General features: G+C 38.5%; 1 protein-coding gene across 9 annotated transcripts; it reads right to left on the minus strand.

The window, feature by feature from the left end:
• Positions 1-9089: 9089 nt before the first annotated feature.
• On the minus strand, positions 9090-112976 carry YAP1 (Yes1 associated transcriptional regulator; the record flags this gene model as incomplete). 9 transcript variants are annotated; one of them, XM_084251272.1, is made up of 9 exons in its annotated part: positions 9090-9328; positions 10700-10812; positions 14049-14179; positions 24332-24379; positions 26718-26899; positions 42801-42914; positions 62135-62250; positions 109640-109890; positions 112656-112976. In XM_084251272.1, the coding sequence occupies 9 exons, from the start codon at positions 112974-112976 to the stop codon at positions 9090-9092; spliced, it is 1515 nt and encodes a 504-aa protein (XP_084107398.1). The 9 variants fall into 9 exon arrangements, with proteins under 9 accessions (XP_084107398.1, XP_084107396.1, XP_084107397.1 ...); XM_084251270.1 differs by having other exon boundaries at positions 26706-26899; XM_084251271.1 differs by having other exon boundaries at positions 42795-42914.
• Positions 112977-130511: the final 17535 nt, after the last annotated feature.

A 130511-nucleotide genomic window follows, 5' to 3' on the forward strand; every position in this document is an offset into this window, starting at 1 on the left:
ATTTATACTTTGGCCCAAAGGAAAATGCAGAGCTGAGGCCAAGGGAGAGGGGAGCACCAAACCCTAGTCTCCTCACCCCTGGATGTCCATTTTGGGGAATAAAGAGAATGCCAGGGGTCCATTTTAAGCACTGGGGCTTTCAAATAAAAAGGAATCATATGACTTTTCACTCAGCCAGCCTGGCCTTTGCCCTAACTGTATCCATCAAGGGAGGCTTCCTGGCCTGGCAGTTCATCCTTCTAGCTGGACAGAGGCCACGGTCATACAGCCCCCAGCACGGTGAAAACAGGGCATGAAGCGCTAATCAAACACACATGGTGCTCCGATCAATTTAAAATATACAAAACCAATTCAAGGAGTGAGATCAATTCCTATTAGAGATGAAATAACACAATTGCCAACATTCTCTTTGTGCTTATATTATTTTAAATCAGCATCTATGGGTAAGCCCGTGAATTTTCATTTTAACTTCATACAGATATGTTCTGCTGGGACTTAACATGGCATTAAAAATTGTGGCATGGCAATTCTTTTCAACTGTTGTCCATATGGGACTGCCATGCACTAGTTCTAGCTTCTTCTGGTTTTGCTCTTGATTTGACAATAGTGGGCTGGTCTAAGTATTTGTGGTTTCCTGGGTTAAGAGTTTAATGGGACTCAACCCACTCCCGAGTTGCCATTAAGTTCACCATCTAGTTGGTGACTTCACACAAACTAGTAATACAGCAACACCCTCTCTTTGGGCGGGGTAGCAGTCTCTACCCAACACATTTTTGGTCTGGGATGTTTCTCCCCAGACCTGCTCCTCCTTTTCTGCATCCTCTCTCTTCCTTGATCTCTCACATCCAGTCAGCCAGCCTATTGCTTTCACCTCCCACCAGAGAGCAAACCTCCACTCCTCTGCCCTGGACTCCACAGTAGCTTCCTGTCTACCTGGAGGATGCTGTCACACAGCCACTCCCATTACCTCAGCAGATTGGGTGGCCACACCATCCCCCATGCACAAGTCTCCACGGCCTCCCAATCCTCAGCAGTACCCACGCTGTCCCTCCTATCCACCAGGCACTCCACTCACTGTGTTCTAATCACATCAGCTGTTTGGGGTTATATTTTCTTCAGGGCTGACAGAGTTCTTTCCATTCAAGGTTGTGGGACCAAGCTCTTCAACTGTCTGGCAGGACAAGCTCCCTGGTCCAATCCCAACAAACTTTCACTCATCCTCAGAGGCCTCCCTGACTACATCAACCACATTCCCACACTCTATTGGTTAAGTGTTTAGTCATAGTAGATATCTAACACCTCTCAGCTCTCTTCCTTAAGACAGTGCCGTGAGGACAGTGTTTTCTGCCATTGCTGTAGCTTCACACCTAGCACCACACCCTATATCTAGTAAGTGCTTAATACACATTCACTGAACAAGTAATACTTTATCCCACATGGGCAGACTTATTCTCTGAAGACCCTGGATTTTTGTTTTGCTTTCCCTCCATAAATACCTTTCTCTTCTTTCTGACCGATTCAGTCTTATGAATCAAGATTCCTGAGACAATGGACTTCTCCCTGGAGGAATAATTTGTGAAGGAAACTCGTCACCCTGTCACTCAGGTCCCATCTCTCTCTGGCCCATCTTCAAAACTTCTAGAACTACCTGTCGGTGTAGGTCTCAGGGTCTTTCTGCGGCCACTGGACTCGGGCACAAGTTAGACTCCAGTGGTGCTTTAAGATATTTTAAATGTTGCTTCTGCTCACACAACACTGCCCTTCAGTGATGTCTCTACAACACTCATGTTGCTAGGAGCTTACCTATGACTTTAGTTTTCTTCAGCCTTGTATTTTTAGTTGGCCTATTCCTGTTCAAGGACGTCCCACCCCCACCACCTTGGAGTAGTTGTTCTTCTTAGCCTCAGGAGATTGGAACTTCCATGGTTTCTCTTCCCTTGAAGTAAGTTTTACAAATCAGGAAATCTCAGATATCAGTGTGCCTAATTTCTACCTTTTGATAAACATATCTATTGTATAGTACTGACTGCTTGGTCAGACATATCTATCTGGGGGAAGCAGTTGGGAGAGAAACCAATCCTGTTGTCTTCAAAATCATCACTCCTCTTCCTGTCTTCCAGTTTTCGGAGAAAAAAATTGGGAGCTACTCAAAGGTTTCTGAGTTCACTGTTTATGTTTGGGAATGTGCACACAGATACCTACTTTTCCTCTTACCACCAGCATGTCTAGCTCATTTTTGTTACCGTTTTGATAAATTCAGCAACTTCCTTAAGTTTTCATAGCCTATATAAAAGAAATCACTTTTTTCATAGTATTATTCTAGTTTAAAAGAACTTCAAAGGTCTTCATTGCTCATTGGTGCTCATTTCTCACCCAGGAAACACATGGAGCAGACATTAAGTTTGAAGGACCATTTTGAATTATTCAGTAACAACCTAAGCCTCTATACAGGAATCCAAGCCACAGAGATCAGACTCTGGAGCCAGACTCTGCAAACCCTCTTCTCAAAGGTGTGTGACCTCTGCCGCTTTATCTGTAAAACCTGTATAAGACCTACCTTATTGGATTGGAAAGAGTTAAGGAGAGGCTTGGGAAAGTGCCTGGCATAGTAAGCATTCAATTATATTATCTGGACTTGATGTTTAGAGTGTAGATCATGCCATGAGGGCACAGGTTCATGTCTGATTTATTTACTGTATCTCCAGGTCCTGGAACAGTGCCTGTCATATACCACTCAAATATTTGGTGGATGAGTTAATCCAATATATGTTTAGTCCAGCCAAATAAATACTGCCATTCCTGGGTTAAAGTTGTCTTGTCTCATGTGCGTCCCACTGCCAGTAACATCATATTGGTTACTCACAACCATTCAATACCCCATTAACATACCATTAGTATGAGGCCTTCCCTGATGATGCCAGGAGGAAATAATTTCCCCATAGAATCTGTACTCATGGCACAATGTGTAAGCTACTTCAGTACTAACACTCCTATTTTTTAATCAACTTGAGGAAATTACCATGCCATTTATTATGCAACACTAGAACATTACTTGACCGTCTATTTTACACATGGTTTTTAAAAACGGACAGCTGCAATAACCATAGGCTAGCATTTGACCTAGGTTTGAAGCAGTTGGGAATAGTATAGTTATAATACATCTTACAAGATTCAGTATGCTCAAATAAGGTAATGTATACATACTCTAAGAGAACTGAAATTTCATTGTTATTGAAAACAGCATACTTAGCCTTATATACCTATGGAAACACAAGGAACAGACCTTAAGTTTGAAGGACCATTTTGAATTATTCAGTAACAACCTAAGCCTCTATACAGGATGATGCTGAGAAACACTTCATAATAATAAAAAAGGGTGTCAAGTGTACTTTTGTAACATTTTGTTGTGATCCTTATAACCAATGTTGGTGATTGTGAAAATTACAGTATCTTCACTTTGCCTATGATGGAAAAAAGTGAGTCTTCAAGTTCCACAGTAAGGGAGAGCAATGGGACATCAACTTGATAAAAATAATTTGCCATAGTTAAGCAGGATACAAAAAACCCTAAGAACTTTGGAAATGTTCAGACCTTGAGTATTTTGTTTTAATAATGTTGCAAGACTGATAGGGATTGTCAGCAGTTTTTAGTTTACGTTGTGTTAATATTTCTAAACAATATTCCACATTTGGCCAGGGCCTGGCACTCCATTCTAGATCAGTGGTGTACCTTCCAGCAGGGAGTTCGGAGCTGGCTGCATATACACACACGTGTCCCATAAGGCATTTTGTCTGTCTTTGGACTGGGCAGCACATGGGCTCATGCTGGCCTTCTACAAATCCCAATGCAGAATTCCAGAGAAATCCCTTGGCCTAGAATACAGGAGCGCTACATGTTGTCATGGTTTAGAATGTAAAAGACAAGCAAATGTCAAGTCTGTATTCTTCTGTGGCCAGTCCTACTGAAATTGTTTTCTAGACTCGGGTTAATTAAAGGGTATCCTTATGGCTTAGAGATTGCTTTCTCTCTCTTTTGTTGTTTCTGAGAAATTCCTTTACTGAGATTCCAGTCCTGTCTACTTACCTACTCTGAGGTGAAAACTATTACCAGGTTCACAAAGTTACAGCAACTCTAGTTAACTAGAGTTGCAGTTAACTACAACTACAGTGTAGACACTGTAACTCAAGTTACAGTATCACTTCTTTTAAAATCATTCGAAGTAACAGAATAGCTCAGGAATTTTACAGAAGTTGAGGCTATGTTCAGAGATTTTCAACTACTGTCCTGAATTGTACACAGATGGCAGGTTGTTTTTTAAAACTTTCACCAGGGTCAGATCACCTAACTTAGTTTTCTATTTCCATAAAGTCAGTTAAAAATTCAGAGTAATAAAACAACTGTTAAGTGTATCATGATTGATAAGGTGACTAAATACCAACAACTTATAGAGTAGGGACAACATGGCTGCTATCCTGCCAGATTTCTGGCCTATCACAGCAGCAGAGGCAAGTGGAACCCCGGAGCCCAAGAGAGACACTAAATAAACCCAGACTTTATAGAATTGATAGTTGCCATTTCAGAAGATAAGAAAATAGGATGGGAGGATTAGGTCCACGGACCACTCTACAGTTGATTACTAGCTGCCACTCTTTCTCTTAAAAAACATTTTTCTGTTTATCTTAGAGCTGGATGATTCATTTTCTGTCTTTCGCTTTCTAAGATAAACACGTAAGTTACTCAATATCAGGTTCTAAGTAAGACTATTAATCTTCTCAAATATTTAAGAAGGCCATTTTTGGTCTCTCCAGAAGCTATTCCTCCCAAATCCAAGTTAGTACATTTAATCGTTTGAGCATTCTGCTGAATCAGTTAGCTAACTGGATCAGTTATCTAACGGTGATACAATTCTGGTACCCAGGATTCTGATGGGAGATCCACTTACTGGACTTCAAGCCATGTACCAGCAAGCACATGGCCTTGAAAAGCAAGTCCCTGTAAGAGATGTGATGTCTACAGATATTCGGTATGGTTTTGACCTAAGATGTACGTACGGCTGTATTACATTTTGCACAAGAAAATGGAAATGATCAATTTAAGTTCCAAAAAATTAAATTTTCTCTACCACTGTAAAAATGAAATTATACACAGCAAAGTAAGAGTTTTCAGATTTGCCTCACCCAAACAGACATGCAGTAAGTAAAGGTATTTTAGACAAAAACACAGAAAGAAAATATTTCAAAGACATGCAACTCTTATTTAAAGCTCAGGACCTACCACTTAAATTTGGGAATGAAACAATAGCAATTGCCCTTTAATATAAGTATTGTATTAATATAAATATTGTATTTTGGAGACCATGATAATAATTTAGAGAAATACAACCAAAGGCTATTTTCAAAGACTATCAGATTTGCTGTGTCTTAATGTCATAAAGAATGAAGGTGACACAATTCTACATGAATAACACAGAACATGAAGTTCCAAGTATTATACCCATTCTGCAAACCCCCCAAATTCCAAAAAAAGGGAATCTAAAGTTTAGCCTGTCTCAGTTATTATTTAATCACCTTGTATTTCTTTTTATTACTAGGACTTGCTATATTGGAAGACCACTAAGAAGTCAAAAGTTATAAATATTACCAATTGTTAAAAACAACAAAAGAGAGTTTAAGAAAGAATATATTTGAACAACATAAACAAACAAAAAAAGGTATTACACAAGAAAAAATAATGTAACAATTTATGTAAGTACCTAACATATGAGCATGCTCTTACATCTAAAACAAAAAATAAAAAGGTAACATCGGTACTATATATATATATCTGACAAGTGTGCATTAAAGAATTCTCTAATATAAAACATTTAAAATGTGGAGAATAATTTTTCAAGATAAAGAAAACAATTGTTAAGATAGGCACACCCAACAATTCTTATAAAAACATGCTTGTAGAAGATAAAATTCATCTGAGCACTCATTTCTCAGAGGTGCAAAAGTTAATGAGCTGTTCATCACTGGATTCTGCCTTGCACTTTTGCATTATTTGAGTCTCAACACTGATTGGTAGGAGTTATGAATTACATGTAACTGTTCTCTTTCTGCCAAGATTCTATTTACCATGAACACTTGAAACAGCAATATTATAAATGTCATTTCTCTAGGTCTTTCTTTTTTAAGGAGGCACTATATTTAGAAAATAGTTACGATAAGCAAATAGTGCTTTGGAAAATCTGAAACTCCAAATCAATGTGCTCCATCAAATATAGCAGATTTAAGAAGCCCTAACTGAAAAGAACACAAATGTAAAAAGTTGATAAAATTAAAGATTATAAAACTGGTTTATTGTAAAAGCAATTCAAGAATACCCAGTTAAAATCTTATCCCAATGCTACCCAATACAACCAAGAAGCAGTTAAACACTTTTACATTAAAAACAAGGACATTAAACAAGAAAGACCACATCAAGGCTGTGATTCAAATTTGGGAAGAGAAGACTCTCAGGTCTCCTTCAGGTCAGTATGGAGTACACAATATCAGAGCACTGTGTTAGAGGCCACGGTGCCACTACAACATTGAGGTATAACTGGACAAATTAAAGTTGAGGGGGAATGAAGAACTCCATGTTCTAGTTCTGTGGGTGCACTTAAAAGTGATTGAAATTTTAGGAACAACTGCCTTTAGTGACAGCTAGACGCAAGACAAGTCTTTATTAAGGAAAAGAAGCTTATAAAGTTCTCTATCAAGGTCCCGCTAAGTCTTCACAAATCCCGTCCTACTTTCCCACCCTCCCCTAATCTAAACCTACTTTACTGATATATAAGATCATTATAAATTTGTGGCTTACTGGCAAACTGCAGGCACTCCTTCCAAGTAGCTTCGATCTTCTACACATGAAACAACCAACATGCTGTAGCATTCACATACTCAATTACGTATTCTAGGTAGAATTTCATGATTACTCTAAAAAAAGAATCAATGCATCTTGAACAGTGGCCATTTCACCTCAGACTTAACTCAAGATTTAATCTTTCTGCTGTTCTTAATAAAAGCCTTAGTCGATTATTACGAATGATCAACCTATGAATCATAATATACAACAGTGATTGCATTATTTTTGAGCGCTGAACACAATATAAAACTTCCTTCCAACTTTCGCACACCTCTAAACTGAAGGGTCAGAATACTTGGATTTTGTAATTAGGGGAAAAAAAAACCCCAACACCCTATTTCCCCAAGCTGAGGTTTTTCATAGCAGTTTTAGCCGGGGCCGGGGGCGGGGAGGGGGATGCTTTTATGTCTGTTATAAACCCTAGAAAATAAGGGCTTATTCTAGAAATACTGAAAGACCCTTAATCACAGAAGTGGCTAGCTGGTGCCACCATAATCATAACCAACCATTACTTCATAGCTTATACTGAAGAGTTGATTCATGCTCATTTTGTTCCTTTAAAAAATACTCTTTGGAAACCATTATTACTCCCGTAGATACATACTCTAGTTATATCTCTTCCTGGAAAAATAAAAGGATAATCATGATTATCTCTATTTCTTTGCTAAATTTAACTACTAATATACATCTATTAATCTGATCACTTTACTAGCTAACTCAGACCTTACAGTATCTTATATACTGCCCAGGGGTAAATTCTCAGCATACAGAAGTAGGAGCAAGTAAGAACAATCTTGTAAGCAATATTTCAATCTAGTCTTCAATGCATTCATTGCAAGTGAGAGCAAAAGTACTAGAATTTATTTCCAAAACTAAGGTGAAGGTAAACTTTCAAAGCTAAAGGAAGGTAAAACCACTATATAAAAAGTTAATTTGTCATGTACATTATGAACCTACTCGATTTCCCATCAAGACTTACCATTAGTCCAAGGGAGTAATAAGGGGAAAATAAAGCCATTTCTTGTTTACTTCTTTCAAATTCATTAAGTAACATTACCATACAGCCAGAGCGTACACAGTACTCCTCTAGGCACTAATCCCTAAACTACCTCAAACCTGAAGACAGCCCCAACAGACATAAACTGCTCCAACTATGAAATATAAACTACTAATCATGTATTCTAAACGCATACATTCAAATCTACCACTTTAAAATAAACTAGAAAGTAGGGAAAGCTAGGAAAAAAAGATACATTCTGCTATCACACTATGATAAACATTCTAAGTGTGTGTGTGGGTATACATGAAAGAGAGCAGATAATCAAGATTTAAATAAAATGGTAAAAACAATCAGGAAATGTAGATTTTTACCAAAGGAACTACAATAACCATCCTGTGCTACAACTATAAACAGATTTACTACTACGGTAATTTGCCTAGGCTGGTTGGGTGGGGGTAGTGGGAACTAAAAAATCCAACCAAAACAAAGCAAAACAAAATAAACCCACAGTAAAACCCACCAAAACCTATACTAGAGTATGTGGCAATAATTAATATATTTCTATGGAAATTGTCTCATGCCTTATAAGCTCCTAAAATAAAATCAAGGTCACTATGTGACTAATCATAGCACTAGTAGGGAAAAACAACACTGAAAGTAAAACAGTCTTCAGCCTTGGTTTCAGCTATCTCTTCAAATCACCATTAAGAACTTAATATCAGATACAACATTTTTGGCTTGTCAGACCAGTAAGTCATGCTTTTCTACTGGTCAAAGGCAGCTGAAGAAACAATTGCTTGAACAAACTAAATGCTGTGACATGAAGCATTTGACTTCCAAGTCTGAGTGTGTAGTTAAAATGATCGGTGACCACCTAACTGGGCAAAAGGAATGGCATCCATCATCCAAACAGGCTCACTTCCCCCAGCCCCCAAACAAACAGTAGTTATAATAGCAAAAGAAACAAAAAAGGGTTTTTTGATTCTTTAGGGCCAACTATGTAAGAGGTCAGCAATATATTAACAGCAGCAATGGACAAGGAAGAACAAAATAGTGGATGAAAGAATCTTGCTGGACGTTTGTTCATCTTTTTCTGTATTAGCCAGAATATTGCCAACTGGCTTATTTGGAAACTTCAGGTATATATGTCTTATCTCCTTAGATCCTTCACAGATTATGAATGCAGTCTACCTGAGGGGCTCTATAACCATGTAAGAAAGCTTTCTTTATCTAGCTTGGTGGCAGCCAAAACGGACTCCATGTCATTAAGGATGTCAGAGCTCAAAGCTTCCTGCAGACTTGGCATCAACTCCTCTCCTTCTATGTTCATTCCATCTCCCTCCAGTGTTCCAAGGTCCACATTTGTTCCAGGAAGGGCCTCCAGGTAGTCTGGAAAACGGTTCTGTTGTGAGGGTAGGGTGCTTTGGTTGATTGTATCACCTAGTGGGAGCAGAGAGAGACAATCAGGTCCTCTTGGGAAAGCTGCAGCAGAGTCATATCATGTGTACAGAGAGAACACTGCAATCTGACCTCCTAAAAGGTCAGAGTTCATCTGAGGTCAAACAACCAAAAATCAAAGAGGTACACCAAGTGTACTTTTGCTTCAACATTTTTCAGATCATCAACCAATAATTTGATTATTACCATGTGCTGACCACTGAAGAAGGTCATGGAAAAAAAAAATTCCCTGAAAAATTTTACAGGAAGAGAAAGGATAAGCAAATCTGCTGCACAACAGCTGCACTGCTTGACTTCTGCAGACATTCACTCCCACAAGGAGAAGAAAAAGAAAAAGAGATGGCACAGAGCCTTAAGTATACTTTGGGGGACACTAGAATGAAACAAAAAGACTGGATAAAACGGTTTTCCACTCCTGGAGACTCCCATTCACTAACAAGTGTCCCAAACTTATTTGGCCACAGAATCTTTTTTGCACATGATATTTTGAAACATTAACATTCCTTAGGATTTCAGTGGAATATACTTCCAGAAAAAGTGTACATGAACCATTAAGTGCTCTAGGGGATGAGAAGAGAGAATAGGGAGGAGAAGAGCAAGGAAAGGTGTGAATGAAACAGAGTTGCAGTGACTTCTAAGGATGATTTAAGGTTTAGGTAAGCAGAGGGGTTGGGGTTGGGTTTTAGGAAGCATCACAGCTGTGAGCTGATGAGCACAGGCTCAAAAGGCGTGCCAGACACTCTCAGAAGTTGTCAGCTAAAGAACTAGCTAGCTGGCGAACAGTGTCATTTCCCTGCCAACTCATACCCTGATAGTTGCCAAGTCCGGGATAATCAAAGGCCACAGTTTGAGAAATGATTCCATAGTTACTCCTGTGAGGCAGGAGATATTTCTTAGCTCCTTCGAGACTCCTGCAACTATTCCAACAGTTAAATAAGAGAGTCCCACCACAGCACATAGCCTTTCCCACATGGTTTCCTGAGCCCTATTCCCTGCTGGACTAGAAACCCAAGAGAAAAGAGGGAGGCAGACACTGACTCCTCCATAGAAACCTCATTCCAAATTAAGAATACAAATACACAATGATAGGGTCCTCAACTGCTTCACCAATTGGCTTAATACTTTAAGAGCTCAAAGAAGTCATATTACCTGTTTTGTTCAAAAAGAGTTAAGATAGCCACAATATTTAACAACTAGGAAAAGACTTAAATTACGGAGTGCCATGTAAAAATGAAGCAGGCTTGATTTGAACTGAAGTTAACAGAATTTCAGTGGGTTTTCTTCTGAATGACCCCTCTTCACAATCGCTCATTACATCTGTAATAAAAATGACAGTATCCAACTGAACCCAACCTGTATCCATCTCGTCAACACTGTTCAAGAAGTCATCTGGGGTTCGAGGCACACTGTAGCTGCTCATGCTCAGCCCGCTGTCCGTGCTCTCATCTCGAGAGTGGTAGGTGCCACTACAAAGAACGAGAGGGAAAGACCGATACAAAACATGTTTAACATGATCCCAAGGTGGTAAGAAACACCAGCTGAGGACCAGCGGGAGTCTCAAAGAGGATCAATGAACATCCCTGTGGCAATGTCCAGACCCAGTACCCTCCTCAGGGCCCATCCACAGCCCACTACTATAAAGTCACAGGCAAGTTAATCCTAATTGATGCTGGCAGCTTTAAGGGGCCAAAATCTAAGGTCCTGGGCTTGGTGACAATAAGGGGGAAAAAGGACACCATTTTTATAGCTGAAAGAAAATCCTCTGTCGAGGTATTCTCTCTGTAATGCCATTTGAATCTGGGCAATCCACACAGCTTACTTGTCTCAAGGCCTTAAGTCCCCTGAGTGGGGGAAGTACAGGTCAGAACAGACTCCCGGTGGGCGGTGAGACAGGTTCACACTAGACTCAGTAAATTCCTAGCTCTCATGCAGAGAGTCTAAGCCACGGAAAAAAATCAACCCAAAATAAAGAACCAGAATTCTTTTTTGGACTGGGCCAAAACAGATGAGTCACTGCTGATAAGAACTCCCCAAGTTTAATCCCTGCTTCCATTTAGGAGAAAATCCCAACACCTCAGCATACAGTAGAAGGTCTTATAATGCAATTGAAGAAAAAAATTTAAAAGCAAACAAACATGACAAAGCACTCACTTGAGAAATAAAAAACAGAAAACAAGAGCCAAGACAGATTTGTCCTATGTATCCTTAGACCTTTACTTTCATAAATAGAATGCTTTCCTAAGTTGGCATTGACTCTAAAATTTGAGGTTCCAGTAGTTCTAGAAAATAAAGTGTGAAATACAAGCAATTGCTGTCCTAATGGACTCTAACCATGTTGTCAACTGCAACTTGTTCCACAGCTTGGACACATTAGCTTATACAAATGTTAAAAAGAAAAAAATGACTAAGCTCTAAAAACAAGCTTTTAACAACAGTTGCCCAAGGTCAAAAGCTCATCCCCCAAAATTCTTCTCCAAATTACTCAGTGCATTTGCCTTGTACTCCCACCCCCTCAAAAACCTATCTTACAACCTACTGGTTTACGCGAATACTTCTGGCTAGATTTTGGCAAGATTCAAAAAACTCACAGATATGAAAAAACACAAATTTGCCTCTGAGACTATCTGTATACAATGCAACAACTTCGGAGAAGGCCTCAGGATGTGGTTTGCTTTTATTTTGCCTGCCCTGAGCCCAAGTCATGACACTATTCCCACTGCTAAGCTTGGGCACACATCAGACACTCACGACTCTGTTACAGAATAACTGATTTACACAGTTGTGCAGCTTTATTTCAAGCCACAGGGGAAGTACATAGCATTCCCGAGGACAGAGCTCACAGGGACAATTCCATAAAGAGCAAATGTTCCTTACAGAAGCCCATTTCCCGTGTGCCCCCACTCGTACTCAATAAGCATGCCCTCAGTATCTACTACTGTCCCACATGCATTAAAATGGGCTCTGAGGATACAAAGGTTATTCCAATGCCACCACCACCACTTACAATGAATGTTTTCTGAGAGGCTCACTATCTGGGGAAGGGAGATCAGCAAATACACTACTGAATCATACACAAGGATTATATATGAGCCACATGCTTTCAGAACTAAGAGGAGGGAGCTTGGAAATGCAGCAGAGGGGGCATCTCAGCTGGCCTCGATAATATCATGAGGAAAGAGAGATGAGGGGATGTTGCCCCATCAGTAAGTGTCAACTCCATGGCACAGTAGGGGACTATCTGTTCAGTGTAAAGAATATGCAGAACCCAGAAACAGGCAATAGGGAAATCATTAACAGTCTTTAAAAAGGGAACTGTTCCAATCAGATGTGTTTTAACACAGGATTCTGCCCTTAGATTAGTAAGGCCAATGAGTTGCCACTCTCTGATCTTTACCAGAAAACAGAATCTCACACTGTAGTGCAGCTCTCATCAAAAATTTTAAGTAAGAATATTCACAAATGGCTATCTGAAAGCAATAAAAGCAGTCTACCCATTTTTCTAAACAGTCATATTTTATCTGAGGACCAATACAGGCCTTCAATAGTATGGGTACTGGAATAATATTGATCTGAAATTTTCCTTGTGTGGAAAAAAGCTCTGTGGCAGAGTCTTCCTAAATAACCTCTGTTTCAAGTCAAAATTATAATCTTTTACACATACATTTGCTTTTTGGCAGAACTTAAATACATTTTAGAATGCCTTCAAACTAGAACCACCCATGAGGCCACCAGAAGTCATCTTAAGACTGAGCAAATGCTGGGAAATTCTAATGGACCAAATATTTTGGCAGGATAAGGTATTTTGTTTTTCCCGACATCATGAAATTTTCAATTCAATTAGTAAGAATTGAAGGGTAGCATAAGATTTTTCCAAAACTGATCTACCTTTAAATTTATTGTTAGAAGTGTGTTTTTTCAAAGTGGCTAGGAAAAAAGTTAAAAAGTATGGAGACCAGAAAGTTATCTGTTCGATATTTGAAAAATCTGAACCTCCATAGACACCTTACAAGCTACAAGAGTGAATTTTAGTCAAGCCTAATTTTACACGGCTTTCTAGACAAAGAGTATTACCTGTTTCAGCTTGCAGTTTTCAACATAGCATTATATTTAATAATACTTTTGCAATCTGCCTGAAACCCAAGATTTGTGGTAACTCAGTAAAAAGCATCCTTAAGCTATGTTATTTTCAAACACTACCTTTAATATTCATCCATATTTTTGAAAGAGGCACAACTTTTCATTTTATCTCCTCGAACCACAGCCTTTAAGAACACAAGGCCTCACAGGGCTGCTGTGTGAAACTGCTCAAATCAAACACTCAGGTAGAAAATTCCTCCAGTGATCCTGACAATACAGGTCTAAATGGGTTTAAGATGCAGTTCATCGGCTTTCACAGAGAGGGGTTCACATGTTCCTTCATGATTTTGCAGTTTTAAGTAACTGTTAGTCAACAGCAGCAGCAAAAGCACACACGTGACTGTGCATAAGCATCCCCTCAGCAAGTCTCAACAGCTCACTTCCTCTCTCAGGAGAGGCTTTTTAATCCTCCGCTTTTATTGTACTTGCCATTTATGGAGAGATTTCTTTACAGCTATAGGTTTTGGCCCACACAGATGTTCAAACAGCTTATTACAAGCATGAAGCAGAATCATCTTAAAGCTATGATCTTTTTCAGACACTGCTAGTAACAATTCTTACCAACCTGTTCAGAAAGGGGTCTGAGCTATTGGTTGTCATTGTTCTCAGTTCCTGAGACATCCCAGGAGATGACACTGGATTTTGAGTCCCACCATCCTGCTCCAGTGCTGGTAATTGGCTACGGAGAGCTAATTCCTAGGAGAAAAAAAAAAAACCCACAAACAAAAAGAATCAGTCTACTGATGAACAATTCCATTGTTAAATTTAAAGAAATAAAATACCATTAGACTAACCATGTATATGATAAAGTTGACATATTAACAACTATTTTCTTTTTTAAGATTTTATTTATTTTTGCATAGAAGAACTGGGGTGTAGGCCAGTGGTGTGGAGAGGGAGAATGGGGAACAGAGCAGGCAGATTTACTGAAATATACTGCTGAGGGGAGCAGTGGGCCAGACAGGAGAGGTTTGCTGGCCATATGTGGGTTAGCTCCCTGGCCGGGATCAAACTCAGATCCTCGTGGTGATAGCGAGGAGACTTAATCTTTAGGTCACCAGGGAGACCCTATTAACATCTATTTAAAAATTTAATAAATTTCCCAATTAGAAAGACCAAATTCTATTAAGTGAATGAAAATTAAATTATATAAAATGAAAGTTTATGTAGTTTCATTAACACCAAAACACATACACTTTACAACTTTCTTTCATTCTGTTAAGCTCCTTTCTCTAACAGACACCTCCAAGACAGCCCCCTGCCCCCGGTGGTAGAATGACAAGTTTGGTCTTTAAAAAGAAACAATCTTAAAGTTTATTTTTACTCACCAGCCCTCATATGGTTATGTGTGCTCAGTACCAGCAATAAAAACAAAGAAGTAGGGAGAATATAACATTTGATGATTTACTATAAGCCATCAAGCTCCACCCCCACCCTGCATCAAGTGTCTCATTTTGACTTCAGGTTTTTCCATCAATAGCTAGACTGAATATATTCTTTTCTATAGCAGAGAGGATTTTAAAAAAAGAAGTAAAAAACATTGAACCTCTGGCGTCCACACCACAGCCGGAACAGTTCTTCAGGGACAGCTAAAACTTTCTCAGTAGGCTCCCACTGAACAGGCCACTGCTACTCTCGATCTCCAACATCACAGGACTCAGCCTAATGGGTGCCCAGGGTTTCAAGGCTGGTTCCTTAACAGTGACGAACCCCTACACCTTCACTACCATTCTGCCCTTTCTCACCTTTTCATGAGTTCACTGCTCCCTTCCCTATGGACTCACACCTGCCTCTTCAGTGCTCATCTTGGCTAGAGCCTCAGCCTCGTCTCCACTTTACTGACTTAAAATATGGCTTTTCATCACAAAGGAGCCTTACAACTCTCCTCTTCACTGAGGCACATGCTCTGTCTCCAGTCCCCTCATTCCTATGGTCACCGGGTTCAGAGGGAGTGGAGATGCTGTACTAGCTCTCCACCACTTCCTGACTATGAATTCTCCCTCGTGGACAAACCACTTTGTTTAATTTCAGTTTATACCTTCTAAATATACCATCCCTTGGTCTCACTCATAGCAGGAATTCAGAAAACCTAAATAAGGGACCAGGAAAGACTAATCATAATAAAGTAAAAATCAAAATCAACAAGCAACTATAAACCAGAGACACTCTATGGGGAGGTGGGTGGGTGGGGAGAGGAAGGATCAGGGTCAAAATAAGAGGGGGTGCAATGAAAATGCATACATTGTACAAAAATGAAAAATGATGTAAGAATTATATAAAATATTAAAAATATAATAATAAATATACCATTTAAACTTGGGTTTTATAACCAAAGGATCATGACAGAATGCAGAGGATATGTGACAGAAAACACCACCACCACATTTTCCCTTAACTTCCAACCAAAATTTAGCATTTTATTCAATTATGAATGTAAATAATAAAACAATAAAATTTAATGGCCCGCTGACTTTCCATCAATGAAGACATTTTCATTTCACATTGTAATTATAAATATCTCTAAAACTACTTATGCTCATCACTATTTCAATATTGTAACAGTTAAAAGACATGCTTCTCTATCTTGCTATTTATACATTATTAGGTGTAAAATCCAGTAACAAGACAGCCCTGTGACTTCTAGATTCCAATTTCCTTCATCACTACCTACCCCATCACCACTTGACAGCCACCAAGAGCCACTTACATAAAAGGAAACTTACTTTCATGTAACCACATTCATCTCCCAGAAACTGACATCCACTCACAAAACCCATAAAACAATCTATCGCTGCAAATCATGGCTCCTCACCACTGCAATGACACTGATACCACATCTTCACTGCATTTCAATCATTAATTCCCTTGATCACACCTGGAACTGGCTTAGCATCTCCACTCCCAAATCACACAGGTGAACTTCTATTTTCCGCCCAGCTCCTGCACAACCAGGCCCATATCTACCAGCTTTCAACCTCAGGGACACCAGGTCCTTTTCTCCTGCTATTTCTGTCTTTGGCTAACCTTACTGTTTTTGTCCTTTTCTATCCTTCCCCACAAGCTTGAACTGGGGACTAATCATTTGAAATATACACTAACACTTCAGATTCTTGGTATATATATAATTTTATCTCAACCCAGTCAACCCTGAATCAATACTAAAATGGGCTTCTTTATTTCTATACTGAGGTTACAAAGAAACACTGGAGGAAACTTTTTGGCCTTTACTACAATTGAAGGCCTCTTTGACAGTGCCTGGGTTCAAAGTACCACTCACTGATTTTTTTTTTCTTGCCCTTAGTCAGGTTTTTTTCAGAGTTTCCCCTCACATTGTGATGGTCATGACCTGGCAGTCTCTCAGGCCTCTACGTATTCAAGTCCATTTCTACCTCTCTCCCATTTAAACAAGAACAGCAGGCCCATCAGGCACAACCTGACATTTTCTGGTTCCTCCTTACCCACTCATCTTTCCTCCAAGCTGTCATCATTCATGCTTATCTTTGTAACTGCGGAGTTACCCAGTTACCTCCTCTGGGTAATCCTCCAGGGTGAGCCCATCTCTACCTGCAGGATGGGTTAGATGGACAGGGGACAAGTGACCCTGAGCATGTGGAGGTCACACAATGTTTTAACTATTTATTTATTCTCTATTCCTTAAGGACATGCCAAGTAAAATGGATTATTTTGAGACTCAAAGCAATAATTTATAATTTGTAATTTACTGAATTAATTTATGCCATTAATAAAATATGAAGATACTTAGGGCTCTGTGATGAAAGAGTCTCATTTGCTATTTCATTTTTTTTTTAAAGATTTACTTATTTATGCATATAAGAACTGGGGTACAGGCAGAGGTGCAGCAGGTGAGAGGATTCACCAGAGACAGAGTGGGGAACAGAACAGGTAAACTGACTAAAATACACTGCTGAGGGGAGCATCAGGTGAGACAAGGGAGGTCTGCTGCACCACATGGGTAGCTCCTTGGCCATGGATCGAACTCGTGCTGCAGAGGCTGCCAACAGCTTCACAGTGCTGTGCTTAACCCCTTGTGCACCAGGGAGGCCCTCATTTGCTATCTCTTGAAGAAGGCATTCTCCTGGTTGTATGCACCAAGTTTTGAATTCCTTGAAGCACAAAGCAAGTACATTAACAAGCAAATCACTATTGAAATAAATGGCTATATTTTCCATCACATGTTTACAACTTCTTTTAGCCCTTTTGATAGTTTCCATTTTTCCAATATTGTTTTATGAGGGTAAAGCCAGCCATCATGTGCAGACTCTTCATGTTTGTTAATTTAAATTTTGCTAGTTTGCTAATTCAAAACCACACCCACACCCAGAATATGCTTTTTCAACTCAGTTTTAAAACTTCTAGTTATAGCAAGCAGAACAGGGTGGCATAGTTGCTTGAAGTAATTTGTGAACAGCTTTATTGAGATGCAATTGTTATATAATAAATTATGTAGATATATATTACCCAAAAATGAATAATTTCTACAAATTCAGTATTTACTAAAGACAAAATTGTTGCAATTAAAGTTGCCTTGAGCACTTCTCTCCATAGCAATGATTTTTATGTTAATATTCTCATCTGATGTGAACATAATCTCTCTAGGGTTCATAATAGAGATGAAAATATTAATTACTATTTTAAAGAAACAGTCAAAAAGAGGGAAACTATGTATTTATGTAGGAAAATCTTCACTGGCCCTTGTAACTTATGGCTTTTCACGTAAATAAAAATAATAATAATAATGATGACTTTGCACTTAAATAAAAATAATCCCATATAAACACATACATACATGCACACATGCAGAGATGGTGCAAGAAAGAAGATCTGAGAAGCAAAATGGAAGCCTGAAGAAGTGGTATGCTTCTTGCTTTAGTCAGATTTTGATGGACAGTGAACATGAAAGGGAGAACTACCTGAAAGAATACCTCCCCAGGCTATTTTGGGGGTGGGGGTGGGTTTCCACCATGAGTGTTTGTAATTCCTTGAATTCTCAGCCAAGGACTGTCTATGTGAAAGTGAAATTAAGAAAGATGAAATTAAGAATACTAGAAATATTGAAAATTTGTTTCAGAGCTGTAAAGACCTTTCGCTAGTGACTTTAGAGAAAAGTAATTATTTTAACATGGAGTAAGCATGAGGTACATAATCTCAATTTTTAATAAAAAATATATTTGATATAAACTTTCTTCATTTTACTGCATTTAGAAATAATATAATATAGATTCCTATATAGAATAAACACATTCTGTTGCAATAAAGTAACCTTATCAAAACACATTTTGGAAGAATATGAGCAGTGTTTTGTAACTGGGAAAATCTGGCATAGGTATTTTAAAAATAAGCCTTGGGATGTAACTGGATTATCTACAAAACCAAATTGAGTTGAAACATTTCATGTTGAAAGTTACATCCAGCTCAAAAGAGATTTTTTTTTTGGATCCTGAACATTTTATGCCTAAAATTAGATTACTGAGCTAAAAATACAATTTGAAGTCTCTCTTTTCCCAAAGGTAGTTAGAACAGTTTGACAGACTTTCAAAAATGGACAAGTAAGCAAATTACAGGAAATTTGGCCAAACTTTCATCATGCTTCTGTATTTCAGAGGTCAAATATTTCTTTTAGAATATCTGACTTTTTCTAAATGAAGCACATATTTTTAGCTCATTTTCTTCTGTAATAATACAAAAATGTGGTAGCTTTTCCCACTCAGCTTATAAATCGTAGCTAATCTAGGACACATTTGGAGTCAGAGCTATCTGTACTTTAAGTAAAACTGATGGATGCAGCTTATTCTGAAGCGCTCCAGGATGGTTTACAAAGGAAAATACAAGCTTGCTTGCTTTATTAGTAGACTTTTATGGACTCACGTTCTAGCCATCAGGAGTGGGGACTTTTTCCATTTCCCTCCTCTCATTTAAAAATCATCATTTCCCACAGGGTAAAGATAGCATCTAAGTTAATTTGGCCCCAGTAAAATCAATGCTTTGGTTGGTTCATATCATTTAGAAAAAATAAGGAGAACGGCAGTAGAAATAGTTACCAGTCTGCAAACAGTATGAACATTTCTAGATTATTAAGTTCTTAGGGTGTCCCAGAAAATAGGGTGTCCCCAAAAAATAAAATCCTATGTTTAGACAAATCAAATTTACAAACAATTCAAATGTCAATGAACAATTGCAGGATCCCCACAATGGAATACTAGGTAGTATTTAAAAGGAATGAACTTCATATACACATGAATGAATCACTAAACAATCATCTAGGTGAAAAGGTTTTGATTCCATTTATAGAAAATTCTATAAAATACAATGTTTGCTACTTTCTTAGAGCAACTGTATCTTTGGCAAACACTAAACTATGTAAGAATGTACCCATTTTCACATAATATATAACACATGAATGAGGGTTTGTTTTTCCCAGGTAATCAATTTGTTTAAGGAAAGTTAAATCAGTGAACTAGAAATCCAAATTTAGAAAAGGAGAATAACTCTAAAAATATACATATTATAAATAGTTTCTCTTAGTGATAGCAGTTTATGCTGACAAGTCTAAAAATAGGAGAAAGAAAAGCCATTACTTCCAACTGCTTAAGACAGACCCTACATATCATATCCCAGTTTCCAACAGTTTCAACAGACACAGAGCATTTCATTATCTCTAAAATTAAGAAAACACATAGCCAATACTTTTTGTTATTTAATGCTTGTCCATTTACCAAAGTATCTTCAGAAAAAGTTTTTGCCTTAAATGTGCATATATGAATCTGGGGACTGTTATGAGAACTGTGAACTAGCCCTGAGCTCTGAAAAGTGACTTCCAAAACTGAGCTGCAGCCAGTCTGGGGTTCCCAGCAGTAACCTGAGCCCCAATACTCTTTCTGACAGAAATTTTGTAAATTAATAATGGTCTCAAAGTAGTAAGTTTAATTATAGCATTTTTCAAATTAAGATGACTTTTTTTTTTTTTAAAGATTTATTTATGCACACAAGAGCTGGGGTGTAGGTCAGAGGCGTGGAGGGGAGGGGGAATGAGAGGATTCACCAGAGACAGAGTAAGGAGCACAACAGGCAGACTGAATGAAATGCACTGCTGAGGGGAGCAGCGGGAGAGACAGGAGAGGTCTGCTGTGGCATGTGGGTTAGTTCCCTGGCCAGGGACTGAACTTGTGCTACTGCTTCACAGTGCTGAGACCTAACCCCTTGTGCCACCAGGGAGGCCCAAATTATGGTGACTTTAATGAATAATAAAACAAAATTAGTGTATGCAAGGTGTGAGACTAAATCTCCCCACCAATACTTTATACAAAGATTTCAATGTACCTATCAAGAATAATATAAACATCACATCCATGGGAAAACACACAAATGAATGTTTATTCAATATGAGAACTTCAAAGAGAAGAGAGGTAAGCCTGGAAAAAGTGTTAATTGGATAATTTAAAAAACTACTCTTCTAGTGTCTGCTAACAAGGAGGACAATATGGGGCAGAGGGAGCCCCATTCTTTGCTATTATTAAATTAAGAAAATGGATGGCAATTGAACCATGGTATTATTCTGCTCTATTTGACTAAAACTATCTTCACCATTGTGGACCAATGCTATCAAAGAAACTCTGCAACATCAACACTGTGGTTTTATCAAATTCATTAAACCAGTAACTGACCATGATAAGAACTTAATACTACTCTTAAGGAAGAGCAACTAGACAATATTTTTTAGTTTCAAAATATTTGTAATTCTAATTTCTATAAAGATTAAAGCAATTATTTGCTCAAGAATAAAGATTTTCTGGGTGGTTTCAAGATTTCTGATGAGGGTGTCTTATGAAGGAAATGGAGACTCTTGATCAGTAAGAGGGAAGAGGAAAAGCAGGCATTCACTATAGGAAAAAAGCTCATGAACAGAGCCGGGGCTCCAAAGACAGAGGAATATACTCATCTGAAGGTCAACAGAATCAAGAGAAGCTACTGACTGGACCCTGACCATCCAGGCTGCAGAGTTTACACTTGCTATTTCATTAAGTATTAGGGATTTACAGGTAGTAAGAACCACAAAGCTTAAGAGAAAGTTAAAACATTTCACATGCTGGACATGTCTTCAATTTAAAAAGGAGCAATTAATGTATTAGAAAGAAATATAAATAAAAATATGAGCATTCATGCTCAATCTCACAGAGCAAAGATGATGCTTATATCTCAAAAAGTTCTAACATAAACTGCTTTTGAAACATAAAAACAGTGAATCAAAATAAAATTAGAAAATTGAAGCTCACAAGGATAATTTCTTTCCAAAATTCTGTAAACAAACAATTCTGATAACAAATTAAGGTGATAATTTTCATCTTTAACTATGAAGATGTACTAACATATTTAAAGTTGTCTTAATTTTTCAGGATTTTGCATTTCAGCATCATTTCAAGTCACATCCTGGGTATTTCATTAACCTCACCCAGACATACAAACACAGAAATTCTATTTGGAAGTATGTCAAGACATCTTGTGAAAGAGTAATTTGTAAACATTTGGAAGTTTTGTACCTTCCCACATCCCAAAACATATGAGGTATATAATTATTAAATAATGACACTGATCTCATATTGCTTGTTAGAGTCATCTTGTACTAATTTCTATTAGAAAAGCTTTAAGGAAAAAAAAAACAACTTCAAACCAGTGCTGGGCAGTCAAATAATGAATCTTTCCCCTTTTTCTCCACTATTACTCTATATATTCTGTGCTCTGAGACTGGAAGGTTCTTTTCTGGCTTTCCTGATTATGCTGGTAACCCTATTTAAAGTCATTTTCACTTAAGGTACAGGCCTTCTTAATGAAAATTTTCCTGACATCTATACCTTAAGGCCATGTGGAAACATTAAGGTAAGAAAAACATATACGAATGCTTGCCTGATACAAACACCACTGAATTTCATGAAACTCCACGAATTTCATAAACTCCATGAATTCCACATATTTACTGACATTTTCATAAGTGTACCTGGTCAATATACTGCTGACTAAATAATAAACCAGTATTTTCTTTTCTTGTACAAAGTGGACAATACATATTTCAACCTTCTTGCCCTGTCTTAAATAAATCTAAGTAATCATGGGCCTCCCAGGTGGGGCAGTGAGTTGACCGCAGTGCTGTGAAGCAGTCTGCAGCCTCTGCAGTGCCAGTTCAATTCCTGGCTGGCCAGGGACAAACCCACATGGTGGGACAGACCTCTCCTGTCTCACCTATTGCTCATCTCAGCAGTGTACTTTGGGTCAGTCTGCCTGTTTTGCTCCCCGCTGTCTCCAGTGAATCCTCCCACCCTCCAGCACCTCTGGCCTGTACCCCAGTTCTTGTATTAAAAAAAATAAATAAATCTTTAAAAAAAAATAAATCTAAGTAATTGGTACTGTAATTGTAATACCATATATACATAATAATTTGCATTATTTTTATGCCTCACCTTTCCTAAAGTTTCACTACAAAATAATTTTATTAACAGCAACTATTTATACCCACACTCAAGCATTAAAGACATATTTAACAGATTAAAGTCCTTGGTAGGAAAAAAAAATTGGAAAACACTTTTGACATGGAGGACTTTTTACTTGAAGACAAATCTCATTTGAGTTAATTTCTGCTCCTGTATTAGTTTCCACTTCACTTATCAGGACTTACAAACCTCCTTTCAGGCAGGTTTCAGAGAAAAGACAAAGAAATACCCTTACTTTATAAAGTACAATGCTATAGTGCTCTTCTAGGTCAGTATGGTTATGGGTCTGATGTTAAGAATGTTTGTGCTCTACATCAGTAATGGTGGCTTTTGTGAGTTATTCCTTATTTAATTACTTGATTTATGAGACAGATAAAAAATTGAGCTTTTTCTCTCACAAAGTAAGTGGTCTCTATGAGGACTATCTGACTTTATCAGCATGGTCCTCCAATGGACAAGTGAATAGTATACACAAGGAATGGAACTTTATCAACTTCCTTCTATAGCTGATGCAAACACAAGATGCTGACTGAGTCAAGGACAAAAGAGCTATGCCAAATATAAGATATTCCATGGCTGCTTACACCCACATGAGAAAAGTTCCAAATTCTCTCAAATCTTGGAGATCCCAAACACAGAGAATCTCTTTGGTTTCAAGAATGAGATTCTTCCCAGGAATCAGGTAAGTCCATGTGTGTGAAGGAAAAAACGGCACAATTTTCCATCTGAGGAAGATATCTTCCCAACCAGTTCATCCCGTGGGGTTCAAACAGGAGAATGTTACAAAAGCCACAAAGAAACCCAAATCAGTACCCAGGCAGATCATTCTCTCTGCTGAAACTTTTGAAGTTTTCCCCTAGAAAGTCCACTAGAAAACAGTTTTCCTTGTCTAATAGTATCATCATGATTCTTAAAAAGAATCATATGACTATGATTATGATTAGAATCATATCATTATGATTCTAAGAAGCCTACAAATTAAAAAAACTGTGTTACCTTTGTTCTTGATCAAATTACTAATTCCTATAAACCATTATAAATACTATTTAAAGCTATACAAAGAGAAATTAGGCATACCTCAAGGCTGACAGGATGGCAACTGAGATGTAACACATTTCAAATATAGACTAGAAAAGAGCTCCACAGAATAAAAATGAATGCTAGGTGCTCCTTGGGAGGAGCAGGAGGGAGCAGATGGTGTACCTGCTGGGAACAGCTATGCTAACTTAAGGATGGATGGTGGCTCAAAGTTATGACTCTGGCCTAATAGTCAGTGAGGACAAGTTTCTCTTTCCTAATGGGCATTTTTTTTTTTTTTTTAATTCTAAAACATCAGATGAGAGCCTACCTGACATTTTGGAGAATTTGCTGTGCTGGGATTGATATTCCGCATTGCCTAAGAGTAAAAAATAAGACGGATAAAAATTACTTTAAGCCACATAGTTTGGCTGTGTAGGCTGACTTATAAATTGCATCCAGACATATCACCATAGCACAGAATTCCCAAGCTAGCCCAAGAAGCAGCAGACTGAGGAAGACAGGAGCCAATGGAATCACCACAAAACAAACTGAAACCTCAGAAACGTTGAACAGCATTGAAGACAGGACAGCAAAACTCTTAAGTGTCGGGACTCAAGTAAGATTTTATATTGGTCAGGTAGGTTCTTTGCTTCTGAGTATTAGAGAAGCAGGAAAATTAGAATTTGCTATTTCCATGATAAAAGAAACTGTCAATGGAAGTTCACAGAAAGTCAGAAGACTTAAAAGACACACTGAGTTTAAACTGATTGATAAGAAGCAAAAACATCCTAAAAAACAGACTATTAGTATGATAACAGCACAGGTCTGTCACTTCAACATAAGAAAAGGCGACATAGTAAGGTAGTTAAGAAGAAACAAAGAAGTTACCTTCAAAGGAAGTGAAGCTATTCTGTCCAGGACCCATCACCCAGCATTTAAGAGTGAGAGTAAGATTTAGAAAAATTCTTTGAAGGAAGAGTTTTAAAGTAGCAATATTTTTCCCACCAAAAGAAAAAAACAAACAAACCACCAATCAACTAGGCATATAGTTTGATACACATGCCAAATATGTATGGCATACTACAAAATGATGAATGGCCCATTTCTAGACCTTAATAATTACCTTAAAAACAGTAACACTATGACATTAGCAATTAAACAACTTTTTCTTAGTACAGTGTCTTGCTTTTGAGAGTCTTCATTCATGAGAAACTGGAACATGCATTTACTTAGATTATTGAGTACTCAGTAACAAAATGAAAAGCATCTGATGAACGCTGGCTTCCTAAGTGGGCACATTCTCCCACTGTTTCATTTCTCCCAATGGCCATATGACTACATCTTCAAATGGGGCTACCTTGTTCTAATTATAGTTTTATTTATACAAAAAACATATCAGTTCCAGGTACAGTAAACTGTATTAATATGCTTCTTCCCTCCACCTTCTTAACAGCAGACAAAGAAGAATTTTTTTCAAGGCTACTTGTAGACATCACATGCTGGCACAAACTCTGATGCCAATCAGGACTCACTTTTAGTGCCAAACACACTAGAATTACACTGGCAGATTACTGACAGCACAATTTAAAGGTGATTTTAGGATACCATAGTACCAGTTCCTCAAATCTCAAGTAGGAGTTCACTGACAGTATTTAGTTCATGTATTTTCATTAACATTCAACTCACATTTTTAAAAATCAGCCCTTACAAATTAAAGTACCTTGTTAAGGTGCCATCATCTTGGACTAGAAATGTAGAGTAAAAGTATTTTTTCATCTACACGATGTTATGATTTAGGTGGGGGAAAGTACCACAGGTTCAAGTATTTTATGTCTGTAAAGAGAATATCTGGGGGTTGGGGGGAGGGAAGAACCACACAAGAAACTGATATCGTTTCTACCCAGAAAACAGAATTAGAGAAATGGAAAAGGAGACTTTATCATTGACACCTTTGTATACTTTCAAAATTGCACATAATTATCTATATTAAAAAATCATATAAAATTTTAAAATAAACTGCTTAAATGATAGGATCACATCCCCAATATCTGAATTTAGATTTTACTACTCAGAAACAAGTTAAAGTAGACATGGATTTCAAGATGATGGATTATCTACTCTTAGGGAACATAAAGACCAACAATACTTTCTGAAAGAAAACTGATGGAAATGGTTGGAAGAGTCAAGCTCTCTAACATCAGGAGCGACCATTCCGAACATGGAAAAAAGTCCACGAGATCATTCTGGAATCTACTCAACTTGGGATTACTTGTAATATGTTTTAAGAGACATCTTAGATTCAGCAATGCTGAAATCTATGTCATTTGTGAAATATCATATGGGTTCACTCACCTAAATAACTGGTTTAAAGTAAAAGATGTTCTTCCCCAAATGAAGCCCATTGTTTCCCCCTCAGTGGAGTCCAGAAGTACACGACTTGACTGCAGAAGCACCATGCTTCCATTGAAGCTTGCTGACCTCCATGATCAGGTCCAAACAGCTCTATGTGATCAGGTTTATGAGCTACAGGCTGCGTGATCAAAGGCCAGTCAAGAAACTAGTGAGGCCAGGGCAGAGATAGAACACTTCTGTGTCTCTCTAGTTTGACAGAAATAGCATCCCTCTGTAACCAATAAATGCTGAAGTATGCCCAACTTCACATAGGAAAACAAACCCCAAAAAGTGGAAGGCTGGTTTCTAACCTGTGGCCTCACCTGCCGCAGCAGTTCTTGTTGCTTCAGTCGCAGCCTCTCTTTCTCCATCTGCAGCTGCTGTAGCCGCATCTGTTGCTGCTGGTTGGAGCTGCCGCCACCCATGATGCTTCCCTGTGGGCTCTGGGGGGCTAGTGGGGGTGGCTGCTTCACTGGAGCACTCTGACTGATTCTCTGGTTCATAGCTGAAATGAAACAATAGATTTCCTAAAAAACTAGTAAAGGAAAAGGAGGACTTAGATATTCATAAGCAATGGGGCTATACAACACAACACAACCTTTTTCATAAAAGTCTGGAAATAACCTAAAAATCCATCAGTAGTACAACAGTTACAGTTTGTTGTCATTGTAGTTTGCTGGCATCACTCGTTACAAGATGTGAGGCAGCCATGCAGTGTTTACAAGCCGTGGGCCTCTCTAACACACAGTGACATGGGACAGCCTGAGACAAAGCAAAAGAGAGTACAGAACAGAAAAAAGGGGAGGTGGTAGTGGAAGAATATAAATACTGCAAATCTGGAGAATATGAACTAAAAGACAGCTAAGAAACAACTATTATGGGTTGCTCTGGAACTGGGAAACTGGGTTACTACAAGTCTGAGCTGAAAAAGAGACACTTGTAACTTTTCAAGTTTCAACAAGAACTCGTTGCTTATTACAATATATAAATATATTCAGTTAAAATTAAATCTCCCAAAATAATCAAGGCAACCCATTCTGAGCAAGAAAGCCTGCAAAAAAAGTTAGTATATCCTTAAAAAAGTAAAAAATATATCTGTGTGTGTGTGTGTGTGTGTGTACACACTTCTAATAAAGCAAGTATATGTCAGTGAGCTGATGTAGGTCATGACATCAGTAGCCTACATGGATGGTAGTCAATAATAAACTACCTGACAACCAGAAATGGCCAGGAGTGTTATACTAATGAATTTTTGTCAGTGATATAACATTGGTCAAACTTTACGTTGTGGAAACCTCAATGTGCAGATGGGAAATTTTTTGTGTGAAAATGTAAATAAGAATGACAGCTCACTGTTTTCAGACACATATTCAACTTTTTAAGGTGAGATTTCAGGTCACTGTATTTACCACGTGTTCAATAGAAACTGACTGAAGAAAGCCTCGGGCCCAAAAGGCTTCACAGACATTCAGGGAAGAAATAATGGCATTTTGTACAACCTCTTCCAGAAGACAGCAAAGCAAGAATACTTTGCCATGCTTTTATCAGGCAACATCTTACACCCTTACATCTTTTATCACCCCCAACATCTTACAAGGACATTCAAAGAAAATTACAAACCAATTTCTCTCATGAACGTCACTACCAAAATACCAAATAACATTCACAGGCAACTCCTGCGACTTAGTGGTCTCCTAGCCACACAGGAGCTCTATGGGGACGAGTCCACAAGAGGCCTCTTGGTAAACACCTACTGTTAAAAGTAGACTCTTCTTGGAGACCAAGCAGATCTCCCTGGTCCATCTTCCAACAAGGCTCTGCGGTGGGACTTCTCCATTTCGTGGAGTCAAATTTTTTATTTATAAATTTGTATCTTTTTTTTTTTTTTAAGAGCTGAGTACCCAAATTATGAAAATATCCTCAGGAACAATTATACAATATCTGGTTAGTGCTGAAAAACCACAACACTTCTAGGTAAATTATTTATTCACTAAAGCAGGAAATGGACTATTTAAGATAGGAATCAACATAGAAACCTACAATTTTCTCCTTAGGTTAACCATGAGCCAGCATCATATCAATAAAGAGCCAAGGATATTAAAAGGAAGATTAGAACTCAACCTACAAAATGACTCATTAACATGACACTATTAATGTTGTCCTGTTTTTTTAATCCCTGCTTTTCCTCTCCAATTTTTCTATATTTCTTTTTCTAACGCTGAGCTGAATATATTTAGTTCAAGTTTTTCTTGGAGAACTTAGTCAATTAATTCACCTCTGCTGTTTTTCCTGAATGTTATACATTTTGAGATACTGTGATTCGGGATTGTTCTATTCCAAATATTTGATATTTCTATCGTGACTTCCATTTAGCTTAAGAATTATTGAGGATATTTCACTATATGTGTGTAGTCAAATAAATCACTGTGGTTAAAAGCCACCTGACATAATTTCTGTGTGTGATATGGCCATCAGCTCAACATGCAGTCACTTGTGACAATTTGCTTTTGAAGTTTAGAAACACGTTTTACTTTCCATCCACCATCCCTCCACCCCAAAAAGGTAATCTAAGCAAACACACATAGACCTCTTAACTATATGGTAGGATACTATGATTATTTTACTCCACTTTGCCAGTTTTCTCTACCAAATAAAGTCAAAATCACGCCAAATAAGCATATAAAGGTTCCCCCCATTTTCTTTGATTAGTATACCATTCAAGCAATTTCCTGTTATGTTCTCATGATTACCAAAAAGTATTCATACATTATTTTATATTTTTGCTACTGTACAGTAGATTCTTTAAAGGGAGACTGCTGAGTTAATGGTTACAACATAAATTACAAATCTCCACCTCTCATACAAACATAAGGGTTTTGCTTTGCTGTATCCCTACCAGCAATGTGCAATAGTGTCTGTTTTTTCCTTCATAACCTTGCCAAACTTCTGAATTCTTTCCAATGTAAAAGATGAGAATGGTATCACAGTGTGATTACTTTGCAATGTCTTACTGTAGAAGTCGGACCAAATCACCTGGATTTTTATGTGAACTGTGCTTATATATCTTCCTACAGGGTTATTGGTCTTTATTTCAGCAATCTTTATACATTAGGGATAGAACAACTTTGTCATATGAAAGTTACAAATAATTTATCGTTTCTCTTTAGTTGTTTCCCCATACAAGAATTTAAGTAGTCAAAGTTGCTGATCTTTTACAAAATTTGAGCTTCTGTCTCCACTCCCAGGTGACAGAAGTTATTTATCCATTTTTTAAATTCAAAAACTGTATGGTTCTACTTTTAAGTATCTAGCAATTCAATGCAATCCATTAGGGATCTGTCCTGGTGTGTGGCATGAAGGGGTCTATCTTTCTTTCTTTAAGACTATCCATTAGTCCCAACAACTATGTGTGAAGTGCGCCCACCTCCATTCATCTTTAACAGAGACTAAATTTTGCATCTGGATTTTCGATTCTGTTCATTAACTACTTTTGTACCCAGCACCATGGTTTTCAATACAACTTTTATAATGTTTTAATAGCTGGTAGGGCAAATCTTATTATTATTACTATTTTGGAAGCAAGTTTATTTACTTGTATAATCTAGTTTAATTACACTATAATTACAACAATGTTGGTTGAAATGTCTTACTTCTTTCTGACGGAACATGGTCCATCTTTGCTTTTGTACAGGCCAGGGCCAGCAGGCTGTGTTGTGTGTCTGGCCCTCACCACTGAGCTTGTTTCTGATTTCTTTCCTTATTCTAACACTGAGTTGCTGATATCAAGAGCTGAAAGGTCCCGGAGCCCGGCTGGGTCTAGCTCTGCACTTGCTCAATTTTGTGTGTACTGTTATATTCTGGCCCACAGAAAATATTTTAAAATGCATGACACTCAGTTACAACTTTTTGGTTATTTCACTTTAACATTTCTGGCAAAGAAAGGATGTCAAGTGCCTCCCCTGGTGGCGCAGGCGGTTCATTCAGCACCCTGCTGTGAAGCTCTCTGCAAGCAGCCTCTGCAGCATGGATTCGATCCTGGCCGGCTAGGGAGGCTAGGGAGATCCCCACATGGTGCGGCAGACCTCTCCTGTCTCACTCGCTGCTCAGTGTATTTCCTCAGTGTATTTCCTCAGTCTGCCTGTTCTGCTCCCCACTGTGTCTCTGGTGAATCCTCTCACCCTCCCGCATCTCTGGCCTGTACCCCAGTTCTTGTACGCATGAATAAATAAATCTTTAAAAAAAAAAAAAAAAAAAGGATGTCAAAATAAGACTCACTGTTCTGTAATGGGCAAAGCCTTTTAAAATTTTCCCCAAAACCTATCACAACCTTATTTATGAAACATCTTTATATAAAGAAATGGCTAAAATGGTCCTCTGTTTTACAGTTTAGTGTTACATAGGAGAATGGATAGGAAAAAAGCCAAACGTTTTGAGAACTAAGGTTCGCCAGGCACTGATCAAGCACTTCAATGAACACAAGTGGTTCTACCTGCCTCTCACCAACATTACTAGATGCCTGTATCACGGACATTCAAGTATGGCATAAAAACAAAGTCTCTGGAGTCCAACAAACTATGACTAGTAATTCATCATAATTCCTCATAACTGCACCTGGGGATATGAACACCACCCTTTTGGAGCCACCGTGGGGATTCATAACATATGGAAAGCATCACATAGATGCTCCATAAACCTTAGTCTCTTCCCTTCTCCAGAACAGTTTTTTCTAATCTTTAAGAGAACCACTCCCACAGGTAGTCATCCTAGCATAGATTTCCATCCTCCCCATTCCTCCTTCCACTTTGCCATGCCACTCAAGTCTTTTTTATTATATGATTCAGAGAGATAACTTTACTACAATATTGAAATGGAAAAACGTGGGTGATGACAATGAGCCTTAGTTCAATTCCTCGAGATTCTTCTTTTGGGGGAAAGGTGCTCCTAGTGTTACAGGGCAGGGAGAGAGGCAGCCCAAACCCCGCAAACCTGCCTATTCTATATAGGGTTCTGCCATCCGCCGCATCAACACAAAACATGAGACTTTAATGGGAAGGAACTTTAATACAACTAGGAAACAATACAGGAAAGGCAAAGAATCTAGTTTTTAAATCAAGCACCCAAAGTTACCCGTCCCCTAGTGGGTAAAACTCCATCCAAATGGGATTGGTCCAGAGCAAGGTCCCAAAGCCTGCCACAAGTCTAAAGCATCTTCCCAGGGGGACCCACAGATAAGGGTCAGAAACAACCAGACAAGCCCGGAAGAAAAAGAGCAAAATCACAATCAAGATAAAAGCTGCCATTGTCACCTCCCCACGGGTCTCACCCACACCTGTGTTACCCAGTCCACGACCAAAAGACAAGCACAGTTTCTTCACATGTCTCTAGGCTCCATGCGCCTCCTCCAGGTCTCCTTCTGGCTCTCCATCCTGCTTCCTTCCTTCCTCAGACTCCTCTGCAGCCTCTTCTCTCCCTGCTCAGCTCCACCCTCCCTTGGGTGGGGCAAGAAACCTGGAACCTCCCCCTTTCCTGGGGACCACCCTGTTACAATAGGACTACAGTAGGACACTAAGCCTCTCCTAACAAAAACATTTCACACTTTGTGCTATACCGGGTTTGATAATATGAGTTAAATCTGAGAGGGGGTCTAATCTGAAAATCCATTTCATAATGTGAACATCTCACAGTGAAGCCTAGAGCAGAAAAATACGGGGGTGGGGGGGGGGCACGAGGGGGACTGCTTTCAGCTCCAGGCAATTAAATAAAAAATAAACCTAAAGAACTGTGAGGAAATAGCCATGAGGAAGTTGTAGAGCGTTGGAATTATAAAACATAACTGATTTCAAAACAGATTCAACAGCTACACTCTGTTAAATATTTCAGCTAATAGGAAACATTAGAAAAGCTTTTGAGTTTTTCACACCAGATTCTCATTACAGAATTTAGTAAGCTAATATAAAGTAATGTATATTCCTTATGGAAACTAAGTAGACAATAACAAAATTGCATGAAAGTAAAGAGGTAAATATCCTCTGCTTCCCACCAGTTTACCATCATTAGAAAGCATAGTAGCAAACACCAGTGACAGTGGCCAGTATGCACAATACTGAACTGGGTGGTAGGTCTTTTTCAAATCTAACCTTATCTGAGTATTCAAAACACAAAAAAGGAAGAACAGGTTATTAAAAGGTGGAGAAAGAACAACTGCAAAATTAAACAGAAATTTGTACACAATATACAAGAGAAAAGGTTTCTCTGGAGAATGATGAGCACTTGGAGTTACGCAAATGCTGTTACCTATGGACACAAGCAGTGCTAGAAGGTTTCTATGCAAAGAACTGACTTAAATGACCAATTCAAACAACCTTATTTATCTATGGAAGCCAGGATTTATTCCTCTCCTGAAGCATCCTTTTCCTTACCTTCTGAGTATCTCAAGCATTTCACCAGAGCATTGCATCCACAGGGGGTGCAGCAGGGACCTCACAAGCAGACAAGAAACAAAACAGGCTTTGTTTCCTGTGAAATGGGGGCAGGGCAGCTAGAAAAGCAAAGCAAAGCACTACTAACTTCTTTGCCTTTATGACCAGCTTCCGAATCCCAGTATTTCTAGTTTTGAGAAAATCTCAGAGAGAAAAATTCCTAAAATATGACAAATTTTTTTAAATTTATATAATAGGCTATATTTAAAAACTTGGGAGTCTGAGACGCTTGCACTATGAAACAATAATTGTTTCAAGTTTTACTTAGCAAATCAGTCCTCACAGCTTTATGGAAGCAAACCAGCAATTCAGCTATTACTGAAAAATAACAGACCATTCCTTCTCAAAAAGAAAGGAGGTTATCAGCATGGGTCTCCTTCCAAATTTCATTCTAAAAATCTAAATTTTCAAACTTGACCCCATAAGGTATAATCTCAAAATTTGGGGAAAAAAAAATGAATTCTTAAGACAAATTACCCACACAAGAAAGCATTTCTTTACTTTGCTGAGTATTTTATCAAGTCTCAGACAAGTTACTAGGCCATCTTTCAATCTCAAAACAGTAGAGACAATACAAAACACCCAATGCTAACTAAGTGATTACTTCATTACTTAGTCAACTGAATCGTTTACAAAGAACTAGTTAGCATAATTTATATATTTTTTTTTATTTATTTATGCATACAAGAGCTGGGGTGCAGGCCAGAGGTGCTGGGGAGTGAGAGGATTCACCAGAGACAGAGTGGGGAGCAGAACAGGCAGAGTGACTGAAATACACTGCTGAGGGGAGCAGTGGGGGAAAACAGGAGAGGTCTGCTGTGCCATGTGGGTTAGCTCCCTGTCCAGGGATGGAACTCGAAATGCAGTGGCTGGTGATAACTTGATAGGCTGAGACTTTAACCCCTGTGCCACCAGGGAGGCCCCTAATTTATATATTTATAAATACAAAATGGTTTTTAGTGAAAATTACTATTTGATACAGGGAAAATCTGTCTCTTACGAAAGGCCAGGGTCTTGAATCTTTTTTATTATCAACATTCAAAAACCACTTCCCAACACCCAACTAGGCTATTCACCTAAATGGCAATGACTGTTGAAGAAAGATTTTGTAAAGAATATTAGAGATATTCTATACACCATAAAATTTACAAGCGTAATTAAGTTTTCATGTATTCATAAAAGTGTGCATCACCATGATTTAATTAGAACATTTTCATCACTCCCAAAAGAAACCCTGTATCCCTAACAGTACACACCCTACTGCCCTTCTCTGCCACTTGGCTACCTCTACTCTGTGTCTCTCTGAGTCTCTCCCAACTCTTTGTGGCCTTTTGATTGGCTTATTTCACACAGTATGATTCATCCACATTATAGGTAGGTAACATTTCATTACTTTGTATTGCCAAATCTACCACTGTATGGACAAACCAGAGTTGTAAAGTCATCAGTTAATTGACATTTGTGAAACTTTCTCTTTTTGGCTATTTAGAACTACAGAATGTTGCTATGAAGACGTACATACAAGTTTTTGTGGGAACATAAGGTTTCAATTCTTTGGCACATATCCCAGGAGTGGACTGGGAGCAACAATCTACTGCTGGGTCACATCGTCACTCCATGTTAAACTTTTTGTGTAAAGACTGAACTGTTTTCCAAAGAGACTGAAGCATTTTTCAATCCCATCAGCCATGTATGAGGGTCAATTTCTCCATATGCTGCTCAACACTGTTGCTGTCTTTGATTTTAGTTGACTAGAGGGAATAAAGTGCTATCTCCTTATGCATTTTTCTTTGAGTTGTGTACTAACAGTTTACCTCATCTAAGACTCCAAATGTCAGAGGCAAAGTAATCTTTCCCTCTACACATATCTTACTTCTCTTCTCTCCCTTCCCAAACACCAACCTCCAGGCCCCTAAAACTGGGTTAAAGTATTTAAATCTTTGCCTTGTTCAAACATTAATAACAAACATCATAATTAAGTCAACTTGATTTCTTCTTCCTTCAACCATCTATCAAAAAGGCTGGTATAAAAATTCATTATAATGGCATTTTTCAAACAAAACAATTGTGTATGAAGCTTAAAAAAATCCCAACTGAACATTTTCTCATCACTTCATTAAGCAGTTTAGGGGCAGGACACAGGGGCTGCTAAATGAGGTGAGGAGGAGAAGGAAGAAACTGTTCTAACTAGCTTTCAGTTCTTTCTGTCTCCAAAGTACAACTCTGTATATCCCTCTACCATGAAAACAGACAAAATACAGATAATGGGACTATTAGTCTGACAGAGATTTACTTTTTAAAACACACCTAACATCATGAATTCATGCTAGATAAGCAAACAATTCCGTTAATACCAGTTCTATTTCAATTTTACATAATTTATTACTATTAAATGACCTTTTACTGGAGGATTTATAATTTAGAAGAACGCTTATCTTATTTCTGACTAATAAACACAAAAACTGGTTCTTCTGCATAGTCTAGATCTTGATGGGCTTCTCACCCTTCAGTGTCCCTCTTTTAAAAATCTTCTCTGACCACCCATGCATAAGCAGTTTCCCCGTCACACTCTTCTTCAGAGTATCCTGTCTATTCTTCATGGTACTGAACATTTTTTTTTTTTTTATAAATTTTATTGTTATATTCCCCATACAATTGCAGCCCCCCATTCTGACCCCAATCCCTCCCCTCCCGCCCCCGCCCCCCTAAAAGTGTCTCTGGTTCATAGTTTTTTGTTGATTTTGATTTTCACTTTCTTATAGTTATTCATTTTCCTGGTCCCTTATTTAAGTTTTCTAGATTCCTGCTATGAGTGAGACCATCCGGTATTTTTCTTTTTCTTTTTGGCTTATTTCGCTGAGCATGATCACATTTTCTAATGATGCAGTTATTTAGTCGCTTGCAAACTCGTCTCCAATAGCTAGCGTAGTACCTAATTGGCACTCAAATAGCTGCTGAGTAAACAAGCCAATATTGAAATAGTTTCTATCCCAGTTAGTAGGATGCTGTAAGTAATGTACAGGAGATTCTCCACGTTGAAACGAGTCCAGAATGAATTCTAAAATGACCTCAGCACCCAGACTAACAGAACAAAATGAGTATAAAACAAAGCAGAGACTATGAAACTCACCTTCTAAATCATTCTGGTTTCTTTCAGCAGAAATCTATTTGAGTGCCCCCTTAGGAGTTCTATGATCTGTTTCTTGTATCTGGGTCTCTGAATTGGCACTAAACATGGTATCACCACACAGCTGTTCTCTGGAGCACATTTTATAAGATACTTGCTATTGTTGCAGTGTTGCCACAAATATAACTTTAAACACAGTATTCTTTTTAAAACTAAGGATTTTCCCACTTGATGTTATGAGCTTTACTAATAACACAAATAAAGTAACCATTACTTTATCATTTAATAACTTTGGTGATCTTAAGCTTTTTTAGGTTTCAAAAATTACATGTAACTCATAATATAAGAATGTACCATGACGTACCATCATCAAATAGAAAATACATGAGTTTAACTGGTAAGCAGTGGCAATACTGCCATAATTAATCAACTATTTTGGTCCCACCCCCTCAATTCAAGGTAATTTAAAAAATGAATATAACTGCAAAGTTCAAGTATTGAACAAATTTTTATATGCTCTAATAAGTACTTCAGTGTTTATTTTTTTAATTTTAAAAAGTCACAAAGGCAATAATTAGTAAAAATCTCTAAGCATATCAAAAAAGGCTTTGCTAAATAAGAAAACGTCCTAGAAACACACTTCAGATAAGTTTCTATCAGGTTTTCTATCATAGCAACTTTATGGAAGTTCTAAATTTTAGAAACAAAGCATACTACACATATGCTATCTTGAAGACAGTTAAGATGAAGTCAGCTAATATAATAAGCATGTTTAAAATCCTATTTGTCTCCAAGAGTTTGAAAGTGTGGACAGAATTTAAGTCTTCCCATCCCCCATCGGATTTGTTGCCTGGTTATACTCACCATGCGATAACGCTTATCTTGGGATTAAAGGTTGAAAGATTTCCCTGTCTCCTCTTCAAAAATAATTCCCAGTACTGACTGGAGGACCGAAAGCTAAACTTAAATAAAGCAATAAAAGTATCTCTGAAACTTCAATGAGTGCAAATCTACACAGCAATTGAAAAAAACCTAAAGCAAGAGTCTCACGCAGTCAGGGAAGGATTTTATAATCTAACATATTGTATTAAATTAAGGACTGCAAATATTCTTAAAATCATCCAGTATAATCCAGTCACATTTTACAGCTGAATCCACTTAAGCCAAGAGATGTTTGATATCTTTCTGAACAAGTTGGTTGCCTTATGATAACAGAAGAATGTGGGTCTCGATTCCCAATTTAGTGGGCAAATTTTTTCCATAACATAATTCACTGGAATTCAGTATGTTAATTATGTAACTACTGTGTAGAAGACAGGATGCTAGCTAACTCCTACTATAGATTTGAAAAATAGGTTTGGGAAGGCATATAAAATGTTAGGTCAGAGCAATTCCTCAACTATTTCTTCACTGATTAATATACATATAAAACACTGTATTGAGTATCACATTGAAAGAGGCATGAGCTGGGCCTCCCGTGGTGGCGCAGCAGTTGAGCGCTGGGTTGCCAAGCTGCCTGCAGCCTGTGTAGCGCCGGTTCGATCCCTGGCTGCTCCCCAGCCACCGGAGGAGGATCCCACATGGCGCGAAGACCTCTCCTGCAGCCCGCTGCTCCCCTCAGCAGTGTACTTCGGTCCTTCTGCCTGTTCTGCTCCCCCCTCTGGCTCTGGTGAATTCTCTCACCCTCCTGCGCTTCTGACTGTACCCAGCGCTTATATAAATAAATAAATAAATCTTTAAAAAAAAAAAGAAAGAAAGAAAGAAAGAGGCATGAGCAAACTGAAAAGCATCCAGAGAAGGGAAGTGGCAAGTAAAGAAACCAGAATTCTTAGTTCATCATCCTAAATTCTCAGTATTACATTGTGGACTATATCATTAACTACTAAGGATGGAAGGAAAAGATATTTCAGTGTGTTTTAGGTATGAAGAGCAGCTGCTAACTAAAACTTATTAACAGATAAACCTCACCTCACAAAATTTGGCCTTGAAAATAGTAATTCCTCTAATGAACGTTTCTCAGAAGGGAGGTAGTGGGGAGAAATGACAGCTATAAGAGAACATTTGTGGAAATAGACATGTACTCACAAATTTGAAGGGAAGTACATTTCTGGGTAAAAAAGGAACATATATAGTCCGGCCACTGGAACTTTCCTGAAATAGAATGGACTCCCTTGTAATGTGGTAAGTACCAGTCAAAAGAAAGATCAGAGTTGAGGTTAGAAGACACTCTTAAGAATATGAAAGAAGTGAAGCAGGGTAATTTAACTAAATGGCTTCATGGTCAGTTCTCTCGCAAGAGATTTTATAATTCTCTCTTTCATAACTGGAAAGTCATTGCCTTTGGCTAACTTCCGGGCATGAGTCACAACAGAGCATGTAAGTACTCACCGTCTTCATCCCTCTGAAATAGCCATGTATTGGTATTGGTGGGTTAGGTTTATATCTCAAAGACTAATCACATCAATCTAAATCTCTTAAAAATTATAAGCATCAAGGGCCTCCCCGGTGGCGCAGTGGTTGAGCACTGGGTTGCGAAACTGCCCGCAGCCTCTGGCGCGGCACCGGTTCGATCCCCGGCTGCTCCCTGGCCACCGGAGGAGGGTCCCGCATGGCACGAAGACCTCTCCTGCCGCCCACTGCTCCCCTCAGCAGTGTACTTCAGTCCTTCTGCCTGCTCCGCTCCCCGCTTTGGCTCTGGTGAATGCTCTCACCCTCCTGAGCTTCTGACTGTACCCAGTGCTTGTATAAATGTATAAATGAATGAATGAATGAATGAATGAATGAATAAATAAATAAATCTTAAAAAAATTATAAGCATCAAAAGATAAAGAACCACAGATTCTAACTTAAATACTTAAATATATAACTTTGGCTAGGCTCAATTTCCCTAGATCTCCCAGCAGTTCTTTAAAACATGTTTTGGTGATCTGGGAAGTAACAATGACTGGTGACATTATGGTATTTAGTGGGCTAGAGGCAGGGATGTTCAATGTCTCACAGTGCCCAGAGTATCCTCCAACCCCTTTTGAGAAATGTTAATTAGATGAGTTATAAATTCTTTTTCAAGGTCATTTTTTGGTGAATTTTATTAATAATTTTTAGTTAGCAATAGTCCTTCTTACCTAAAACACAGAGACATCTTTTCCTCCTGACACAGAGTAGTTAATTGTAGAGTCCACAACCAAAGACTGTTTACAATTTAGGATGACCAGAAAAGATTTAATAGAGGATAAGAAAAGAAAAAGCAAGGTTATCAATGGAATTGCTTCAATCAACTTCAAATGATTAGATGCAGACAATCTATCTGCCCAAGACTCCATTAATGGAGTTAACACATTTATGGTCTACAGCCTTTAGTGTTAGTTCTCATCTTGAACAGAACAGACGTAAGTACTGAGTTGGTGATTATGTGCACTGTCACCAAAATAATACTTAAAACAGTTATCGGAAACACTTTCCCATTAAAGGTCAATGAAAGCATAATTTTAAAATTTTTAAAAGATCTCTAATTACTGATGCAAAGTATTTTAACTTTGATAGATGTGCTGAACAGTTTTTGGCTTGGGGATTTAGATTATAATGTGTATACATTACTTTTCTTTTAATTATATTATATTACACACACGAATATAACAACTTTTGGGAAACTTTTAAGTAAAGTGAAAATGAGTTTTTAATACCTTTGACAATTTCCATGTACAGAATTTCTAGGTCCAGAACTATTGTTAGGAAATTAAAGGAGCTTTTTTTTTTTTTTTTTTTTTGGCCACACTAGATTGTCCATTACTTCCCTTCACACTCAAAAGATAAAACTTTTTAACACAAATCTTCGGTTCCAATATTTTGTTTGCACCAAATATTTTTTTTTTTTTAATCAATGGTGGCACATCAAGCACTTATTTTCAGAAACACAGATTACCCACACTATTTAATATGTCCTTTTATACAAACAACAAAGAGTATTACATAAAAACTAACTTCACTGTCTATCAGTGTATTGGAGTAGACCTTTCATTCTGAAGATTAGGAATTAGAATTTTTTTTTGTGTTTTCATTAGGTCTTTTACTAGAAAATATTCATGTGACTACATAAAACAAATTTTACAACATACATGAAAATATTTAAACTTGAGACTCTTCATGTTACTAGCATAAAATCTCCATAAAACAGTGTTTATATTAAATAATTCCAAGGCATGTATAATACTCAAGGGTCAATTTTCTTCAATACAGGGTAAAAACATTCCTAATCTGATCCATTAAAAGCACACAAATAAAAGCCCTCCTTTTATCAAAGCCAACACATATACCAAGGAATCTTATTGCCACTTGATATCACTTATGTCACAAATTACTAACACATTCTCTAAAACAATATAAATGTCAAAGACAAGTAGTTTTTATATATTAAGGAAAAAGAAAAAGCAGGTAAAAAAAATAATCCATGACAAATTACTATTTTATTTCTTGAAATTATATGGATTAACTTCATCTGGGATGGAAGAACTGGTAGATAAAATTCTAAATATAATTAAAGCATCACACATAGAAATACGAAAGAGGCTAGCGTTGAAGCACACGAGTGATGAAAGCTAAGTTTATACAGCAGTGCATGTCTTCCATTCTAAAATGTCAAAGACACAGGTTAACTTGACCAACAATTGATAAATACATGAATACTACAGATTTTGGGAATATAGGCAAGAAAACTCCACAACCACGGAAGCAATAACCTACCATTTGTTAGTGTTTGCATGGCTCAAAGGGTCAAAAAGGGGATAGTTTATATTTATTTGGCAGAGATAAAACACAATCCACTATAGAACTTGAGATTTCAAGGAAAACTCCAAATGCAGCAGCTAACAGCTTGTCTCTATTTGCTGTCACTCTAGATCAGAGAAACCCACATTTTTTTTCTTTCCTGCCCCCCTCCAGTTACACTTGAGCTCTCTGACTGAAAAGGTCTGGAACAGATTAAAAGTCGGGCCACAAAATAAAAAGCTTTGGCAAGTTGTCAAGTCTGTCTGGAATACACATACATAGTGGGCCCCAAAAGGAAAACTAAAAGCAGTAAGAGGATTTATGAGACATTTTGGGGTATATCTAATTGTATACTTGTGTGTACAGAGGTTAGAGGTAGTAGGGAAGGAGAAATTTTCTTTGGTACTTTCCCCATTTTTAAAACAAAAGACCAAACTGTGTGTGTAATTAATGGCTCCACTTACGCTTATAGCCAAGTCACTTTATTGTGGTTTTAAATGAAAATATTAAAAAAAAAAAGAGCTTTGTTCCGATTTCTGCAATAACTAAGAGTTAATCATTGTCTTTCATAATCTTATGTTGGGGGTAAATAACCACAGTACCATTTTTTAAAATTTCCAAAATGTGGACAAGTTAAATTCATTTTATTAAAGATGATTAAAGGAAACATGGCTGTTATCATTTTAGTCCATACTACTGGCAACCTTTATTAAATTCTCTACCTTACTTGGTCTCCTGTTTCAACCACATGGGCTTATTCAGCTATTAAATAGAATCTGAAGTTGCAAATTATTAACATGCCACATTACTTTTTTAACACCCAAATAGGTCTTGAAGTTCAAAAGGCTAGTACTTAAGCCAAACAGGGTATCTGTCAAAATGCCAGTCCCTGCCCTTGTCCACCTTTGACTTGACTTGAAAGCGAGGGGGTGGGGGGTATGTTTCAATCAGTCCAGAAAGCTGACCACTAGGTTGTTTGAGGTACACATAAGACACAGGAGAACTGCTCATAATGTTCCCAACAGGGAAGTTTTTCTTTTTCCTTCCTCCCCCAGGGCTATTTTTCTGGCATTCACAGAGTTAATTCCTCTTTCCCGGAAGGGCCCCACAGTTGTTGTTGGGTCAACCCCTGGGAAGCTTCAAAGGCTCCCGTCCCCTCAGCCTGACCCACTCAGTGATCTGCACATTGTTTTCATTTAGCTGCATCCAGTCCAAGACGAAAGCTTCAAAACCACAACGGTCTGCTCCTTTTTAGATTCATTTTTCCATGGCTTTGGAAAAATATCTCAGAAACCCCACTGAAGAAACTGAAAACAGTGAAAAATAGGGATAAAAAGGCACTAAAAAACTTGTATAATATTATCAAAATGTGCACATTTGGGAAGGAGCGCATTCCTTTGTGCAAATGGTGATTTATCCATGGGATATGGAGGGGAATATGGTTTTGCTTTCTGTATCCTAAAATGAAAAACAAAGACCTTCACTTAGAAAAAGAGAGAGAAAAAAGCCAGAAGAAAAGGAGAAAATGCTTTCATTGGACTACCTCCAGGGTGACAGGGTTGCCCCCACTCAGGATAGCACACACCACCGCACTGGACACAGGGGGTCCTCTCTGTTCTCTGAAGCTAAGCCTAAGCAGACCCAGGCACTGACAAAGTCAGTGCCCCAGGTCTCAGATGCAGTGTGACAGCCTGATTACTACTGCAGCCAGAAAGATCACTTTAAAAAAGATCACTGTTTCTCTCCCCAAATGGGAAAGGAACAGTGATCCTCCTGGATAGCCAACCCTCAAAACATTTACCCAGCCCCATCCCAGGAGTCCAAGCTAAAAAAGAGGATTTAGACCTCAGTTTCTCAAGTTTAAAGTGAAAGGTATAAAAATAAATTTAAAAATAGCACTTGAAAAGTTGGGTGGGCAGTCATCTTTCGATACTATAAAGCAATGTAATTAATTTTATTTAATGTAACCTTCCCAAATTCACATACAAAAAAAATAGTAGTAAAAAAAAATCTAAAAAGGTTTTGAGATGAACCTTTACCAAAACGAGGGTCAAGTCTTGGGTCTAGCCAAGAGGTGGTCTTGTTCTTATGGTTTATATAGTAAATTTCTCCATCCTGAGTCATGGCTTGTTCCCATCCATCAGGAAGAGGACCTAAAAATACAGAAACAAACATCATGGTTGGTTTTTATTTGGTGCACCTAAAAAATGTGGGAAGGATGGTAATTTAAAAAGAAAACACATCTTGACATAAAATGACTTATTAAGACAGAATTAAGCATGTGTTCAGAGAAGAAAGGTTTACTTTATACCTGATTCTTCTCTAATAAAAAGATACCACCAGATAATAAAATCTGTATCCCCAAAGATACCGATTGGAAAAAAGAGAGTTTCGAAAAACCCTCTCGGACGGCATATATTTATTACTACTGACAGTACAAGACACAAAGTGCTCTAGCCATCAGTTCTGAGAGAGTCCTTCCTAGGAAGTCCAAAGTTCTTTAATAAGAATACATGCAAATGTTTTCAGAACATCTAAACTATCATAAACATTCTGTTCAACATAAAGCATGCTTTAGCTAAGTCTGCCAGGCTCCATTTATATCCATTATTTATGTGACTGGCTCACACCAAAAAAACTTTAAAGAAGAAAACTATGGTCTAAAAGCAACCTATTTTTAAGCAGCCCAGAAATTGCAAGGAGGTGGGGGTTGTGGTTGGAATTCTAAGTTTGTCACAGGCTTGGACAGGGACAGGCTAAGCATTGGAACTGTTGGAAGGCAAATTTCCCAGGAAGAGAGAGAGAATAAAGTCCATTTCAAGCTACATGTTAAGGAAACTATACCTGGGAGATAGGACAAAAGAATGCAGTAAGTTTTAAGAAGCTGATTCTATCTTTAGGAGGGTAGTAGGGACTCTACAGTTGCTTTTGGGAGGTAATAACTGCAATGAAAAGAGAAGTCCAGAATAAATCACTACATGCAGGCATATTTCATCTCCCTGACTATCCCATGCCCCTTCCACTTTCCATCCCCACCAGGAGTCAGGAGAAGAAAGTGTAAATTGTAGAGGCTGAATCCATGCCTAAAATGTTTCCATCTGTGGACCCACATGAACTGTGTGCTTACCATTTGTGCTGGTCACTGTTCTAAGTATACTATGTACATTAACTCATTTATTTCTTACAACAACCAAAGACATAAACAGTAGTATTATTTCTGGTCTAATAAAGAAACTGAAGCACAGAGTAGCTCAGTATGATACTGCATCACAGGGCCAGTTACTGTCAGAGATGATACTCTAATCCAGCAGCCTAATTCCCGAACCATTTTTCCTTATAACTACTTATTAAAAAAATTTATCTCCCACATCTGAGATCAGAAACTAAATATGATTCCTGTGCAAAATGGGAATAACTGCCTTTGTTCTATACTGGCCATCCAAGTCAGCTTTCTGAATTATGCTAAGTGACGTTCATTAAGCAGACCCGCTCACACACATGCCCATGGGACCCAAAGTCCTAATTTAAGCTAGTTCATTTAAGCTAGTTCATCAGGAACAGACCAATTTGTTACTGTTTTACTGTCAAAGGTCTCCCCGTTAAGAAGCACAGATATATGAACTGGAATGCTCTGTCCCCAGGAAGCCCCCCACCAAGTTCTGGATGCTAACTAGGTCCAGAGGTGGAATCTGCTGTGGGAACCTCATGTTTCCTAAACAATGAATTGGAAGCAAACTAACTTAAGATAAATCAAATTTCTCAATAGCATTCACTAGCAATTTGATCTCTATTCCCCACCAAGAGAAGAGATCCTCTAAAACTGAAACTACCAGTTAACTAACATTAATTATGAAGATGGCTCATCTCCAAAATACTTTTTAAGAACAAGTAATCATCTTTGAAAATTCTAAGTTCCTAATAAAGCATAATGATGATCAAGTCAACAGAGTCACTGCATGTTTTTAGGAGCCTCAAGTCAACAACCCAAGCGACCTCATTAGAGATTCCAACACATGGGCTCCCTGCCTGTTATAACAGGATCCCTCTCTAACATAGTTGCCTGAGTTGGAATGAAGAACTGTATCTTGGATGCAAACCAACTTCGCCTATTTGCTCCACCTACCTGATTCTGTAGATTTCACTTACAATGTCTCTGATCTGTTTCAGTCCATTTCTAAGAATTCAGTCTAAGAATCCAGTCATCAATAGTTACCATCGCTTTGTTTCAATCATGATAGTTTACTTCTTCACTGCATCTCTGCTCATTCTAAGTGTCTTCCTAGCAAATAAATCACCAGGTTTTTCTTCTTAAATACCAACAAACTTTCATGCCACTCAGCATCTTATGAAAACACATTTACCATGTTCTCCACAACCAAAAGGAAAATGCCAGCTGGATTCACCTCTTAGGTCTTCTTTACATATCCAGTTTCCTGCCCACAACTTTTCAGAAAATCATGCCATCTTTTATATGTGCTGTTCCTGTTATCACAGACATCCCTCTGCCCTTCCCCCTTACAAATTTATATTAGTCTTGCAAGACACAATTTATAAGTCACCTCTTCAATTCAGCCCTTCCTGATTAACCCACCCAAAATGATTAGTTTCCTCTTCTATTCTTTATTAGCATATAACAGATAAAGCTGTAATTACTTATTTACAAGTCTGTCTTGGCAAGACCCAGGACACTCACCTTTTAATTCAGAGTTACTATGAGTAATTGCTCAGTGAACACTTAATTAAGAAATATCTTGTCTTTTGATACTTTGATATTTCTATAAATGAGCTAAAAATCATGTAGTACATCTATCATACACAATTAACATATTTAAAACAGACTATATGAATGAAATGTTATTAATCCAGTGCTTTTTTGGTCCTTAACCTTTCTGTTCATAAATTCATAAAGGTAGTCACTGAAATTTTTTAAAGTGCAGAAATGCACAATGGAAAAGCAAAGGTTTCTTATAACCTACTCAAAGGAAGAAAAAACAAAACTGAACAACTTCAGCTTTGTGACTGGCTTCTTGATTATTCTTCTGTGCATACACATTCCCTTAAGCATCACTGCTTCACCTGTACCGTCTTCACCTGATTCACTAAGTAGACAACGAGTATCTTTTCTTGACACAACATATCTGTGTACTCCATAGCACACAATGGAGTCCCTTTCCCTGGTGTTGGTTACCAGAGGTTTTTTTCTTTTGCTGTTATAACTAACAAGACAACACAAACTCCTAGGGGCAGCAATGACAGCATCACCTCCAATTCCACCACTACATATAATAACATTAGCACATTTAGCTTCATCCAGTGGTAGTGCGTGCCTGTTCTTATCCCTATCACACACAGTGTACACACACTGAAACACAGTGACATTCAGTGGTAACTTGCTCAAGATAAAGGTTCAAACCCAGGCAGTCTGATGTCAGAGTTTCAGCTTTTAAATGATACAATATGCTGCTTCCACAGATATATAAATACATCCTTCCAAAACTTATGCAGGTGTTTCCATACATTAAAATTTCAATGTGCAATAGTGACTTTATCCCTTGTGTAGAATTTAAATCATTAAAATTTCTCCTATAGGGCCTCCCCTGGTGGCGCAGCGGTTGAGCGCTGGGCTGCAAGGCTGCCCACAGCCTCTGCAGCGCCGGTTCGTTCCCCGGCCGCCAGCGAGGGTCCCACAAAAAATTTAATTAATTAATTAATTAAATTAATTTCTCCTATACAAATCTTATCAACTATCACACATTAAGAACTTAGAATTTCACTAAAAACAAAAGGCCAAAAAAATTAAGTTCAGGAAACTTTGCACTGTACTTGTTCTTCTATACCGTAATCAAAAAATCAAAAACTTCTAAATGCACTAATTTTAGACATGATGATATAAAGGAGACACAAGCTCAGAACAAATAGAGTAGTGACTTATTTTCTCACTGTATTTCTAAAGAATTAAGTAATGTTTATATAAATAGAATTACTATATTAATTTAGTAAGCACTCAAATATGTACCAAAATATATGTGATAAACAAACAAAAAAGGAATGCTTTATATCTTCAACTGCCTTCCATTTCACATTGTGGGGAAAAATATAAAGCTATATGGAAAGCGATGATCTAAAATAATTTTTTTTAAATAAAAAGAAAACTACTGATCAAAGGTACAGGGTGTTTCCATACATTAAATTTTCAGTGTACAACAGTGGATGAGGAATGAGTTTTTAAATAGGTTTTGCAAACAACTGACTCCTTAGTAGAAAAAGAAAAATGGAAAGAAACAAATCTTTGACCCATATGTGAATTAAATTTTTTTTTTCTTCAGTCAGATGGTCCTTATAACAAATTCTGTGACTTGGTACTTAATGCAGAATTCTAAGTGAACTTGTTGAGTAACCATGAAAAGCAGAGAAAGTGAGAGTGATCTATTTTCTGAATCACCAAGTTGCAGTTACTGTAAGTCGGGGTCAAGCATCTGCTTGGACTACAGTTAGAGGAGAGTAAGGTCAGTAAGGCTAAAGGACATCTGGGCTTCCCACAAAACTAAATTTGTAAGAGAAGGCCACAGGGATAGATCAAAATAAATTTAAAATGCCTCTGCATTCCATTTATATGCTGATTTTAGTGTATCATAAGTATTATAACTTCTTCAATATGGAGTGTATAAAATGAAGCAAATGCAATGGCAATATTCTGTTTATATAAAATGATCTGACAGTGGACCTCAAACTTTAGTATCAGAATCACCTGGAAGGCTTCTTAAAACACCCCTAGAACTTCTGATTCAGTTTTTAAGAGGTGGGACCTGAAAACTCCTAGATGCTGCTACTGTTCGAAGGAATATACTTTCAGAACCACTGACCTAAAAAAATAACTACAATTGACTCCTGGAATGATGTGGGGGATTAGGAACACCAAACCCTTTGCACAGTCAAAAATCCATGTATAACTTCTAACTGCCCTCCCCCCAACCTCGCCCCCAAATTTAACTAAGATGCCCATAGTATCCAAGGGGGTAGATGGGAAAAGAGAGATTGGTTTCAAGTTCCCCACAGATTCAAAAATTCTACTGGTGCTCAAGTTCCCTACAACCAGTCCTCCATATCCTTGAGGGTTCTGTGTCCACAGCTGGTTGAATCCATGCATGTGGATCCCACAGATAGTCAACTGTATTTACTGAAAAAAATTCCCATATAAGTGAACCTCCATGGTGAAACCAATGTTGTTCAAGGCCAACTATACTTAGAATTCTTTGGTTGGTACAGAACTGCTCCTTGTATCCATCTAACTTATCTAACTACAGCTATTCACTGTAGTTATTCACTTATCTAACTACAGCTATTCACTGCACCAGGAGTAGTTCAGAGATTAACGAATCAAAAGCTATATTACAGTCACAGCTGCTAGAGAATGAGGAGGTAAATGGCAGACACATACCAGGAACAAAGAAGTCATAAGAAGGATGATGCTTTTCCCTTTTCTTAATGCTTGAAAGGTAATTACTATGAAGAAATAGACGAAAAGTTTTTTCTTGTTTGTTCTCTAATGACCAGATGGAAATGAAGACTAGGACTCTGGAAGCAAGATGAACTGCTATGGCCCATGGGCATTTTTTCAGCAAAATATTTTCAGTTTAGAAGTCTTTACTTTTCAGTTCAAGTGAAGAGTCTATTTTTGTGCTGGCAAGATATTCCTTTCACACCTATGCACTTAACTTATCATATGGTATTAATTGGTTACATATGTTATCTCCTGGTTAGACTGTGAAATACCTGAAAAAATGTTTATATGTTATGCACTTTTCTGTCTTACTGTCTAAAAAGTACCTACTATTCATAAAGGGTGATAATAAATGTTGGTTGAAATTAGATTAAAATCCTTTATTAGTGCTTATGAAACAAAATACTTTTTTTTTTAAAGATTTATTTATTCATACAAGAACTGGGGTACAGTCCAGAGGTGCAGGTGGTGAGAGGATTCACCAGAGACAAGAGTGGGAAGCAGAACAGGCAGACTGAGTGAAATACTCTGCTGAGGGGAAGAGCGGGTGAGTCAGGTGAGGTCTGCTGTGCCATATGGGTTGCTCCTGCTGCAGTGGCTGCGGATAGCTTCATAGGTTACATCTTAACCTCTTGCGCCACCAGGGAGGCCCTACTCTCTTATTCTTCACATATAAGTTCAATTTCTCCATTTTGGGGACCATTTGAACTGAAGGTACAAGATATACAGATATTCTTTTATTCAGTAAGTATTTACTGAGCCCCTAGGCTATATTCAGATAGTATTCTAGGCCCTGGAGATATAACAGCAAACAAAGCAGTCCCTGTTTTATGGAATTATCTAGCCAAGATGACAAACAAATATGTACAGTATCATCTTGGCTAGTGAGAAATGCAATCAGTGGAGGGGGAGGCAGATGACTGCAGAAAGAAAAACAGGAAACAGTCTTCTAGAAAGGCAGACCAATAGGTATGCAAGGAAGAAGTGACATTAAAGGTGATGCTGCTGGATGGTGAGAGAGGAGGGAACAATAAGGAGGCCAATGTGGATCCAGAAGAATAAGGTAGGAATGAGATACGGGGATTCACTTTGTTTTAATGATGAAGACTCAACTAGAAAACCTTTCATCATTTCAACCAGTAAGGGGTTGAAAGGGTGGTGAGTGGTAGGTTATGATTAAAGTAATTCATAAATAAGAATTACTTATCTTTGGAGGAAATAAATTTTATTGAAATAATATTGCAGGGCCTTCCTGGTGGTGCAAGGGGTTAAGCCCAGCACTGTGAAGCTATCCGCAGCCTCTGGAGCAGGAGTTTGATACCTGGCCAGCTAGATCTACACTAGCAGACCTCCCCTGACTCACCTGCTGCTCCCCTCAACAGTGTATTCCAATCTGTCTGCCTGTTCTGTTCTCCACTCAGTCTCTGGTGAATCCTCTCATCCCTGTACCTCTGGCCTGTACCCCAGTTCTTGTATGCATAAATAAATATTTAAAAAAAAAAGAAATAACATTGCATAACAATATGAGTTTCAGGTGTGCATCACTCTAAATCATCATCTGTACGTACTACATCAAGTTCACCACTGAAAGTCCAATCATACTTCATTACACAGTTGACCTCTTTCAAGGGAAAATAAATTTTAATGTAGAATTTATAATAGTACTGGTTGAATAACTCATTTACTATATCAAATACTCTCTTCCTGCAATATTTTTAAAACAAAATCCTCCATGTCATAATACTAAAGGTGACTCAACACCAACTTCCTGTTTTGCCTAAAGACCCTCTTACATTAGTAATGACTAACAAATCATTTACAATGTCTAATCAAACAAGAAAGCCCTGATTAACTATGCCGCAAGACAAATGATCAGCCTCTCCCTCTCACCTGACCCACAATTCAGGAATAAAAAAGTTACCCGAAAGTTTACTGACACACTGACGAGCAGTTCAAAGTTCAAGAAATAGTTTCAGTGAGAACACAGGAAGAGTAATTGAGAAAATATATGCAAATTATTTTTTAAAGGAATCTAATGCTGATCAATTCCACTTTTAAATTCCAGTCTTCTCAGGCCTCCCTAGTAGTGCAAGGGGTTAAGCACTGCACTATGAAGCAATCCACGGCCTCTGCAGCATGAGTTCGATCCCCAGCTGGCCAGAGAGAAACCCACACAGCTAAGCTAAGCAGACCTCTTCTGATTCGCCTGCTGCTCCCCTCAGCAGTATATTTCAGTCAGTCTGCCTGTTCTGTTCCCCACTCTGTCTCTGGTGAATCCTCTTACTCCCCGCATCTCTGGCCTGTACCCCAGCTCTTGTATGCATAAATAAATAAATCTTAAAAAAAAAAAATCTAGTCTTCTTCATTCATCATAAAGCACAAAACTATTCTTACTATATATGCAAGGTCCTGATCTAAGTTTTTTACAGATGAAGAAACAAAGGTACAGAAAGGTTGCCCAACCAAGATCACTTAGCTTAGGCTGACATGTGGCAGAGCCAGGACTCAAACCCAGATAGCCGCCACAACTCTGTTCTCAAGGACGAAACTACAAATATGACAAACATTAATCAAAGGCAGTGTTTGTCTTCATTTTTTTCCCTCTGGAAGTTCCTGGATCCATTAAGATCAGTCACATCCATATAGATGGCTCCCGTATCTCTAATATCCTCATAAGGTCAACAATGGTCTCACTGCTTCAACAAATGGAGAACACTCAACACACGTCCCCTTATTTTGAGTAGATTTTACCTCAAAATACCTTTTGCATTTGATCCTCAAATAAAACTTTTAATGTAGACTTTCCCATTTCTAAGATCAAATTTTAGCAGTGGCTTCCAAATTGGTCCTAACTGTTAAACATTGTATATACCACAAGATCATGTTCCTTTGAGGAGACAGTTCTCAGGCTCAGGGATCCCCTAAGGGCACAGGAAAAATTCCAAAATCTTTAGGGTCTCTACAGTCAGGCATTATAGCATTGCACAGGGTTTGAAGACATCCACCCTTCTAGGCCCTAACCACCCCCAAATCATCCTTTTACTCAGCCTTTTTCATAGAATTACCATTAACTTTCTCCAATATAGCAAAATTATTACTCAGTGGGTTACTGGGTCTTTAAAAATTCACCTTTGAAATATTATAAGTGAAGTTAAATGTGACAGTTTAGAAACTGTATTAAACTCTAGAAAAATAGGTCCTCCTCGGTGGTACAGCGGGTTGAGTGCAGCGCTGTGAAGCTGTCCGCAGGCCCGCAATGCCAGTTCAATTCCTGCCCATTCTCAGCACAGTCCGGGGAGATTCCCACATGGTGCGACAGACCTCTCCTGTGAAACCCGCTGCTCCCCTCAGGAGTGTATTTTGGTCCTTCTGCCTGTTCTGCTCCCTGCTCTGTCTCTGGTGGAGTCTCTCACCCTCCCGCGCCTCTGGCCTGTACCCCAGTGCTTGTATAAATAAATAAAAATCTTAAAAAAAAAAAAAAAAACTCTAGAGAAATAAAGTTTAGAGAAAACTGACAGAGTAGATTCAGGCAAACCGGGTTCAAGTCCTACATCCAGTATTTACTAGCCTTCTAACCTTGGGCAAATTCTTTAATCTGCTTGATGCTCACTTTCTTTATCTACAAAAAGGAGATAAACACTCTCCTCAAAGAGTTACTGAGGGGGTTCCCTGATGGTACAAGGGGTTAAGATGCAGGACGATGAAGCTATCCACAGCCACTGCAGTATGGAGTTTGATCCCTGACCAGGGAGGTGACCCACATGGCACAGCAAACCTCTCCTGTCTCACTCGCTGCTCCCCTCAGCAGTATATTTTGGTGGATCTGCGTGTTCTGCTCCCCACTCTGTCTCTGGTGAATCCTCTCACCAACACCACCCCCCCACATCTCTGGCTTGCACCCCAGCTCTTGTATGCATAAATAAAGAAATCTTTAAAAAAAGACTTACTTAAAGATTAAAGGAGGAAATGAATGACAAAGGATAGGGCTTAAATTAGGTACTTAAAAAAAAGTACTGTTTCTTGGAATAGTTCTGCCATTTTGTTCCAGTAATACATCTAACATGAACATTTGTGCATAATACATAATCCATGTATAATATAGAGGGTCTGAAAAATAGGTATCAAAGATGAAATGATCAGGTAACAAAAATAGCAACTCCTAGAAGGCTATCCCCTCCATAAGGGAAGGACCCTAGAGAAGAGTCATAGTTTTAATGGTTCCCCCAATTTTTCAAGAGAAAGTTCAAACTTATTATTTGATCACATAGAGGGTATCTTCAGTGTCATCTTTCCACCATCCCAACACTAGTTATTTGCTATGGGTGGTTTCAGGCCTCAGTCATCTCTCCATGTGGTTCCTTTTACCTTTACTTTTCTTCAGCTAATTTTCACTCCCACACACCTACTAAAGCTTAAGTCTTGAGTTGAGGACTTTTCGCCACTTCCACCTCCACTATCCTGGTCCATCTTCTCCCCTGTTGTTGCAACTGCCTGCTAACTAGTCCCTCTACTTTAAAGAAACTTACTCATATACTAGCACTCTTCTGTTCACATCCAACAAGGCCCCAGACAACATGGCTTCCACGCTCCCTTTCACCTTTCCAAGTACAGTGGCCTTCTTATTGTTCCCCAAACATGCTCCTGCACCCGTCAACTGGCTGTTATGTTGCACAAAGAGCATCCTGTCTGAATCCCCCCCATATCTGTATGAATCTCAGTTCAATGAGATCTCTATGCAAAAAGTATCCATTACAGGGGGCCTATACATATTTGTATTCAATATCTGTTCAAAGGATGAGTGAATACCTGGCTCCTCAGAGATATCTCTATTTTTCCTCCTCCGTCCCCTCCAAACCCCCCACCCCCGCAAACTGATTCAGATATTCCTCCTCTACTTTCTTAGTGCTTGGTTCATGTCTGCAGTAATATTTACTGTTATAATTATGTAAAAATAAATAATCTTCACTTGACTCTACAACCCCAGTAGTATTACAGTGCCTTGTACAAAAGTAGAGCACTTGATATTTACTGAATAAATGACTGAGAAAGGGAACAACTACTGCAAGGTGAAACTAGAATTTCTTAAAAATCATTTTCCTTTCTGTTTATTACAATTGGATGAACTTCCTTGAGGTATACTACAAGCTCAAGAACAATCTAATATGTGACTCTGAATTCAGACTTTATCTAGTAAAACTTGAATGTCTTAGATTTTAACTTAATTAAAGTGCTTAGTTCTGTGAGCTCACTTAGACTTCATAATATTCAGGGAAAATAATAATCTATTGCTAAAATTCTAATATATAGTAAGTCTTATTACCTCCTTACCTGATGACATCAAAAAAAGAGTACTATTTTGGAAAACTGATTATCGTTGCAGTATTTATTTCCTTTCACTGATGCTGTCCATATATGGTAGTCAATGGATATCATTTTAACAGCATTAGTATCTTACTCTTTCACACAAATATTCCTCAAATGAGTCATATTATTGTAGCAGTAGAGCAACCAGAAGGAGTTAGAAATCAGTGGGGAAGATAAAAATAATATTCCAACACTTATGAAAAGAAGAAATAAAGCAGATATTTGATTTGGTTCTTAAATGTAAATAATTTAATCTCTTTCTCATTCTCCTCCAAAGTTTAGCACAGGTTCCAAAATTCTACAAATAACACAGCAGGAAGTTGAACACGGACACTTCTATTTTTAACCACCATAATCTAATAATAGCTCATTTTACTAAGAGCTGGTAGCAATGATACCAATTACAAATGAAAATTATTTTTATGTTCTTTAACAATATTCTCTTACTCTTCTAAATGAATCAATAAGTTAAACAAAAATAAGCTTACATTCTTCCCATTAGTTTTGGCACCTACACTAAAATCCTACTAACTTTCAGAAGTCTGATTAACTTTATTTTCCCAAATGATTATTTCAAAGTATTCTCCTAACAAATTCTTTAAAGATTTTGTTGTTTGTGCTCTAAGATCAGGTTAAAGTAACTCAACAATCTCAAGTTTCTCTGTATCTTTCCTGGCATTTCAGGAGAAAATCTCTGAAATTTGAAATACAGCAAAGTCAGGAAGGAATTACCTTATCTGAAATAATCAAGCATGTAACTAAATATATGAACACAGTACTCTCTAAAATATTTAAAACCTAGGGCCTCCCTGGTGGCGCAGCGGTTGAGCACTGGGTTGTGATTACAAGAGCCATGTGCAGGGCACTGCTGATTTTCACACAGACATCAGAAAAACTCCTCTACTCGACATGATACACTGCAAAACAGCTTTAGCAACTTGAATGAAACCATTATTTCCCTATTTTTTCTATCCCACAAATATTTTAATCTCCATATTCCCTATATATTATTTATCTGTGACTTTATTAAAACAAAATAGGCTAGTCCAAACTTTTCCAGTTAAAATGGTAGAAGTTTCCATATTACGAACCATTTTTTAGAAACTTAAATAAAGCAAGAATAAGTTTCTTGAAGATTATCTATACTGATTCTGTATTATTATGCTTTTTTTTTTACTATTTTCCTGTAATCACTTTTCTTAATTTACCTAAATTTCTAAATGAGGAAAAAAGCATCAATTTCCATTTAAAAAAGACATCTGGGGTCTCCCTGGTGGTGCAGGGGTTAAAGTCTATCTATCAAACTATCACCAGCCACTGTGGCATGAGTTTGATCCCTGGTCAGGGAGATAACCCACATGGTGCAGCAGCCCTCTCCTGTCTCACCCACTGTTCCCCTCAGCAGTGTATTTCAGCAGATCTGCCTGTTCTGCTCCCCACTCTGTCTCTGATGAATCCTCTTACCCCCACACCTCTGGTCTGTACCCCAGTTCTTGTATACATAAATAAATCTTAAAAAAAAATTCAAAAAGGTATTTGGGATCTGCGCTTGAGAGTATTGCTCTAACTTTGAGCTTTGCTATAATTTTATTGTTTGATTTGCTTTAGTATAGTGTAATAAAAATTTCCATCTTACTATATCTAAGAACTTCAAAGGAATCAAAAAATGTTTGACTCATAGAAAAAAAAAGCATATTGATATTTAACACTAGCACACATACCAAATGGACTGTGAAGTCAGAAGATAACACAATACTTGGATAAGTGCCAATGCCCACATTTGATAAAAAGCTCTTAAGAGCTAAACACAGCCCCAAAGATACCGTGGTGATAGATTTTGAAAATAATTTTAGGCCTCCCTGGTGGTGCAAGGGGGTAAGCACCACACTATGAAGCAATCCACAGCCTCTTCAGCACAAGTTCGATCCCCAGCCAGCCAGGGAGAAACCCACATGACGCAGCAGACCTCTCCTGTCTCGCCCGCTGCTCCCCCTCAGCAGTGTATTTCAGTCAGTCTGCCTGTTCTGTTCCCCACTGGTGAGTCCTCTCACCGCTCTCCTCCCACATCTCTGGCCTGTACCCAGCTCTTGTACGCATAAATAAATAAATCTTTATTTTAAATAAACAGTAGCTACTAGTTAATGCAAACTCATTAAATGTCAGATCAAGGCAACATTTTGTTATATAGGCACAATATTGCACCAAGTACATAAACAGTGTTAAATAATAATCTATGTACCAATCACATTTATATGGATTATGCATTTAACCTTCACAACAACCCTGAATTGTCATTGTTGTTATCCCCATTTTCCAAGTGAAGAAACTTAAACACGGGTACATACAGTAACTTGTCTAAGATCTCACAGACAGTAAGTGACAGAATTGGGACTCAAACTTATGTCTACCTAAATGCAAGAGTCCCTGACTTTAGTCTCTATTTTAACTTCCCTCTCAGTTCACTTCATAGGTAAAAAGCAGAAGTTCAAACTTTGTAAGCTATAACACATGAAGTAATTATCAACTCCTAAAACCTGCATGCAGCTTCTCACACACCCTACCCTCTAGAGTTTTTAAAAGGAAAAAACACTGTACTTTGATTTTACCTGCCATTTTTGTATTTCATATTTAATGTCTACCTGTTATTTTTCTTGGTAACAACCTATGTGTGCCATTTGGTTTTGTGCTCTGACAGAAACCACACACAGCAAGAGCAGTGCAGCAGACAGGCACCAAGGTGCATCTGTCCTCTCACACTGCTTGCTTCTGACCACTTCCCCACCGCAAAAATAGGTGTTCAGCACATTCCTCTAACATGCATCACCTTTCAAGACTAAGAGGGCATTTTCTCCATCCACCTGAAGCTATTTCCTAGGAACTTCATGCAAGTTTTCATAATAGAGAACTCTGAACATGCTGCAATGGTAGATGTGGGGGTATTAGTCAAATAAATGACTATGAAACATAAAAATAGTTCCTTAAAATGCTGCTGTTATTAAGACATTTCACTTTTGATTGTTAATAAAGTCTTATTTTTAAAGAGCAGATAAACGGGTTGATTTTCCTTAATTTAAATCAAGGGTTATGATTTTTAAATGTTCCTAAATTAGTTACCAGATGTTTGGCATGAAGTTATTTCCGGACCATCACAGAATATGCCTTTTTGCCTTTTCTATTGCTTAAAGACCTTCACTATTCAGTTATTACTATAAATAAATAATAAATAACATCTTTCCCCAAGTCATTATTTTCTAAAGTCTAACACAAAAATTACTAATTTTATCTAACTCTCAGTATGCAGAACTATTTTATAAAGATCCCAAGTGTGCACCAAAGGTTATTAAATTACTATAAGAATGATAGATTTAATATAACTTCAAAAGGGCAAGCATTTCAAGTAATTTAATAGAATAGGGTACATACACACACACACACACACACACACACACACAGAGTCCTTTATATGTGGGTATGTTTTTATATTTTTACTATGAAGACAAAACCATTATCTTACTGGATTATTCTAATTTCTTTTCACTCCAAAATTTTCTTTTCCTCACCTTACAAATCCCTTTCACAAAGGTTCACTGTGATTTGTCTTAAATTGACAGTTAAAGAACGTAAGTTAATCTTCCTCATCAGATCTAGTTAGTCTTGCTCCATAACCTTTTCTAGGCACACCTATAAGTTATTTCTCAACTATATTTATTCAGAAAGCTGTCCAATTACAAACCACAGGTCTCCAATCTCACAATAAAATCCATCAAGTCAATATCATATTTTGAAAAAGGACTTGTAAGAACAAGTTAATTCTTATCACTGTTTGCTAAAACAAATTAGACATAAACAAAGAGCATTATATGAAATCTCATGATTGGACAGTCTCTGAAGAGATCATTCAGTCCAAAGAACCATTAAAAATTATGCAGACAACAGGTCTGGAGAGTTTAGAGAAAATAATCTTATTTTAAAGAAAGCGATTGCCTAGAAAAAAATAGAGCAAAACACCAAGCCAGACTCAAGTATTAAAATGAGACTTCTTTTTTAAAAAAGAAAACTGAAAGTTCCTGTTGAAATAACTACTAATAAAAGTGAAAATCTAGTTTGCATTTAACCCAACAAAGTACTTCAAAAGAGTTGTGCAGGAGCCTCCCTGGTGGCACAAGGGGTTGAAATGCAGTACTATGAAGCTACCCGCAGCCACTGCAGCAGGAGTTTGATCCTCAGCCAGGGAGGTGACCCGCATGGCGCAGCAGGCCTCTCCTGACTCGCCCGCTGCTCTCTTCAGCAGTGTATTTCAGTCAATCTGCCTATTCTGTTCCCCACTCTGTCTCAGGTGAATCCTCTCACCTCCCCCCACCCCCCGCCACCTCTCTGGCCTGTACCCTAGTTCTTATGTGCATAAATGAACAAATCTTTAAAAAAAAAAAAAATGAGTTGTTCAGCTTTCTGGTCTATCAGGCTTGGATGAGTAGATGTGAAGGTATTCCATTCACTGTGGGAATGTCTGCAGTTGCTTCCTGTTGACCCGTAAGCCACTGCTGCTTCATTACAGTAAATATCCTCAAAAATTATTAATTCATACCCTAACAATTTTTCTTGTTCGGCTCTTTAAAGATCTTGAAAAGATCATTTTCAAGCACAGTGGAGTGTCACTTTTGCTGCTTTTCTCAAGGAGCAACCCTGGACCAAGAGAGGCAGGACATTTTTCTTAGAGTCCTTGGAGATTATACTGTACCCTTCCCTGAAAACAGCCTGGAGCTTACCCAGATTGAGCGGTCCCTAGGCAGAAAACTCCTTAAAGGTGACATTGTGACTATAGTTTTTTGTGAATGTAACATATGTCAAGATTACAACCCTGTGACAATCATTCCAAAGCATTTCAAGACCTTGCAGAAGTCCTCCATTTATCTTGAAATATCCACTGCAATGAAAGGAATGAAAGAGCAATCAAGTTCATTGTGAAAAGGGGCATGTACTGTACAGATGCTATCAAAACCTCATCCCTGGTTTAACAGTTAAACCCTTACTTAAATTTGTGACCAATAATCCAGACTTAAATCTGTCCTGGGAATATTCATATGTGTACTTAGTTTAACACCTTACTCTCATTTTGAAATTTTTGGTGATCCCTTCTCTTTGAAGGATAATTTTTTGTCTTAAACATTAATTAATAAAACCTCTTTCTGCTTTCACCAAACCTGCCAGGTAGTCTTTTCCTGATTTACAAGTTATCATACTGTCCAACCACCCCATTAGAAACAATGATTTCTAGTATACTAAGTATTTGCCCTCTTGTAGGTAGTATGTTTTATATTAGACACAAGACCTCCTTAAGCACACCTCATAAAGGTAGGTGGTTCTCCAGTATATCTGCCACTGTTTTATAACAGTACCCCCAGGGCTCTATCTCCCTCTGCTTTCTGTAGTGCTTCACTGTCACTTATTCTAACTCTGGTTCACATGTAGTTACTATTACCCCATTACCAAATTCTGAATCCTGGCTTCTATCACCTAAAAGTTGGGTAATTTGGGGAAAGTTATTCAAACTTTTTCTCATATTTGAGGGGAAACTAGTAACAGCACCTAACCTAACTGGCCCCTACGAGAATTAAATGAGATAGTACAAATAAACTTACCAGAATGATTGGTAAATAAATACGACTTATTATTTCAATGCTTCTACTTTCACTTAAAAATGCTCAGATCTCTCTGGCAGTGGCATTTCCCATTTCAGGTCCTGCCTCCAAGGCCCGGACTCCAACCTTTTTCCAAACTCCCCTCACTCCTAACCCACATTTCTGCTTCTGCAGCTCAAACTGTTCCTGCCAACGTCATCTCTTTACTAAATACTGCTCTAAGTCAAAATGCCTACTAATTTATCCTCAGTATGAAAAACACATTTCATATTTAACCACCAAAATGCAGAGCTGGAAAAAATATACGCACATTTCTAAAACCTGTTATTTACACTTGTGACTTTAAGAATACATTTGAATACAAATCCTTCTCACTTCTTCAGACCATTCTATTAGAAAATTTAACAAAAAATTTTTAATGTTCTAAAAGAATCAGAATCAACCTTATTGAATGCAAAAGCCATAGTTTACCAAATCAAATTTAATGAGTTACTTGTTACTGATATCTTAGGTGCACTTTAGAGGAGCATGACAACACAATGTCAATTGTATTAGTATTATAAATACAAGGTTGTTCTCACAATCTACAGAAATTTGACAAATAAAAAGTTTCCAAGTGGTAAATGTAATAAATGTTGCCTGTCAGTAAATTCTTTACTTTTTCACTAAAAAAATTTTAATAGGGCCTCCCTGGCAGCACAAGGGGGTAAATCTTAGCATTATCAAACTATCAGCAGCCACTACAGCATGAATTTGATCCCTGGCCAGAGAGCTGACCCACATGGCGCAGCAGACCTCTCCTGTCTTGCTCCCCTCAGCAGTGTACTTCAGTAGCTCTGCCTGTTCTGCTTTCCACTCTGTCTCTGGTGAATCCTCTTACCCACCCCCACACCTCTGACATACACCCTAGTTCTTGTATGCATAAATTTAAAAAATGTAATACAGGGGTTTCCTAGGGATTAGGGATTAAGTCTCAGCACTATCAAGCTATATAGGCAGCCACTGCAGCATGAGTTCCATCAGGCCAGGGAGCTCACCCACATGGTGCAGCAGACCTCTCCTGTCTCTCCTGCTGTTCCCCTTAGCAGTGTATTTTTGTGAAACTGCCTGTTCTGCTCCCCACTGTCTGTGATGAATCCTCTCACCACCTCCCCCTCAACCCTGCGTCTCTGGCTTACAACCCAGTTCTACACAAAAATAAAAAAAAATTTAAAAATAAAATAAAGGGCCTCCCTGGTGGCGCAAGGGATTAGGCACCACACTATGAAGCAATTCACAGCCTCTGCAGCACGAGTTCGATCCCTGGTGGGCCAGAGAGCAACCCACATGGCGAAGCAGACCTCTCCTGTCTCGTCCGCTGCTCCCCTCAGCAGTGTATTTCAGTCAGTCAGCCTGTTCTGTTCCCTACTCTGTCTCTGGTGAATCCTCTCACTCCCCGCATCTCTGGCCTGTACCCCAGCTCCTGTATGCATAAATAAATAAATCTTTAAAAAAATAAAATAAAAATTTTAATGTATAAGCTAAATGTCACATATACAACAGACTGATAAGTAAATGTATTGATATTAAAATAAGCCAATACAGGAGATTCTGAAGAATCAAATTTTCCTCAAGTTTATCTAAAGAAATTATGACAAGAAGAGTTCAGTCACAAATCTTGTCTTGATTTCTGTTTTCCGCTCCTGACTCTTTAGAATTCAATTGTTCAACCCACTAAAGCAAGGACCCAGTGTTATGGCACAGCAACATTTTCTGGCATCATGTCTAAGGGCAAAAGAACATTTTGCCTCTGTGACTCTCCTAGTCAAAGAACCTGTTTGTCAATGAATCATTTTACTCCTCTCCCTGCCTCCAAGAGTCCCTCCTCTCCAAAGACTGCTTTTTAAGAAACTCTATAATACAGCTACCAATATTATGGTCACTTTGTTGGGCAGGGAGATAGATGAGCTGTGAGGGAAAAGGCCATTGTGGCTGCTAGGGCTGCCAATTCCTGTCATTCCTTCTGTGCCCTGACTCAGCAAAAAGGGGTTTTAAAGCGAGAGTGACTGAAGGAAAGGGAAAGGGAATGGTCAGAAATCCTAAATGCTGTACTTCCTGATGCTAGGCATGGGATTGCATCTTACCTGGGGAAAGAGAATCTTTTCCTAAAATGATTAGATGATCTAATTCGTGGGTCCTAGCCAAGAAAGCAGTCGGATAATAGTTTACAACTAGAGGAAGGAACTAAACTTTGACTTAGTAGCTACTTTGCATTAGAAATTAGACACTACATATCTACTGTATTATTTCCTTTGTAATCTTTCTCTCTATAGTAAGAGGCATTGTTATTCTCCATAATGTGGACAAGAAAAACGGCAGATTTATATAAACTGCCAAATAAGAGGCAGAAAAAAATATATTTTAAAGCTTGTATTTTGTTTAAAAGTAGGAAATGCTTTCAAATACACATGGCTAGATCCAAAAAAGATTCTTTGGCATTTATAAATTGATACCGTCTAGTTACTCTCAAGGTAGAGTGAATATTCACTTTAAATGAGGGTTCAGATCACTGTAGCTTGGCTTCACATCCAAGCCACAAAAGAAAAGGAAAACTTCAACTCTGAACACCTGAGACAAAGAAACCAGTAGAATAAAACACAAGCATGTCAAAATTAACCAAACTAAGAACTGAAATTGAAAACTCATTGGTTTTCAGTTCTAGCCCATTTATGAATGACTCAACAGGGTGATGGTGTGACATGTCCCCCCACCCCATGAAACTGGATAGAAAATTAGCATCCCCAATGCTCCAGTTTCTCTAAAAGAACTGTCACTGCTTATACAGGAAGTTTCCTTGCACACAAGCACTGCGGACAGCATTCTCACTCACCTGAGGGCGAGTTCATCATATTCTGCTGCACTGGGGGACTGGTGGGGGCCGTGACGTTCATCTGGGAGAACATGGCCTTCCTAGGGTCTTGCCATGTGGTTGTCTGATCGATGTGACTAAGACAAAACAAACCACTGTGTTAGATAACAAACATCAGATCCTAAAAACAAGCCCAATCCCACTTATCAAAATAGGGTGGACACATGTCTAATGGGAGAGGGCTAAACCAGCTGCAAAAGCACCTCATCATTTCACCTGCCACCTGACTTCCACCAGTACTCTGCAAACGTTTCATCCTTATATCTCTCAACTTTACCTCTTAAGAGCTTCACTGACAATTATTACGTAGTTCTAATTTCAAAACAAAAAGTGAATTATAAATTTATGTGACCAAAATCCAAAATTTATAAAACACCCACTTTTTCTCTTCCAGAGCTAAGAAAAACAATTAACATACAATTTTTTAATCTAAAATCCTTCAGGTAAAGCAAAAAAAGATACCAAATGCTAATAACAACATATATTACAAATTCATTATCTTCTGAGACTGTCAAATACCTTTGTTATTTGCTGAATAAAACATTTATTTTTTGTAAAGATTTATTTATGCATACAACAACTGGCATACAGGCCAGAGATGTGGGAGGTGAGAGGATTCGCCAGAGACAGAGTGGGGAACAGAACAGGCAGATTGACTGAAATACACTGCTGAGGCAAGCAGTGGGTGAGACAGGAGAGGTCTGCTGCACCATGTGGGTGCAGCCTGGCCAGCCTGGGATCAAACTCATGATGCAGATAGCTTCAAGGTACTGTACTTAACCCCTTGCACCACCAGGGAGGCCCCTGAGTAAAACATTTAAACATTTTTCTGCATTCTGTTAGCCTACTGCAAAATATCTTGTATGTATATATGGAGGTTTCATCTGTAAAACTGGGTATGAAAACAGTGGGTTTTTTTCCAAAGATTTATTTATTTATTTATCTATTTATACAAGCACTGGGTACAGTCAGACGCGCGGGAGGGTGAGAGAATTCACCAGAGTCAGAGCGGAGAGTAGAGCAGGCAGACTGACGAAGTACACTGGTGAGGGGAGCAGCAGGCGGCAGGAGAGGTCTGCGAGCCATGTGGGACCCTCGGGATGGAACCAGCACTGCAGAGACTGCAGGCAGCTTCGCAACCCAGTACTCAACTGCTGCACCACTGGGGAGGCCCTGAAAACAGTTTTAAGACTACAAAGTAAGCATAGTTTCTGGTATATGAGCACAAAGTAAATTAGTTTTTTTTTCTTCTAGCAAACCTTGTTTCAGTAAAATAAAAACTAAAAATACCATGCATATGAAACTAAAAATCATCCTGAATAAATAGCCAAAGAGGTACTCAAAGATGTATGCATAAAGTTCTGTTTAGTATAATTTGTAAAAGCAAAAATTTGAAAGCCAGTTAACAGCCAATGATACACATTAAATACTGTTATAATATAATTATTGAAAATATTTTAGGATATTTAATGACAGGGCCTCCCCAATGGTGCAGCAGGTTGAGCGCAGAGCTGTGAAGCTGTCCGCAGCCTCTGCGATGAGGGTTCTAGGCAGACCTCTCCTGTTACTCCTCTCAGCAGTGCTTTTGGTCCGTCTGCCTGTTCTGCTCCCTGTTCTGTCTCTGCTGAATCCTCTCACCCTCCTGTGCCTCTAGCCTGTACCCCAGCTATTGTATAAATAAAAAATAATTTTTTAAAAAAAGAATATTTAATGACATACTATATTCATAATACAGTTTAATTTGTAAAATAGTGTATATTGAGGCTGTCCAACTGTGTATAAACTGAAAACATACGGGAAGGTGGGACATCAAAATGTTTCCAGTGTTTACTTTCAGATGGCAAAATTATAGAACTCTGCTTTGCTAGGTTTTCCTAACGTATTGTCACAAATTCATTATTTTTTTAATGGGAGGAGGGAGAGAAGAGTTATATTAAAAAATGAAAACCGGACACCCCTGGTGGTGCAAGGGGTTAAGCACCACACTATGAAGCAATCTGCAGCCTCTGCAGCACAAGTTCAATCCCTGGCCAGCCAGGGAGCAACCCACATGGCACAGCAGACCTCTCCTGTCTTGCCTGCTGCTCCCCTCAGCAGTGTATTTCAGTCAGTCTGCCTGTTCTGTTCCCCACTCTGTCTCTGGTGAATCCTCTCACCCCCACCCCCGCATCTCTGGCCTGTACCCCAGCTCTTGTACGCATAAATAAATAAATCTTTTTTTTTTAAAGAAAACCAAATCATGCTTTGTATGGCTATGTAAATTTTAAATTTGAGTTTTGTCTATATACACTCCAACATTTATTTCAGCACTATTTACAATAGCCAAGAGCTGAAACAACCTCAGTGCCCAGTGACAGATGAATGGAAAAAGATGTGGTACACATACACATGTAATACTCTCAGTTATAAAACAAAAATAATAGATGAAATCTTTCCATTTGTGACTACATAGATGGATACTGTAGCAAGTAAAATAGGTCAGACAGGAAAACAAACACCATATGATTTAATTTATATATGGTACATAAAGAGAGAAAACAAATAGATGAACTAAATAAAAGAATCAATTTTTGAGACTATAAAATCAGTTAGTGGTTATCAAAAAGAAGGGGAAATGGATTGGTAAATCAGATAAAAGGAGACAATTTCATGGTGAAAGACAGAGTTGGACTTTCAGTGGTGAACTTTCTGAAGTATATACACATTGATTTTTAGTGACACACCAGTACCACTTAGGTTATAATACAAGGTGACTTTAAAAAAATCTGAGTTTTCTCTTCTTTAATCACCCAATGCATAACTGTGTAAATGTTAAGGAAATGACAACTTGTCATTAACTTTCCTGAAATGGAACCAGAATGCTATCCTATCAATAACATTATCTGGTCAAAAACACGGTAAGAAAGAATCATAGACTATTGCTAGAATGGGCCTTAAATATTATCTACTGGAGATGGGAGACTTCTTTTAGGTCCAACTCGAGCAGAATGGAGACAAAAACTGGGAGGACAAGAATATAGAAAATTTGTACACTTTAGAATGACAACAGTACCTATCTTTTCAAAGCTATTACAGATCAACTAAAAATGCTAAAAGAAAGTGCTGATTTAAGGAGAGTTACATAACTTCACTGGTCATAGATGCTGTTTAGCAGCAGTTCTGGCATTTGCTCAAGAGTAGATATTGGGGGGAGGGGAGGGGGAAAGAGTAGATATTAAAGCCAATACTTCAAGTTTGCTATGTAAGCACCTCATTTTAAAAGATCAAATCCTTATCAAGCCCGCAACAGCTTATTCTTTTCCCTCTTCCCCATGAGTCATGAACAAATTTGACAACATAATGTTCTTCAGATACACAGAGCTTCTCCACTCTATTATGTTAAGAAACTAGGAAAGGGAATAGACAGTAATTCATTATTATCAGCTTTTAAATTCCAACAAAAGGATATGCCACTGCCTACTCTCTGTCTCCTAAAACCCCTAACCTTGGGCGGGGGTGGAAGTGGGTGGGGGGGGTAGTGGTAAAGTAGATGAAGGAGGGATACTGGAATCAAGTTCCAGAAGCTGATTGCTGAATGCTCTCATCTAACTATTGAGTTTCTCTGAAAACTAAAAACAAAAACCATATTAATCCTTTTATCACTATATAGGGTTCCACCCAGAATGGGGAGAGACCCCATTCTGACAACTACACATAACCACATAAATACTGGGGTTCTGAATATAGAGAATGTAGTTTTACTGTTTTCAAAAAAAAAAATCAATTATTTTGCTGAAATTTTAGTATACAAATGCTAAATTTTCAACCAAAAATTTGTTGAACCCTCAGTAAGTTGGAGTCCTATAGAGCTGTACTATGTTTTCTCAGTTAATGTTTCATGTACTTAAAGATCTACATCTCTTTTTGGAATAAAGATGCCTCTGTCCAAACTGTCCAACTATGAAAGAATGCAACCAAGCATTTAGATACCGAAGGAAATGTGAAATTAAATTAACTTTAGAATTTGTTTTCACTTATTCTATAAGACTAAATTATGAAAAAGTATTTTCCTATAAGTCAATTTGCAACAGTGTACCAAAAAAATGCACTATTTTTTATCATAAGAACAAGAATCCTTATAAAAACATTTCATACCACAAAGAGGTATTTACACTAAGACCAAATAAAGAGTATGCGAGTATCACTCATACCCAGATAGCTGCATGTTTTCCTCGCTCATCTCTTTTTGTTCTTGCTCAAATATCATAGTCCCAGAAAGTCTTCCTTACTAATATAGCCAGGTCATCTAAAATCTACCCTTTCCAAAGTCCCACTCCTAATTGTGTGCTTTATTTTTGTGTAAGAATTCTTCAGCATTACCTGACATTTCATTTATTTGCCCATTTCCTTCAACTAAAATAAGCTCCAGAGCCTCCCTGGTGGCCCATGGGTTATGGCTCAGCACTAGCACCACGACAGCCTGAATCTGATGCCCAGCCAAGGAAATAACCCACATGGTACAGCAGACCTCTCCTGTTTTACCTTCTGCTCCCCTTAGCAGTGTATTTCAGTAGATCTGCCTGTTCTGCTCTCCACTCTGTCTCTGGTGAATCTTTTCAGCCCCTGCATCTCTGGTATACACCCCAGGTCTTCTATGCAAAAATAAGTACATTAAAATCTTAAAAATATAATAAGCTCTAAATTGGAACTTTTATTCATTTTATTAACTACTATATTTTCAATGAATATAAGTGTTAGTATGTATTTTCCAGGAAATATTTTTTTTCTTTTCTGTGCTAACAATACAAACTTTCTCCCGAAGTTCTTATGGTTTTATTGACTTTAACACCCATCTTTTCCAAAAATAAAATTATAAGGCCCACTAGTCCTGGCAATAAGGAGTTGACTGGTGACAATGGCAAGAACGATTTCAGTGTCATGCTGTGGATACAGTGAGTAAGCAAATAAACCTAGTTGTACAAAATGAGAAAATACATAAATACTTGGAAAGATATGGGTTTTTGCCTCTCTTCCCTTTCCCCACTGCCCATCTCGCCCAAAAGGCAGAGACAGAAGGGATTAATAGAAACAGAGTTACCTAAGATGTACTAAGGGATGACTCAAGAGTTAAGTCTCCATCAGAGTGGAAAGGAACAGAATATAGACATAGCTACAAAGACAGGGTTTCCACTCTACCAAGGTGCATAAGCACTTCTGCTGGCTGTGAAAGTATACTTCTCAAGAGATATGACATATGATTAAGAGGCCTGGTCTTACTGGTACTGCTGCTATGCAAACAAACAATTAAGGGACTTGCACAAGGTCACATACCCAGTATGCAACAAAACTGCATCTGGTAACCAGCAATTCTGAAAATAATTTCTATACTAGACACACATGTGAAAGGATAATGTAAAAAGATATAAATTCTTTGTAATGTGTATTAAATAACAAAGATGTTGCAAAAATACCAAAGGGGAATAAAATAAAAAAGCACAGGGTATTAAAGATCAATAAAATTCCAGAATAATACAAAACACAATTTCTGTTATCACTGGAACATAAACTTCTTAAAGGAAATGAACTTTGGGAAAGGGCTCAAAAAATATTTGCTGGGCTTAATGAACACCAAAGCAGTGAGCATTATTCAGAAAAGGGGAGGTTAAGAGTTCACATCAATGCCAATCTGAAAAACAGTTTGAAAAGAGTTTTACTGCTCAAACAACACTGATTCTTAAAAAGGTGAAATTATAGTCTCAGAACTATTGCCGCTAAGGCCTGAGTTCAATCCCTGGGCAGATAACTAACCCACATATGGCGCAGCAGACCTCTCCCGTCTCACCCACTGCTCCCCTTAGCAGTGTATTCAGTAAATCCACCTGTTCTGCCCCACTTTGTCTCTGGTAAATTGTGTGTCCCCCACCCCTGCCACCTCTGGCCTACACCCCAGTTCTTCTACACAAAAATAAATCTTTAAAAAAAGTTTTTTTAAAATGATGAAATTATAAATAACACAATCAAAATATATAAACCAAGAAAATAAATCACACAAAAGTCAAACAGTATTTTCAAAGTTAAAAATGAGTAATTATGAATAATAGAAAACAATCAAAGAATTTCATTAACCTGGGGTCTTGTCTAGCTGCTAAACATACTATAGAAAAATAAGAAATGTGAAATTGTACTGCCCCTTTAAGATATGCAAATATTCACTGCTATTACTTTGGGAAAGGCAACTTGGATTTATGACCAAGATAAGCCCTATGATCTCACTTTAGAGCAGCTACGGCTGGGAAATAATGTCAAAGTTTAGCTGATGAAACACAAGGAGCTGTACTCTGACCAAAGCCCATGTGCTGACTTTGGTCTCTTATTTCACAGTGCAGAATTTTGTCTTATATACTCGGTGACTTAGCAAAATATTAAACATAAAAAAGGGTAGAATTCCTCAGTAATCATTAGAAAATTAACTTTTTGCATAGTCACTTTGCATGATTTTTGCATAATCAATTTAATTGGGGGCGTGGTATACAGAAATGTTTTAACAGCTTTCTATTGTGTGAGATGTAAATCCCATGAAACTCAAACCTGAATATTGAGCACAGGGAATTCTGATCATGTAACAATACTGTGACATCTGCAAATACCTAGGGAAACCATGGGACATAAAATACTATGTGAAGGTAACTGTGGGGAGACCCCAAGAGCTCATTCCTCCAGGACCCCAGCTGAGAAAGGTTAATGTACCATTTAAGTCATGAGTCTCTCACATAGGTGAAGAAAAACAAAAACAAAAACCTACAACTTGTTGAGATTAAGTAGTATGACCAAAGCAACTTACCTGTACATAGCAGAGCTGGGATTTAAACTCAGAAATAAATTATGCAAAATGTGCGCCCTATTATAATAGACTCACCTACACCCTCCCCTCCTCCAACCTTGCAATAAGTACAAGGAGACAGCAATTTCCTTGGCAACACCCTTAGTAGGATAAAAACCCAGGATCACATTCTTTGCATCTCTCCCACTACTCAAATATAAAGGGAATACGATAGTGAGGAGTTCCCAGGCATTTTAGGTGGGACCAGAATGGTTAAGAGTGTCTTCTCAAAGAGATCCCTTGCATTAATCCAGGACACTGAAAAAAGGAAAAAATAGCTGTGTGTAGGTCAAATTCTGAAGGTCAAAGAAATATACTACATTTTCCCACGATGAGACACATGTGCTGCCTCGCTATTGAAACCCTGGATTTTACTGTATAGGAGTAAAGCTGCCAGTTTCTGCTATCTGCCCTCAGAATGATGTGGCTCTTCCATGACAGAGATTGGGCACCATCAAGGCTCCCCTGCCCAAGGACAGAAACCTATCACAACAGTTCCCATTCACTTCTCAGAACAATCCTTCCTTAACAACTGAGAACACAGGCTCAGAAAAATGGAGTAACTAAATGACCTTAAGTCACACTGCCAATGAGTGGCATGTTGGTCAGGATAAAACTTCTCTTAGCTTCTAGTTTAGTGCTCTTTTCACCCCATTTTACTGGTCTCTAAATAGAGAAGGAATCTGCAAAAAGTAAGTTACCACTCTAGCAGAATAGAATTTTTTCTGGGAATATAATTTAAAAAGAGAATTAGATTACTTTTAAAATGCTTTCTTTTTTAGATTCATCAACTATTAAGATTAATGCAAAACTAGCAAATAAACTCTTCCATAGAAACAAAAAGACATCCATTTTATAAAATGTACAATTATTAGAGGATGTTAACTGGTTAATCAGTAAAAAGACAAGTTAGTTATGGTAGTATTACACTCACTATTTCTACCCCTTTAAATTGGAGGTTTGCAGCTCTAAAAAGTTATGTTGACTTTTTGTTCTTCCTACTTTGTTTCTTCCTTTATAAACAAGATTTTTGGTTTATTAAGATACAGATAAGGGGCCTCCCTGGCAGTGCAAGGGGTTAAGCACAGCACTATGAAGATATCTGCTGCCTCTGCAGCACAAGTTTGATCCCTGGCCAGCCAGAGAGCTACCCATATGGCACAGTAGGCCTGCTGCTCCCCTCAGCAGTGCATTTCAGTCAATCTGCCTGTCCTGTTTCCTACTCTGTCTCTGGTGAATCCTCTCACCCCCTCCCCCATACCTCTGGCCTGTACCCTAGTTCTTGTATGAGGAAGGAAGGGAGGGAGGGAGGGAGGGAGGGAGGGAGGGAGGGAGGGAGGGAGGGAGGGGAGGGGAGGGGAGTAAGGGGAGGGAAAGGGAGGAAGGGGGAGAAGGGAGGAAGGAAGAAAAATTAATACTGAGTCCATGGCACTCATTTAAGGGGCACTGAGCAAGATAAAGGGAAGTAGGTTTTACAGTGCTAGAAACACTGATGACTGATTATTTCCTCAAAATTTATAATTTTATGCTGTTAACAAGTATAAGCACTAGAGAAGATAATGTGGTTTAAGTAAAAGAAATTTAATGACTAACATTGATATTAATACTGTGATAAAGTATAGAGATCTTACAGAATGGCTAACTAATAACAAGATCCACAGCAGATCCATTATGCACACTTAAGTTTGAGAAGCATTGCCTTCAAAGTTGATGGCACTGTATTTTGAGCATGTCCAGAGGGTAAATATTTGCATGCATTAACAAATATATGGTTTATATCTTAAAGAAAGTAAAGTGGTAAAAATTAAAGAAAGTGGTAAAAATCTGTGGTAAAAATTCAAAGTTTAGTTTCCCTCATTACTACAGAAGAGTACAGTGACATCAATCAGCCACTGATAGTGCCACATGAAAAAATACTTGCATCACAGGGCAATAGAATTCTTATGCATCATTTGATGCACTGGTAAAAGTTTACTCCTTCAAATCTACTCTACTTTTAATTAAAAAACAAAGAGCACTGCAACCTTTTAAAAGCACTTTCATATTACACGGGCATTTTGATTTAGAGCAGTGGTTCTCAATTTAGAACTTACGAGGGAGCATTTCCAGCAATCACAGTCAGACAAACATCTCATGGACAGAGGGTACTCAACCCTAGGTTCCCTGCAACACAGCAGATGGTCTTCCTGAACTTCTGAATGTCTTGAAGGAGGACATTCATGTAGGTTAAACCACAATTAGGCCCTTCGTGGTGGCGTAAGGGGTTAAGAAGCAACCTATGAAGCTATCCACTGCTACTGCAGCAGGAGTTTGATCCCTGACCAGGGAGCTACTCACATGGCGCAGCAGACCTCTCCTGATTCGCCTGCCACTCCCTCAGCTGTTTGTTTCAGTACATCTGCCTGTTCTGTTCCCCAATTTGTCTCTGGTGAACACTCTCACCCCCCACACCTCTGGCCTGTACCCCAGTTCTTGTATGCATAAATAAATCTTTTTTTAAAAACCATATTTACATAAAGCTCCAGTTTTACACAGACCAGATATGTTTACACAATTTTAATTATATACCAAGTTTTTCCAGAAAGTAAGCAATCATATTTAGCTTTCTTTGGAAATTTGTTAATAATATAACCTTTTTGGGCTTTCCTGGTGGTGCAAGGGGGTATGTCTCAAGCACTGTGAAGCTATCCACAGCCACTGCAGCATGAATTCAATCCCCAGCTAGGGAGGTGACCCACATGGAGCTGCAGACCTCTCCTGTCTCTCCTGCTGCTCCCCTCCAGCAGTGTATTTCAGTACATCTGCCTGTTCTGCTCCCCATTCTGTCTCTGGTAAATCCTCTTACCCCAGGCACCTCTGGTCTGCACCCTAAATCTTAAAAAAAAAAAAAAAAAAAAAACCTTTTTTATACAATTACATTATCAACAGCAATGCTCCCTTGGCATTTAAATTACTTACTCAACATGCTTAATTTTTATCCACAACTGTCATGTTCTTGGTGATTATACATACAGATTCATGAATTTTTGACTATTTCGTTATGACTTCCAATAAATGCCCAAGCATTTATATATTAAACATACATATTATTTTCTCACAAATGACTTTATTTCTCCCTGATATTATATAGATTGTTATATAATACTGAATTTTCAAAATTATGTACTCCATTAAATTGTATAACATGAATTTCATTTTAGAATAAACTCTTCATAAAACACTTCTTATTCAAAGGGGCTGCTGGGACAGTGAGGGTTAAGAACCACTGGATTAAGACACTAGAGGCTATAAATAGAGAGCATTTTTATAGCATAAGCTGAATGGTCTTTCCCATGAGATCATGAACTTATGAAGAGTAATAATCGTACCCTCCCAACCTGTCTACTATATTCCATACATGAACACAATGCTTTAGAAAGTGTTTCAATTACCACTGATGAATTCAAAGTTTATTCTATTGAGTTATTCTTTAAGTACCAAGGAATACCATAAGGAACACCGTAATGCTAAATCACAAATCCATCAATAAACATATGGGGTGTAGCTGACTGTGGGTAATGAATTAGCTAAAATTTGAAAATAATGACAAAAAAATCCAACCTCAGAGTAGTGAGAAATATAACAAACATTTCAGTCTAAGGCATTGCATGCAAAGCACGTAGTTGTCCATAGATAACAGTGAGAACACACAGGTGTGACTAGATCTTGTTTGAAGGGGGAGACTTGGAGGGAGAGAGAAAGGAGTTTAAGTGTCTTCTCAAACTTCCTGTCAATTTGTAAAATGCTGGAATCTTGGTTAAAATGTAATATTAGCATCAATATGAATATATAAACTATATAAACTTAGGCCTAACCATACTGTGTTTGTGGTTTGTCCCCACTTCATAATCCACTTTTAAAAATGCTTTTTCTAACCCTAAACCTTTGCATAAAATCCCTACAGCACAATATTAAATTGTACCTTCATAAAGCTACAAAACAGGTATTTTCCAAATCCACCAAGATTCTGTAATGACAGATGGCACAATTTAACTGGAACAATATAACATATCTATAAATTTTATCCACATAAAATTAAACAATGCACTGGATAAGTGTTTAATCTCCCAACACACCTTCCAAACCTTTTTTGTAATATTGCCACAGAGAAAAACAATCAATTTATTTATTTTTAATTGCCAAGATGGACCTGCTTAGACACTGATAAAATCCATTTTTATGAACTCATCTTTGCTGGCTGGGCTTACAATTCGACTGTGTTATAGAAATTGTTAGAAATTCCTAATTTTGCCCAATAAAGGTAAAAAAGATAAAATGACAGAAATGTTACCTGCTTTTATGTTACAGCCATCTGCACAACTAAACTATCACCATCTCTGAAGGAAATGAGAAAAATCTGTATTTAAATATGAAGTATCTAATGAGAAGCCAAGTGATTCAACTAATGCAGTATTTTTTATTAAGAAAGGTTGACTTTCGGGCCTCCCCCGGTGGCGTAGCAGTTGAGCGCTGGGCTGCGCGGCTGCCTGCAGCCTCTGCAGCACCAGTTCATTCCCTGCCGCCGGCGAGGGTCCCACAAAAAAAAAAAAAAAAAAGGTTGACTTTCAAGAATCAACAGAAAATAAGACTAAAGTGGAAAACCAGTAATAATACAAACTAGTTGTGTGAAATGTAGAACATTAAAATTTCTGTATCCTTGTCAGGCCCCCAAGACACTATGATGTCAAGTGTGGTTCTAAAATCTAGAGTGGGCAGTCCGCCAGGATTTATTGCTCACTTATCAAGCCCATGTTTGTTGTGCAAGTGTTATTTATAGAGTCACATGCTGGAGGCTGTTCCAAGCTAGTGAAACCTACAGGCTTAATTGAATCTAGGAACAATGATACTTTGTTCCATCTAATCCTTCTAGGAGCTACACTTCCTAAGCCACAATCATATGCTTTTTATATTTGTACATATCTACCATGAAGTATTTTTAGAACTCTCAAATGTTCAGATATGTACATACTAAAATTTCTTGATAAGGATGAGAAGACTTACATACTTTTTGCCTCTGTGATAACACTGCTTATATTATTGTAAATCAAAATCTTAAATTGAAATAATTGGGCTATCACTAAAGACTATTAAAATGGGTTAAAATATGAGTAAGAGCAAGCAGAAAATATAGGAGTAAATATAACAATTGTTAACACTCCACAAACTGTACAAATACTGTAATCTGACCCTTTAGCCTTAAGTTGAACAAAATTAACATACACTCAACAAGCATGAAACCAATTTAAAACGACTTTACCTTATCACCATAGATGAATTCTATCTCCCCTTGGAAATGAGTATTCCCCAAGGAAGGAGTAAGGCTGGAACAGTTATAGGAATGATGCCAAAATTCAAGTGGAGACTTCCAAAAACACAAACATTCTCTGTCTTCATCTCAGATGGCTTTTACCTGCCCTTATTTCATGATATAGAAATTGACAGATGTCATCACAGAATGAACTGTCAGTTTTCTTAAGAGAACAAAGGAGAGAAATCAAGTCTCTTGACTCTCATTTATAGGGTCTACCTAACAGCTTTCATAATATTAACCTTAAAACAGAGGATGGGCAAAGCTATGATCAAAAAAAAGCTCTGAGAAATTTTAAGACACTGAAAATCTACAAATATTATTCAAAATGTGGTCCTGAACCACTTGTATAAGAATTACCTGGAAGATTTATTAGTTCTTGGAAATTTTAAAGCATAATAATTGATCTAATAATTGTATACAATCTTTCATAATCTGAGATTCTTACATTATTTACCCACAAGAGCCAGATAAGAAATCCAATTTCTTCAAAAGGCTTATTTCTCACATATTCCACTGTTTTGCCTAAACTGATATTACATATAAAAGACCTTGGCACTATTATCTCTTACATTTGGTAATAATCAATGTAGGAGTGGTGGGGGGAGAAATTGTGAAGACAAGAAAACAAATGAGGGCTTCCCCTGGTGGCGCAGTGGTTGAGCACTGGGCTGCGAAGCTGCCCACAGCCTCTGCAGTGCCGTTTCGATCCCTGGCTGCAGGCGAGGGTCCCACATGGCGCGACAGACCTCTCATGCCGTGCCCACTGCTCCCCTCAGCAGTGTATTTCATCAGTCTGCAAGTTCTGCTCCCTGCTCTGGCTCTGGTGAATTCTCTCACCCTCCCACGCTTCTGACTATACCCAGTGCTTGTATAAATAAATAAATAAATAAATAAATCTTTAAAAAAAAAAAAAAAGAAAAGAAAAAGAAAACAGATGTGTTGAATATCAATTCTGACCTCATTTGCCATGACATGACTTAGGCCTGCCCTCACTCCAGGATCAAAAAGAGACAGGTTTAGGCAGCCAAACAAAGCTATAATCAGCTTCCTCTCATCAGACACTAGTGGCTTCCAAATAAGGATCTGTTCAGTGAACTGGCTTATGTTTCTACTTTGAGGAAAGCACATTTAGTTACAAATCTAGCGCCACCCTCAGAGCATATTTATGGTTATATTCACGTTTTCAACTGCTATCAATACAACAGGAATTCAGCCACCCAAAATACTGACATAGGATGAGTCTAGAAGCCTGGGAAATATTTCTCAAATGGTGAACCTCCAAGAAGGCCACTCTCAACCCCAATGTTCCAACAAAAATTATTACTTTACTTTAAACAAAGTTTGATAACACTGTAAAACATCTTCAATCATCCAAAAAGATTCATATTAAAATTAGCAAAATAACTCTGGAGGCAACAACCAACATCTAAAGTTAACGTTTTTATGTAGTCTATACCACAGTTTCAGAAAGAATACAATGCAAATCAAACAATAAGAGATGGTTTCTGTACAAATAATTAGGAAGCATATAGTCTTACTAGATCTTAATTGCATTTCATTAGTTGTTTCATAAAACCTATCTGGGGTGTTTTTTGGTGTTTGTTTTTTTCCTGTTTTCTTACTGAATAGTTAGATATCATGTTAGGGGATATTACTTAGATAATTTCGAAATTTTGATAATGCCTTCAGAGGTTCCAGAATCTAAAGAGAAAGCAGGAAACTGTTTATTTAACTTGAGGCTTAACATACCCAACTTCAGTGGAGTCATTGGACTTTTCTGGACCTGGGCTTCAGCAGCCATGATGTATGGCAGGCCACCATTAAATAAGAACCAATACTTTACTTTTTGAATCCCTACTGTGCTAATAAAATAAAACCGAGCATTTTATTCATGTAACCATTTTTTAAGTGAATAAATTAGTATCTGTTGACAACACTTGGAAAACTGTCCTGAATGGAGTGACAGAACCACTTAGCTAAATTAAGGTTATTGGTAATAATTAGTAATAAATGAGGACTAATGTATGTAAAGCTACTACAGGTGGCAGGTTGCCAGATCTATGTATTTTATATGTGGCAAAGGATTCTTGCATTTATAGCCAAGTAGGCACCTGCCTTTCCTCTACCTTTTAAATTTTCATGCCATAGTGCTTTTTTTTTTTTTTTTTTTTTAAGAAAATGCTAGGGTTTGGACATACAGAATACTAGCCAGTCTACCAATGTTAAGTTATAAATACAGATTAAATGTCTCCCTCCTACCTCTTCTGGGCTTAACATGTTCATAAAAAAGAACAGAAAAATCACTTAAATTTCCTAGCTCACCAGAATCAAAACATTTGTTCTGGTGAAAACGAAAATTCAACGTGCTTTTATAAGTTGCAGTTGACATGTGATCCTGCCAGTGAAAATAAAATGTTGTTCTTTGAACCTTTCAAGTTAAGTATGAAATTCAATTATACTACGTATATTAGCATCTTTTGAGGGGGACTTTTCTGGATATTGATGGAAAATGTTGTAAATAGTCACCAGTCATGATCATTAAAAGGAAATTAATATAAGATTGTACTGCAAACACTAAGTAACATGATCACTCAGGAATTGCCTCCATCTTTGAGAACTAGCCTAGCAGGCTGGATGCCCAATCTTACTCAAGGAGTCATTTCATGGTTTTCTAGTTCTTAAGGGGTTCTGGTGCTGTTTCTTAAGAGTTTTAAGGATGGAAAGAACATTCCTCTACAATCTAATTAAAATGCTAAACACCCACGAGCTTACTGAGAGTAAACCCAAATTCTAGGAAATCTAAAACATTATATGAGGCTGTTTATAAATTTGGAGTTTCTTTTCTTTTTAAAAGATTCATTTTTATTTATTTATGCATACAAGGCCAGAGGTGCAGGGGGTGAGGAAGGATTCACCAAAGACAGCGTGGGGAGCAGAATAGGCACATCCACTGAAATATACAGCTGAGGGGAGCAGCGAGAGAGACAGGAGAGGTCTGCTATACCATGCGGGTCACCTCCCTGGCCAGCCAGGGATTGAACTCATGCCCCGCTGCAGTGGCTGCAGATAGCTTCACAATGCTGCGACTTAAACCCTTGTACCACCAGGGAGGCCCCATTTTGTTAAACTTCTAATTCACATACAATGTACATACAGAAAATAACTGATTCTTTAATACAGTATCAAAACATGGGATTAGATTTTTAATCTAATTTTTAATTAGATCTTTAGATTAGGTTGCGACGACTATAATACCGGAGGAAAATGGAGATTTCTTTGTATGTAAAAAAACAAAAGCACACCTACACTAGTTTTCATAAAATATTTCATCCACTACAATTTTAGAGGAAAAAAGTAGTAGCTGAGTTTGGTAGAGTGGGCAATAACTTCTGCCTATTATGAATCACTTGTACCTGTGAAATTGTGGAAAGTTTTTGTCACTATTGCTCAATTCTGACATAATGGAGCTGCTAGACAAAGACCAACTATTAAAATGGCTTCAGGGATGGAACAGACGAAGCCTAGTTGGAAAGTATCAGTCTGCAATGATGAAGTCCAAGTGAAGATGTGATTAAAATCACAAATGGAAAGATTCTGAAGTCCACATGAAAACACTTCACACCTGAAGGACACTTTCTCCACAGATCACAAGCTCACATCTTCATGTTTTGGTTTTTTTTCATACCACATCTCAGCTTCAACTCCTGTTTCTCCCACACCCTTCTGTCAAAACCAGCTTAAAATTCTACTTCAAGGAAGGCTTCAGCATTCCTCATTTCCACTCAGCCCCTCACAGATGAAGTTGCCATCTGTGTTTTCATACAAGTTTCTTCCAGAATTAGCAAGGTACTGATCAGAGGGTTATGCAGAATTGTCCTTCAACATCACTACACTATATATAACAAACTCACTAAGGCTCAGAACTCTTCATATATCATATACAATCATAATGTTTTAAGAAACAGAAGAGGACATTCCTGGAATTTTGTAGAATCATGAAGCTCTATGGACGTGTGAGGGATTATAAGAAATAAAAATACTGTATCACCATAATAACAATTAAGACAAGAATGAGTCTACGAATTTGAGATCTGGTTTCATTAGTCTTAGACCAAACTCTGATTCTAGTACATGGATCATTTCAATGCATAAAGTGGAAACACACCTGAATAAGAGATTTTTCTTATGTGACCCATCCAGTGGCAACAAATAGAAAACCCAGTATTTGTCAGAAGAGCTCCTCAAAATTTGAAGATTACTTAACCCAAGATACTCATGTTGCAAAATAGGAAAATAGCAACAAAAACAACAAAAGAGGTAAAAATAACTTTCTCTTCTATAATCAATGATGTTCAAATCAGAAACATACGGTAGATTTTGTGGTTGGGAGAGATGACAAAGGATAGTGGGGAAAATAAATCCTGCTAGTTCAAAAAATTCCCAGTTTTCCATGAGAAAACCATCAACTTCAGGCAGCATACAGAATCCCAAATCATTTTGCTCTCTTAATAACCTATTTAGGTTTGGGCCTCCCTGGTGGCGGAAAGGGTTAAGCACTGCACTATGAAGCAATCCATAACCTCCTGCAGCACTAGTTCAATCCCAGGCCAGGAAACAATCCACATGGTGAAGCAGACCTCTCCTGTCTCGCCCGCCCGCTGCTCTCCTCAGCGATGTATTTCAGTCAGTCTGCCTGTGCTGTTCCCCATTCTGTCTCTAGTGAATCCTCTCACCCCCCTGTATCCCTGGCCTGTACCCCAGCTCTTAAATGCATAAATAAATAAATAAATCTTTTTAAAAAATAACCTATTTAGGTTTGATTTGTCTCATAAAACTATCCTAATCACTTCAGTATTTAATGAATTTTGCTTTTCCAAAGTTTGTCACAATAATTACCATGTCACCTATCATGCACTCATTTGAAGATTCAATTTCGTAACACTAAGTCAAGGTACTAGGTCCTGGGTAACAAAGATAAATAGAAATGCTTCTGCTTTGAGAGAGTCTAAGTCTATTAAAGGGTGAATTATCTCACCAACTGGTTTATATATAACTGGATTATATACAAAATGTTTGTAATTATTATTATTCATAAGCAAAACCCTTTACTTTCTTGTGCACTTTATCAAGGCACAGAAAATAACAAATTCAAATTATTGATGGGAGTAAGAAAATATGCATTATACTTTCAAGATGGGCTGTTCAAGAAATCCTTTAATTACCTAAAGACAACACAACACATCTGTACCAATAGAAGCAGACCACTACCATTACAACTCTCATCCATGAGTGCATCTATTGTTTCAATGAATAGAAGTTGTGCCAGTTATGTTCCAGGCATAACCTGAACCTCTTGAATCACTGATAAGTGTTTAAGCCAATACAAATGAAATTAAAGGGCAAACATATATATAGAATACTACAATGTTACAACTACAAGGAAAAGAGAACAACATCTGAACAAGTACTTCATTTCCAAAACGATGAAAGAAGAGTCATTTAACCAAGTGCTTATAGTGGGACTATTTCTGACTCAGAGCAGTGTGGCCTTCTTAGCTAACACCCAGACTGGCCTCTTAAATCAAGGAGTCCAGTCTAGAGTGACCAAAGGGAAAGGTATATGGGCACAACCTGTCCAACAAGTGCTCACATCAAGGTCATTGAAGCAGCAGCCTGTACAAATGCTTTGATGCCACTGACTCAGAGGCTGAAAAACAACTCACAATGAAGCCACTTCATCAGCATCTTGTAGCCCTTCATTAGCCAGGTGAGAGATGCTTACTGAAGATAGTTTATGCGAACCAGAAGAAATATACAGCACTACTGCACTTATCTGGGTCATCAATAAAGAAGAAAGTGTACCTAAAAGTTTCCTTCACAGTGTCTGGAATTTACATTAACTGTTTCTAATCCGCTTCCTTAAAATATGGGGGGAATATCCTGTTTGTTATTAGACATCAGTAAGGATGTCTGGCCTCCTGTGAGGTGGGTTGTGAAACACTGCTTCCAGGTTGAACACCGTTCTTGATCTGTATGTCCCGTCATCCCTCCCTTTGTAGAAGACAAAAATGAGACTCATGATCACTCTCCCACCCACTTGAAGTCATGACACTACTATATGGTAGAAGCAGAAGTAGAATCATCTCAATCAGTTTTTCTTTCCAAATTTCGAACCTCTCCCATACCACAAAAACTAAAATTTAACCCAAACAACACTGTCTGAACTACAGTTCATCTAAAACACTTACTGAACATATCTTAACTGCCTGATATCTACATAAGACATCATCCTGATCTGGAGAAGCATCCTCCAGTGGGGAAGAGCCACAAAGATAAAACTCTAATATAAAATGATAGAGGGAGGCTCAGTATCTGCAGAAAGGATCTTGGTCCAAGCCTAGAGCTACAGAGGACACACAGCAAAGATTACCTCTGATCTGGGTATTAAAGAATCCGTAAAAGATACTAGTTAGAGAGGCTGGAAAATCATTGCAGTGTAAAGGGGAAGGGAGGGATAAGGAAACATGGGCTAAAACCTGTGGTATAAAATCTGTCCACTTTAAAAAGTCAAAGCAGACGTCAATGAAACTCCTGAAAGAAAAGATTATGAGGACGCTAGCAATTAGCTATGTGTTCAGACATCACCAAATATTACAGGGGTGGGGCTGGGGAGGAACAAAACCAACCCTGGTTGGAAGCTCTACTTTAGCCTTAAGACTAAAGATCATGTTCTGTTCATCTTTGCACCTCTAGTCCCTTATGTATTGAATCATGTTGCTCGTACTAAGCTACCGTTCTTAATTATATAACTAACATGTTATTTAAAATGTTGTCATTTAACAAATACAAGGTTAATGGAGATAATAAATATACTATTATGATCTGAAAGAATTTCAAAAATAAGAATAGATATAGGACTACATGAATTACCAGCTAAGGATGTCTACCTATATCTAAAGTGTATACACAAGTCATTTATATTAACATCATTTCAATTTCTACTGTTGCAGAAAAGATTGCTAGAAAGCAATAAAGATCTTAACACTTTCTTATTAAGAATTAAAACAACCTCTTTGATTCTCAATTTAGAAGTCCCCATTATCTATATGAGGCAGAAACATTTAAAGATGAACTCAAAAATTTCCAAACTCTCCCTCACAAGCTTCCTATAATCTCTTACAGTGAGCAGGGATCTAGGGGCTAGTTCTTGCCAAGGGGCTAAGAAGCTCTGTGTTTCACTTCATGCCAAAGAACAGAAAAAGGTATGAATTGTCCATGTTTTTCTTCTTTTTTTCTGAAGACAGTGAAAGCACCAGGTCAAAATAGCAGCGGCACAAGACAAATACATCTAAGATGCTTAAATCACTACAAAAGAGCACAACTTCAAAAGCCACCAAAATAAAAATAAAATACTTAAATGAGAAATAAAGTGTTTATCCACTGAACTTTTAGGGATCGTTTTTACCCAGCATGACTACATGACTAGACTGTCCTATTAAAAAGTACAGAACAGTTCATTTCTGACATGTCCTTTTGAAGTACTCACCCCAAGAGTCTTCATAGACTCTAAAATCCTTACCTTTCACATAGAAAAAAATAAGCATTCAGAGTTTACTGTTATTACTATTATTAATTTAAAAGGTAGGGAAGGACTTTAATAGACATTCTCCAAAGAAAATAGACAAATGATCGATAAACACATGAAAAAATGCTCAATATCACCAGGCATCAGGGACATTCAAAACCACAATGAAATATCACCTCACACTCATTATCGTGTCTACTATCAGAAAACAAGTATTGATGGGGTGGGGAGCAACTGGCATCTTTGTGCACTGCTAATATTAATGTAAAATGGTACAGTCACTGTGGAAACATTTGGAATTTCCTCCAAACATGAAATTACTATGTGATCCACACCCACTTACTGATATATAACCAAGAGAACAGACAGCAAGGGACTCAGTTACTTGTATACCAATGTTAATATCATTATAATTCAGAACAGCCAAAGGGTGGGAACAATCAAAGAATCCACCAATACCTGAATGGATAAACAACATGTGACATATGTATCTAATGGGATATTACAAGTCTTAACAGGAACAAAAGTCTGTTCACAAAAGGACAAATGTTCTATGGAATCATTTACAGGAAGTACCTAGAATAGGTAAATTCACACACTCAGAAGAATGAAGGTTTCCCCCAGAGACTACTATTAATACAGTTTCTAGATAAGATGATAAATTCTGGAAATGGATATTGGTAAAGGTTACATAACACTGTAAATGTACTTAATGCTACTGAATTAAACACTTAAAAATGTTTGTAAGGGGCCTCCCTGAGGTTAGGTGTCAGCACTATGAAGCAATCTGCAGTTACTACAGCACGAATTTGATTACCAGCCAGAGAGGTGACCCACATGGCACAGCAGACCTCTCCTGTCTCGCCCACTGCTCCCCTCAGCAGTGTATTCAGTCAGTCTGCCTGTTCTGCTCCCACTCTCTCTCTAGTGAACCCTCTCACCCCCCTGCACCTCTGGCCTACACTCCAATTCTTGTATGCATAAATAAATCTTAGGAAAAAAATGTTTGTAACAGTAAATTTTGTGGCATGTATGGTTTGTTCCAGTCAAAAAAATGTTTTAAAGGATAAGTAAGTTTATCAGGCAGAGTATTTGATGTTTCTTTTTCCTTTAATGTCAGAGAGGTGGTAAAAATTCTTCTAAATGTGCTGTTGAACCATCTTTTCAATTTTCTCTTCCAGGATTGCAACTAGTTTTAACTGAAAGAAAGTTCAGTGAACCCATTTGCAACTTATTAGTACAAGGGAAAATTCAAAGAGAATTAAGATCACAGTACTTGATATCACTGACAGATGGAGGCTCTGGAGCTACAAATAAGTATGCCAAGACAGTGGATATTCCTGATGAACTGAAGCAGAACTATAAACAGCCCAAGATGTGACTAGTTCTTCTACACAAAAAAATAAAAAAGCATATATACATGACTTAACTCAGGCTCCACTTGCTAACTAAAGTTATTTCTCATTCGATCTTGTATCACATTTTGCCATAAGCAAGCACCAACTGAACATTTTAAAAGTTCCCAAAATACTAAGTGGCAATTGTTCACTTGGCCAAAGATCAAAACATCCTGAGAATTCTTGTGAGACAAAAGAGAAGGGACACTAAGATGACAGTCCTCATTTCTGTAGAAAGAAGTAAGCATACTGCTAGCAATCTCTTCTCTACCAAGTAATAGTTGAGGAGTTTAAAAACTGAAATGTGAAGAAAGCGAATATGTGTTCTTCCCTGGCCCAGTCTAAGCCTGGGGAAGAGACTGAAGAGTTTCATCTGACACTGATCCCATGGTTTCTTCTCACTTCATTTCTAGCAGCTTTTCATGTTTATTTTGCCTCAAGAAGTGTATGCAAAAGGGCCTCCCCGGTGACGCAGCGGTTGAGCGCTGGGTTGCGAAGCTGCCCGCAGCCTCTGCAGCGCCGGTTCGATCCCAGGCTGCTCCCCGGCCACTGGAGGAGGGTCCCACATGGCGCGCAGACCTCTCCTGCCGCCCGCTGCTCCCCTCAGCAGTGTACTTCGGTCCTTCTGCCTGCTCTGCTTCCCGCTCTGGCTCTGGTGAATTCTCTCATCCTCCCGCGCTTCTGACTGTACCCAGTGCATGTATAAACAAACAAACAAATAAGTAAATTAAAAAAAAAAGAAGTGTATGCAAAGATAGTTTCATCCCCCTCCACAGGATCATCTTGGTGTCACAACCGAATGTTCCTGAGCACCAACTATGGGCAAAGTCATCCTGAGGTGTGAAGTGGGAAAGAGGATGAGAGAGACTCAGTAGCAAACCAGAATCCCAATCCCAAAAGAACAAGGACTAGGAAGGAAATAAATTTCTGATTTTACATCAATGCAAACAAAAGCAATCATCTTAACTTTCTTAAATTTTCCCAGTTTTCCATAATGACAAAACAACATTAAATCGTTTACATATCCCTACTCTTTACTTCCTATATTCATCAGTAACATGTTTGGCCAATACTTCACCCCCACCCCCAATCTTAAAAGATGTAAACTAGACTTCCAGTCTCACAGGTCACATTCTATATCAGCTTCTCTTAAACACAGTTCATATTTGTTTTCTCCTGTCCCTTTACAACAATACACCTGGCTTCCCCTTTCACCACCCCAATTGACTTAACATTCAATTACACACTCACACACACGCACACACACCACATACACCTTCATCCTCTCTTTTTTATTTTTTAGTATTTTTTTTTAAGACTTATTTATTTATACAAGCACTGGGTATAGTCAGAAGCGCGGGAGGGTGAGAGAATCCACCAGAGCAGAGCGTGGAGCAGAACAGGCAGACTGATGAAACACACTGCTGAGGGGAGCAGTGGGCGTGGCAGGAGAGGTCTGCGCGCCATGTGGGACCCTCGCTAGTGGCCAGGGATCGAACCAGCGCTGCAGAGGCTGCAGGCAGCTTCGCAGCCCAGCGCTCAACTGCTGCGCCACTGGGGAGGCCCCTTCATCATCTCTTCTGTTACAACACCGTTTTTCTTTTGCAGATGTGTTGTCAATTTCTTACCTACCTCACAGGTCATATTCATTTTATTTCATCTTCCTGTACAAACTATACTTCATCCTTTTCTTTTTCAATAAATTTTTATTGAGGTTAACACCAGGTTACAACATTAATTGGTTTCAGGCGTATAGAATTATGAATCACCTGTATACTCTACATCATGATCACTACTAAAAGTCTGGTTTCCATCTATTACCATATAGTTGACCCTCTTTATCAATTTTACAACCTCCCTCAATCCCATCTTCTTTTTCTATAGAACCATCAAAAATTCTTACTCCAAGAACAGCTCCCTCAGAAAGTTGTTCATTGACTCCACTGGCAGGGGATCATACTCTCTGAGTGTGCTCAAGCCATGTCGCCCTGCTATTCCTTTAGTTTGGGATAGAAGATAATATAACAGAATCCCACAAACAACAATAAAAAGGCCCTATTTTGGGGCCTCCCTGGTGGCACAGACAGTTGAACGCTGCACTGTGAAGCTGTCCACAGCCTCTGCAGAGCAGGTTCAATCCCTGCCGGCTGACGAGAATCCCACATGGTGCGGCAGACCTCTCCTGTCTCCCCCGCTGCTCCCCTCAGCAGTGTATTTCATCAGTCTGCTTGTTCTGTTCCCCATTCTGTCCCTGGTGAATCCTCTCACCCTCACGCACATTCGGCCTGTACCCCCGTTCTTGTATAAATAAGTAAATCTTTTTAAAAAGGCCCTGATTTAATAGGCTGTATCCTATGCTGCTAGTGGGAAAACAAACAACTACAACTTTATTGTACTTTATTATTTGGCAATATCTAAAGACTATAGTGCATGTAGTCTGAAACTACTAAAATGGTATCAGTGGATAGTGAGATACAGATAATTTGTTCTTTTGGCCTTTCTGTGACTTCTAATCCCCCTACAGTAAGCACCTATTACTTGTGCAATAAAAAATATAACTTGTATTTCTTTATAAAAGTAGGTTGATAAAATGAGCAAGAACTGGTAGAAGATGAGTAAAGACACTGATGAGTTAGCCAGTGAACAATTGGACAGTATTTTAAAAGGTCTACTAAATATTCTATAATGGGTCTAGCATAGTTTAGCTATTCTTAAAAGGACACCAATAGTGAGTAGGTCTCGTTAACTCCTATAGCACCCTGAAGCTTAGCATATTAGTGCAATTCAGCACACAGAATTTACTGAACTGAATGAACTGCTAAACCATGTTTTAAGTTTTGTTTTTTAGTTTTAAGTTTTGTTTTTTCAGTTCTTGCCTATTACACAAGATTTTTCAGACAGACAAACCGAATGCTCAGCTCCTTTCCTTTTGCAAAAACATAGCTCATCATAAATATACACTAAATATATACTCATTTAAGTTTTCAAGCTTCCCCAAATCCCTGAAACCAGATATTAACAGACAAATCAGATATTTACTTGCAGTTTAGAGATCAAAGCTGCAATCTTACAAGTCAACTAAGAAACACTGAAGTTTCCCAAGTATAAGCATCCTGTATTATTTTCATGCTATGTAATGGGCTAGAGTTTAAAACAGACTAATACATTTCACTCAAGATTCTTGTTTCCAACACAGACTGGACTCCATGCTGATTATTCTAAATAATCAAGGACAGTCATTGTTAAAGTTAGTACAGACCCACAAAGTTCACCAGGATACTTTTAAGACTTTTAAAGTTCTTTCGAAAGCTTTTTAAAACTAAATCCCACAGTATAGTCAAAGTTTCTGTAACCTAAATAATACACATTTTTCTCTTCCTTTTTCATGACTATCTATCACTCTAATTTCTTTTTTTTTTTTTTTAAGATTTATTTATTCATACATGCACTGGGTACAGTCAGAAGTGCGGGAGGGTGAGAGGATTCACCAGAGCCAGAGCAGGGAGCAGAACAGGTAGAAGGACTGAAGTACACTGCTGAGGGGAGCAGCGGGGGCAGGAGAGGTCTGCGCACCATGTGGGACCCTCGTCGGTGGCCGGGGAGCAGCCGGGGATCGAACCGGCGCTGCAGAGGCTGCAGGCAGCTTCGCAACCCAGCACTCAACCGCTGCGCCACCAGGGGAGGCCCTCTAATTTCTTTTTTAATATATCAGTGTTATAAGGTCCATGGCATGGCTGGCAGAGAAATTATGTGGCTAAAAGTAAATGTAAATACAAGGTTATGAAATTTTTGGTAAAAGTCCTTAAATGGGTTTCAGGATAATTCTCTGGTGGAATAAAAGGCTGGGGAAGGGGTGAGGGAGACTTCCTGAAAAAAAACAAAAACTAAAACAAAACACAGATGTTTAGCAGTGATTCTCAGACACAGAGGTCCAGTGCTGATACTGAAATCTTGTTCCATCAGTTAGTCAGGTTAATCTCTTTGGAATCTTAATTTCCTCATTTGTAAGTAGAACGCTCAATGTTCCTCATTCCCTCAAAAATGCAGATTCGACCTAGCAATGGATTTAATAATTTCAAAAGGTGGAAAAGGCCTAGATATATCTCTTTTATGCACTCCAACCGCATAACCATATATATGCCAAACAGTACTTAATTTATCTTGTTTATCCCTTTACAGTGTCAGAATAAGGATTATAATTTGCATGCAGAGATGACTGGCTGGAGTTTTAATATAGTTATGTATCACACAGTGACGTTTCAGACAGCAGGCACCCCAAAATTCCAATGTTAGCCACAGCAGCCTCTTACATGTTGTGTTATCTCATGTCTTGATGGCACTCTTTTCCTTTGCACTTGATTTTATCTTGTATTTTGTTGATCATGCCCCCCAAGCATAAAAAATCCACTCCTAAGGTTGTGTTCACACTATGTAGTAGAGGATGGTGGCTAAGAGTCATGAACATGGATACAAGATTGACAGAACTGGAATCCTGACTACGCCACCTATTAGCTACATGGTCTCGGTTAAACTGTGTCTTCATTTCCTCATCAATAAAATGGGGGTAAAAGAGTTATGAGAATTCACTCAAGTTACTTATACCAGAGCCTGGCACATAATAAACACTCAAGAATGCTTGTTATAATTGTTGATATATTTCAGAATAAATCATGCCCTTAAAATTTACCTAAATATAGTAAAAGTGAAATGAAGCATTTAAATTTCATTCAACAATATTTGAGCATAAAGGATCAGGTGCTGTGCTAAAAGAGGAAGAGTATACATGTTAGAAGGGAGGCAACCACAAAACCTCAATTCTCTGTAGTATGTACCAGAGGTATTTTATTTAATCAAATGTAAAGTCCCATGAATTGTAAGAAGTGCCCAATTTCAGAAGTTAAATGTGAAAAAATATACATATTAGAGTCAAAGAAATGCTATAGGAATAAAAATTAGTGATGTTAATACTACAAGTTGAGATGGGGAAGCAAATATTATCAGTGCAGCTACATTAAAATTTGTGCCTGCATCTGAACTGAATCTGAGCCTTAAAAGAGAGGTTGGAGAAACTTTCCCAGGTTAAGTAGCCCAAGTAGTGGGAACACTAGGTGCAAAGTTACAAAATACATGAGCATGCTTAGCTGCTGCAGAACAAATGACTGATAGTACATGGTGGGCAGGGGGAGAGAGGTGAGGGAGAGAGATTGTACATAGAGATGTGACTGGAATGTAGGGTCAGATTATGGACCTTAATCTCTGGGTCAGTTGTTCCACTGACATGTACAAAGACACTACTTATTACATACAACTATCCTAATTAATTACTTGGTATAACTGACTAAACTACTTTAATGGAATTTCGATTAAACAAACAATCCTATACTAGCTGGTCAGATAAAAGGGCTTCTCTTCTATATCTCTCTGGTGGATCACAGCTTCCCAACTACTTTAGTCATGAAGAACTCCAAAATTTTCGGCATCAAAGCACTCCCAATTTTGAAAAACATAATGTACAGAATGAATAAGTATGTGAGTAGGAAAAGTAGAAGTACATATATGGCAGCATGGACCTAAAAGCAAGAATTCTGAATTTATGAAATATTCCTATCCTTGTCTATGAAATAAAGACCTATGAGTCTTTGGCGTGTCCTGATTTTAAACAGTTCAAAGCAACAGGTTGAAAATTATGGTCAACATTTTACAAATATTTAATGTCTCACAGATGAAGCTATTTCTTCATGCCTCCAGTAATTACTTCCGATTTTGTTTTCAATTCCGTATTTATGGTTTCTAGGCTTAAGTTTCCAAGGATGAGAAACTTAATTTTATTGCCTTTCTTTTTCATGTGGTTATATTTAGTACACATAATAATGGACACTTCTGTCTACATTTGAGAATTTCTATGGAGTAGGGGCAAAATCAGGTCTTAAGTATCAGTGGCTATTCCAGAGTTCCTCCCCAAACTCTGTGAAGAAATTATTCACATTTTGTCTTTCCTTTTACCTACAAAGAAATCGTTGCTTATCCACTCAAAAAGACATACAAGACCAACATGTTCTGGGATTCCAAACAGTTATTGGAGAGCTCCACAAGCACTGAGTGGAACCCAGATCACTAAACAGAGGACTATCTATTCTTGGGAAACAGCAGGGTTTGGTTCAGTTGGCAACACTTCTGGCCTCTGATCAAGAGGGCACAGGCTCATATTTCACATAAGAACTACAGTTTACAACCCTTGCTAACACTCCTGCAGAGTAATTCGAGAGGCATTAAATGACAGTTCCAACAAAAACTAAGTATCTAGTAAAACTACGTATCTAGAAATATAATATGGAAATAAATTAGATATGCTAATCTTTTTTTTTTTTTTTTTTAAGAAATTGTGCTTAGAAATGGGGGGAATGAAGGGTAGAAGAGAGAGTGTGTTTTGGCCAAAGGTAGAACAAATGAATTTATTTCATAACTACATTTACACTTGCTTTTTAAACACCATCCTATTTAAAAAAGGGTAGGGTGACATCTACAATAAAAATTTTATTAAAAGTAAGCTTCTTGTCTCTAAGTATTTCCATTAACCAATTTTTCATATTAGGGTGGCAGGCTAAAAATACAAGAAATGATTTTCCAGAAATGAGAGGTTGTATCAGATGATTTCATGTAGACAATCCAAATGCACACAACTCAGACAGGGTGGCACCAAGTGATTAACAGCCCTTTACAAAAATAGATAAATAATGTTGCAATACATGAGCTCCCTTCTGAAACGCTAGACTGAATTCCGAAAAGCAGAAACTTATTCTGTTTTTTAAAAATAGGCAACCTAGTAAAATCAATAACCTCATTTAAAATTCATTCAAGAAGTGTCTTAAAGAGGTCAAGGGTCCTAAGGTAAATTTCCTTAAAACTATTTTCCCCTACTTAAAATTACACAATTAAATATTTTATTCCTGTAGAAATAATTCAGTACTAAGATCATTATTAAAAACTATATTAACTTGAACTCATTTTGTACACAGTTGGGGAACATTTATCCGTATGTGTGGGTGTACCAATCTTCTGCATAGGGCCATGAATTTTCAGTTTTCATTAAAAAATAGGCTTGCCTGGTAGCATAATTTTTAGAGTCCAAACCCCTTTAGTTACAAACTCTTCACCCTGGGTCTGGAACCAGCAGGCAACCCAACCAGTAGTCCTGTCTTTTCTCTCAGCGGAGTGCCGAACACCTCTACCATACAACCTGAGGCCTATCTATTTATGATGAATGCCACTTTATCTTTAGTCAGAAATCATTCCCACTGTTGAACATTCCAAGAACTGGGAAATTCCAACTACTACAGTTCCAATAAAGAAGTTGAAATAAATGAGTCAATTTTGACACTGCTATTGTTTTCATAATTACATAAAAACAGAGCAATACAAACCTAAATGATATAAAATCCTAACCCAATCAATGTATAAATACTAGCATGTAATTTGTTAAACTAATAAAACATTGGTTTTCAGATAGAGCCAGATGTCTCTGCAACCTCCTGTAGTGATCTGCTCTTAGCAATAAACAAAGCCAAGCATTAAAGGACAATATTTATACAATCCTGATGTGCAATCACACATACATTATCACAAATATGTTTAAAATAATAAAGGAAACCTATCAGCAGTATTGGGGAAGGAGGGTGTTCAGGGTAAACTTTATCTGTGAATGAGGAACAACAAAAATCACAACTTACAGTGTTTAATAATATGGAATATAGTATGTTCAATTCATTCCACCACTGTTAAGTGGTTGCTACTGAACAAGTAGGAAATTCATCCTTTCTAGTGCTGTCATTTCTTTTAAGAAGCATGGTAAAGAAGTAATGGGTTCCAGTTTAACAAGTATTTTATTAATCACCAAATGAGCACACAGTATTAAACAGACATTATATATGACAGTATACATTTAACAAGTTCTACCAAAAAAACTTGTGAGGCCAAAGCAAAATCTGTTTATGAACATAAAGAAACAGCAGATTTAACAGAATTAGCTTGTGCTTTGGGTTGGACAAGCACAGTAAGCATTTAAGACTTGGTTACTCTGACTTTAAATGTTATCCAGTGTAATACAAAAACAAAATTTACATGCTCAAACGGAAATTTCTTTAAATGGTTTTCTTTGAAATTATATCTAAGAATAAATCACTACACTACTCACAAAATATTAATATTCTATAAAATGGAATGTATAAAACAACTAAACAATCACCAGCAAGTTGGTGGCAGTAAGTCAAAAAAAATGTCCCAGTTGTATTAGATAATCAGTCTAAAGTTAGTACTGACTGTAAAGAACAGATTCAGAAATATGTGTAAAGTGTCTGGGACACTGGCTCTGAGTGCAAACAGCCCTTCTCCGAAAAAGCTATAAAAACCCCTTTATGGCTTTCAGGGATGGTGGATGCCTTTCCATTTTTGTGCTAACAGAGGCGATATAAATGAGAAAGAGCTAGAAGTTTAAGGCTCAAATTTCATTTTTAGAATTCAATGGTTAATAAACTAACAATATGTCAGTATTTTCTCAAACAGAACCAATATTTCTTAAACAATCTGCATTCTTACCAAAAGTACACTACCAAAACTAATCATTGATTCTTTACCTAGAAAGACTGACCCTCTCTATTCATTCCTTTCAGCCTTAATATCAACTCCATGTTCATTTCTACCTAAATCCCATTGTCACTAATAAAAACCTTTTCATTTTCCTCCACAGTTAAATCACAATAAGAAAAAATCTTCCTCTAAAAATAATGCTCCTATTAACAATATTATCAATGTTTTTAATGGTGATATTTACATATTAAACTTAGCAAATTTTATGCTAAATCCAAAACACTGTAAGTAAAACATCACATCAGAAAGTAATCTGATATACCTATATAGACAGAGAATTCATGTGAATTTTTTCATTGATTTTTCACAGCACTTTCAAGGTAGAAAAGGGCTTAGAAATCATCTATTCCAGTCCGTCAACTTTAGAGATGAGGAAACCAAAGCTCTTGGAACAAGTCTGTAAACCACTTACTACATGCCAGGCTACACTAAGTGCTGAAACACAGAGTGAACTGAATCGGCCTTAAGATAATGGGTTGGGGGAGAGGGAGGCATAATCTAGCAGCTAAAAAGCAAACAAAAAGGAGAACTATTTTTTTAACCAGATGTGGGATTTTACTAAAATCACACATTGTCAAGTTACAAAATGATTCACAAATAAAGCAAAGTCAACAAAAGGATTTACTATTCAGTCTAGTGTAAAATCCTATTCTATCAAAACTCCACACGACTCCTTCCAACAGACATCTCTGTTCTTAGTCCATAACCTATACTACTTAGGACTTAACCCACCACATGTGTGGAAGGCTACTGGGTATATTCTCACCCATTTCTAACTAATTCACCCACCTGCCCTCCTTACTGAGGATGGGGCCACTCAGCGCTGGGCACGTTATGTAGCTCCAAGCATAGTGCTGAAGTTTTCTGAGGTTATCAAAACATGAAAGGAACTCAAGGCTTTGGAAATGACTGGGAACATTTAAAGGCAATTCTCAACATTCCAGGAGTGAGCATGTGCCACCACGCCAGGTGCAGGGGTAGACAGCACCAAGTCTTTAAGTGAAAATGTGTTCCCAATGCAGCCAGCGTTCCTGAAAGGCCAGGTCAGGGGACTCTAAGGCAAACTGGAACCAGGAAAAATCTAGAAAGACATCCTAGAGGATAAAACCTGAGCTGCATCTTGAAAGTTGTGTTTTGTTCAAATAAAATAGATCCTGGAAAAGGAGTGAGAAGGTAGAGGTCAAGAAATCCAAAAAGCACCTCACGAAAGTTATCATTTAGCTTAATAAAAATTTCCTAAATCTCAACATAGGTCACAGAACTAGGATATTTCCCTCAAGTCTAACTGCCACAATCAGAAACACTATTTCACCCAATCTGTGAAGTCCAAGAGTATTAATCAGGATTGGGGTGCTATTTTTTCAAGGTGTAATTTGGGAGATACACTGCCATGGTATATTTCTTTTATCCTTTTATGTTGTTTGCTATCCTTTTAATTTATGTTGTTTGCTATAAATTGCTAACAATTTATGTTGTTTGGGTTGTTTTGTTGGTGAGGGGGCAGGATCAGAGTAATAACTTAGCTATTACTCATCTCTCTCTTTTTTTTAAAGATTTATTTATCTATATACAAGAACTGGGGTACAGGCCAGATGTGTGGGGAGAAGGGGGTGAGAGGATTCACCAGAGATAGAGTGAGGAGCAGAACAGGCAGATTGACTGATATACACTGCTGAGGGGAGAAGGTCTGCTGCACCATGTGGGTAGCTCCCTGGCCAGCCAGGGATCCAACTCTCGAACTCATGCGTGGATAGATAGCTTCATAGTGCTGTGCTTAACCCCTTGCACCACCAGAGAGGCCCTATTTCTCATCTCTTATAGATATTGCTTACTATCTATTTTAGAAAATCATTTCTAATATCCTAGATTATTAAAATTAATCAAATGTCAACACTTTCAACAAATTAGAATTAAAATTTCAATTCTTATAACACAATGTCTGATTCTATCAAATTATGCTTTCTTAAAATCTTAGGTATAGTTAAAAATCATTTTTCTTAGTGATTTCAATTTTTTCTGAAACTGAATCCATACTAATGGGTTAATAGATTTTTATAGGATAAAGATTACCAAAAAACAATGGCAAAATTTTTTAAGATATCAGAATATAAAAGTTACTATGTTCTTCAAAGTTTGACATCAAAGAGTAGAGAGGCTATAAAATTAACAGGTAAAAATGTCCTGTTTAGGATAAAAGCCTTATTAACTTATCATAAGCAGACTGAAGTTGACTCCTTTTGAGAGGTGTACTGTTACCTATCAAGTACCATTTCTGAACACATATCCAACAAATCCAACAAATAATCCAGTTTCATTTCTTGCTACTGAAAAAGGGCCATGTGATGTGACCATTTTATATTTCTATCCCTATTTAAAAAAAAAAACCTACAGCAAAAAGAATGTTTTCACAGGTAGGCGGCAAAAGTTACCTAAAATCAGAAAATCAAATTCCCTGAAATAAACACTCCAGTCTAAAGGATGTATATATCAAGTTAGAATTCCTTTGTCAGGCAACGCCCTTCATCTGTTTTTGTGAGTTTAAGAAAACTGCTGGACAAGTTCTGCATTTGATAAGAGATCTGATTTTAATTAACTAAAAGGGGGTGGGGAGAATCATTGTATTTTGGGATACTTAACTATTTCCTGAAAATTGAAAAGCTAGTTTATAGCCTTAACAGTTTAATAACCTAACTGTTAAGAAAGCGAGTTCCAAAGCTGAAACCCTCTTGCTCTTTAAAAAGACAGCAATAGACAATAATGGAAGAGGACAAACTTTTTGCTCAGCAGTAGTCAACTCCCTCCACACTGGTGGCAGGGCGGGGGCTGGAGACAAGGGTGTGTAATCACTGACTTGCTCAGCAACTTTGCTGTAATGGCTTCAAATTGCAGGCCTGAGGAAATGCTCCATAAATAGCTGCTCTTTTTTTCTTGTAAAGCACTTCATAGACCCAATACAACTCCACTACCAAAAATGGAGGCATCTCCAAGGATCTTTTAAAAAAAAAAAAGTCAAGAGCTATCCTACTATCCACATTACCCACTTTGTGAGTATGAATCACAAGGCTGAAATCTGATTCATGGTTTAAATTCAACTTTTAAGTAACAAAAATTAGAATAGATTCAATCAGCTTTTACAATACTGAATTTCATGATGAGGAATAAAATGTTTTTATAGGCCTTTAGAAAAAAATTTATGCTTAGTTTTGAAACTAAATGTTTAAGAATGTCTTTATTTTCATTATTCATTTGAATTTTCATTTATAAGCAACCTAGAAAATCTAGGTGCATGTGCTGCAGTCACAGAAAACAATTCTGGGGAGCAGAAACCACATAAATAGAAAAACAATCTAGAGTCACTGCCTCCTGCAGGATTTTACTTATACTCATGTGTATTTATAGACATACACATAAACAACTCAATTATTAAGATAACTTATCAGTCTGTAAATTAACTAAAAAATGTAATGAGAAGCTAATTAAAGTCAACTCTATTAGCAATAATAACAAAGATTTTTCTCAACTTAATAGAATTCAAGTAGGGAAAGAATGCAATGATGTAACTAAATCAAACACAAGTTAGCAAGGAAATCCAGGTTCCATTTCTACTCTACAGCTTTCCATGTGAGTTCATGTTTAAGTTAATGTAAAGATAAATAAAATGTGATTGTTTTTCATGAAATATCAAGTTTTAGAGAATAATTATAATTAGATATTGATTAGAATTCATGACTTTGAACATACATGCTGAATGGTAACCAAATTCTCCATATTCTGTCAAATCCATTGATTGAATGGTTTAAAATTAACTTGAATGATTTGAAGGCATCTCAAAATGAAACACCTACCAACTTGTATACATTATTCACAAGAAATAAGATTCTACTTTTTTACCTGTATAAACTATTTTCCAGTGACTTTAAATTCTACTCCAAGATTTCTAGGTTCCAAATGATATTCATCCAACTTTAACATTATTTTTCATAAAACCTCCAAACCAAGTGTGGTAGATTGAAAAACATGGCCTAAATATTTTGTTGTTCCTCCCATCAAGAGCAAAGTTTACTTCCCAAACCTTTGAATCTGGGCTGACCTTGGCACATAACTCAATCAACATAATTTAACAGAAGTGACACTGTGTAATGGCCTCAGGAGGCCCTGCAGCTTTTGCCTTCATCCTCTTAAGAAAGCTCCCTCCAACATGCAAGGAGACCTAGTCTACACTAGTAATGTGAAAGACCTCCTGGTGCACGAAAGGCCATGAGAACACACTGCAGATGGCAGCTGCCTACCAGTCAAGAGAACAAGTGTCAGAAGGAAACCTAATTGCTTGACACCTTGATCTTGGCCTTCCCAGGTTCCACAGCTGGGAGAAATAAATTTCTGTTGTTTAAGCTACTCAGTCTGTTGCTTTTTGTTATGGCAGCCAGTAAGACAACCAGTAACAGCAAATGACCTCCACGTGGCTTACTATAAAACAAAGTTGAAATCTTAACAGCCTAATATTTTGTGAACAGCTATATTCATTTCTTAATTACCAGCATTCCTGAAACTACTCATTTCCTTCCAAAACCGTATTAAACTGAGTTGAGGTAAAGAATTCTCACTACTCTGTGTCCCACAAGAGTTTTATTAATAAAGTAAAAATGCTTGGGGCCTCCCTGGTGGTGCAGGAGTTAAGCGGCAGCACTACGAAGCAAAGTGCAGCTACTGCAGCATGAGTTTGATCCCCGACCAGGGAGCTCACCCACATGGCCTAGCAGATCTCTTCTGTCGTAATGGCTGCTCCCTTCAGCAGTGTATTTCAGTCAATCTGCCTGTTCTGCTCCCCACTCTGCCTCTGGTGAATCTTCTCACCCTCCAGCACCTCTGGCCTGCACCCCAGTTCTTGTATGCATAAATAAATAAAACTTTTAAAAATAAAATAAAGTCGGGCCTCCCCGGTGGCGCAGCGGTTGAGCGCTGGGTTGCGAAGCTGCCCGCGGCCTCTGTGGTGCCGGTTCGATCCCCAGCTGCTCCCCGGCCACCAGAGGAGGGTCCCACATGGCGCGCAGACCTCTCCTGCCGCCCGCTGCTCCCCTCAGCAGTGTACTTCGGTCCTTCTGCCTGCTCTGCTCCCTGCTCTGGCTCTGGCGAATTCTCTCACCCTCCCGCGCTTCTGACTGTACTCAGTGCATGCATAAACAAAACAAAAAACAAACAAACAAACAAATAAAAACATGCCTCTATAAAAAAATAAATAAAAGCGAGAAAAAAAATAAAATAAAGTCAAAATCCTAGACTTTAAAAAAAAACAGTATCCACCATAACTTATAATGGTGATAGACAAGCAGAGTATCAGCTTTGTTTTACAATCTATTTTGAAAGTTATTAATAAGCACATATTTATTTGGTTCTGATAATGTAAAATGGATTATTTGTTTCTACTTTAGTAAAACAAATTCTACAGCTTATTTTGAAAGAAAAAGCAAAAATAAACTACTTATTAAGATGTATACTCTTGTATAAATGGGAGAAATCCACCATGATTAACTTGCCCGTGTGGCTTCAGATGCCATCTTAAATTGCTTAGCTCAGAGCAGGGGGTGGTATATCAGCTAGAGAGTTCACCAACAAAGTATAGCAGACAAAGATACACAGCTTATTTAAAGAATTAATTAAATGTATGAAAGACAACTTCCGTCTTCAGCAGCTTTCCTATTCAACTTTAAAGAAAGAAAATTTTAGGGCCTCCCTGGTGGCGCAAGGGCTTAAGTCGTTGCACTATGAAGCAATCTACAGCCACTGCAGCATGAGTTCGATCCCCAGCCAAGGAGGTGACCCGCATGGCACAGCAGACCTCTCCTGACTCGCCCACTGCTCCCCTCAGCAGTGTTTTTCAGTCAATCTGCCTGTTCAGTTCCCCACTCTGTCTCTGGTGAATCCTCTCAACCCCCACACCTCTGGCCTGTACACCAGTTCTTGCATGCATAAATAAATAAATCTTTTTAAAAAAAATTAGGACCTCCCTGGTGGGGCAAGGGGTTAAGACACAGCCTCTGTAGCATGACTTCGAACCAGCCAGGGAGCAACCCACATGGCGCAGCAAACTTCTCCTGACTTGCCCGTTGCTGCCCTTGGCAATGTACTTCCAACAATCTGCCTGTTCTGTTCCCCGCTCCGTCTCTGGTGAATCCTCTCACCCCCCCACACCTCTGGCCTGTACCCCTGCTCTTGTATGCATAAATAAATAAATCTTAAAAAAAAAAAGGAAATTTTAACTTTTACACCACATATTACTATTGTGAACCACTATCTAACAGAAATAATCAATGTAGGAAGGGTCTGTATTCACTTTGCATAAACAATTTCATTTGGTAAACAAACATTGAAATAATTTACATAGTACCACAAAACTATGTCAACGAGTATTTTCTGACAAGTATAAAAAAAGGAGACCTAAAAATATCTTACATAGGTTATAGCATCAAACTTTAAAAATATATACAGGACATAACCACATATGACAATATTTATTTAATGCATGACCCTTAGTTCTAAAACACTTTTTTCCAATAATGTATAAAAACAAGTCTTTTTAATAAATTTCAAGTTTTTTGACATTAGAATTCTTTTTAAAAAATGCCCAAATGTCAGAGTGCAGATTTAAAAATTAGCAGTTTTTTATTTTGATGAAGGAAGGAGTTTCTTAGTATGCAAATGTCATTCAAGGTTGGATAGGCAAGCCCTTTAGCAGCTGTGACACAACCTTTGACTCCCTGCTTCTTGTACTCCACAATCACTGAATGGAACATGCTAAACTCGGAAACAAAACTTGAATAATATATCCTTTCCCACGATCCAGTAGTTACCGTAGTTACCACCTCATTACTTCTCCGCTGAACCCCTTATTTTACAGAATAGTCTACTCATATTTTATTGCTTTTACAACCACTAGATTTCACTTCATATTCATTTTATTCTCAAGTAGTAAAATACTCATTACTCATGGAGCAAACATGTAATACCTTGAGGTAGAACTATTGTTCCCTTATATGCAGAAGCCAAGCGTTATCTTTTTTTTTAACAGTTCTAGTTATTTGAGCTTAATATAATAAACTTTAGAAAACACAAAATACACATAATCTAGCTGGCATCTTTTTTGACATGGAGTTGCATGCCAAATTAAAAGCAGGCATTAATCTGGATGACTATCAACCAACAGACTGAAACAAACAAACAGTCTAAGGGAAGTCATCTGCCAATAAATACAACAAGAGCTATATACAGAATGCTGAACGAAGAGGCAAGATCTATCTCTAGCAAGTTTGTAATAGGTGAGCCTCAACAGCTTCTCCAGTAAGAGGTAGTCACAAATGACAAGGTAAACAGGACGACTTGCATCAACTCAGTCTTGAGTCCTACCCAGTCCATTCAGACTGACATATTATTCTTGCCCCAACTTCACAGAGTAGAACCAGAAAACCCTAAAACAATGCCCATTACAGAAAGCCATGGGGTCAGGGGCCACTAAGCATAGAGTAAATTCAAAGAAAACGAAGAACAAGGGAGGAAAGAAGTACCAGCTCCTCAATGCAAGTGATGCAATACACAAGATCTATGGGTCTTTTTTGAGAAAATCATCCTGTGCTTGTGAATAGTCAGGCCACTGACAGTAAGTTATGCAAATTCTTACCTGTGGCGTGATGAGCATTAACTGAAAACTGAGGAAGAGTCAGGCACACAAAGGGTTTTGTCTTCAAATGCTGAGGACAATGAATGATTTTATGTATCACTATCTAGTTATCTCGTCACCCATAAAGAGGTCTGTATCAGTTCTAACAGGAGAGTCTGCATATGCTCCAGCTGGAAGGGGTTAAAAGTGATCCCATTACATCATCTGGAGCCCATCCAAACTACAAGATTTCAGAAACATAACCTCTATCAGTCTGAACATGTGTAAAGGAAAAATAGAAACATCTGTATTTCAGCCAACTCTTCCCCAGAGTTACTCAGGAATGGTCAGTAAATTTAACTGTGACCCCATCACTGGTAAGGATTAGTTGCAGGTAGGGGCCTTGGAAATCTCTATTCAGCTCATTTCTACACTTTGCACTTGGTTATGTAAAAAACTAATTCTACATATTTAACTATGATGTATTGATTCTGTTCTATTTCTCCATACCATTCAACATTTTAATTCCTTTTACTACCCAGAAGTATCTACCTTTTGGGTATCATTTAACCTTCTCTTCTGAGTCTACAGTGCTCTGGTCTGGTTTCACACTGGTCACTTAAGATTTTTAAAAAGGGCTGCCTCTTCTTCCCACAGAAGAATTCCATATGAAGCACTTTCTACCTCATTACGGCAAAGAGACTACTGAAAAAGTTAACCCAGAGAAAATAAACTTGAGATGAACAACAAAGGATCCTAACAAACCTCATTTATCACCTATGAGTGAATCTACTTTAACCTAAATGTAGTCTTCATGAAATTCAAACTACTTACCTCTCCATATTTAAAGGTAAAATTACCCTTACGGTAATTTTGCAAGTCATCACATTGAGGCTAAGCAATTACCAACTCCATAAAGTGAGATCTTGCCTGATACCTACCTAGTCATAAGCAGAGATGAAGTCCACACTGAAATGCCCTCTCTATAACATCTACAATAGCCTACTGAAGACTGAGTAGAGGCTATTAAAAGAGCACTTGCAAGGGGAAACAACCTACACTAAGATAAAACAAATTTATCTATCTCTGGGTATTAGTCTACATTAAAAATAATGACAATTACAGAATTAGCTTGGATGTGCACAAATATCTTCTCTATTCTGCTCCCAATCATATTGATAAAAACTAGGTGGGAAAAAGACAGACAAACATGATAATTCTATGAGGTCTTTAAAACCCTTCTTGAAATCTGTATGTACTAGACAAAGAACTTTAAAATGGCACACAAATGGAAATTCCTCCAGTATCATATATACAATAAGAATTAACTCTCTAGTCTCTCTACCCCTTCACACTTTTTCAGAATCCAAACTCTCTGAACAAAATTCATATACAGTCCAATGCAAAACAGCATTTTCTTCAAGAAAATCTAACACGTGAAGATATAAACAAGCAAAACTAACACTATAGACACAAATATAACTGACTATCATTTGCCTGGTTAAAAACATTTACTTACGTGTCTATTAAAAATGATCTTATAATATTTAAATCAAATCATATGAAATGGTCAAGGCACTGTTTGCAAATATACACTGACAACTGTATATAGTCAACCCAGTAATTACAAATTGAATTCACAAAAATTCCGACTATATGCTTTTTTGAAAACCTACCACATACTCCCTTGTTTCCCTAAGCAGGGGATGGGTAAGTTATTTTTCAGAGAAATGGACCAAAAGGCTGAGGATTCTAATACCTAGCCATGAGCAGAGATGAAGTCCACACTGAAAGTCTGGGAGTAAGTCTCCACACCCATGACAGAAAGACAGGGTAACGGCAGACTTTTATTTGGAGAAACTGGCCACTACAAGGAAACATAACCAAGAAACCGACATTTGGGACCTAAGAAACCTGAAGGCCTGGATGGTTCTATCACTCTCCAGTAAAGCCCACTTAGAACATTGAAGAAAATTTTAAAAGAAACACCCACAATAAAATCCTCAGAGAGATATGACATTAACAGATATGACATTAACACAACCATGAAATAAGAACAGTATGTTATTAAAAATAACAGGGAAGCAATGAACTCAGAAGAAATTAAGACTAATTTTGGGGGGAAAAAACTGAAAAATTAAATGTTAAAGTGGAAGGAATCTCCCAGAAATTATAACAACAGACAAATTGAAAGATAATAGGGGCAAAAGATAAGAAAGTTAAGGGATTATTCTAAATAGCGGTATTTCCATTCTGCAAAGAGAACAGATAAAACAGACTGGAAAAAATTATCCAGAAACTAATAAATTTTTCCGAGGGTCAAAGAATAATTAGGGCAACTGCATTGCAAACCTTTTAAGAAGGCACAGCTCACACTGAAGACTGAGGCACCAAACCAGGCACTTACCATAAATTTTAAAAGATACACACAATACATCATAGAATTTAAGATGCCTCAAAGATAAAGAAAATAAAAAAACTGAAATTCCCAAGGAAGCAAATTTGGGTCAACTGTTCAGTTTAGAAACTTGGAAGTTAGAATAAAACGGGGCAATCCCTTCAAAATTCCAAGGAAAAATAACTTAATCTTGAATTCTACAACCAACTGCCCATCAAATGTCAATGGATAGAGGTATTTTTAGACATAAAAGACCAAAACAGTTGTCTACCATGTACCTTTTTTCTCAAAATTCTTGGGAGACAAACCTGCTCGAACAGTGAACAAATCAAGAAAGAGAAAACTAGTAAATAGGGTATCCAATCAAGAGAAGTGGTTGTGCAGGGCACAGTCAGGGTGAGAGTGGAGGAAGTTTCAGCAGGACAACTCTGAAGGGCAGCAAAAGCAGCCCTCTAGCCCAGAGCAGGAAGACAAAAAGACTCTGGGAGGTGGGTCTTCAAGGGGTCCAAAAAGCAATGGAAATACAAATGAAAAAACAAGGCAATTAACAATCCCAAGAAAATAAGAAAGTTACTTGGAAAATTCATACACAGTTCAGATTCAGGCAGACAGTAGAAAGTATCAGCAATGTAAAGATACTTTAAAAAAAAAATCAAAGTAGGGCCTCCCTGGTGGCACAAGGGGTTAAGCACTGTGCTATGAAGCAATCCACAGCCTCTGCAGCATGAGTTCTATCCCCATCAGGCCAGAGAGAAACCCACATGGCAAGGAAGACCTTTCCTGTCTCACCTGCTGCTCCCCTCAGCAGTGTATTTCGGTCTGCCTGCCTGTTCTGTTCCCGACTCTGTCTCTGGTGAATCCTCTCACCCTCCACATCTCTGGCCTGTATCCCAGCTCTTGTAAGTAATGGGAAGATTAAGGAAGTAAGTGTTTGGGGCAATGCAGGTAATTCAAGACATAATAGTATTGCATATTTTATAAATATGATATTTATAATGGAGTGCAGGTATCTCAAAGGAGTTGCTGTGAATGCAAAGCAGAGAAAATGAAAAGTAGGGTGAGAATTGCTCCTTTACATTATTAGAAAACTGATGGATTTTCTAAATCTATGTATATATTACTCTCCTAAAAATCAAATTGAAATTGTGTACAATGCTATAAATACAAGTATCTTCAAATCCCCTCATTGTCAGAACTTAGATTTTTTTCCCCTATTTCCCAAATCTCTAGTGAACATGTGTTACTTTTAAAACAAAACACATAGGGCCTCCCTTGGCACAAGGGATTAAACACCGCACTACGATGCAGTCCGAAGCCTCTGCAGCATGAGTTAGGACCCTGGCTGGCCAGGGAACCGCCCATATGGTGCAGCAGACCTCTCCTGACTCGCCCGCTGCTCCCCTCAGCAGTGTATTTCAGTCACTCTGCCTGTTCTGCTCTCCACTCTGTCTCTGGTGAATCCTCTCACACACACCCTCCCCGCCCCCTTCTCTGGCCTGTGCCCCAGCTCTTATATGCATAAATAGATAAATCTTTAAAATAAAACACATATACCTTGTTAAAAATCCATAAAATGAAAGAAGAGTAAGGGAAAAAAAGTTTTATAAATATAAAGGAACTCCATTTTCATGCTTTTACCAAAAATAAAAAGGTCCACATCAGACCCCCACCCCCGAGGTGGTAGGGTTTACTTCTTTCAGGAAAGCCTGTTCCATATGACAGTTATTTCAGGATTAGGTGAAAAGTCAAATCACAAAGAACTTTCTAGTGCACGTTCAATTTTGTGGAAGTACACAGTACCTCAGGAAGTCGTCTAAGCCTCAATCAATGAATTTGTACTAAGTTTTCACGCATGTGAAACTTCTCTTGAAATCTCTCTTTCTAAACATACTTACTATTCAATAAAGACCTTACTTTAAAATAAAAAAAAAAAAAAAACCTCTCTCCTCACTTTAGGTTAGGTAAGCAATTGCAAAAGGGAAAAAGGAGATTTTAACAAAATGTACTCTCTCCACCAGTCCTGAATTTGGATCCACATGACATGAAGCATTTAAGTCTAATGACTATCCCTGTGAAGGAATACAGAGAAACACATACTAAAGTGAGCATCACCAAAATAAAGCACTGAAACTTTTTGGTGGAAGAAAACATTGGTATTTTATTAAAGACCCCTATTTGCATTATTCTGTTATTTTGCAACATTATTTAGACCACCTTAACATCTAGTGATGCTAAAACTCTAGTGATGCTAAAACTCCAATGAGGATTAAACTGACAATTTTTCCTTATCTAAATTATTTAAGAGAAGGGGGAAAAAAGGATCATTATAATTTATACCAAACACTTTTGTTTGCTTTTAGAGGGGGTCAAGCCCTATGCAAATAAAAGTGTTTCCAGGGTGGCAGTACTTGTTCCCAGGAAACTCAGTGCTACAGTACTTGAGCAACCAGAGCCATGAAGCAATTCTTCTTCATAAAAACAGCAACGTCCCTTTCATGGCTTGAAGTTCTGAGTAATCCTGGAATCAGAAGCCCTTTTTGTAAGAAGTGCATCGCTTAGTAACCAGAGTTATAGAACCACACAGCTCTTTAAGACCTCCCTTTATATACTGCTACTCAGCTATTATTGAACATTCAAGCCATAATTAATGACTAAATTATGCTACTACTAAAGGCTGCAAATTAAGTTTGAATAATCTTAAATCTTAACAACTGATTTTTAAAATGACTTCACTCTGATTTGCCCTAACCCTTCAGTTACACATTTTGACATCTGAAAATTAGGTTGGGTGTAGGTTCACCTCCCCAAGCATCTTAAGGTAAAAGGCAATTCTGAGTCCTATTACTATTTCAGGATGCTTATTTACATTATTTTTCTAACTATAAAGTTCAATATGATGTCACAATTGCAAAAACTTTAAGTTTCCATGATTCAAATACTACATAAGTGTGTTTTGCTTTAAAAGTTAACATGAGGTTTTGGGGAAGAATTATTTTTTTGTTAGTTTTTAAAGAAAATTAGTTTACCTTCTTGCAGCCAATAGTTTCTAGTATGTAAACATCTAGTTTGATAACTAAATATCTTTCTTAATTCACACTAAAAATACTGATTACTTTCCACAGGAAATAAATTAATTTGTCTCTGCATTCTATTTGCTCTGTCACATCCACTATCTTCCAACTGTTCTTCTGTCGCTATATTCAAGGGTTCCTCCAGAGTTTTTCTGCCTGAATCACTGTGGCACTGCGGGCCATTCTTCCCCTGGATGCCCACCCACTGAGCACAAGTAAGCATTTTTTTCTAAGAGCTAAGGGCATACTTTCATCTCTCTCCACTCGACCTCAACAGCAAGACAAACAGAGGAGGCCCTCTCCTCAGCTAAGGGGAATACTCTGCAACTTAAACTGGTTTGTTTGTTGTTTACTGCAGCTTAATCAACATTTAAAGACAATATTATAAAGCTTCTCATTTTTAAAAGGAAACCATTTACTTAAGTTTTATTTAATAGAATAAGAAATCAAAAAACGGAATATAATATAGACATATTATTCGTTATGAAACTGTTCCTTTCTAAAACACCTAATTTTTATTGTGGCAACAAAAGATAGCATGAATTTGCAGTTTCCTAAGTGGGAGAAGATAAATAAGATCAAATCATAACAGTTTAAATCATCCTTTAATTGATACTTTTTTTAAAAGGCAGCTTCAATTAAGATTCTGGAGCATCTGTTTCAAAAGTAAAGAATGTGGCAAAAAGAGAATCAAAGCATTTATAGTGACCAACACATGCACAAAGCTAGTTCACTGAATGTTGGAATGCTGGCTAAGATATAAAACTGTGAATTGCTGAAATCCCTGAAAAAATACCATTTTAAACTGTGGATCAAGATATTCACTATAGCTTTTAATCAAATCAGTCACAGAAAACCTGGCTCTTCAAGGACTAAAAACACTGTGGTCACTTATTCAGAAAATGATAAATAAAACAAATTGATCTTTTAAAAGCTATTAGAGAACCGTATAAAAGTAACACAATTCCAAAGTTTTTAAACCACTGGATCAGATTTCTTAAATCAAATTATATAAGGTCTGATATGTTACACTGTATACAAAAGTTCTTTGTACATGCTCATAGTTACAAGGTATTAGATTCAATAAAATAAATCAGAGAAGAAAAAAAGACTCCTTGTAACCAGAGATATTATAGAACACTAATTCAGGAAGTTATTCAGCAGCTTATAAAGAAATAGGAAGTTGTTGACCAACTACTTGAAGTAGTATTTCCTGTAGGAAAACTGTAAGACAGCTGAAGAATGCAGCAATTCTCAGAATAAAGAGAATTCTTTTTTAATAAAAGCTCAATATACAATGTTGGAAAAATTAGTTTTAACCAGTAAATTCAGTAGAAAAATAATATACAAAACACAGACTAATAAGCTTTTTTAACATACAGTTTACCATCATACCAAAGCTTGCATATGCTTTTGATAGATACAGGCAGTACCTTACTTCCACCACACCACTTGCCAAATTAAGGTATAAGTCTTGTCCAGATGATCTAAATGACCCTGGCAAGGCTTTAAAAATACTAATCTTGCCTGCCTATAATCCCTCAGTAATTATGCTACCTTGAAACACAGGCCAGGCAACTTCAAAATTCATTCATCTATGGTCTTAAGATGTTTCCAAAAGTCAGTAAGCTGTTTCCAAAGTCAACATTTCTAAGTTTTCAATCAAATTACATCACCTTGCATGTCTGGACCACTTATGGTCAGATTTCTTCCTGCAAAGTATAAATCTCAATAAATTACATACTTCGTAAGTTGTAAGTTAGTTGCAGCAAGTATCTAAAAGGTTACAGTAAGGTATAATTTTTCACTGTTGAAATGAGTGTACAGGATGCACCTAGTTCAAGATGTTCATTCCGCACCTATCTGGCAACTTTTATAGACAGAAAAAAAAACGTATTTAAGTATTGACTGACTGCAAAGAGAGCCCAATTTCAAAACTAGAATAAAAATGAACTCTGACAAGAGCAACTTGGCCCCAAAAGTTTTGCTTATCATCTTTGACACATAGCCAGGAAGGATATTAATCTCATTTGCCCGTGCAGTGAGCAAAAATAAGTATGTTTGTGTCAACTCATATAGCCCACATCATGGAAGTAGCTAACAAGTGGATATGAACTAATCTTCATATAACTTTTCTCCAAACTGCATACTGTTCAAAAAGCAGACATTTTTCATAACAATATGTAGTAGTACCCATCTTCCACATCAGAACTATGGGTCCTCACTATTTAATTCCTGTCAGGTAATAACGTATCCATGATTTTGCCTGCTTTTACTGACTGAGATCCACCATCTACCAGATCCATCTACCTCTGAAAGGTTTTATTCAAGAAAATTATTCAATGGAATAAAAAAAGCCCCTCATGTTTCTTATCATGTAATAAACCTACTTTTACACCTGTGCGAAAGTCCCTCAAAAGTCTTAAAGGACAGGACCTCCCTGGTGGCACAAAGGGTTAAAATGCAACCTATTAACCTATCTGCAGCCACTGCAGCATGAGTTCGGTCCCGGCCAGGGAGCTACCCACATGGCACATCAGACCTCTACTGACTAGCCTGCTGCTCCCCTCAGCAGTGTATTTCAATCCGCCTGTTCTGTCCCCCACTCTGTCTCTGGTGAATCCTCTTCACCCTCCACAACTCTGGCCTATACCCCAATTCTTGTGTGCATAAATAAATAAATCTTTGAAAAAAAAAACTTACAGGACAATCATGTTTTATTGCTCCTCTTAAGTTTTTTCTTTTCCATATAAGTTTCACTCCAACAACCACTGCCTATGGTATAATTTTTGTATCATTTTGATCTGTTAATCTTCCCACAGGCTCACTCAAGTGGGGTGATCAGGATGGGGTGATGGTGGGGGGTGTGTGTGCAAACCCTTCATGAATCCACCTATATCAGAATCTTTAAGAGACATTTCTTTTCAGAGTAAAATCCACTGGAAACAAAAATAAATGCAGAAAATACTTCTTTCTGCTCAAAACAAAAAGATCATTCAAAATAATTAAAATATAGGCAGATGTTATAACAAAGTACAAAGACTAGAAGAGCATCAATGCTGATCTTTAACCTTATACTTTTAGCCACAGCAACAACCAAAGAAAACAGCCAAGCAGGCCATTACACTGTTTAAAATCCTCCCTGGGCCAGCATGTGACCCAGCAGGGAGAGGTTCAAAAAAGTACAGCCTTTCTTTTTCCTCCTAACAACCTGGTTTGTTTCCATTCCTTTTTCCTTCAAGACACATCCCTCACAGCTAGCAGCTCTTTCAATCATTTACTTTGGACGTCTGCTTGAGAACAAATGATCTTGCTCATGCAGATGAGTTTGCCAGACTTGTGTGTACTTTCCAGTCTCAGGCCCTTTATTGTTCTGGTTGAAACCTGACCCTTTGAAATGGATACCAAGACACCAGAAAAAACGAATTTAAAAAGGGAAAAAATTGCAGGAGAGGGGGCAAAAAACTAGAAACTTTTCCTATATCAAACTTTTCCCTCTGCTCGCCTCCGACATACACCTGTCACAGAACTCAACCTTATATTACAAGGTAACAATCCAACCTGAAAGATGATCAATATAAAATACTAATTAAGAAATATACAAAAAATTAGTACCATTAATTAAATTATCTGATCTGTAAGACAGATTACGTTAGTAGATTGTCAAGACAATCTACAATTTGAATTCTTTTCCACTATCATCGCAACCTTAAAATTCTGTAAGCAACATTTCAAAAACATCAATTTCAGTATAATTACTTTCAGTTAAGTTGTATACACTTTATCCAACAAGTCAGATAAAAATGTTAAGATCTTAAAAATTAGAGGATAAAATTGTTTCTGCTCAGCTTTAATAAAATTTTACCATTTTGTTAAAAAAAAGGCCAATAAAAATAACCCAATGACCTTTTTGTTTTCCCAGACTGCTTCTCAAACCGCTAGTTTGAAAAATGTTTGCCACTTAGTGACTGAATATAAAACCTGAAATTTTGTATTTATCATTACATTTTGGAAAAAAACTGGTAATTTTCATCAAACTACAACTACAGAACTTACCATTTCACATTTTAAAATACTGTAAAATTAGACTTCCAAAGACGTCTTAATTTATTTTGGTGATTCATCTCTAGCAATAAAATATCCATTTTAAAAGATATATTTTATAAAATCTTGGTAGCCTTATAATTCTCACAATTTGAAATTTGTCAGGGTATTCCTTCAGTTTCGAGCCAGGCTGATGAACAGATTCGGCACAAATTCAAAATGAGAATATCCAAACTGCCACAAAGGAAAAGATTATTTATTAAAAGGCTCTCAATCAATCAAGCTTTCAAAATACTACAAGGTAATCAGGTCATTCCAAACAGGAAAAAAAAAATTGTGGGGGGGAAAAAACTTAGCTTCACATTAGTATTAAAGAAAAAAACATGATGTATTAAAGAAAAGACATGATGTTTCATGTCTTTACTCTCTTTTCCAAACTTTACTTTTCTCAGAAAACAATCTACTTACTTTAAGAAGTATCTCTGACCAGATGAAGTCTTGGCCATCTCCCAGCCTGCCGGCAGAGGTACTTCATCAGGTATCTCAAAAGAAGGTTGTCGGAGGTGCTGAGCTGAGGGTGTGGCTGCTGGGCCAGAGACCACTCCGGTGGGAGTCAGGGTTCCAGGAGACACAGAGCCCTGCGTCAGGGAAGCTGGGGAGGAATGAGCTCGAGTGTGCTGAGGAGTCAGGGCTCCAGCAGTACCTGTATCAGTACTGGCCTAGAAAGGAAATTAAAGTGAGAATTTCTTAAAAATGATTTTTAAAGAGAGTCCCTTGGAATTTCCTAGACAGATGTCTGCTTGTCATGAAATTCTGAATGCTAATGACAAATTTCAACATTTAATATTTGGCACAGAAGGATACAGGTTTGCAGACAGACACTTTTAAATGACTTATGTATTTTAAACACATACTTTTACAAACACTTGTAGTTTTATTTAACAGTACATCTGAGTGAATTTCTATCTACTACACAGACACACTTTCAACATCTTTTAGAGACAGATAATACAGAATGAAATATTCTTAAACTAATAAATGCTGAATTTTAAAAGCTGATTTGTAAAAGGCCAAGGCAGCATGGGCACTACTCCAAGCTTTAAAATATTCCAGGTATAGGAATATAATTAACTATGTATCCTTGTTTTTAAACTAGGTTTTACATAGTTAATTTTTTTCCTAAGCCAAGCCCTAGACACAATTATCTTTTTTTCTCACTGTGCACACATGACATCCAGTCAGACAACTTTTAATGAATGCAGAGCCATCTAAATGTTCTCACAAGCCATCTCATGAATGGAAGGAAAACCCGACCATATACTCTATCTAGACAACAAAGATATCAACAGTTCAATAACATTATGACTTAAGTACTCACACACACATAGATTACAGCTGTGTACCAGTAGGAAAAACTTGTACTGAGACCCCAAATATCTGGGTTTCAATCCAAACTGGCTAGTGTGGCAATAATTTTGATCTCTGTGAGCCTGTTTTTTTATGATGGAAAATGTTAAGTATGTGGGAGTGTGAAGAGATGAATTTGTATCCGTAAGTTTGTGGATAATAGTATTTCACAACTCATTTTCATACAATTCTTAAACTGATATAATTATTTGAATTTCTTAATTAGATTTAAGCGTTATCCAAAAAAAAAAGTTTGAATCTCTTAGATTCATTCATACAGGAGGCAAGGAAGGGAGTCTGGAAGCAATCAGCTGGGACATTTATGCCTTCCAGTCAAATGGTGTACATTTTCTAAGTTTCCAATCACGTTAATTAGAATTAGAAAATCACTGGCAGAAATAAAAGCTAAACTTGGAGACACACAACATTTAGGTAAGAAACTTACTAACAAACAAAATTATAGTATATTATGAGTAGTATGAATCCAGACGGCTGGCTAAAAATCTTGCTACTTACTTTTTACTTATTACTGCAATTACTTATTACTTTTCAACTGCAATTCTTTTTGGCATACAGATACCACAAAATGGGAGATTCAACTCCTACGTGCCCTGTACTTTCAAGCAGATTAAGAACTACCAGCAGAGCTGTGATGTCTGTATGGTGGATGCAATGCCAACACATTTAAACACACAGAAACCCACTTGGAGTGGTCAGAGAAAAAGGAACACTAAGTCTACCTCTTACAAACTGAAGATTTTAAAGAAGCAGCTTAATTGTTTTTCGTTCCTGCTCTTCAACCCGGGTTTTGTTCGCGAGTTTGAGTTTTTCGGAGTTCCAAAGCCCCTTGGTATGCAACAGGCGCACTTACAACAGGCATGCAAATGGGAAGAAGAAAAGGAGTGGGGGCGAGAACTCTTCCTTCCACTCAAGTTACAGTCCGAGTGGACCAACTACATCGCAGTATTTGGAAAACCAATTAACTTTCGGGCAAAGTTCCTACGCTGAAGTTTAGCCAGAAGCAAGTTCTTTAAGAGAAAAAAAAAAAAAAGGTGGGGGAGGTAAGAAATAAAGAAAATAAAAAAACCACACTAAACAAATCTTCTGGGACCTGTCGGAATGTTAACACTTTCATAAGCTTCATATCACTGTTGGCTCAAGTCCACAAAATCACCAAACAGCCATGCTCATATCCTCAATAAGAGTGAAAAAGCAATGGCGAGCCTCGAATTAGTCATCGCTTCCCAAACATCAACTTTTAATCACGGCAGAACTAGGCAGGACTCGGCCTGTGAGTCAACCTGCAGTGTATTATCAAAGGCTTGCGTTAAAACCAGGGCGCTGAAAGCGCTAGTGGGTCCTGCGCAACGGGGGGTGGGGGGTGGGGAGCAGCCTTCGGGCGGCCTGCAAGAGCCCCCCGCGGGCGAAAGCCACTCGCGAGCCGCCCGAGCGCCGGCCGGAGCGCTGGGGCAGCGGCGCGGCGCGGCGAAAGCACCAACTCCACAAACAACTTCCAGGAAAGTCTGGATCCTGTGTTCAGCCCGAGCCCGGGCCCCAGGAAAACACACGCTTTCAGGAGGGGGAGGGGACGGCGGCCGGGGGAGGGGGCGAAAGGAGCGGCTCAACCCCCACCCCTAACCTACACTGGAAAACAAGAGAACAATTATCCGCCTCCCCCGGAGACCGGGGGGGCCCAAGAGGCTCCGCGGGACAGGGGGCCCCGGGCCCCACTCCCCCGCCGGCGGCCCCCGCCCCCGCCCCCGCCCGGCCAGGCCCGGTCCGGCCCGCCGCGCGAGCGAAGGTGCGGAGCGCGGGAGGCGCGCGCATTGTGCCAGCCCCCCGCCCCTGGGAACCCCGAAGAGAAAGAAAGGAAGGGAAGCCCGGGGCAGCGCGCTCCCCGCTGCGGCCGCCGCGCGGAGGAGCTCCCGGGGGCGACACAAATCTCGGCCCCGCACTCAGCCTCCCGCGGGCGCCGCGCCCCGACCTGCCCCGCCCCCACCCGGGCCTTCAGCGCCCCCCGCCCTCCCGCCCGCGGGCGCCCCGGCCCGGGGCCGCGACGGGGCGGGGGCGCAGTTACCTGTCGGGAGTGGGACTTGGGCTCCGGCGGCTTAAAGAAAGAGTCCGGCAGGTTCCGCAGCCTCATGGGCAAGGTCTGGGGCACATTGGCCGTCTTGGGGTTCATGACGGCATTGAAAAGCGCCTCCAGGTCGGTCTCCGAGTCCCCCCGGACGTGCACGATTTGGTGCCCGGCCGGGGGGGCCGGCGGCGCCGCCTGGGAGCCCGGAGGGGCCGGCTGCCCGGGGCCGGACGGCGGGCCCTGGCCCGGGGCGGGCTGCGCGGGCGGCGGCCCTTGGCTCTGGGGGGCCGGCTGAGGCGGCGGCTGCTGCCCGGGATCCATGGCTTCGGCTCCCCCGACGCGCACCCCGACAGCGGCGAGGGCTCCGCCCGGGCGCCTCGGCTCGACGCGCCGAGACGGGAGGAGCGGCGAGGGCGGTGGGCCGGGCGGCGCGGCGGGAGCGGCGGGGGCGGCGCGGTCCTCGCTCTCAGGCCCGGGGGGCTGCGCCGCGGCCCCGCATCCCCGCCCGGCTCCGCACCCCGCGCCCGGGCCCGCGGGTCAGACGGCTGCGCCTCGGGAGGGGCCGCGCGACGCGGCCCGGCGGCGCCGGAGAACTTTGGGGCCTTCCCTCCCCTGACGGCCGGCGAGTCGCCGCTCCCCTCCCCCTCTGGCCTTTATTTCCTTTTCGTGTTCCTTCCTTCCTCCCTTTCTTTTCCCCGGCGGCGGCTGCGCCCGACTGAGACAGAAACTCGCCTCAGACGCCCAAACTAAAGTTGAGAGAAGCGCCCGCCCGAGCCGCACGCCGGCTCCGCCCCCTCGCGGCTCTTCCTTCCTATGCGCGCCCGCCCGCACCGGATCCGCCGCAGCCAACTTTCCCGGCGAGTTCCTGCATTCCTGCCGCCGCGCGCCCGCCGCCCGCCACGTGACCGCCCGCCCGGCCGCGCTCCGGGGGAGGCCGCGAGGCCCGCGGCGCGCCCGACCGCCGCTCCGCCGAGGCCGGGAGAAGTCCGAGGGGTCGCGGAAAGCCGCGTCTCGCCCCCCCCCCGCCGCCGCCCGACGGCACCCCCGGAGCCTGTAACCAGCACTGGATTTAATCGGAGTCCGACTTTTAAACGTCGGCTTGGTTTCCCCCACTTCTTAATATACCCCCCAAAAAAGTAAAAGAAAAGAAAAATCCCACTTCGAAGGGGTCAACAGCCATGTGAAGTTTAGCAACTAGATCTGTAAGTCCGTGTAATTGACTAGAAAACAAAATTGCCCTTTTCTTACGTGACAACTTTTTTGCACTCAAACTTCCAAGAGCGTCCTAGAAAATCTCAACTTAAAAAATAAAAATAAAAGTCTGTGGTTGCCTTAGGTGCCAAGCGTTTGTCCGGGTACCTGCCTTGCACCCTTAAGGGGACAGGGTCCGCTCCTCATTGTTATCCCTGGTCTTATTCCTGGTGGGGACCAACGTGGACTCTGGCTGGGGTGATTTGAGTCCAGCCCAGGCGCCCGGTTCCCTAGCTGGCAGTGTCATGCATGCAAGGAGTCCATCTGAAATCACTCAAAAGCAAAGAGTTTAATGTTGTTTAATTCATTCACTGATTTTTTTAAGGCAGCCTTATTGAGATACAATTCACATACCATAACTCATCATCACATACCATCCTTTTATGAAATTTAATGTTTTTATTCACTGGGTTGTGCAGCACTACTGATTTTAAATCCACTAGCCCATTCTAAAGAAATCTGAGTTCTTGTTTGAAAGATTTTGTCTGCTATGCTAGTGAAACAGATGTATAAATAGGATTAAGCAAGAAAAGGTCCCCTGAGCAAAAAGATAATCTCCTGCTCCAGCCAGGACTTGCCCTGGAGAATTCTGAAGAGGGAACTCTACCATAGTTTATATGGCAGATTCTAATCAACTGTTCTGGACCCCAACTCCCCCTGAAGAAAGGAATTCTCCTCAATGACTCCTTCCTGGATTATCTCCACCCCATCCCCAAAGGTCAAGTGTGTTTAATCACAAACATTAGGTTCTGAAATTAGGCTTGAATTCAGATCCCAGTTCTACCTCACTAGCTGTGAGACATTGGACAAGTAACTTATTTCCTGTTCTTTAATTTCTTCAGTATTGAGGTTAGAGGTAGTAACACCTATTTCATAAATCAGTGATGCACATAAAATCAGCAGGTGGACATGAGTAAGCACTTAAGTCCAGTGTTGTGTGCGTAGTGAGTAGGGAGTCACACTGCCCCATGTTCACAGATCAATTCACAGGTAACATGGCTTCTCCTTTGCAGCAACCCCCAAAGGCTCCCTATGAACAGACTCTTCCTCTCACATCCAATAATCAATCCACACAAACAAAACTATGGGCAAAAACTATGTATTCAAAACGTCACCTGAAAAAAAAAAAGTGTGAAGAACCAAACTGATTGAAAACCTAGGATTGTAATGGAATCTGTTGCTTTACTAGAACATTTACTACATGGACACTATAATTAAAGGGCTTAGGGTACAGCAGAGGTTGCTTTGTTCAATATTGTTTCACCTGCCATTAAATTGAGAACAAAATTACTTTGATTAGAGGATTGAAACTCTGGAGTGATTTGAAGTTCTGTCAGCACTTCTGTAGCATCAGTGAAGATTTTGAAATTTACTGTTCCTCATCTATAAAATATCAATCAGAGTTTACTAAAAGATAAAGATAACACGTACTCAATTTCTTGGTCCCCACTCTGTTACTCTCTAGTTCCCCTTTAAGACCCATTACCAGTTTAGGGCACCTTTAGCTGGGAGTTGTTTTTCTACAGACACCCACCATCAGTTTTCCTATGTCATTTTCAGTGTCCCTGAAGACCACTATGTGAAAGATTCAGTCCTACAATTACTTCAACTCTCAATTACAATGGACCCTCATCTCCCCTCTACTGTTTTAGCCACCTGCTCCTATGTCCACACTCTGTCATCATCGAAATATTCCAGTTGGAAAATGTTTATTTTTCTCTTGATAGTGTTTGGTTCTCTGGTTCCATTCTTCACACCTGATTTACTATTACTTGATTTCTATTAACCTGAGTTACTATTAACCTCTTCTCTTTGCTACCAACCTATCACTCCCTCCTGCTTTACTTCTTTTCTAATTCAATTTCAACATTATAACTCATTGTTTCAATCTCGTATAATCATCTATGCCCTCTATTCTTTTGCTCTGTGTATTTCAGTGTACTGCATCTGTTAAACTGGATTATTCCAGTCATGTTTTGTTCCATTCCAACACCTAAACTTATGGGGACGCTGACTCTCATTCATTAAATGCTTCCATCAAAACTTTTGATACTTTGACATTTTTAATGGTTATAGATTATCATCCCAGAGATGATAAGAAGGCATTTATTTTAGAACTTTAAACTTTGTCCAATTACCTATCCATTGTGAATTGACATTTTAAGTAAATGCTGGTATTATCTGATGAGTAGCATAATTATATTGCCTTGCAAGCATTGTGTGTTAGCAGCATTCACTGACTGAGTATAAACGTTTAAAACAGCCTGGTTTTGCAACCTCTCTTGGCAGTGCATTGCTCAGTGATATCAAGGTTGCAAACAAGATGTGTCCAGCCCTTGTCTAGCCTCTGGAAAGCATGCCTGGGACAACTGGAGAGAAACACAAATGACAGAAGCGGTGCCTCTCTATTCTTACAGTCTCAAGCATAGTTCCTCAAGCATAGTTCTTCAGGCACAGGATCAGCTACTCACTCACTTGATAAAGCTGTTCTAAACCTTACCACTGTCCTCAGGTTGATTCCTCGCCCTCCTGCCCTTCAGAAATTTGCATTGCCACCAACTACTCAGAGAAATGGAGACTACCATGCCCAAAAGCTCCCAAAGTTCCTCCTGAGCCTCCAGAAGCAAGTAGACATCTTCACAAGCCCTTCCATGGGCACATTGGTGGAAAGCAAAGCCTCTTTTCCCCTTCCTCACCTTTCCTTCTTTTACCCCTTGACTCAGACATCTAAAACTGAACTCTCTACCCCTACTTTCTCCACTTCCAACCCCATAGACACACTCCCAAGCCAACTCCTCCTCTGATTCACCCTCTAGGTTCATGGCTCCTGGTCTACCTTTGTTTCAGTGCCTTCATACTCAGCCTCCCACAGCCCCCGACACTCCACCAGTAAATGATGTATGTTCCTAGTTGTTCGCATGTCTACAAGTCAGCTGCCTGGCTCTGAGCACTGCTACTTCATTTCCAACTGCTTTGTGCAGAGCTTCTAAAATCATGTCCCTGCTTTTGTTTTTTTGTGGCTCTATCAGATTTCTCCTCTGATGGCAGAGGGATCTTTCCAGCCAGCAAATTCCATACTGGTATGATATCATATCTTGGTGAGGTATAGAAGGCCTTGCCATTCTAATCCGTGCTTCCTTCTCAACACCTCTCTGTGATTCACTCCTAGGACTTCTGGTTTGCAAGCACAATGAACGGCCTGTGGTCCCTGAGTAAGCCATTTCCCCTCATCCTTTGGCATGTGCAGGCTATATTCTTACTCGCAACTCTGGGCCTCGAATTTTCCCTTGGTTTCCCTGGAGCCTCAACCTTCCAGCACTAAGTGGGTGGGAACCTCTTCACCAAACCCCTCCTTGGTTCTTCCTTACTATCTGGTCCTGACCCAGAATCATCGAGGAGCTTCTCCTCTGGGCTCTCGCTGAATCTGACCCCCACCTCCATTAGGGCCTTTATCATAGTTCACTGTCATCATTTATGTGTCTGTGTCCCCAACATGACTCTGGGTGCTTCTGCAGCAGTGTCTCCCATCTTTCCATCCAGGAATGTTCTGTTAGTAAGTAGATGCTCAAAAACACAGAGAAGAAAGAGGGAAGAGAGGTAAGCACAGACCCCAGAAGAAGAGGTGGGATTGGAGCTCAAACAATGATGCTGCCATGATGCAAATAATTCTGTGTGACATAGCTCTTATATGTCATGATATTTAATAAATGGTGATGAATTTGCCCAGGCAGTTTAAATAACTTGCCCAAAGCTGTGCTGCTAAGTGCTAGAGCTGAATTTGAGTCGTTTCTGATTCCAGAGTGTAACCTTCCCACAGGAATGTTATGTTTGATTTCAGACAGCTCAAAAGAACCACTGACAAATGCACACACAAGTAGAAGAAAAGGGGATGTTGGAATCGTGTCATTTAAAAAATATGTCACTTTGGGCCTCCCTGGTGGCACAAGGTGTTAAGCACCGCACTATGAAGCAATCCGCAGCCTTTGCAGCATGAGTTCAATCCCCGGCCGGCCAGAAAGCAACCCACATGGCGCAGCAGACCTCTCCTGTCTTTCCGGCTGCTCCCCTCAGCAGTGTATTTCAGTCAGTCTGCCTGTTCTGCTCCCCACTCTGTCTCTGGTGTATCCTTTCACCCCCACCCCCACATCTCTGTTCTGTACCCCAGCTCTATATGCATAAATAAATAAATGTTTAAAAAATAAAAAATATCTCACTTATTTCTGGGCCTCCCTGGTGGTGCAGGGGTTAAAGACAGTGCTATCAAATGAAAACCACATGGCACAGCTCCCCTTAGTAGTGTATTTCAGTAGATCTGCCTATTCCTATTCCTCTACCCACTCTATCTCTGGTGAATCCTCTCACCAACCCCCACATCTCTGGCCTGTACCCCAGTTCTTGTATGCATAAGTAAATAAAAAAATTTTTTTAAAAAAGAATGAAGCTGGGCTGATTTTTGGGAAATCAGATAAAAAGTGTGAACAGACAAGGAGTTTTTAAGAAAAAAGTTCACTGGACAATTATACTTTTGGGGGGGGTTATATTATAAGTGACTCAGGTTATCTCAGTAAATAAGGGTCTAGTTTAAGAATTCACAGGGAGAAAGGGATAAGTCACATTATAAGCAGCTGAAGTTGGAGATCATGGAGCTGTTTCTTGCCCAGGATTCTCCATACCTCTAGCTATATTGAGGGTTATCTAGCCCCCCAGAATCAATTATTCTCAAGTTGCAAGTTCCCCTATCATAGTTATTCACTACTGAGACTTGGTAAAACTCTTCTTGCGCTCCTCATGATTTCTGTTCACTCACAGTTTCAGTAGCCCCTTCTGCATATTTCCTCTATTTCTGGGACTTTGTACCACCCTCTAAGTAAGTATCTGGCACTAAGTGGATGAAATGAAGATGAAACAGTTGTATAACTGGGCCTCCCTTGTGGCACAAGGGGTAGGCACTGTACTATGAAGCAATCCGAAGCCTCTGCAGCACGAGTTCGATCCCCAGCCTGCCAGGGAGAAACCCACATGGCACAGCAGACCTCTCTTGTGTCACCCGCTGCTCCCCTTGGCAGTGTATTTTTGTCAATCTGCCTGTTCTGTTCCCCACTCTGTCTCTGATGGATCCTCTTACACACACACACACACACACACACACACACACACACCCCGCATCTCTGGCTTGTGCCCCAGCTCTTGTATGCATAAATAAACCTTTAAAAAAAAAAAAAAGAAACAGTTGTATAAGTACTTACAGAGCACTGATTACATGCCAGGCATTGGTAGTAATTGGTATAATAATGTCTACATTCAAAATAATAAGGATTAAATGAAAGAAACATGAATGCGTTTTTATTATTGCATCGAGGAGGACTAAGGGGGTTTGAGATTTCATCGACTTGATACAGCTGCGTGAAGCGCAAGTGAGGAATAGTTTGCCCAGGGAAGTTCTATTTGACCTGAAAGGACGATTGTTCAACTCAGAGACTTTATTCCAGAGTTTTTCACTTTAACATTCAGAAGGTATTTTGTTTGTGAATTAACATAGTCCTGAAACTACTCTTTCACTAACATTCATGTTCTGAATTCTTAAATTTAAAATGTTATTTCCCACAGCCTCTGTCAATTATTGTGCATGTTCCATATTTGACACTAATCAGTAATCATGAGATAGACTCTGGCTCGAAAGAGATCCCTCTATAATAGCTAGAAACCACCGTGAAGGATAAATGAATATGATTATGAGACTTACTGCCTTGAAGAGACTTACTGCCTTGAAGCACTGTTTTTCAGTCTAGTCGTGAGAAGGGAACCGCAAATCTCATCCCCCTACTTCTAATTTATAACTCTAAACCAGCCCCTTCTTAAAAACAAATTCAGAGTACAGATTACTGATCTTACTATCTAACAGATACTAGCAGAATTGGAAAACTGATTTAGCACATATTTAGATGTTTAAAGACAGGGTCACTGCAAAACTATATAACCTGCTAGAGGGTATTTCTACATCTCCTGGAGACTTCACTCATTCAGAACATGTTACTTTGCAGTATGTGACAATACGCAGGCTTAGATGAAGGGAAGATGCCATTGGATTATAGTTATGATAAGTCTAAGCAAATAAGAAAGGTAAATATGGTCTCAAATGGTCATTTGGTTACCAATTTTAGAGAACTACCATTTTAAAGCACTTAAGAAATAGACATCTACATGCAAATTATTATTTTAAAAACCAAAATCGCATTCACCCATTTAGTTAACAGCATCAGCTAGGGTGGGGAGATGAGTTTAGAAAAGAGGCAAGCTACAACACTTTACAATGACACTACTTCATAGTAAAAAAAAAAAAATTATAATGCTAACTTTTCACTTATTTAAATATGCTTTTCTAACATTGGTTGTATGTATAGTGGAAACTTAAGAGCAGAGAAAAATATTTATGAACAACTCTACTCAGATACTATCTGGGTGTGCTAGTTTTTAAAACTAATGAACACTATGCCAGGGTATGACAACCTTCTACAAGAGTGGGTAGATGGCTCAACTCTGTTCTGTTAAGTTCGGGGACCTGTCAGATCCATTACAGAAAGCCCATTCTTTTCAAATACAGGTATTTTTGATATTATAACACTGTAGATGCATTTTGGTTAATGCTTTCTTTTCTAATGTAGTTAATATACTGCAGTTAAAAAAAGTTAAATCAGAATTCTTCTAAAATTTAGCTAGAGTTATCCACATGGAAGAAATTAAAGTTTTTTCTGAGAGTTGATGGGAAGACATTTTGAGCATGAAGCCTTTCAGGCTTAGGGTAGAACTAAGTGGGGCCCTGAAGAGTATCTCCAGTTCAGTAGAAAATACTGGCTGTCAAATTCAGGCATATGATTTCCCCAACCAGGCCTGAAAGTAGAAGCTACTAGATCTCTTCTGCTGCAGAGGCTGTGGATAGCTTCACAGTGCTGTGCTTAACCTCTTGCACTGCCAGGGAGGCCCCCGTTTTATAATTTAGATAAGAATCTCTCAATCTCACCACTTATTCTACAGATATCTATTACTAATATATAACATGTATTTTATTGATAATTGAAATAAATTTGTTTACTTGGTAACATGTTCATGTTGTAAAGAATCTCAAAAAGTTATGTCTTGAATCTCACCTGAAAGCTAATGAGTAAACCTTTTGAAAGACCCACAAACAGGGATTTCCCTTTGCTTATAGTTTTAACATTCTGTTATTTTACCATATGTATACTTCAGTATGACACATGGCATAAAAATGTTTCAAACGCCATTAAATTAAAAACCAAGATTTTTGAGACTCTGTACCTCTTAATATCTTGATGTACCTCTTAATATCTCACTTATTTCCTCTTTAACCTATGTCTCTAGTGTCCTGGCTAATAAGTGAAGAACATCTGGATACCATCTCTGTCTAAAAACCCTTCATATATTTGAATATAATTATTAAATTTTCCCTCGCTCTTTTTTCTAAACAATCCCAGTTCCTTAACCTTTACCCAATGTTTTGTTTCTCAACTCTTTAATCATCTTCTTGCAGTCATCTGAATCCTCTCCAAGAACCTCATGTTCTCCAGTTGTTAATGTCACTATATATTGCCCAAACATCACTTGTTTATATACAACTGATTAAAATTGGTGAGGATCATTTACATATTTTCTATGTGTACAAGTGCATACTTTAACATTCTTTAAAAATAGATGTGGCTTTAGGAAGTCAAAATGTGAACTCTCATAATGTGCACATGAATTTGTTAGGCAGAATTAGAACAATAAATAGCATTTTAGACTTAGCCCATGTCTCTCCTTTTACAGAAGAATCTGAACACTTGAGTGGTTAATCTGCTCAGTTGGATAAAGCAGCCACTAGCCACATATTAGAAAATTTGCTTTCTTAGTCACATCAGCCATATTTCACATCCTCAATTGCTACCCAGGTAACCAGTAGCTAGACAGCGCAGATATAGAACATTCCCCTCATTGCAGAAAGCTCTGTTGAGCAATAGAGTTAAATGATTTGCCCCAAGCTCTTGAGTAGTAAAGCTAGAAATTCCAGTTCTTGGTCTGCACATACTCTACCATACTACTTACTACCCTTTTTTAAAAAAAGGAAAATGTGATAGCTAGTTATTCTATCTACAAACATTTGTTAAGTTTTTATTCAAAGCATTATGTGAGGCATGGATCCTGATCCCAAGAAAGTTTAGGAAAACTCCTTTAGGTGGGATTGCTGCCTATATAGAAAATGGCAGATGGGTTAGGTACAATCCCTTCTGGTCACTATTTGTGTGTGTGTACGCATATGTGAATGTGTGTGTTTACTGAAATGTCTCCAGTCCCTTTGACCTTCCCAGAGACATCAGACACTTCTCAGCTCACACCTCAGTTCCTGCAGTCAATTCCTGGCTGCTCTCCCAGGCTTCATCCTGCCTCTTCTGCTCCCTTCAGTCCTCTGGTTCTATACTCATTTCCCTTAAGTGCCATTTTCACCTTTGCTCCCCACTCAAAACTGTCGCCAATTCTTTTTTGTATCCAGACTCCCTAGATACATTGTTGCTAAAGTCAACAATCAAGACTTAACATTTGTAGGACACTTTTCATTGCACATGCATTGTCCTATTTCATTTAGTTCCCCTCTTTCTTTCCAAATTTCAAGGTCTTCAATTAACCGTTGTCCTTTTATTCAATAGGATGGTTTCTTAAGCTATCCTCAAATAGTTTAAGTAGATATCTTCCGTAAGTTCTATAAGTAGGAGCCTCAGAATCATTCTTCTCTTCTTCAATCACTCCCACTCCAATTCAATCCATTAGCAAGTAATGCTGATTCCGGGTCCAAAAACACATCTGGAATATATTCACTTCCCTCCCTTAGTTTGCTATGATTTCCATAACAAAGTAGCACAGACTACTATACCACAGAAATGAGCTTTCTTGTAGTCCTAGAGGATAGAAGTCTGACATTCAGGCTTGGTTTCTTCTAAGGTCTCTCTTTGGTTTCTAGAGATGGTGATCATCTTCAAGGCTCTGTCCCACCCCCTTTTCTTATAATACCATTAGTCATATTGGCTTATGCCCTCATTTTTTACCTTAATTTCCACTGTAAAGGCCTCATCTCTGAGGATAACCACATCCTGAAGTGCTGAAAGCTAGGATTTTGGCGTGAGTGGGGAGGAGATATGATTCGGCCCATGACACTCATCTTCACTGAAACCATCCCTGCCCAGGTGCCTTCATGTCTCACTGACCATGGTGATGCTTTCCCATGTCTTCGCAAATGCACTTACAATACAATAGTCATAATGATCTTTTGATCTTTTTTTTTTTAAATGGATTTTTTTTAAGATTAATTTTTATTTATTTATTTATTTATACAAGCACTGGGTACAGTCAGAAGCGTGGGAGGGTGAGAGAATTCACCAGAGCCAGAGCGGGGAGCAGAACAGGCAGACTAAGTACACTGCTAAGGGGAGCAGCGGGCAGCAGGAGAGGTCTGCGCGCCATGTGGGAGAGGTCTGCGCGCCATGTGGGACCCTCCTCCGGTGGCCGGGGAGCAGCCGGGGATCAAACCGGTGCCGCAGAGGCCGCGGGCAGCTTCGCAACCCAGCGCTCAACCGCTGCGCCAGCGGGGAGGCCCATGATCTTTTGATCTTTTGGAAATACACATCACTCTCTTGCTGAAAACCTTACAGTAGTTTCCCATTACACTGCCATTAAATTCCAAACTCCTTGCATTGACCTAAAGGTTCACATGATTATTTTCCCAACTTCAATTCACATCACTCTTTTTTGCCCACTGTGTTCCCGCTGCAGTAACTCATCTCAGTTCCTACAAGTCACTGCATACATTCTCCTCTCAGGACCTTCACACATGCCGTAATTCTAAGTTCCAACCTTATTTAAAATAACCAGTTTAGCCTACCTAGCCCCAGTGAATGGCACCAACACATGTGCCAAGCCAGGAGACTGAAGACTTACACTAGGGGATATCAGGTTGGCAGCTGCTAGCAGTTGCCAGTTGGACACTGCTAAATACAGTTCTAAATGCAGCTTTTAGTGTTAACACATCTTTTACTGTAGGACAGCATACACCCTTGTCTTTTACTCTTTCTAGTGTTCTTTTGTTTTCACTTATTCTTTCTCTTTTTCAAACTAGAGAAGTAGAAAGTACAGCAGTGATCCACAGCCCTGGAGTTGCCCATCAGAATCAATATACATTCTCAAGCTATTATTTGATGGGGCCTCCCTGGTGGCACAAGGGGTTAAGTCTCAGCACTATGAAGCTATCTGCAGCCACTGCAGCCCAAGTTAGATCCCCACCAGGGAGCTGGCCCACATGGCAAGGAAGACCTTTCCTGTCTCACCCGCTGCTCCCCTCAGCAGTGTATTTCAGTCAGTCTGCCTGTTCTGCTCCCTACTCTGTCACTGGTGAATCCTCTGACCCCTCCCCCCAGCACCTTTGGACTACACCCCAGTTCTTGTATGCATAAATAAAAAAAAAAAATCTTAAAAAAGATATTTACTTGATGGCATTCAAAAAGAACATTTAAATAACAGAGATACCTTTTCACACCCATCAAATTGAAGGAAAAATTTTGACTTTGTCAGGTCTCCAACATAATCAAATTTCTTGAGAGTAATTGGATAGTTTTATCTAACTCTTACTGTCCCTAGTACTATTATGGGCACTAGTATGTAAGTTTCTGAGTATAGAAAAATTTGTTGTTTTATTCATTGCTGTATCTGCAGTGCCTCGAAAGTGTCTAACACATACTAGGCAATCAATCAACCTTTGAGAATGTATTTCAGATTGAGAACGTATTTCAGATTGAGAACATATTTCAGATTGAGAATGTATTTCAGATTGACTGAAATACACTGCTGAGGGGAGCAGTGGGTGAGACAGGAGAGGTCTGCTGTGCCATGTGGGTAGCTCCCCGGCCAGAGAACAAACTCAGAGGCTGTGGATAGCTACACAGTGTACAGGCTTAACCCCTTGGGCCACGAGGGAGGCCCGAGCATGTTAGTTCTTAATTTGATGTTTTTTATATGATGTTTTAAAAAGCTATGGATATTATGAACATATTTGGAAAGCATTCTTTCAACATTTAATGTGCCAAGACACTGTTTTAAGTATTAGAAATAAAACAAACTCTCCTGAGTTCTAAATCCAAACTGCCAGCTGCCTTCCAGATAAATCCACAAGTTCAAGTCCAACATTAACATCCTTATCCCTACAACAGAGAAACATGCATTCCTCTCTTGCCTCTCTGAAAAGACTCCACATTTCTGTAGTTCTCTACCACCTATTATACTCATTTTAAGAATCTAATGAGGGGACAGTATTAAAAGACTCTGCACGTTACCCTTCTGCCAACTTAATATCATCAGGACAATTTTCTCTCTGTACACGTTAACATGTAGCTCTTATACTAGCTGAGGGGAAGCTGCAGTTTTAATTTATTACGTGATAGAAGAGTTTATACTTACTTCCAGAACATCATTTTTTTATTGAAGATTTTAAGTGGAACAAATGAAGCAAAGGAATATTCTTTTACAGGCCTAGAAATGTCAGTCATTATGCAATGAAGAATTGTAATTAAAACTCAAATTTAAAAAGTTAATAATTCATATTAGGTAGAGAGGTTTAGTTTTCTACCATAATTTCAATTGAGAATGAATTAGCTTCTAAACTCAAATACATGGAAAATTAAGGACTCCTTGACTCTTTGTGCAACAAATATGAATTATACTTTGAGTTCTTTGTAATTTTCTGTAAAAATTCCACAGCTGTATTGGTATAGACTGCATTTGGGATGGAATTTTTCCTGTGTTAGTGTTCCAGACAAATTTCAAGACAGCCATCTTGGTATTGGTTTTCTTATGTTCTAAGAGATTCCTTACATGTTATTTGAATTAACTTGCAAAGTCAATGTCTTTCTATAAACTAGCAGTAAAATTTAAAAACTGGTAAATAAAAAAACAGTAAATAAACAATCTGGAAAACTACTGTTGAGACATTTCCCCCACCCCATAGCTATGGTATAAAACATGAAGGTAGCGCTTGATAGGGTCCACAATGAAGTAAGAAAATGTCTGTTCATGGCTGGTTGTTGAAGGGTAGCACACACCCACAGAATCCTGAAAAAGACAAACCTCAGTTATTTCATATCCAACTGCATTCAATACTAATTAAATATTTAACTATTATTCATTACATAAATTGGCAATTAACTAGTATTGTGAAATATTTATTTTTTAAAATATTTATTTATGCATACAAGAACAGGGATACAGGCCAGAGATGCCGGGGCAGGGCGGGGGGATTGAGAGGATTCACCAGAGACAGTGAGGACCAGAACAGCCAGACTGACTGTAATACACTGCTGAGGGGAGCAGCGGGCAAGACAGGAGAGGTCTGCTCCGCCATGTGGGTTGCTCCCTGGCTGGCCGGGGATCGAACTCATGTTGTAAAGGCTGTGGATTGCTTCATAATAGTGCAGTGCTCCCTTGTGCCACCAGGGAGGCCCGTGAAATATTTATTAACAGCACAGTTGACTATGCTAACAATACGTATGTCCCATACACACATGCATAATTCTTAACTTTAAGGATTAATAGCCAGGGGCCTCCCTGTGGTGCTGGGGTTGGAGTCTCAGGGCTGTCAAGCTACCTCCAGCACTGCAGTATGAGTTCAGTCCCAGTCAGAGAGCTAACCCACATGGTTCAGCAGACCTTTCCTGTCTCACCTGCTACTCCCCTCAGCAGTGCATTTCAGTGGATCTGCCTGTTCTGCTCCCCGCTCTGTCTCTGGTGACTCTTCTCACCCCATGCGCCTCTGGCCTGCACCCCAGCTCTTGTATGCATAAATAAATAAAAATAAATCTTAAAAAAAAAGAATTTATAGTCTAGAGGTAAATTTCATCTTTTGGGAAAGTGCTTTTAGAGTACAAATATTGCAAAAATTTCTATTTTTCAATATTCTTCTGGCTCAGCTTTCTTTTAGAACATGGTCCACAGGCATTACAGGGTAAGGACTGCTTTTATTTATAATTGTGCCCTCATCTGGCACAGCAGCTGATACACTGTAGCTATTCAACAATGTTAAATGATTGAAGATACTTAGAAACTGCTTTATATGTACTAATAATTTTTGTATGATGCTAAAATTCATGTCTCAGATGCTGTGACATAAAAGCATTTCTGGCATGTTTAGCTATTTGCCCTGTAAAGTATGATTTGACAAAGAGAACTCTGTTCCAGTCAAGTCACAAACTAACATCAATAAGGACTATTCCTAGATACAGAGGGCAGAAAGGAAGCTGGAGAGTTCACATTGTTCTCCAAATAAAAACATGTCCTATTAACATTTAATTATAACAAAAAACTAAACATAATCTTTTTTCCTAGTCATAACATCATTCTGGTTTTAACTCCATTTGTAAGAACCATTTTAATAACATGTAATTGAATCAATTAGTTGTAAATTTCCCTCAACACTTACATAGGCTGTAACTTTAAAGACAGAAGAGGTAATTTGTATTTTCTTGGTTTGAGGATTCTTTCGAACACTAAAAGAGGGGAGGAAAAAGGGTATGCTTTATATATATCAAGCATTAGTATGATACATTTATAATATTGATCCTTTTTAGTGTGCAGGTTCTTATTCAAATATAATATGAAAATATATAATACCCAACTAAAGTGGTTTATAATAGCATCTATAGTTTCATCCAAGGATAGAGCAAGTTCACCTGAATTGAAATTGCATAAAATTGAATTTTATAGTTAGTAGGTTTGAGGTCAGTCTGAGATTCAGAAGATGAAAGATTCCCAGGCCAGAGACAGTGACTGGAAAAACTGGAATTGGTAAATTACAGATTGAAGTACAGACAGCTTTAAAGGATAGATAAGGATAGTAAACTAAAGAAGTAAACAACCTAAACAGAAATGCCTATTCTGCTACTGACTTACCTTATATTGGGCAAGATTAACCTTTCTGAACCTCAATTTTCTCATATGTAAGCTGGGCAAAATATGGTTCCTTTTAGGACTATATGAGAATAAGTAGAATAAAGTACATGAAAATTGTTTTCTAAATTATGATTGCTAAATTATATCATATTAAGAATCATTTTCTGGGTCTTCCTGGTGGTGATATCAAGCTATCACCAGCCACTGAGGCCTGAGTTCAATCCCTGGCCAGGGAGCTAACCCACATGGCGCAGCAGACCTCTCCTGTAGATATCAGTCGATCTGCCTGTTCTGCTTCTTACTCTGTCTCTGGTGAATCCTCTCACCACCCCAACCCCCACACCTCTGGCCTGCACCGCAGTTCTTGTATGCATACATAAGTAAAAATAAATCTTTTTAAAAAAAGAACTGCAGTAAGTCATTAGGAGTTCAGGTAGTCAGTAACTTATTCTCCAGGTAACCATGGTTTTTAAGGATGCTAGACCATAATTTTCATATAGTTCTCTCAAAAAGTGTGATTATATTAATGGTTTAGAAAGTAATATGAATGTTTTCTTACTTGTATCATTGTGATAATTTTTGAGGCTATATTCCTATGTTGATTCTAAACACAATGGTATACAGACTATTCTAGGTAACTCTGCTCATCTTAAGAAATAAGGATCCCATTCTTAATTAGTATCAGATGCCATAATCTGAACTTCTTAGTTCAGATCATAAAATTTCACATGTGGAGCAGATATGTAGTTGGGAAATCTCTCCAAAAACATTGACAAGAGCATGTGTTTAATGTCTAAAAGAGAAAAGACACAGGCACCATTATTAACCATATAACTGTTTCTGCATGGACATTTTTGAAATGGAATGAAATGATCATTTGTTAAAAAAAAAGGTACTAAAATACTGCTTACCTGATCTAAAGGAACTGTAATCATTGAAAAGACATTTTCCAAAATATTTAAATGATATATTTTACAGGACATATTAATGGATGAAGGAGAAAATATTTTAGGGATATTTAGGAATATATTTAGGAATTTACATAAGGGCTGGACTCCCTTCCTAGAATGGATTAGTGTTTATAAAGGCTAATCTGCTACATACTGTCAAGCAGCAACCACTGCACATATAGTTAGAAAGACAGCAGACATTTTTCAAAAGCATAGAAAAACACCCAAAATTCAAGTGAGTGAATAGAAAAAAAATATCCTTCATTAGGTCGGCAAGGACAAACGATTTGACAGGATATGTCGTTGAAAATTCTGAGAAATTAGTGATGATACTTCAAGTTCAGACTATGTTTCCTCTACTTGTATATTCCTCGATAAATATTACATTGATCCACCCTTTATCTTCACCTCTATATGCCATAACCTTAATCAAACGACACAGCATAGGATTCAAATCAGCATGACTAGTATTAGAAAAAACATGAATAGTGCTTGCGATAAGCAGAGCAATACCACTCTTAAGGAAGAGGAGTCACATTAAATACCTTTAGTTGCTTTGTGCTGGCACCTAACTCATCTTAACCAAATATTGAAGTTGCTTTGGAAAGCCAAATTAATATCCCCCTCCATTCAGCAAAGAAATCATCAGCATGCCTGAGCTTGGATTATAATGTTCTCAAGGAAGAAACCTGCTGTCGGACCTCCCCTGGTGGCGCAGCAGTTGAGCACTGGGCTGCGAAGCTGCCCGCAGCCTCTGCAGCGCCGGTTCGATACCCAGCCACCAGCCAGGGTTCCACATGGCACGCAGACCTCTCTTGCCGTCCACTGCTCCCCTCAGCAGTGTGTTTCGTCAGTCTGCCTGCTCTGTTCCCAGCTCTGGCTCTGGTGAATTCTCTCACCCTCCCACGCTTCTGACTGTACCCAGTGCTTGTATAAATCAATCAATCAATCAATCAATCAATCTTTAAAAAAAAAAAGGAACCTGCTGTAACTAGGCTGATTCCCTGTGGCCTCCCATAATGGCACCTGTGATGCAGTCCCCTCCCACCCAGCAACTGACCCCTCTCTTGGCTGGCCACTCATTCCCTCAAGACTCTCTGACTGTTCACACCCACATAGGAACAACCTCCTCTTGCGAACTTGCAGGGTGTTTACTATAGTACAAAGAGCTGCTAACATTTGATTATATGATTTTACTTAAAAAAGACTGAGAACAATTGTGAATAATTACTATTATCTAATACGGTTTGTTGCAATTTCCTGAGGGTTGAAACCTTAAAGTCTATTCAAAGCTTGGCAGAATTCTGTACACAGTATTAACACTCACTGGTCACCTGCAGAAGTGATTCTATGAACATCATTCCCATTCTTTCTGTAAGATGTCATGCATTTTGGCTACTCATTTTATGAGTGGCCATCACCCTCTAAATAATATTTTTCTTAGCACCTAAGAAGTATAGAAGAGAATCACAGGTGAGAATCAGTGAAGGGAATGTTGGGGAAAACACCAGTGTCTTTAATGTTTAGGGTCTCAAGTTATTTCTATCAAATATCTCCAACAGAATCTCCTTCTCCACAGCATGATAGTGAGGAATTCTACAGGTTCATGTGGCTGATGAGGCACAGCACTCTGTTTGGTGATGCACACGTACTTGCATGTCTGTGTGTGTGTGTGTGT

The sequence above is a fragment of the Talpa europaea genome, assembly GCF_964194135.1.
Source record: "Talpa europaea genome assembly, chromosome: 12".
Classification (NCBI taxonomy): domain Eukaryota; kingdom Metazoa; phylum Chordata; class Mammalia; order Eulipotyphla; family Talpidae; genus Talpa; species Talpa europaea.